Source organism: Notolepis coatsorum, assembly GCF_963971535.1.
Source record: "Notolepis coatsorum genome assembly, chromosome: 20".
Lineage (NCBI taxonomy): Eukaryota > Metazoa > Chordata > Actinopteri > Aulopiformes > Paralepididae > Notolepis > Notolepis coatsorum.
Genome location: NC_140184.1, coordinates 54314701 through 54458879, shown reverse-complemented (window position 1 = coordinate 54458879; position 144179 = coordinate 54314701). Strand labels below are relative to the sequence as shown.

The following is a 144179-nucleotide window of genomic DNA, read 5'->3' as shown; positions in this document are numbered from 1 at the left end:
ATGGGAAACATATGCAGCTCTTATGCAGAAAATCTTGTACCAAAATGTACCAGTACCCTATTGATTGATTGATTGATTGATTTTTATCTTTGTGTTGATACACGCAATATCCTCAGCACGTTTCATAATTCTGTATTTCATTTGTATTCTTTGTTTTGCTTTGTTTAGTTTAGTTTTGTTATCTGAACAGTCTTCTGGAGTCAAGGCGCACTTGTCTTTGCTTTGTATAAAAACGACTGTGTCTAGATGAGACTACTGACTGTTCCCCGGAAGCTCTAGTCTAGAGGACGCGGCGCTGACAAGCAACAGCACTGGTGGAACCACAACAGCCACCCAGGTATTTTACAGTCTCAGCACACATGGCCCACAGAGAGAGTGTGATGATGCATCCGCTCTGATAAGAGTGTGTGAGGTAACTGTCGGTGTGTATCAAGTAGCTGGCACACGCTGTGTTTTCACAGGTGACTGTAAAGGACTGTTGTGGTTGAGAAAGTCTCCCGTGGAGGAGCAGTGCTGAAGCCCATACGCTCTCCAGATGTCTCCCAACATGCAATGGGAGACAGGCTGGGTCAGAGGCCCCAAGTGCAGCCCAGACGTACGCACACACGCACACGTGTAAACACTCACACATGCTTGCGTGCAAAGGCGCGCACACACATACAGTACACGGACACACACACACACAGACGCACATACACACACCGCTTTACAGATCACAGAAGCAGACTCTGCTCTCTAAAAGAGAAGTGTAGACCTGTTGTTGACGTGAAAAAAATATAATGAATAATAGGAATTCTGTAATCATGTGGACACCCCATATGCCTATGAATGCATATAGTGCATACAGTAGATGCACTTTCCAAAACAATATAAAAAATTCTGAAAACTAAAGACACTATGAAGCTGCCAGGTATGAAGTAAAGTAGTGAAAGAGCAAGTACTCTAAGAATGAGCCTGTAGACACGAAGAATGAGCCTGTAGACACTGAGAATGAGCTTGTAGACACTAAGAATGAGCCTGTAGACACTGAGAATGAGCTTGTAGACACTAAGAATGAGCCTGTAGACACTGAGAATGAGCTTGGAGACACTAAGAATGAGCCTGTAGACAGTAAGAATGAGCCTGTAGACACTAAGAATGAGCCTGTGGACAAGAATGAGCCTGTAGACACGAAGAATGAGCCTGTAAGAATGAGCCTGTAGACACTAAGAATGAGCCTGTAGACAGTAAGAATGAGCCTGTAGACACTAAGAATGAGCCTGTGGACAAGAATGAGCCTGTAGACACTACGAATGAGCCTGTAGACACTAGGAATGAGCCTGTGGACAAGAATGAGCCTGTAGACACTAAGAATGAGCGTGTATACACGAAGAATGGGCCTGTAGACACTAAGAATGAGCCTGTAGACACTAAGAATGAGACTGTAGACACGAAGAATGGGCCTGTAGACACTAAGAATGAGCCTGTAGACACTAAGAATGAGCCTGTAGACACGAAGAATGAGCCTGTAGACACTAAGAATGAGCCTGTAGACAGTAAGAATGAGCCTGTAGACACTAAGAATGAGCCTGTAGACACTAAGAATGAGCCTGTAGACACGAAGAATGAGCCTGTGGACACTAAGAATGGGCATCTGTGGACACTAAGAATGAGCCTGTGGACACTAAGAATGAGCCTGTGGACACTAATAATGAGCTTGTAGACACTAAGAATGAGCGTGTGGACACTAAAAATTAGCCTGTAGACACTAAGAATGAGCTTGTAGACACTAAGAATGACTAAGAATGAGCCTGTAGACACTAAGAATGAGCCTGTAGACACTAAGAATGGGCTTGTAGACAGTAAGAACGAGCCTGTAGACAGTAAGAATGAGCCTGTAGACACTAAGAATGAGCTTGTAGACACTAAGAATGAGCTTGTAGACCGTAAGAATGAGCCTGTAGACACTAAGAATGAGCTTGTAGACAGTAAGAATGAGCCTGTAGACGGCAAGAATGAGCTTGTAGACAGTAAGAATGAGCCTGTAGACACTAATAATGAGCCGGTAGACACTAAGAATGAGCCTGTAGACACTAAGAATGAGCCTGTGGACAATAATGAGCCTGTAGACAGTAAGAATGAGCCTGTAGACACTAAGAATGAGCCTGTGGACAAGAATGAGCCTGTAGACACTAAGAATGAGCCTGTAGACACTAAGAATGAGACTGTAGACACGAAGAATGGGCCTGTAGACACTAAGAATGAGCCTGTAGACACTAAGAATGAGCCTGTAGAAACGAAGAATGAGCCTGTGGACACTAAGAAGGGGCCTGTAGACAGTAAGAATGAGCCTGTAGACACTAAGAATGAGCCTGTAGACACTAAGAATGACCTGTAGACACGAAGAATGAGCCTGTGGACACTAAGAATGGGCATCTGTGGACACTAAGAATGAGCCTGTGGACACTAAGAATGAGCCTGTGGACACTAATAATGAGCTTGTAGACACTAAGAATGAGCGTGTGGACACTAAGAATGAGCCTGTAGACACTAATAATGAGCTTGTAGACACTAAGAATGAGCCTGTAGACACTAAGAATGAGCCTGTAGACACTAAGAATGAGCCTGTAGACACTAAGAATGGGCTTGTAGACAGTAAGAATGAGCCTGTAGACGGCAAGAATGAGCTTGTAGACAGTAAGAATGAGCCTGTAGACACTAAGAATGAGCCGGTAGACACTAAGAATGAGCCTGTAGACACTAAGAATGAGCCTGTGGACAATAATGAGCCTGTAGACAGTAAGAATGAGCCTGTAGACACTAAGAATGAGCCTGTGGACAAGAATGAGCCTGTAGACACTAAGAATGAGCCTGTAGACACTAAGAATGAGACTGTAGACACGAAGAATGGGCTTGTAGACACTAAGAATGAGCCTGTAGACACTAAGAATGAGCCTGTAGACGGCAAGAATGAGCTTGTAGACAGTAAGAATGAGCCTGTAGACACTAAGAATGAGCCGGTAGACACTAAGAATGAGCCTGTAGACACTAAGAATGAGCCTGTGGACAATAATGAGCCTGTAGACAGTAAGAATGAGCCTGTAGACACTAAGAATGAGCCTGTGGACAAGAATGAGCCTGTAGACAGTAAGAATGAGCCTGTAGACACTAAGAATGAGCCTGTAGACACGAAGAATGAGCCTGTGGACACTAAGAATGGGCATCTGTGGACACTAAGAATGAGCCTGTGGACACTAAGAATGAGCCTGTGGACACTAATAATGAGCTTGTAGACACTAAGAATGAGCGTGTGGACACTAAGAATGAGCCTGTAGACACTAATAATGAGCTTGTAGACACTAAGAATGAGCCTGTAGACACTAAGAATGAGCCTGTAGACACATGAGCCTGTAGACACTAAGAATGGGCTTGTAGACAGTAAGAACGAGCCTGTAGACAGTAAGAATGAGCCTGTAGACACTAAGAATGAGCTTGTAGACACTAAGAATGAGCCTGTGGACACTAAGAATGAGCCTGTAGACTCTAAGAATGAGCTTGTAGACCGTAAGAATGAGCCTGTAGACACTAAGAATGAGCTTGTAGACCGTAAGAATGAGCCTGTAGACACTAATAATGGGCTTGTAGACACTAAGAATGAGCCTGTAGACACTAAGAATGAGCTTGTAGACACTAAGAATGAGCCTGTAGACACTAAGAATGAGCCTGTAGACACTAAGAATGAGCCTGTAGACACGAAGAATGAGCCTGTGGACACTAAGAATGAGCCTGTAGACACGAAGAATGAGCCTGTAGACACTAAGAAGGGGCCTGTAGACAGTAAGAATGAGCCTGTAGACACTAAGAATGAGCCTGTAGACACGAAGAATGAGCCTGTGGACACTAAGAATGGGCCTCTGTGGACACTAAGAATGAGCCTATGGACACTAAGAATGAGCCTGTAGACACTAAGAATGAGCCTGTGGACACTAAGAATGGGCCTCTGTGGACACTAAGAATGAGCCTGTAGACACGAAGAATGAGCCTGTGGACACTAAGAATGGGCCTCTGTGGACACTAACGGCACGGGCACACTGCTGACGAATGAACACGGACGGACGGACGGGCGGCTGCCTCTTCACTTCCGCTCCCATGTTAACGGACGATAGTAGGCACACTGGCCGCGAGCGGGAGCGCGCCTCGCGAGCGGGAGCGCGCCTCGCGAGCGGCTCCCGAGCGGCAAGCTATCTTTTCGCTTCAATCCTATTCGAGGCGGCGCGCCACGCGCAAACTCTAGTCTGTAGTCTGTAGAATGCTCTGTTGAATGTGCATTCCTCCCTGCGCGCATTGCGCTTATATAGTCCTGGGGGGAGGTGTGTGCCTGGCCAGGCGAGCGATCTCACGAGGGAGCCGCGCGTGAAATTCATTCGTCAGCAGTGTGCCCGTGCCGTGAGAATGAGCCTATAGACACAAAGAATGAGCCTGTAGACACAAAGAATGAGCCTGTAGACCAGGGGTGTCAAACACATTTTCACAGAGGGCCACATCAGCATTATGGTTGCCCTCAAAGGGCCAAAGACCGTATAAATGTTAATGTAATGTAAAATAAATGTAGCTACACATTTACATATTGTTAAACATGGTGTTTCTGTATTTATTACTTATTCAAGTTATACATATTGCATATTCATTTGCATAAATGTAAAAATATATGTTAGCTTATGTTATTTTAACAAATAATTTTAGTTTATCAGAACCCCATATTACTCCACCAATCAATGATCAAACCATTCAAGTAAATAACAAAGAAGAATATCATCAAATACAAGCTATGACATTAAGTTTGTTCAAAACCTTTTTGTCACAGTCAAGAGGGGCAGAACTAACAACTGTGAGCTACAAAGAACACGTGGGACAGATGTAGCAGATGTTACAAAAACAAATGGCTGCACACAACCTTGCAGAGGCCATACATCCAACTAATGGAAGATAGTTTAATTAACTTTAATTAACAGATTGCAGAATGGGTACAGTACAGTACAGCTCAATACACACAATTGTTAAGGGGATGCAGACCAGAGAAAGACTTTCGACTTGTTTACATCAGGGTCCCCCATTTTCAATTCGTAATGAAATTGCTATTATGTGTCTGCATGAACACACAACTGTAACTGTACTCAAAAATAACAAAATAAGGGTTGTCTCAGTTCACAACTATATTGGTCAAGTTTTGGGTGGGACTTGTTTGCGTCCCTACAGCTTCTTATTCAATTGAGCGATGCTCGGTTATGTCACACAGCCAGTTTGCATCTGACAGTTCAGACAATATTTCTTCAACCCTTTGTTACCTATTCCGCCTGGATCTTTTTTGTATTTTGGGCTGTAAAATTGTCAAAGAATGTCTGAGGAGTAAGTGCTTTTGGCTTTTTTCCTTTGTTACCTCAGATGTTCAACATACATGTATGTGTAAGAATGTGTAATAACTAAGGCTGTCAAAGTTAAAGCTTTATTAACGCATTAACCCACAATTATTTTAACACTGCTATTTTTTAACCCAATATTAATGTAAAAAAAAAAATGTTTTTTTTTTTTTTTTTGCCTGAGCTCTTGGGGGGCCACATCAAATGACGTGGCGGGCCGGATTTGGCCCGCAGGCCGTGAGTTTGACACCTATGCTGTAGACAGTAAGAATGAGCCTGTAGACACTAAGAATGAGCCTGTGGACAAGAATGAGCCTGTAGACACGAATAATGAGCCTGTAGACACTAAGAATGAGCTTGTAGACACTAAGAATGAGCCTGTGGACACTAAGAATGAGCTTGTAGACACTAAGAATGAGCTTGTAGACAGTAAGAATGAGCTTGTAGACAGTGAGAATGAGCTTGTAGACACTAAGAATGAGCCTGTAGACACTAAGAATGAGCTTGTAGACAGTAAGAATGAGCTTGTAGACACTAAGAATGAGCCTGTAGACACTAAGAATGAGCTTGTAGACAGTAAGAATGAGCCTGTAGACAGTAAGAATGAGCCTGTAGACCGTAATAATGAGCCTGTAGACACTAAGAATGAGCCTGTAGACACTAAGAATGAGCCTGTAGACACTAAGAATGAGCATGTGGACAAGAATGAGCCTGTAGACACGAAGAATGAGCCTGTAGACACTAATAATGAGCTTGTAGACAGTAAGAATGAGCCTGTAGACACTAAGAATGAACCTGTAGACACTAAGAATGAGCCTGTGGACACTAAGAATGAGCCTCTAGACACTAAGAATGGGCCTGTAGACATGAAGAATGGGCCTGTAGACACTAAGAATGTGCATGTAGACCGTAAGAATGAGCCTGTAGACACGAAGAATGAGCCTGTAGACACTAAGAATGAGCTTGTAGACACTAAGAATGAGCCTGTTGATACTAAGAATGAGCCTGTAGACAGTAAGAATGAGCTTGTAGACATTAAGAATGAGCTTGTAGACACTAAGAATGAGCTTCTAGACAGTAAGAATGAGCCTGTAGACACTAAGAATGAGCCTGTAGACACTAAGAATGAGCCTGTAGATACTAAGAATGAGCTTGTAGGGGCGCTCTAGTAGCACACCATGTATCGCGGTGCGTCGCGAAGCGGCCGACCCGGGTTCGATTCCCGTACCCGGCGTCCTTTGCCGAATGTCTCCCCCCCGCTCTGTCTCCCGTTCGTCCTTTCTCTCTCTCTCTACCGGACTGCCCGGTAGAACAAACAAATAAAAATCTACCAAAAACATAATAAAAAAAATAAAAAAAATGAGCCTGTAGACACGTACAGTATATAAGAAAATTATTTGACTCAAGCCCTCCTCCCTCTTAGACTCCTTCATCCTAGTCTCCTCCCTCTCAGTCGCCTCCCACATATCCTCTGATCCATCATCTCCCGCCTTCTCCCCCTCTCTCTCTCTTTGCCTTTCCTCCTCCCCACCCAGTCCCCTCATCCCTGTCCTGCAGTGTTTCGGTGCACAGAGGAAGCCTCGGTCAGCTCATCATGTGGAATGCTTTCTCTCTCTAATCAACTGATCTCCACGGTGCTCCCTATGTGTACAAAATTTTTTCAGGCACAAGTGGGCAACAAAGAGCCCTGGCGTCCGACGGGGATGACATCACTGGCCTCTGTGGACCCACTCCACTCCCCTCTCTCCTCCTACACCTCCGTCCCACCCCCCACCTTCAGGGCCCTGGGACGCGGGGACAAAAGGAGACAGACGGGGCTGCCGGCCAGGTCCTCTCTCTCTGGGAGCAAATACAGCTTCATTAGGGGGATGAATTGTCTTATTGTGAGAGATCCCAACTGCCCCTCTCGCTCGCAGGAGAGGGCGGGGGCCATCGCCGGACATCAGGGTTTGGCGCGGTGACCCCGCTTCAGGGGTCAGTTCACCCACTGTTTCAAAAGCATCTCATGTAACGGATCACTGGATCACTCCCTTCCCCTCAGAGACCGAGGGAACCTTTTACAATAATGGCACAGGAAAACATATATATTCCATCATCATCTATGTAGTTATTGAATTCATATTATTATATATCTTTCAATAACCCTTTTAAATGACAGGCTATTCATTACACAGTAATGTCCGGTTGATAACGACAGGTAATTATTAAGTAATGTGCAAGTAAAAAAAGCTGTAACCACCAGTAACGTAGTTATAATTACTATTAATTAGGGATGTCCGATATTATCGGCCGACCGATATTATCGGCCGATATCGGCAGTAAAATGTGATATCGGAAAATATTGGTATCGGTAAAAAAAAAAAATTTAACCTTTATTTACCCAGGCAAGCAAGTAAGAACCAATTCTTATTTTATTTATTGTCAAAAGTATGCACTTTGATTTAATTCAACAACAAGAGATATGTAATGTTAATTTTTACTTTTTTAATTATCATATTTTGCACAGATAATGCTTACATTTAGAAAGCCTTTTGAATGCATCCAGTGAAATTATTAGTTACCTGAAATTATTCCGTTTTTTTGGGGGGAAACCCTGCATATATCGGTATCGGTTGATATCGGTATCGGTATCGGTATCGAAATTAAGAGTTGGACAATATCGGAATATCGGTATCGGTAAAAAAGCCAATATCGAGCATCCCTACTATTAATCACTAAGTAATAACTAGTTTAAATTATCACCAGTAATTGTATTGTAATGTCCAATAATGAATAGGTAATCTAAAAGTAAGAGTGGTTTTAGCCCATAATTGTATTATAAGGTGTGTCTTTATCAAAAAACTACTTAGCTATTCGTTGGAAACAGTTTTACTACATTTTACAGGCCATGGTAGAGTAATGGACCTGTCTCAAACCCTGCCCTCTTTTCTTGATCCTCCAATCACAACTGTCGCTTACCTCGGACAAACCAAGTTTGTCCGAGGTAAGCGACAGTTGTGATTGGAGGATCAAGAAAAGAGGGCAGGGTTTGAGACAGGTCCATTACAAGTTAGGTTCATTTCTAAGGTGTCTTGGCACCACTTAATGTTCCGGTGTTGAAATGAGGTGGTAACGTCAAGTAATGATAGGGTATTGCTACTGCAACGACTAATGCTAATGCTAATAACGAGTAATGCTAATAACAGCAAAGGAATTTTCAGGCATTATTTGGCCATTGGAGCATGTTATATATTAGTTATTCACAGCGATCATCACAATTATAGAGCTGTTACAGTAACACTTCCCAGAATTTACTTTATAGCTACTGGTACCTACTCTGTCCTTGATGATAATATTCCAGTACCTACCGAGTACAGAGATGGCAACATGTCTTCTCAGAACTATGTAGCCGTTGCTGCAACACTTCCTAGAAGGTTTACATTTTACCCAGTAACTACCATGTTACAGTACTTACCTGGTAGTTATTAAGGGTGTGATAGGAAAATAGTATCTATATCCATGTGTTAAATACATATTCTCTGTACAGCCTTGACTAGTTAACAATAGTTCAATTAGTATACAGCTCAAGAAACTAGGACGACAGTCTTCTCTTAACATGCAACGACCCACACGTGGGCCCTTTGTAGGACGATTTGCCCACCGGCACTTTGGCGACCCCTAGTGGCTCGGGTGTGCATATTTTGTAATACAATATATATATCGAATTGGAGGCTAATTTGTTGCCTGCCGATAGCGACAGATTCCGACTAAATCCGTTCAGCGGTTCTCGAGTTACATGCCGGTATTTGAGGCTTGTGCAAAGTACACGGTATTGCACAAAATACCACTCCAGACTCTTGGGGCTCTAGTTCCGTCAATCTAGATCCGATCTCGAAAATGATTGTGGAGGGTGGTAGCCAATGAGTGTGGCTTTGATACCCCACCTAGGGATGTATGAATCAGCGATCTGGTGAAAAACTAACAAGCGAAAACAGGAAGAGAAAAACAGCCGAATGAATTGAAGTCTATGAGAAAACTCAGTTTTTCTTTTGTACACAGTTTACCAAAATCACTCCTAATCACTCATTTCTGAATGGATCTTTATGAAATTTGGACATGTACTACATAAGGATTCAGGATATGGGTCCGCATGGATTTGTAAGCCATACCACCTTCAGGGGAAATGCTACCTCTGGACTACTAACTACTACAGAAAAACTTGAGTAACAAGTTTTTCTACAACTCAAGTTCAGACCTATGTTACTCTATTACGTTAGCACTAAAATTAAATTTTCTTTCTGGAATCAGAAACTTCAGAATGTCATCTTTCATGCATGTGCCATACATATAAAGTATGTTGTTTTGGTTTGCAACAAAAGTATGCAGTCCTCATAAACTAAAACTAAAATGGCCAGGGAGACTCATTACAGGTTAAGAGGAGTCTTAACAGTGTTCTTAGAGACAGAGCCTTCGCTGCTGCTGCCCCTCGGCTCTGGAACAGCCTCCCCCACATACGATCTGCCCAGAGCCTAGAGGCTTTTAAATTGCTGCTTAAAACGCACCTCTTTTCCCTGGCCTTTGACCAGAGTTAGCCTGCCACTTGTACACTGCGTTTGCTGTTACTCTGGACTTTTTATATTGCACCTTGCTCTTGTTTTCTTAAGTGTACTATACCTTTTTCTGTAACTTTAGTGTATTTTACTTGTTACTGCATTGTATGTGTTTTTTTATCATGTCCTACCTGTAAAGCACTTTGGTTGGCTTTTAGTCATTGTAAATGTGCTATATAAATAAAACTGACTTGACTTGACAACAGCCAAAAGGGCCAGGAGATATGAGACGTCCAAGGTTATTTTCCTTCCTTTTCTTTTTCGTGTGTGAAGACATAACAAAGCCTTAGAGCCCATCTTTTGTTTTCGTTTTCTCACTAGGGCATTTTTCTATATCATCTTATGTATGTCATGTCAAACTATGTATATATTGTAAGTCTGACCAAAGCTCTTTCTCACTTTTTGGTCAGTACGTTTGTGTGTCTGATTGTAAACTGATCTCTGTGGCCACAGAAATAAATGTTCTATATTTATATATATACAAATTGACTCATCTGAATTTCTACAGTTTCACTGTTTGGCTTATTTAAAATATTCCACAACAAGGGTTTTATTGTAGTTAACCGTTACTTGCAGCATTTAAACACCCTATTGTCAAGCAAACAATTTACCTTGTTATTTCATGGTAGTTAACAATACATTTACATTTACATTTAGTCATTTAGTCATTTAGCTGACGCTTTTATCCAAAGCGACTTACATGTTCTGTACGACAAGCCATCAGGAAGAGCACAACTCTATCAGCTGAGCAACAATGTTCAACAATAGTTTACCATTTCCCTTCAGGGTCTAGTCCATCTACTGTAGGTCCTGTTGGAACCCGCTGAAGAATCTGTGTTGTTGTAGAGACTATTGCAGAATAATTTACCAGGCATTTCATAGTAATTTCAGCCTTAGAGCACCATAGTGAATTCACCAAGTGAATATTTTTGTGATATTTTCTAAGTTAAAACACTTGAACAGGCCACAGAGCAATCAAGCAGTTTCATGACTAAAATTCTGATAATCATGGAAGGCCTTATTGATTATTTTATTATGACATCCACATACAAAATTAATGACAATAGGAAGATTAGCTATATAGCAAAAACACACACAAGTTGTAGCTATCGTATTTTAATAGAAATCAAATCAAATCAAATGTATTTGTAAGGCCCGACAACACACGTTAATGTCCCCATGGGCCGTACACGTCTTCTTTAAACAAGTCAAGAAGAAACATAACAATAAGTCAAGAACAGAACAAGAACACCATAAGGTCCAACAAATTTAAAATAAATGCAAATAAATGAAAGAATGCAAGCACTCCCAGACATACCCCACGCGAAGGTAAGGAAAAACTCACTAAAACCTAACAATAGGGAAAAATGCTCCACAGGCAGTGTGGAGGAGAGAAACCTTAGAAGGGCCATTCAAGGGGGGATCTCTCTTCTTAGATGTCGGTGATAGTAGTGTTGCAGACTAACAGTTGGTAAGCATGCACTCAAGTGTGTAGAGAAACACAGATGAGTGCATGCAATAGCAACTGAACATTTTGAAAGATTAAAGGTAGAGCTGATAGCGATAGCAACTGAACATTTTGAAAGATTGAAGATAGAGCTGATAGCGAATCTATTTGAGGCACAGGGGCGGCGCAAAGAGGGTCGCGTCCTCCCCGTCTTAATCACGGGACATTCAACACTCCGGTCATTGCTCCGAGACAGCCGGAGACAGGGAGATAGGGGGCGGCGCAGAGAGGGTCGCAACCTCCCCGACATCATCGCGGGACGTCCAGCACTCCGGTCACCACTACGAGAGGAGTTAGAGAGTTCCCATGTTTGTGGTGCTGCAAAAAAGCAGACATGGGGGAAAATAGACATCCTAACTAAACTAGACAGATTAATCTAAAGGTCAGTCCCCGACCAGGTGAGATCAGGGTAGGTTGAAGGAGAGAGAGAAAAGATGGGTCTTAAGCAGAAATCCATCACAGAAGGGTACATGAACAGAAAAATAAGACAATTACAACACAGGGCTCACATTCTTATCTTTGCTAGCTAATGTTGAATTGTTAAGTTATTGTCCGGTTAGTTCAATATATAAAACGTTAGCTCAGTGAATAACAAGTTCCCATAACTCTGACAATCCACGATACTTGTTTCTTCAAAAACAACCATAACCATGGTCTAATATGTAGTGAATCATTTGTATATAATGTATGGTATTAATCAAAATTGTATGGCCTCAATCATTCATCTGGCAATTCATTTGTTGACTTTGATTAGTAAATCAAATCAAATTATGTGAAATGTATATGTTTTTAAAACATACTGTACATTCTAACATTTATTTTGAAGGCTAAACATCCAAACTGGAAGTTGTTTCCTTGTACCTGAAGCAATGTTGCCAGCGGGATGGATATGTTTCCCTATTTTAACCACACTGCTAATGATGGTCTTGACTGTTGAAGGCAGAAATGTGCAGAATTAACAATGTATTTCTTTTTATAGAAGACCATTATGTATACAAGCTGGTAATAAGTAATGTTAGCATGCTATTAGCAGCTATGGTTCCAGGATAATATTCTATTAGATTCAAATGTATTGTCATTATACAGCACAAGTACAGTACAGCGAAAAGAAGTTGGCATCTAACCAGACTGGGTTTTAACGAGACCTGTCTGCCTTTTCTGTTTGTCTGCATATTGGGTTCAATATGCCGAGCCTTGACAATTAAGACACCAAGAAAGTTGTTGGAAATTGTCTGCCGCACTGTAAAGCAATTATAGGAGATGAGACTAAAGAAAACACTGTTTTCTGGAGGAATATCAGTAATAAAGTTTAGACACTTTTCTCTAAGCCACGTTTCTTCACCGCCTTTTTCTGTCAGCTCAAGAAAGTAACCTTTAAAGTTAGAATTTGTAATGCCATCAAACAGCAACCCCTAGGCAAAAGTGCCCCTCTTGGTATTGGACTTTTGGTTTGGTCTGGTCTGGTGTGTGGTTAGAGTTGAGTGTAGATCAGACCTGGGCATTCTGACCGGCCCGCGAAAGATTACATGATAATAAAAAAAAAAATTAAAAAAAAAAAAATCTTTTCATGTCAACGTTCACACGCACAATATACGCTTACCTAGGATTTGACTTGATTCAACAACAAAGCAGTCGGGGCAAGCCGAAAACGGTCGAAAGTGTGGTTATTTGAAGTTTGGATTTTTTTTCCACAACTGATGTAGGTAGATTACATTTTTAGAGACTAAAGTACAGAAAAAAGGTACCGTTGGGTACCGGTATCCAATGTTCCCTCTAATTATTTTTTGGTCTGAGCAAACACTCAAACCTCCTGAGCAGACATCAGCAACTACTGAGCAACATACGTCACCTGCCGATTAACCGGTTAGTTGATAAGCGGCGGTTTGTAAAAAATCTGAGAATCTTAATTTCCCTTAATGTCTAACATAAAAATATATACATTTTGCTGATACACAGAGAAATAATACAAAAAGGCATATATATTCCTTAATCAAATATTTATTTGACCATTGATTGACGATACAGAGCATAGTCCTTACTTTGGCGGCGGCGGTGTGAGTCGTGTCACTAACTTTTGTCTTTTTAGGAGGCTGACTAGTCATTATTTTATTAAGTGAATTATAATGCAAGTCAAGTCAAGTCAAGTCAAGAGTTTTATTTGTCACGGCATACAAGTATACAATGAAATGCGGGTGGTCTTGCCCGACTTCAAAGGTGACCATATTGTGATTTTCTTTAAAGAGGACACTCTGCCTTCAGCCTCAAGATACTTAATCAAAGTTTACTCAAAGATGCCTTATCATTATAATATATTTAGAGTATACCTCCTCTGTATGGATATAAAATTATTGTTTATATTATTTTATATAACAAAATAATATCTCTCTATAACCAAAGTTACTCAACATGCTGTATTATGCCTAAAGTAATCTATCTGACAAATCTCAAGAAAATAACTAAATCAACCTATGACAAAATCATATATATTTTCAAGTCTTACTGGACAAAATAAATAAAAAGAAAAATATGATGTAATGTTCTAAATAATACCTCTTCTGTATTAGAAAATCCAGCTTTAAAAAATATATCTTTATCTTTTCAATGTAATGTAAATTATAAAACAGTAACCTCACAAAGATACTAATTTAAAAGTGCACTATGCAGTTTCAGATTTGTTGCAATTAGTGTACTAAACTAATTTATTGCACACATAATCCCTATGATTGTATCATAAGCATCTTATCAAACCAAAACATCATTTTGAGGCATCAAAATAGTTTTCAATTATTTTCTTTCTCTCTCTGTATAGCTGCATTCTTCAATCAATTTGGTCAACTTTGCCATCAAACTCTCGCCTCGCACTGCTTTGTTTGTAATGTTTTGCTGTGTCCATGTGAGCTTTGAGATCGCCAGCACCTTTATTAGACACATAAACATATGGTCAAGCGTTGCACGCGTTGCACTCCGCTTCCAATTAGTCTTGACCGGGATGATAAATTGGAAATTTTCTCTGCAGTTCATCTGTAATGTACATTTTCGCATTTGCATTGTGAGGAGCCAGTAATGCTGGTCGGATCTGTCCACTTCCTCATCTGTTGTGTGTGTCTGTGTGAGTGTGCAGTAGCGCTGCCCACAAAGCACTGAAAGCGGGGCTTCTCTTGGTAACGTCACACGCAACAGGTTACCGTTAGGGATGTCCCGATCAAATTCTTTTGCTCCCGATCCGATCCCGATCATGTGATTTTGAGTATCTACCGATACCGATCTTTCCCGATCCGATCAAAAAAATTTAATAAATAAATAAAAATAATATATATATATATATATATATATATATATATATATATATATATATATATATATTCTTTTTTATCCCAATTTCTCACATTACATTCACCCTGAATATTAATGTTATCCAGGTGAAAAGTTAACTTCATTCAAGCGAGGCATTGCAATCCTTGACATAAATCATTTGATGTATAATTAAATCAAAGGAAATGCGTTTGGGTCTGAGAGTGTGGCTGGTCTGCCGTTCTGCAGCTGGATACTATTGGTTTGTTTTGGCAAAATTCTTCTGCTCTGTGTGACAATAAATAAATGAATGATGATATGCAATTTAAAACCAAAACTAAGGCCTCAGTATGAGTTTAAGACGTGAACATGGTCATGTTTGTTGAATAAAAAATAAATAAAAAATGTGCGACCGATTTCAGATGTGCGCGGGAGCGTTTTGCCATGTGCGCGCGCGCGGGCGCACATTAGGGGGAACATTGGCGGTATCGATTCACAGGTACCGGTACCGTATCGGTTCAAATGTGTACCCATCCCTACTGAACACACAACTGCAGGGCAAGGGCATTTTTGCTCATGAAATGCATAGCCATGTGAAAGCCTTCATGACAAAGTTGCAATTAATTTCAAGGCAACTAGGCAGCAACAATCTCAAACACATGAAAACCCTGAAAGAAGTCAAACCATCAGCTGATCACCGGCACAGGTACTCATCCATGTTGGGAGCACTGCATGATGAATTTTCAAGGCGTTTTCAAGATTTCAAAAAGGTTGAGGATGAAATGCAGCTGGTTTCCTCTTCCTTTACCTGCAGTGTTGATAGTTGTTCAGCTTGAACTCATTGACCTGCAGTCAAGTTTCAAGTTTCAAGTTTCTTTAATAGTTGTCATACAGAAGTACAGAATACTTTTATACAAAATGCTTCTTACTGTTGCGCTCCAGAGACTGTGCAAGACAAGATAAGTATGAAATAAAATAACATAGTAAAATTAGAAGTAAAAAAAATGAGGTCACAGTGTTCAGTTTAGACATATGTACAATGTTCGATGCAGAATAGACGTAGTTACCATACAATATACAATACTGTGCAGTGTACTAATATACAATACTATATAGTGCAAGGCAGAAATGGAGAAATGGGACGAGGTGCAATTTAGGTACAATTCACAGTAGGTGTCTGATTCACTACTGAAAGAGCACTTTAAGTCAGCATCACTGCTAGAGTTCTACTCTGCTCTCAAGGAGGAGAACTTTCCAAACATGAGGAGACATGCTCAGAAGATGTTGGTCCTCTTTGGATCCACCTACATATGTGAACAGACATTCTCAGTCATGACGTTTACCAAATCCAGGTACAGATCCTCTCTCACTGATGAACATCTGGCAGCTGTGCTTCGCATCTCCACCTCAGACATGCAACCTGACTTTGATGGACTTGTTAAAGCTCAACAGAGACTGGATTTCTCACACTGAATGAAAAAAAAAAGAACTGAAGAACACTAAAATGTGGAAATATAACAAGTGAAATGGGACACTTGATATTTTTTTTTTCTTTTTTTGCACAGTTCTGAAAACATTAAATGTTTAATATAGGCATGTAAAGTAAAAAAGGCTACAAAACTGGGACACTTTTCTTTACACAGTTCAGTGACATGTCTTGTTTATTTTGGCTATAAGATGATGTGATGTCTTTAGAAAGCTAAGAAAATCCTTGTTTCAATAGTATATGAAACTCAAAATGCCCTTTGTTATTAATGTTTCACATTTTGTTTATCATTTTGGAAATAAATTCTATTTGAATAAATGATATTTTTGAAAGCTAACCTCACCTTTTAATTGCCAAATAATAACATAGACTCTTACCGGGGGTCAAAACAATGCCATTTACTGCTTTTTATATAGAAATAAAATGTATATTATGCATAATTGAGTTTGGAATTTTGGCCCGGCCCTCCAACATATTTTCAGTTGCTCATTCGGCCCCCTGGGAAAAATAATTGCCCACCCCTGGTGTAGATAGTGGATGGGTTGCTATTGTTGGTCACACCTCAAGAGAGATATGGAGAAATTCACTAATTCAATAAGTTACCATATAGCTAGCTATAATATGGTGTGTGTGTGTATATATATATTTCTCTCTCTCTCTCTCTCTCTCTCTCTCTCTCTCTCTCTCTCTCTCTCTCTCTCTCTCTCTCTCTCTCTCTCTCTCTCTCTCTCTCTCTCTCTATATATATATATATATATATATATATATATATATATATATATATATATATATATATATATATATATATATATATATATATATATATATATATATATATATATATATATATATATATATATATATATATATATATACAATTATTATTATATATACTGTATTTTTTTTTAGAAATATATCAGACCTCTCTCTGAGATGTGGCCAGCAATAGCAACCCCAACCTATCCCCACTCTACTCACACCCACACACCAGACCAAAACAAAATGTGAACAAAGTGCAATACCAAGCGGGGCTCTTTTTCCTAGACGTCGCTATTTGACCCTATTATAAATTCTACCTCCTTTCTATGACGGGGCAAACCATCTTTTTGTTGTTTTGCTGTCTGATTGGCTTGTCATTCAACAATGCTGAGTGTCATATAAGTCCAATCAAATCATGATTGCCAAAGGAGCAGGAACTGAAAGGCACAGGATAAAGACATAGGATTTTATGGTATTTTGGCCACTATGTGTAGTGGTAATCCTTATGTTATTAGTTGATTCTAATGGGTTTCTTAGCGAGTCCACTGCATATTGCAGTATTTATCAGGGGTCATGTAGTCTACTGCATATTGAAGTATTCTCATGGGTCATGTAGTCCACTGTATATTGAAGTATTTCTCATGGGTCATGTAGTCCACTGTATATTGAAGTATTTCTCATGGGTCATGTAGTCTACTGCATATTGAAGTATTTATCATGGGTCATGTAGTCCACTGCATATTGAAGTATTTCTCATGGGTCATGTAGTCTACTGTATATTGAAGTATTTCTCATGGGTCATGTAGTCCACTGCATATTGAAGTATTTCTGATGGGTCATGTAGTCCACTGTATATTGAAGTATTTCTCATGGGTCATGTAGTCCACTGTATATTGATCAGTTTTTATGACTACTTCTGCACCTTGACCACTCAGATTTCTTTATCTGCGATAATAAAGTTGACCTTGACCTTGAACTGTGACCTATGTACAGCTGATTCCGAATGTTTTAGATCATAATCCTTCCTCTGTGTTCATTGGTGCTGGCAGCTACACTAACTCCTGAGCCAGGAACATTTTCACAGGACGAGGTGCTAAGCTGCTATTTGCCCTGTGGGGACACAATAAACAATATACACCAGAACAAAGGTTTAGGTGTGAATGTCATAAATAGCCAAGAAGCTTGTCTAATGACTTGGATGTGCCTACTCCATGCAATGCCCTCTAAACCAGTGGTTCTCAACTGGTCTAGACTCGGGACCCAACATTTTCCTTAGTCATTAAGTCGCGACCCAAAATTTTTAACCACTATGATTTATGTAAAAAAATAAATTTGCAGTAATACGCAATCTTTCTAAACATGAAATAAACACAAAAAAGTGCAACAAAAGTGCAACTAGTGCTAAAAACCCAATGAAATAAAATAATAATAAATAATATATGCTTCTTAGCAGATTTCTTAGCTTAACATAACAGACCTAAGTTTGGGGGAACTAATGGGATAACTGGGGTTGCAACTAAGGCAACTAAGGGGCTAAAAACACAATGAAATAAAATAATAATAATAAATAATATATCCTTCTTAGCAGACTTCTTAGCTTAACATCCCAGGGAACTAATGGGATAACTGGGGATGTTGTTTGCTCCTGACAAGAGTCTCAAAGTCTAGGGTGGAAAGCAACTCTGAGGTCATGCTCAATGTCCAATCTGTTCCTCCGCTTTGTCTTCAGCTGGACCAGAGCTGAGAAGCCACTTTCACAAAAATAGGTAGTGAAAAAAAATAAGTACTTATTTTTTTTTACTTTTTTTTTTTTTTACTTTTTTTTTATATACACACACATCCACGACCCACTCAAAATGGCCCTGCGACCCACTTTTGGGTCGCGACCCACCAGTTGATAAACACTGCTCTAAACGATTCAGTATTTCTCTGACTTCTCAGGACTTCTTTAGGGCCTTTGATGGTGGTGAGCGAGGGGGCGGGGGGGGGGGGGGGGGTATCCTTGGCTATTTGTGGATCAAGAGCTGACCTTGGGTACCATTGTGTGGCAAGAGCTGACCTTGGGTACCATTGTGTGGGCAAGAGCTGACCTTGGGTACCATTGTGTGGGGAAGAGCTGACCTTGGGTACCATTGTGTGGGCAAGAGCTGACCTTGGGTACCATTGTGTGGGCAAGAGCTGACCTTGGGTACCATTGTGTGAGCAAGAGCTGACCTTGGGTACCATTGTGTGGGCAAAAGCTGACCTTGGGTACCATTGTGTGGCAAGACAAGAGGTCTCACCATCTTCATCAAGCACATTTGGAAAGTTAACACAGTTGCATTGTGGGAAGCGAGGTAGTTGCCACGCAAACCCAGTACAGTGCGACATCTGTGGGGGGTGTCAGGAGATCAGGGCCGGCGGGACGGAGTGTTTGATCGGCTCCTGGAGGAAGCAGAGGGTTTCCTTCTGCTGAGGATACAGTCCGAAGTCAACTGTACCAACCCAGTACACCTGCCCCGCTCACACACTGAGAAGGCCTTCTCAACAATAAAATACAGTTGTTTTGTTGAGCTACAAGATCACAATCCTAAAAATGAAAAATAAAAGAGATAGAGGAAGGAAATAAATAAATACTGGGGCCATCTGTAGTATTTGTATCACATTCTTATCTAGAAATAATCGAGCAAACACAGGCCATGGTTACCCAGTGGAGGTTATTCCATGACAACACGTGAAACACAAATTCACTCATAATTCATAATTATTATTAATTTACTGGTAGTAAAAAAAAACGGGAAAAGGTATCTCCAGTTTGGCGAATCGTTCGTTCATGCCGCTGTTCATCTTATTAATAGCCGATAGAATGTTTGAAAGTGACGGGTTGAAAGGGGCGGTCAGGTGGCGTAACAGAGATTGCGTTCGTCACCAACCCCGGAACGGCTGGATTCGCCTGTTCGAATCCAGCTCACAGCTCCGGGGTTGTCACCAGCTTGGCTGGCCGTTCACACTAATACAATTGGCAGTATTAGAGGGTGGGAGAAGCTGGCGGAGTGGGTCCGGGTCGTTGTAAACAGCGACTCCTACAGTTCGGTCGGGGCGCCTGCTAAGCGCGGATAGGATCTAAGTGGGATAGTGTGATCCTTCCACACGCTACGCCCTCTCAGTGAGAATCCGCGCTTCCAGGTGAAAAGAAGCGGTTGATTGGCTGGACGTGTGTCGGAGGAAGCATGTGGTAGCCTCCACTCTCCCAGACCGACTGTGCGCAGCGACCAGGAAGGGGATTGGGAATTGGCATAACGACTAACTAATGGGAGAAAATCTGAGGAAAAAGGACCCATTCTGGACCCTCAGCACAGCGTGTAATATGTGTTTTACAGTATACACGTTGGATCAATAAAAGGATTGATTTTTGGAATGGCGATCAGGAATTGGAATAATCCATTTGGATACCATCTGATCTCAGGTAAGGAATCTATTTGACCAGTCTTAGGATAATCAGACCCGTTTTCACGGAGATATAAGATTTTCCCCTATAATGTGATATGGCTGTTTGACTGTAAGAGCGATCAGGAACTGAGAGAATCTATTTTCAGCGTGCGGCACCAGCGTGCACACGTCATAGCTGTCAACCCTACCGTTTTTCCCGGGATTCTCCTGTTTTTTCAACCTTCTTCACGCCCTGTTCACGGTTCACGTATTGGCACGTATTTTGTACTTATTAATTTTTACAAAATGGCTGCAATTCCCCTCCGTGACGACAAGTGGCAGCAGTGTAGATTATAACGTTATCACACGAAGTCAGACCGGGAGACGGTTGCGACCCGAAGAAGAATAAGAACAGCGAGCGGATTTGCTCAGAGCTCAGGGGAGAGACTGATGCACCGAGGGTGTCAAATCAACTTAGCCAGTGTCTCTTGATTGCCCACTCTGTGGCTTTTGTCTCTGGAACAAAGGGTTTGCAAATCTTCTGTGGATAAAACAATACAAAGTTACTGTATGTGATGCAGGAATGTGTAAATGTATTGGTGAACAGCCGTTTGCTCTGCGCCTCCCCTGTCGTCCCCTAAGGTTCACGTGTCCCCTCCTCCCATTCCTACACGGAGAGCATGCCTTCACTGGCCCAATATCCTGAATGCAATTTATAAATATAAATTGATCCGTTTTAAAAGTTGTCGTGAATTGTCATGGTATGACAAATACAGTTACTGGTAACTCGCAGGCATTGCAGAGATATTGAGGAAAAACACAAAATCGCATTGGCTTTTTTTCTATCTCACTTTTCTCTGTAGATTGATTGATTGATTGAATTGATTGATTGAAAAGTTTATTAACAGATTGCAGAATGGGTACAGTACAGCTCAATACATACAATTGTTAAGGGGATGCAGACCAGAGAAAGACTTTCGTCTTGTTTACATCAGGGTCCCCCATTTTCAATTCATCATAACATATATGACATACAGATAGACAGTACTGCTACATCTATACATTTATGACATATCAGATTTGCAAATACAGTACTGTTTGTGATACAAAAGTGTCCAGAAAAAGAGTGTATATACATTTGACGTAGAAACTGTACAGACACACACACTGTTCCAAAAATGATATTCCCACTGCTAAATTAATGACCATAGGTATTTTGTATAGCTTTAACGAGTTGTAGTATTAATATGTAGCCTACAGTGAGGAAGGTATAAAGACACTATGGTAATACATTGATTGATTGCTAATTTTAACAGATTGCAGAATGGGCACAATACAGTATGGCACAATACACAATTGTTAATGCAGACCAGAGAAGGACTTCTTCCCCCATTTTCAATTCATAACATTTACAGTAAAATCAAATACATTTACAGATTACAACCTTTATTTAATGGTTAATATTTTGATAAAAGGTCATTTACTGTATGTTTCTGGTATTTACACTTAAAGTAGAAAAACAAAGGTAATCTGTAAAATAATACAGTGAATTTCCTGTGAAAAAACATTTATTTTTACAGTGTAGAGTTGTGCCCTTCCTGATGACTTGTCGTACAGAACTTGTAAGTCGCTTTGGATAAAAGTGTTGTCAGCTAAATGACTAAATGTAAATGTAAATGTAGGTAAGGCCTATGCATATTGGCTAAATACAATTATTCTTATTCTGAAGGGTCTGCTCAGAGATGAAAAGTGGATGGACATGGACTGAACCTTAGCCACTGACTTCTGACTTAGTCATTACAGTGGGGAGAATAAATTGAAGTCCTGAAGTTGGCCCATACACTGTATGGTCTGTGCCAGAAATCATGCCATTAAAGGAATCAATCTGCTTTAATATTTGTTCATTGTAACGTACAGTCGTTTAAAAAATGTATAGACGTAGAAACCAGCCAATAAAGAATTAGCATTGCTTTTATAGTTTTTTCTTCTAAAATGCCCTCACTGCTTTCTTGCTCAGCAACAACAAGGAGAATGCTGTGGGGATGGCTACGAGCCAACATTTTTTATTGTTGTGGAAAAATTATTTTAAGTACTTGCTTTACAATGGTGCTTGAGGCATGCCTTTTTGTGCCGACGGAATTGTGTAGTCTGGCTAAATTATATGCTTTATGGCCTAACATTTGTTTAAGTAAACAGATAAAAAAGAACAATATGAAAGCATTGTTTTGTAGAATAGTTGTGCTCTATGTTGTGTACTATAGATTTGTTTGTGTGTAGTCGAACAAGGTCAGCGCATCCCTGAGTCTTGTGTGGCCGTTCGGAACATGTGCTCGTTCAGAAGGGGCCGATTGCGTGGCCCCCAGAACTGCTGCTTGCAATGTTCCTGAGAAGGCTGCAAGCAGCATGCAACATTCACCTTAAACATGCACTCACTTTAGACACTTTAAACACTTTTTAAACATTACACCATATTTTTCTCTATTTATTCCTGCAAATGTGCACTACCTCTTCTACCTCATTTTTGTTTTGCATATTGTATATTTTGTATAGTGTTGGTCTTTACTCTTTTGCTTTTGAACTTTTTTACTGTTTGAAGCACAATCTGGAGGCTCATACAGAACCAAGCATTTCACTGTAATGTACATGTTATATGTGACAAATAAAACAAATTTGAACTTGAAACTTGAGCCATACAGACACCTTGGTTCTCGAGAACATTGCAAGCAACTGCTCATCTGATTGACTTCACACTCGACACTTCCTTGGGTCCTCAGCAATAGTGTCTATTGGTCGACTAATCATCCAGCAGTTTGATCCTGGGTCCTCAGCAACACACCTGCTAAGTGTGATGTCAATGGGACGACTGGTTGATTTGATTTGAAATCTTTATTTCGAACATGTAAGTGAATACAAACAAAATATATAACTAAACAAAATCAAAACATAACTCAAACTAAATAATAACTAAACAAAAGCTAAACATAACTCAATTTACATGTTCGAAAAGGAGTAGGAAGAAGTATACACTTATTTAATCCTACCCCTTTTCCACTACTCAAATGAGTGTACTAATTTAAAACAGTAAAAAAATATATGCAAAAAAAAACTATATTATGTAAAACATGAAAGAAATAAAATAAAAATGTAAACACCCGTGAATATCAAGTCCCTTCCTCATCCCTGTACCTTGTGAACATAATTTCCTTATACATCAATTTGAATTGTCTCATGTTTGGACATTGCTTGGTTCTCGAGATATGCAAGAAATCTCAGCAATCTTTTCAACAAAACCAGTGGCTGCGCAATACAATTTTGGTATTATTATAAGGAGTCTCTTTTGCCCATGACCCCTGTTCCTGGCAGGTGCCCAGCAGTCCTGGGAACAGATTCATTAGGAACATATTAAAATAACAAATTGTCGTAGCAGTAGCTGAAGTGAAATGGATTCAGGATGAAATGAGATACAAGGGGTAAACATGGAAACCAGCCCCGCCCCAGCACCCCGCCTCCTTCATACTGAGGGTATAGCCCAGTACAGACAAGAATCCCCCTGGACACCTCTGTTGCTGCTGGCATAGTGCCCCGTTGTCTCTTGGTGATTTAGTACTTCATCTTCATGTGGTGACCTCGTAACTACCCTCTTCCTCTCTCTTTCTCTTTCTCTTTCTTTCTCTCTAGTCCCTTCTCCTTGGCTTTCTGTTTTCTATCTGTCACATCTGTAGTCAATGGTCTGTCTTTACTTTCTCCCGCCTTTCTGATATGAGGAGAAAAGCTTCCTGGCTTCCTGCGTGTCTGTGGGTGAAAGGTCACAGGTCTGGGGAGAGGACGTTTCACTGACTGCAACCAGAGCCTGTGGGCCTACTGTGTATGCCAAACCCTGGGCCCCCACCCCCCGAATGCGCCTCCTCACTATGGAAGGTGTTGTGGAATATTTTAAATGAGCCACCGGTAAATATTTGGGTATTCGCCCGGCCATTGTTTTTCTATGTGGGCTACAGTCTCACGTCTCGTAGCGAATACCTCAGAGATGATATAACGCCTGGTGGAATCCAATCGCATCTCGAACCCGAACCGAGAGAGTGCACATTCAAAAGCCTGCCCCAAACTATTCAAAACACCAGCGGCCCCTGTTACCAGTCCAGGATAATGAATTCCACGGCCATCCAGGGGCCTCTATGTGTGGGAGACTCAGAGCTTAGCTAAATAAACCCTTGTCTGGCTGAGTGGTCCCGCCGGTGCCCGCGGCCCCACGGGGAAGAGAAGCAGCCTGTTCTGATCACAGGTCACTGGATGGCCCCGTGCTATAGACTACCTTCATTTACCCAGAACCCACTGGGGTACCCACCGGGCTTCATCCTACATGTCACACACACCTCTCAGTCACACAGGATAGGATACTGTTGTTGTTGTCAGTGGCTCAGCTTTGAAATGACAACCAGCATCTATGGAAGGTTTATTGGGCAAATGAGCTGGTGGAGGCTGATATGAGAGATCACTGTTTTTTCCCCCACTGGTGGGAGTGGCAGCCTCAGATTTATTTGGGGGGGGGGGGGGGGGGGGGGGGGGTTCTCCTCATTAGCTATTCACATTTGCACCTTGTGTGAAGATCACCATCGCTGCTCCACGCAGGGGCCAGGCTGTTCAAAGCCGAAAGCCTCGCTCGAAAGCGTGCAAGTCCACCCCAGGAGGTGCCGGGCCTAGGTGCCCACAGAGCGGGTGGTGGGTGCTGAGAGCTACGCGTGTGTGTGTTTGGATCAGGGACTGAGTTTTCCTCTGAAGATGTGGAAAAGGTTTACGGGCGCTCTCCCGCTCTTTGAAGCCCCTGTCTTGGTGGCTTCTCTTATCTCAGGAAAGGATTCTTTTATCTCCTCCCTTCCCTTCCCCTCGCCTTTCCTCTCTCTCTCTCTCTCTCTCTCTCTCTCTCTCTCTCTCTCTCTCTCTCTCTCTCTCTCTCTCTCTCTCTCTCTCTCTCTCTCTCTCTCTCTCTCTTTCTCTCAGCTCAGGTTCTGCTCTCTCCTTCGTCTTTCTTCCTGTCCCCCCCTGACTTTACCATTGTTTCTTCACTCTAACTTCATTCCAATTCCCCTCTTTCACACTAATGTTACACCCAGCCTTCTTCACCCTCAACCTCACTTTCTTCCTCTGTTGGACCCCCATCCCGCCCCCCCCCCCCCCCCCCCCCCCACCCCATCTCCTTGGTTCCCCTCCTTCCAGCACATGACAGACTCTGTAATTAATGAGCATCATAAACCTCTCTTTCTATTAGCTCCCCCATTAGTAAACCTGGCAAGCCTGTCATTTTGGACAAAAACACACAGCTCCTTCATTTGATCCCCACATCAAAGGGAGATCCCCACTGTTTTCGGCTGAATACACTAATTGTGTCCTCGTTCTGGATGGGGGCTACAACCCACACCGGTTTAAAAAAAAAATAAAGGGGAGGCAGTGCCGAGTGCAGATAGAGCAGAATGAAGCAGACAGTATTGATTATTCAGGGCTACATTTGGAGAAAGAGCTTTGTGACGAGGGTGGGGGGGTTAACATGGTTACTCAATGGCGTGCCTGAAGTCTGCAGCAAAGTGTGTGTATGTTTAGTACACGTCATTACTCCATCCACTTCTACAGTAGATGGGATTTAGCCCCCAAAAAGGCTCAGTGGGCTTAAGGCCCTATTAAGAGTGTTTTATATGCTGCCTTTATCAGATTAAAAGGAATTTCTAAGTGGGACACCGGGGTTTCCCTCTCTTCTACACTACAAGCCAATAACAGAAAGTACTGGATCAGCACTCTAATTAAGATAAGTCTTTTAAAGAACCCCCCCCCCCCCCCACACACACACACACAATTCCGGAAGATTCCTTATTGCATATATTACAGTTTAGCAGCACATTACACTTTTATTTTTGCCAACTTTTATGACCTTTACGTTTTTATGACAGAGACAACTTCTCAGGGTGAAAGGTAGCTACACAACCTAACTCTCTGATCTACAAAGGTTTTTTCAAAAGACTATCCCGGAAGAAATGTATATACAAATGTACCAGTGCTGTATGTCTAAAATCACAAATGGTCATCAATTAAAATGAATAATAATTTATCCTTGTGGTTGTGATTGAAACTAACTATAAATCTACAACCCATTAGACCAAATGTATATTTTTAGATGCAAATCTATGACCAGCGAGGTCTCACTTAATCAGTAGCACAACAGTGACTCACTCGCTCGCGGTTAGCCGTTCTGCCCCTAGTGGCAGTACACTAGAAATGCGCTTCACATTTATCACACTGCGTGTCCTTTTTCATCCTCGGAACAAGTTACAACTGAAGCAGTTTGTCGATATATGTTAATTCTAAATCACACGGGCTGGAGTATTCTTATTATTTTTTATTTTATTTTATTTGGTACATCAGCATGTTCACTACATCTTCTTTAAAAGTGTTCATATCAGACAGATATGTGGGTAAAAAAAAAACATCACCAACTAGATACATTTTGAATACCCTATACTTTCATTTCTCAAAGGATAGGGCCTTGATTGGGTGGCTAGCTAGCGATAGGCTTCCGACATATGGGATGGCACATGACAGGCCACCATCCCCTCTGTGCCGACCTGACACATCACACGCTGGGTCACCACAATGAGCCGAGTATCTACCACGGCAGGAATCAGCACTGTACTTCAATCACGATTGTCTCCTGCCCTTTACAACATCCACACCCTTTTGTCCTCTTGGATAAAGGCAACAGTCACATGTTTGTGCTCCGAGCGCCTGGCAGCTGCTCTCCGCTCCCTCTATGCCTCGCCAGACCCCCTCCTCTAACGCCGTCTTCCCTCCTCCAGTGGGCTCTCCGGGCATCAGGCTCCAAACATTGTTACACAAGGTCATAAACACGGACAAACCAACAGATCCCTCTGAATCAAGGGGGCCTAGATGCCCCCCCCCATTATGCCTGTCTCCCGGGAGAATGCAGGGTTCATTTTCGACAGTGGCTCTGGAGGTAGAGCAGTCGTCTGGCAATCCGGAGGTTCCCGGTCCCTGAACAAGACACTTAAACCCTAATTGCTCCCGATGAGCAGGTTGGCACCTTGCATGGTTGCCTCCACCGTTGGTGTGTGAATGTGTGAATGAATGTGTGAGTGAATGGGTAAAATGTGAGTAACAAAATTGTAAAGCGCTTTGGATAAAAGCGCTACATAAAAAAGCAGCCATTTACCATTTACCATTTTCTTTATTTCTTTTATGGTGGAATGAACCAGGCTTGACCGCCAAGCCAGGTCAATAAATACAGCAATGAGGAGGCAGGTGAATGTCTAATTACCTCTAAGCTAATGCTTGAATGCTGCCTCAAGAAAACTCTCCCTTATTGAAAGACAAAAGGGGCCAGATTTCCACACCACTCTAAGGGTTTTCTAAGGATTTGATATTTTAAATTAGAGTCAAATATTTACTTCACTCAGTCGGATTTGATGATGATGTTGATGATCTAAAAGAGCACTATAGACCACCGCAACACTTCCGGGATTCTGAAATTGGGGAGGAGATTGCGGGGGGAGCAAATGAATGAATGTGGATGAGAGCCGTGATGTAAGTGGTTGCAGCTACGGCTGTGGGGGTGCTAGAGACATGATCGAATAGACTTTTATGCGCCTGAGTTTCCTGAACACGGCGCGACCCATTCCTAATCGATCAGAACTAAATCGGCCGAGATCAAGTCCCTTTTCCAGCACCTACTCCCCATACACATGCGCAGATTGTCAACGGAGTCTGGACGACGCGAGATGACGCACGAATGAATGTGGACTGTCCCATCAGAGGGGGGAGCTTCGGTGGTAGTGTGAGTGGCTACAGACCACTGCACTTAAATATAAACATTAGTCTACGTGGAGACTCAATGAGGTAATTGTAGATGTCGCCATAAGACGCGTCTGGCCATTTAGTGGGATAATTTTTTCATTATCCTGTTCGGCTGAAAGGACACTGGCCACCGAAGCTCCCCCCTCTGATGGAACAGTCCACATTCATTCGTGCGTCATTTCGCGTCGTGCAGACTCCGTTGACAATCTGCGCACGTGTATGGGGAGTAGGTGCTGGAAAAGGGACTTGATCTTGGCCGATTTTGTTCTGATCGATTAGGAATGGTTCGCGCCGTGTTCAGGAAACTCTCATAAAAGTCTATTGGATCATGTCTCTAGCGCCCCCACAGCCGTAGCTGCAACCACTTACATCACGGCTCTCATCCACATTCATTAATTTGCTTCCCCCGCTATCTCCTCCCCGATTTCAATGTAAGGCGGAAGTGCAGTGGTCTATACTCCTAGGAGGGGTGGGGGAGGCAATGGCTGGAGGTTTGGGGTCCATCCACAAGATGGAGTTCTGGTTTTTAACCCCCCCCCCCCCCCTTCTGCCCACCCGCCCCCTCCACCTCCTCTCTCTCACAGGCATCAAAGGCAAAGCTCGGAAATAGGGCCCGCAAAGCCATCTCTCCGTTGGCCTCTTCAAAGGACAGGAAGTGTGTCAGAGGGACAGGCCTTCTCTTTTCCCAGCGAATGCAGGGCAAGCGGCTATAATAACAAGCTCATCTGTGTGTCTGTGGCAGGCTAGTTCAAAGAGGAGCCAGATTCCTCTTGGTACAACATGTGATGATAGAGGCAGGATGCGGAAACCGCTGTTTAGCAGAAAGGCACTCGGAGGCTGCGTCAGACAGGCACATGCATCCACTAAATGGTCGCAATCTGTAAAGAGGTGACCCCTGCCCCCCTCCCTGAAAATGAGACGATGATTAGGATTTTTGAGCGTCACTTTCTCTTGAAAATATCCCCTTCTCTCTTCTTGTACTCGCACAACCATTGGGTAATTTCGTCCCTCAGCTAAGCTAAGCTAAGTACATGACTTTAGCAGACTTCCTGTACAGGTAGCTGCCTGGTAGAGTACTCAGTGCCACGTCCGCTATGCTGTCTGTGAGACCTCCCACATGGACCTGCTCTCACGAGTGGCTCATTCAAGCTCTGTTGCAGCTGAATGCAGAGAGAGGCCACAGGTTACCAATAGGGCAAGTGTACGCTGCTCAGACATGGGAGAGTAGGATGACAACAGTGGAGAGGAGGCGTGTTCTAACATGGATGCCTCTGTGGCGTCTTCGTTCCTCTGCTTTCCTTATCCACCCCAGATCTACAGACTGCTGTCTGCAGTAACCGGTCTCTTGATCCAGCTGAACCGTGTCTTGAGAGGTAGTCGTAGTGACTTGACTGGAGTGGTTTAGGTTGTTGGCTGCAAGCCGTTATGGTCGTACCAGTGATGTTATCTTGAGCTCAAGGGCATGTATGTTTCTGCTAATGGACCATGGCCTCAGGTTTGAGCCCTCGAGTTCTTGAGCCTGGAGAAGATAATGTATATGCTTGGAGCGCTGGAAGCAAATGTGTGCAGGTGATTGGGGCAGAGTAGAAGGGGCAGACCAGGCCTGTAAACTTAAACACAGCCTTGACGGTAGAGGCCCAAGATAATTTAGGGGCCATTACAGCCAGGCCATGTGGGAGCCATCTAGTGAAATAGTGCTGTATTTTTCTTCTGAGCAGTGTTTCAACCAGTCAGCCGTTTAGTTTCAAGATAATGTCCTAGAACTGAACAAAGCCTCACCTAAGATTTTGATCTATGTAGATTGGACTTAAAGATATAAATAAATTAAAAACAGAATGCTGTTTGTCTCAGATTTTCCTCAAAATGATGAAATAATGAAAACATATAGTTGATGTTATGAACTATTGTTTTTATACAAGAGGCATATGGCTTATACTGTCCATTGTAAGGCAGGTGACAATAACTGAATTCACCCCAAGATAATAACGTTTCTCATATCTCGTGCAGCCTTGAAAGGTTAGTGTTAAAATTGTGATCGGAAAACTAGAGATGGACAGATTTTACCTTTTTTTTTTTTTATTATAACTGTATAATTCATAATCAATCAATCAACCAACCAATCAATCAATATGCATGCACGCTACCATGACCTCCCTCCTCACCCCCCCTCCGCCCCCTTCCCGCTCCTCTCTCTCTCTGCAGAAGACTTTGCTATTTTCTTTGAGAGAAAAGTGGAGAACATCTGCAGCTCCTTCTCCCAACCCCCACCCATTCCAAATGCTGAATCGAGAACCTCATCCTTCACTCTGTCATCATTCGCTCCCATTACAGACGCTGAGACCTTGACACTGGTAACGTTGAACCGTCCCACTACATGCCAGCTGGACCAGTTACCCTCCCCACTCCTGCAGAACATAGCACCAGACATCCTCCCATTCCTAACTGCAACCATCAACTCCTCCCTCAGCTCTGGGGTGGTCCCCACCTCCCTAAAACAAGCCAGAGTCACACCCCTCATAAAAAAACAACCATGAACCCCACCGTCATAGACAACTATCGTCCTGTCTCTCTTCTCTCCTTCCTCTCTAAGGCTGCGGTTACACTAACGGCCAGTTTTCGTTTCGTTTTCAGGGTCAGTTTCGCTTTTCAGAACGCAACATAATGGCAGGCAAGTTAGACATAGTTTTTGCCTCCTGAGCACAGTGATATACAGGGGCGCCTCAGGGGGTGTGTGAGCAGTGCGATCGCACAGGGCCTCGCGGGAAGGGGGGCCTCGCAAAAAAAAAAAAAAAAAAAAAAAAAAAGTTTATTTATTATTTTTTTTATTTTTATTTTTTTTTTATTTATTTTTTGCGAGGCCCCCCTTCCCGCGAGGCCCTTTTTCATCACAGACCTAAAATCTAGTTTTGCTTATATGCTTATATATTTCACATTAGACACGTTTGTAGAATGTGTCTGACTTGTTCCTGGGTCTGCGGCTCTGCAGCAGACATACTCACTATTGGAGCTCTGGGGCTCTGCAGCAGACATACTATTGGTTTCAACGAAGGGAGTGGTTACATCATGTCTACGCCGGCGTGCGTCAGCTGCGTTTGACTATTTCGCGCGTGCAGCTTTGGAGGTTATGCTTAGTTATGCCAGCCAAGACGAAGAGGTCGGTCATTATCAGTCGGTCGGTCACCAAGGAACGTTGACGAAAGGCCTCTCGCTGGCGGGACAAATGGCCGGAGCCTTGTCATGGTGCAGTCGGGATATAGCCATGATGATGTCGGCTAGTAGCTAGCTTAGCTAAAGGCTAACTAGCGTTAGCTAACCTAGAGACAGCGCATGCAGCCAAGATGAAGAGGATGGTCGTTTGGCAGATGAACTTCGTCAACTCCACGCGGTTGTCTCCATCCTCTTGGACGTTTGGTGAGTTTTTAACCTATTCTATTAACTCTATTCTATTCCCGCCGTGGATATCTCTCTCTCTCTCTCTCTCTCTCTCTCTGGAGCCAAACTGGCCGACTAGCTGTTGTAGTACTAGTAGCTAACGGTGTGTGGCCTGGTGTCAGCACCTGTATTGCTTTTCTCATGTTGTACAGTTTTTCAGTGGTAGCCGCATAGCTTGCTTCTGCGTTAGCCGGGTTGAGCTAACTGTTAGCCAGTTAGCTGTTTAGCTACGACGTTAGCTGCCGGCTGCGCTCGGCTGGGAACGTTAGTTTGATGCTATCAGTTAGCCTAGAGTTAGCTGTTAGCTTGTGCTACGACCATTGACATTAGCCGTGAGAATAGCAGGGGGTTCTGGCACTCTGACTACGACATCATCTTTGACAGAAGATGTAGTCGGGCCTGCACCATGACAAGGCTCCGGCCATAGCTTCTTTTTGTGCCGCCAGCGAGAGGCCTTTCGTCAACGTGGAGACCTGTGTTGCGGCCTTTCGCCCTGCGTTCCTTGGTGCAGGTAAGATGAATGAAAATGTCATGACATTACCCCACTCTTCCTTCCTTCCCCTCCCGAATGTTTTGTTAATAACGATGTATTTTTTCCAGGCAAAACATATGTTACTTCACAACATTTGGAGATACGACATGTGCTGTGTGTGAATTGTGTCGTTTGTGTAGCTTGGGTAGCGTTGGGCCGTTGGCCAAAGCTGTGTGTGGCCTGGTGTCAGTAGCCTACCTGGCTAGCCTATTTAGCTGATGTCGGCCATTGGCTCCTTGCTGCTTTGTTTTCTCTGGTATAGACTCTCTTCTCTTTGGATTTAAGTGTTGATCTTTGTCCTTTTGGATCTATGTATATTCATGTTGCCTTTGTGAAGTTATCTTTTCCTTCTGTTTTGTTCTTTCATTAAAAGTTGAATATCCTTTAGGGGGTCATCTTTGCTTATCTCTCTCATACATGCTCTCTCTCTAACACACACACACGACAAACACACATGCTCTCTCTCTCTCTCTCTCTCTCTCTTTCTAACACACACAGTCTGCCTATGGCGGCCTTTCTCGATGGCTAGGCTGTGCTCGCTGAGTCTGTACCTAGTCAAGGATCTTCAGTCACAGTGCTCAGGTATTCTGCCACTGTGTACTATCTGTTTAGGGCCAAATAGCATTTCAATTTCTTTCCAATGTGTCTCTCTCTCTCTCTCTCTGTACACTGACTGTATATTGACTGTAGAACGGGAGCTCTCTCTCGCTCTCTCTCTTGCTATATGTTGACTGTATCATGCCCAGCCTCGGGCAGCGCTATTATTTAAGAATATGTTGACTGTATGAGAAAAAGAAAAAAAAAATATATATATATATATTTTTTTTACCTTTTGGGGGGGGGGGGGGGGGGTAGCCTCGCGTTTAAATCTCGCACAGGGCCTCGCATTTCTCCCAGGCGGCCCTGGTGATATATATACATGTAGTACAATGCCAAAGCAGTAGGTGGCAGTAGGTGGCGATGTAGTTCAAACATAAAGGCAATTTTCAACCAATCAGAAAAGTTGAATGTGCCAATCCACCATCTTTAAATGCCTCGCGTGAGCCATTTAGCCAATGTAGCGTTTATTTTTCAGCAAAGAAAGTGCAATAAAAGTGCAATAAACAAAACGGATACATTCACTGTGTGTTCTGCCTCTCATTTGTTGATGAAACAAAACTAACATCAACACAATTGACCACCAAGAGCGGAGTTTAGTCTTACAAAAAGATCGTCGCCGATTTTGTTAGCTTACGTGCTAACGTGATTGGGATATGTAACCCAGGTTTCAGATTCATAACTATTTAAGTTATAAGAACATAAATAGTTAATGCCATTGAATAAGAACATAAATAGTTAAGGCTATTATGTAGGAACATAAGTAGTTAATATTATTGGGTACCAAGTCCCTTTGAATTACAGCATTGCCCTTTAATTTGCGTCATGACGTGAGTGAGATAGATGTCGCGACAGCCACGTTTTGCTTTACGGCGCACGCCTTGCCTTACAGCGTCTCAACGTTAGAGTCTCGCGCTGCGCAGATGCAGACACAATCCCCGGAGATTCAACACGCAGTTGAACAGAGCTAGATAACGAGATGAGATAGCATGATAAAACCAATTATCAAACAGTTATAAAAGATTCCCCCAGTTGCAAAACCGAAGAAGCGTTGCAGTTAAAGTAACCTGCGATTTTGGTGAGTTTTATCAACATTGTGCTGTTCATTGTCGAATATGCAAAATGGTTAGCTCCATGCTACAAGCTAATAATGCTACAAGCTAAATAACGTAGCTCATTCTTAAATGGAAACTGGGAAGGAACCATTTCAGAAGTACTTATAATTGTATTGATATGCTGTACGATAAGAACATGGTCTATATACATTTTGACTGTTTTTGAGAGTTTTATATGAGTGGGGAATGTTCCATAATGCTAGCGCACTTTAGCCTATCATGTGGCATATGATCCCACGTGCTGGGATGAGACAACCTACTTTAGCTTAGCATAGCTAAAACTAGCCTGATTGATTATTCATTCTGAAAGCAATGAAAAGATGATGAAGCGATAAAAGATGGTAAATCAGTGGCGGCTCTGCCACTAGGGGCGCAAGGGCGCCGACCCACCTGCTGACTGCTGTTAAATCAGAGAGAAGAAGAAAATAAAACTTTTTAGTTTTTAGTTTTATAGCCCTATAAATAATATAAACATGTTTAAAATGAATAACATTTACTCATTTTATGTATGTTTGTGTTTCCAATGCACAATATAACGTTATTATATAAAATAAAAAAATACTCGTTTTCTTGAACAGGAAGTGACATCACTTTTTTTTTTTTTTTTTCTCTGCCCGGGCTAGACGCAATAGCGCTCTGAGTGCGCGTCACGGTTTGATCGCTGTATCCGTCGAAGCCAATCAGTGCGTAACGCGTTGTGCGTTGAAATATGACTATTATGTTGGAATCCGGGCGCGATTTGAAGCGGTCTAGCCAATAGCGTCAAGAATTTCTGTAGCCGCATTTCGCGGAGACGCTCTCTGATTGGCCGACGCCAGTATTTTTTTCCGTAGCAGAATTTCACAGAGACGATCTCTGATTGGCCGAATCCAATTTCTAATGTTCCAATTCTAGCTTATTCCGGTCCGTTGGTGAGAGACTGAGAGATAGTTGTGTTGTTGTGTTGTTGTGAAATGCAGGCAGCAGAGCGTGCCGTGACTGCAAGTTCTTTAGATGGTTAAGCTTAGGCACTCTTTCAAAGTTGGTTAAGGTTAGAGTTTGTCTTAGAGCATGGCGATAGAACGCCAGGTAGTTTGCAGTCTGTTCGACGCGGAAAAATGGACAAAGAAATGTACTTGTGTTGTGCTAACAGCCTAACAAGCTAACACTTGGCTAACAAGCTATATGGCGGATGCAGTCTGGAGACAGTGGACAGTGGATATACATCAACAGTGGATTATACACGTTTATCAAGCTCTCCTGCCCTGGACGTTTCAACTAAACAGTGAGTCTCTCTCTCTCTCTCTCTCTCGCTCTCTCTCTCTCGCTATACACAGCTGTCTCCGCGAAATGCGGCTACGGAAAAAAGTATTGACTGTGCTTGCTGAGACGATAATTAATAGGCTAGCGATTCAAAACGCGCTGCTGTGTTGTGAACTATAACATTAATTTAGCTGCTGCTGATGCATAATGAATGAATGGTGAGTTGTTTAAAATGACAACATACATGTGTTAATTATTTGATTTGATTGATCCGAGAGACAGAGAGAGATTGCTCCAGAGCATCTCAGAGCATTACATTTTCAACTCGACCTATTAACGAGAACTGCGACCTACAAGGCACCAGCGCCAGCGGCCTACACTGTGGTAAATAGCTTTTATTTTCTGAATGCCTGCTCACAAACAGGCCAGGTTTTTCTAGCACCCCGTTCCACCCTGGGAGCAGTTCCAGGAGTCCATCCATCACCACGTGTGCCCACGAGGGGAGGAGGCGGTGTGCCGGACGATGCAAGATGGCGAGCCAACCCACTGAACCTCTGATATAGCTCAAGGCTAATGCCAGCCTGATTCGAATACCCCTGTTGCCCAACTCCTGTTACCTCAACAGTCCGGTAGGATTGAACTGACTGAACTTGAATCATAAGAACTTCCACGGATTAATTTGATATATGGGTATTGATATTCTCCTATAGGAAGGGAGACTTAAAGGGTAATTACACCCAGTAAGATACTTGAACCACTGATAAGCTACTTGAACCATTGATATTCTCCTACAAGAAGGGAGACTTAAAGGGTAAATACACCCAGTAAGTTGTCTGAACTACTGATGTTCTCTTGTAAAGAGGATGAGTTAATGGGATTCTAGTGTACCCATTGATGACATTGATTATAGTTGAATCACTGATGGTTCTCCTGTAAAGAAAGAAGGTTTAAAGGGTAAATTCACCTAATAAGGTATTTGCATTCCCATAACCTAGAATATTCCATTTGGTACTTTTGTTGTGTTACACCTTCAAAGGAAGAGTTTAAAGGAGCATTTCACCTAGTAAGGTATTTGCGTTCCCTGCACATTTAAAGGTTTAAATTAATATGTTTAGACATTTACCTAGTGAAATGATAAACTGAAATAGAGTTTACTGGTGATAAAAGGATACATCCAATATCCAACCTTGAACCTAGCTTTTAGCTAGAGATAACCTCAGAGACGTCTGAACCAAACCTAATGTGTTGATCTAATCAATCTAGGACTTGATATCGAACTAACCCTCCTTAAAGGAGAGGTTATTGAAAGAACCTAAAAGGGATACTTCACCACTACCGTTTACGTCTGTATGTATTATGTATGTCTAGCTAGCGTGCATTGAATAAACACCGGTTATTGTTATAATTCTGTCTCTGGTCCACTATTCTTAAATTGTGCATATTACTCCTCTCCTCGTTTCGTACCTAGAACTGTGCCCGTGGCGAACAGCTGTTACAAGTAGGTGACAGGTGCTACACCAGTATAACAGTATAGCATTGTGGCTAGCAGCAAAGTTTGTTAGCTTACGTGCTAACGTGATTGGTATATGCCATTATAACAGTATAGCATTATGGCTAGCAGCTTGGTAACATTAATGCTAGCAGAATTAATGGATGTAAACTTTATTTAACAGATTGCAGAATGGGTACAATACAATACGGCTCAATACAAACAATTGTTAAGGGAATGCAGACTGTTGTAGCTTGGACTGGGCTCCTTATAACAATAACTTGACAACACATGGTAGCCGCAGCTACTTGGGACAGCTCTGCTGTAAACACTGGAAATAACCGTGCAGGTCTCTACTGCGCATGGGCGTTGAGCAACAGCGGCTCCGTATCCGGCTCGCGCAGATTACATGGCACCATTGTCTGCGAGTTTTGGCGAGTATCCAAAACGGAAACACTTTTTCAGGGTTGCCAGTAGGACAACGCGTTTTCCTGCCAAAACGGCGTTTCTTTTTAACTTGGACAGCAAACTTAATCATTCAGCAACAAAAACGTTGCTGTATCCCCCAGTGTAACCATGGCCTAAATCACTTGAACGTGATGTATCCAACCAACTTACTGATTATCTCTTACAGAATGACCTCCTATCTCTTACAGAATGACCTCCTAGATCCTAATCAGTCAGGCTTCAGGACTGGTCACTCCACAGAGTGGACTGGTCACTCCACCCTCATAGCGGTCACAAAGGCTCTTCACTTAGAAAAAGCGCCTCTCCTCTGTCCTGATTCTCCTGGACCTGTCTGCAGCCTTCGACACAGTCAACCATCAGATCCTCATTGTGTCCCTCGCAGGAATGGGAGTGGCTGGCTCTGTGCTGACATCATACCTCAGCGACCGCTCCTACCAAGTGTCATGGAGAGGGTTCCTGTCGGCCTGTCGGCCCCTGCAGACGGGTGTCCCCCAGGGCTCTGTCCTTGGACTCCTCCCCCAAATCTCTGGGTAAAATTATCACGTCTCATGCCTTCTCGTATCATTGCTATGCCAATGATACTCAACTCTTCCTCTCCTTTCCTCCCTCGGATATCCACGTCTCTGAGCGGATCTCTCCTGTCTGTCCGACATCTCCACCTGGATGACGTCCAACCACCTCAAACTGAACCTAAGCAAAACAGAATTGCTTCACCTGCCAGCCAAATCCTCCCCCTTGACCGACCTTTCCATCACAGTGGAGAATGTAGCTGTGACCGCATCCCCGGCCGCCAAGAACCTTGGTGTTGTTCTTGACGACCAGCTGAACTTCTCCGCTCACATCGTAGCAACAACCAGAACCTGCAGATTCCTCCTGAGCAACGTTAGAAGGATCCGCCCCTTCCTGACAAAAGAAGCCACCCAACTCCTCGTCCAATCAACAGTCATCTCCCACCTCAATGCACTGCTTGCTGGCCTTCCGACCACTGTCACCAAGCCTCTTCAACTCATTCAGAAAGCAGCCGCCTGCCTGATCTCAAACCTACCGAAGTCGGCCCATGTCACCCCACTTCTTAGAGACCTGCACTGGCTTCCCATTGCCACACGAATCCGCTTCAAGGCCCTCGACCTGGTATATCGTGCGGCAAAGGAAACGGCTCCCGCCTACCTCCGGTCAATGGTCTCTAACACCCTCAATACCTCTACGCTCTGCATCTTCTGGCCACCTCAGGCCCACCCTTATCCGAGCTCCGGGAGAGTCATCAAAGAGAAGCCGCCTATTCTCGGTCCTTGCCCCACAATGGTGGAACGAACTTCCCACCAGTTAGGACAGCCGAATCCCGATCTTCCGCCATCGACTAAAGACACACTTCTTCAATCAATATCTGAAATGAGAAAAAAAATATAAAAAAAAATAATAATAATAACCCTAACGAACCTTACTCTCATGCACTTGTCCTAATATACTAACCTACATTTTAGCACTCAACACTTTGATGAACATGGTTACTCAGCTGATAGAGTTGTACCCTTCCTGCTGACTTGTCGTAAAAAACGTGTAAGTCAATTTGGATAAAAGCATCAGCTAAATGACTAAATGGAAAAATGGAAATGGAAATCAATCAAACAAATTATTTAAATGAAATAGCCTATACCATTTTTAAAGATACTGAGGTGAAATGTAAACCATGTGAGCCATGGAGACACATCCATTAACTTTATCAAGCTATGGTAGCATAGCAGAAGCATTACATTTTTCAGCACTCTTATCACACTTTACTTTCCGTATCTCTCTTCTAGTCACCTATAGTAGTGCGCCCGGTAGCCTTGGGCTGGCTGGGAATGGTATGGTATGGGGGGGCTGTTCTTTTTTTATATTTGGGGACTTCGAAAGAATCTCGGCTGCCTTTCATGTGCCGCCTCGGTCCAATAAAACACAAAAAGACTGCCTGCCTGCAACTCGTCTAATCTCGGGGCGAGGTGTCAATCATGTTCCTTCGGCGGTTGAAGTGCGTGTTTTGGTGACCGCGCCTCCTCTGCGCCCGGCGGAGCCGAGGGGGGAACGCTGGATCAAAGGCTGTGCGGCTCCGTTACCGTAGGATGCACTGAGCAGGAGCGCAGTCTGCTTTCTTTACGGACGCGCTTGTGTCTGGATATCGCTGCTTTTTGGGGGGATTATATTCATCCGATGGTTTTCAACTCCACCTCAATGCATAGCAATGGGTAAACTGCATTCGAAACATGGTACGATTTCTTTATTATTCCTCTTTAAGAATTCGGACTGTTCATCTTGAACTATATAATATTGCGGTGGTACTTTTCGAGCATTCATTGTGCTTTCTCTCTCCCTTTCTCAATCTCTCCTTCTCACATTTTCTCACAAAAAAAAGCTGCGATTTGTAAACCGAGGGAGAGTCCAGAAGGTAAGCAACAAGCCATTTGCCTTTGTTTCCGAACAAACATAATAATGTTTTGCAGTGAGAATGGGCTTGTGAAGCGTAGCGCTTTGAAGATATAGACAGGCTTCGGTACAACGTGTAAGGGTAGGGCAAGGAACTGGTTACACTGATTGTATAACAAGGCGCTCCTTTGTGTTTCAGGCGACAGTTTTGTAGTGAATGCCTGTTTGGCAAGAAAAGGAATTGATGATTGGCTCGTCAAACAGAAATACTACTGCACGGCCTCCCGCCTTGAGCAACAGGACTGTCACCATAAGAATAACTGCAGCTTGACAACTCGGGTAAGTACTAGGTCTAGGAGAATAGGTTATTACGCACCGTAGGTCCTTAGCACATGAAGACCAAGTTATGCTTACAAGACTTAAGGTGTTCTTTTCCCAATCGGATGAATCGATCTATCGTAATCGCCCTCTCAAAAGTTGCGCTGCCTGTATGTGATGAGGTCCATCGCAACCTCACTCACTTTGCCACATGCCATGGTGGTTAAATGCGGAACGTTTTGCGCTTTAATAAAAGCCACATACTAATAACTTCACTTTGCTGTTTTCTATTCGGTAGTCGATGTATGTCCAATACAATAGCAGTAACTATATTGAAGAAGATAAGTATTCATCTGATTTCTTCCTTGAAACAGGCAGAATCCGTTACTCCTTAATTGCATTCAAAAGCTTAAAGAGTTGACCAAAATGAGAAGAGAAGCAGTAGACTAATTTCTCAATAGTTGATTCCATAATCACAATCTTCCTGGTAAGAATAAAAAACGAACAGATGAAGCTGGAAACTACAACTAGACCTAACGATTGTAATAAAGGGTTAATAAAAAAAAGTATTTCAGGAAGGAAACACAGAGTAGTCTGTTTTCAATTGGCATCTTTGGTTAAATTAGTTTTAAAATTGTTGCTGATTTTAAAGACTCATTTGAGTTTTTGCAGAAGCCAGACTCAGGACACTACTCTGTAGCTACCAAAAAAAAAACACCTCCATTTCATATTTATTGAAATGCAGCTTTTTATCACCTGCTGTGTCAGTGTAACCTCTGTTTTGCTTTAGCTATAGTCACGCTGACACCCTTTGGTAGATGTCTCCTCTTCCCATGGTAGGAACAAAATGTATTGGGCTTATGAACAGATGCTAGGTTTTCTCTCTAGGTAATAGATCAAGCCTGAGTTGAAAGCATTGCAGTGTGACAGTCTGGTGACAAGGGTGCATTGTACGGCTGGGATGGGGGGTGGGGGTGGAGGTCATGCCTGTTTTGTATTTTGGCATCCTGGTAAACACACTGCTGTTGTTGTTGAGTGAGGAAAGCCGTTGGAATTGCTTCAGAGGAGCCTTAAGCCTCTTTGGTTACTGACACGTTCTCAAAGGCAGAATTTTTGAGGATTGAGAGCCCATCTAAAAGTCCACCACCAGGACGCTTGGTTCCTCCAGCCACTCAGAACAGCAGGACAGCAGAGAGACACTCTGAACAGACAAGTATCCATCACACGATGGACGTGGACATATTCGGATGTGTGACCTGCACAAAGAAAGCCACTATAGTTTTCTTTTAGGACATGAGATAGAATATTGTGTGTGGCTCGCCATTGTGAGAAGAAGCAAGTATAACCTATTGACAGTGTCCCAAGGTGTCAAAACAATAGGTACATTTATTTAATTTTCATCCCAATCAAAGTCCAAGTTACATCTAAAGTCTGCCATTGTTTTGTCTTCTGCCGCAAGGTGTTTTTATGATAGCAGTGATTTGTCTTGATGGGTTGCAGTGGTGTAAAAAAAATAAAAATAAAAAATAACAACCCATCAGTTGATTATGAGAAAAGCAGGGTGTGGTGGGGGCTCTTTTCTATGACTGGCCCAGTTTGAGATGACGTGCGAGTGATCAACTGTAGCACAGAGTGTCGTGAGGGGTCAGCCCTGGGTTTGCATGTCACACGCACATGGTGTCAAAGTCGCTAAGCCTGACATGTGCCCAGGCCTCCAATAAACATCTTCATATTGTAATAGGATCCTGCTCGTGGCATCGCTGTGGGGCAAGAGTCTCTGTACAGCCAGGCCCCCACAGGCACAAGTGTCCACAGGCCCCTTCTTCAGCTTGGCTCACTACAGGGCATCATGGGAAACATCTGAAACGGTGCGGTTGTTTTCCAGCGTGTGTTTGCATTTCCCAGACGGTGTGAAGTGAGCCTTGGAACGGGATGGAAGAAGGAACCCTGCTGGAAACGTTGGCTGTTTTCAACTATTTGGGACAGACTCTGTGCAGAGCGCTGTTTCATAAATAACAGAGTCCCGTGTTGCCTAATGGCTTCTAGAGCTCAGAGGGAAGAATGAATTAAAGAGGCAGAGAGGTGCTCCTCACGTCAATATGTATTGGGATGCCTTTTGTTTTTGTGACCACAAAGCAGGTTCCAAAATCCTGAATCTTTTATTCAGGAAGTTTGACACTTTTGTTGGCCTATTGTTTGTGCTTTGAGTCATTGGCCTACGAGTGCTTCCTGTTACATTAGTTTTAGGTTAGTACTAGTAGTAGCAATGTTCAGACATAATAAGTGACTCAAGTCAAGTCAAGTCAAGAGTTTTATTTGATAATGATAATATTAAGGATGTGTGCGATCACATGTGAGATTCGAATTTTGAGGAGTGAACATTCTAATGATATTCGTCATGATGGGTGCTGGTCATTGAACACTCCGGAGTTCCAAAAATTCCTAGACAGAATTTGGAGGAAATGTTACAAAATACTTTTTTTTTTTTTTTTTTATTATTATTATTTTTTAAACACACATATAAACAAACATGACAACACACGATAAGATACACAAGCATTAATATACAGTGTATATCCAACGAAATTACCATTTATACCAATGTCTTATACAGGATATACCCCTTACAAAATACTTACACATGAAAGGGTTAATTGTCAACTGTGATTGTCGGTAAACAAGTTATTGATGATCCATAGCTATGCCTAATAGTATAATATATTCTTATTAGTGCTGTCAGGCGATAAAAAAATGAATCTAATTAATTACAGGATTTGTAATTAATTAATCTAATTAATTGCATTTTAATTGCATAACCATTTTAGGCCTGATATTCTATATTCTATAATCATATTTCAAATGGCATGTGTCCAGATGGCAGAATTCAGTACTGTATCTACAAAACCTTCTGTTTAATCATCTTCCATTTATTCATTTGCTTAGATTTTTCAGGTCTGGTCAATTTTAGCATAGTGTTATTCACAGTCAAAGATAAAATATTTTTTATTGATATTCTCATTTGGTTCATTACAATTTACTCAAGCCTAGTAACAGACACAGTATTTCTGACACTACATTCCCTGAGATCCATAGATGTCCCTAGAATCAGATACCAAGAACATGCAAATGGACATATTAAAAAAAAGTCTGTAAATGTGTATTCTACGTTCTTATGGAATGAATGAGATAAAAAATATATATAATGTTTTTATTTATATTTAAATTTTTTATACATTTTGAGTTAATTTTCATAACGTGATAATTTGCTGTGTAATTAATTAATCTAATTAACGTGATAAACTGACAGCCCTAATTCTTATATTCTTATATTAGCTACTCAGTCACTGTAGTAGAGGTTGTTGTGCTCCATGAGAAGGCGTAAAAAGCCTAACCCCTAAAGTAGTAATAGTAGTAGTTCAATCATTCCAGACTGCCAACATTTTTTGATTTTGGCAGTGACTGAAAAGGTACAGGCTGAAGCATAATGCTTATATATGCCTGTCCTATATTCTTATCAAATTAAGCCTCCAAATAAAAAGCAAAAAAATAACAAAATAAAATGTACTGTGTAGTGTATTCACATTTGTTACCTTCAAAAATAGCTATACAAACCATTTTTATTTTTTTAAACTAAAAGTAAATAACTCATTCTTAAATTTACATCAGCACTATTCCACAAGTTAACCCCAACAATAGAAATCCATCTCCTTTTAATCCCTTTCTTAGCTTTTTGAACTGTAAACTTACAAAGCTTACAAACTAAAGCACTGCAAGATGAACAGAGTAAAACCTCTTAAGTGAGAGAATGCGAGTCAACCCTGTAGCCTCAAAAGCTGTCCTTGTAGTATTGGATACCTGGTGAGTTATTTATATCTCTTGTTCTTTGAGCCCCCCCCCCCCCCCCCCCCCCAGCTGTATTGGGGTCCAGGAGAATGTGGGTCATAAGGGGGCAACAGTGGGGAGTCTGGGCTTGGCATTCTTTTGATCTGATCCTAAAACCATATTTGTGAAAAAGGGGATTTCTTTTCTTCCCCCTTTATGAAAAAAAGTCCCCCTCTTTTTTTTATGGAACACATGTTTGTTTTGTAGAGCTGATTACATTAGCAAGCTCTTTTTTATTAGCAGCTTTACACTCAACTTGTGGTGGTGGGAGAGACTTGAAAGCTGAGCAGAAGGTTTCTGATTCTACAGCACCACCTACCTCACTTGTTCCATGGTCAGTGCTTCCTGGTTGAGTTATTCCAAAAAACCACTGGTTTAGACAAGTGAGAGACCTATGGAAGAGAACGAGAGGAGTATTGATGATACAGTTTGAAATTACGATACACTGTATTAAACTTGAATTTGATATCTCAGGTGCACGTGGCCCACACAGATGTTAAAGGGGAACTCCACTTTTTTTGGAAATTAGCTTATTTAACATCTTCCCTGGAGTTAGACAAGAAGATGCATACCTTTTTTGTCTCTGTGCGTGCATTTTAGCTTTGGGAATAGACGCTCCGTTAGCATAGCTTAGCTTCATCACTGGAAGTGAGGCAGGACAGTAGCCTTACAGTGCCTTACAGTGTATTGCAAGGTCTGACATTGACCAAACTTGATATGCATGACCTTGGTGGGCTCTAGGTCAACTCCTGAAAAGGGGGTCAATGTCAGACTTTGCAATCAAAAGTTAGGGGGCTAATAACCCTTGCCATAATTTCAGTGCGCCCCCTAACTTTTGATTGCAAGGTCTGACATTGACCCCCTTTTCAGGAGTTGACCTAGAGCCCACCAAGGTCATGCATATCAAGTTTGGTCAATGTCAGACCTTGCAATACACTGTAAGGCACTGTAAGGCTACTGTCCTGCCTCACTTCCAGTGATGAAGCTAAGCTATGCTAACGGAGCGTCTATTCCCAAAGCTAAAATGCACGCACAGAGACAAAAAAGGTATGTATCTTCTTGTCTAACTCCAGGGAAGATGTTAAATAAGCTAATTTCCAAAAAAAGTGGAGTTCCCCTTTAAGAGGCAAGGAGGAGTTCCACAACCTATGACTTGGTTGACAGTTAAAATTTCTGTTGCCTTGTTTGGTGGCTCACATTGGTACAATGCAGGGCTCTGTAATGTAATAGTAGGAGTAGGAGTAGGAGTAGGAGTAGGAGTAGTACTGTAGTAGTAGGAGGAGGGCTACTCCTGTTGGCTTCAATAATACATTCTCGGGACTCAAATGGATGGATTGCGCCCACATATGATGATTCTTGGGAGTTTGACGGGTGTTGAGAGCAACTTAAACAAAAGATGCTATTTGATGATTTGTTGAAGCATTCTCTAGGGATGCCCCGATCGATCGGCCACCGATCGTTATCGGCCGATAATCAGTATAAATATGCGATCGGTGATCGGTGATAATGTTTTATTTTCACCGATCGTCAAACCCGATCTCACTGTCGCTGAGTTCTATCTCAGACACCGGTGGTGCGGCGTCTGCTCTCCAGCCCCTCCCGCACGCATGTAAACACGGGTCTAGTCTAGTGAGACACGGGAGGACGGCGTGTCGGCGTCTCCCTGAGCTAATGTTAGCTTAGCTACCGTTACAAAATGACCCAGTCAACTATTCACTTTTAGTTTAATACATGATGAGGCATTGTCTAACCGAACGGTATCTAGCCGGCCAGCTACCGATAGCTCCTGACATCAACAAACGCTCCACAAAGTCTAGTAGGTAGGTATGATACCTGTTAGCTGTTAGCTCACGTTAGCGCAAGTTAGTTCACTGTTAAAAACGAAATGTCCCATTGAACTAAATAATTCACTGAGGCGTTGTATTAACGTTATATATCCGGCTAGCAGTAGCTACAGATAGCTCCTGATATCAATGTCGTATAACACTGATTCGATGCGTATTCGAGCTGAGGGCTTGCTGAGCACAGTTAAGTAACGTTATACCAATAGGATCCAGGTGCAGCGCCGGAGAATCCTGGCCGTAGCTCGAGGCTACTCGAGTGTAGGTCCAGCTGCAGCTCCGGAGAATCCTGGCTGTAGCTGGAGGCTACTAGAGTACACACAGACAGTGGAGCTTGTTGCGTGGTGGCGATGTCTCGCAGATAATACAAGTACAAGTCTAATTATATAATATATATATTTTATATAAAAAAAATTATATAAAATAAACTTTAATTTCTTTTAATCAAAAACGATCGGTATCGGCCGATATGGCTCATGACGATCGGTGATCGGTATCGGTGGCAAAAAACGTGATCGGGGCATCCCTAGCATTCTCTCCTCTTCTTCTACGAAGGTCTTTTCCCTACTCTTAGAAGTCCCCCTCCCCCAACACTGCCCCCCCCCCCCTCTCTCCCCTCCTCTCCTCTTTTCCCCCCTCTCAGGCTTCCATCTGTTTCTTGCGTTTACCCTGTGGCCTTGTGTGGTTGTGTGGCTGATGAAATGAGACTGTTTTTGAAGTGGGCTACGCGGGGAGGTGTTCACACAGTGACATTGGCGGCTCCTCCTCTGCGAGGCCCTACCCTCTGAGTGGTGAGAGTGAGCCCCCCCCTCCCCAAGCGTACTCTGCTGGAGTCCCTCCAGCCTCTGTTCCAACACTTCCAAAAACACGTTCTCTCGCACTCACATCTAAACCCATACAAATAACCCCAGACAAAAAAAAACCAAGGCATGTCAGACGATGGAGCGCAGCTCAAAAGAAAAATCACAGTGGAACCTCTGCCCCCAATCACCCTTGTTGTAGATGCCAACTCTCTGATTGTATTTATAAAGCTTTTAAAAAAACATTCCCTCAGCCTCAGAGAGTCTGATAAAAGATATGCCTTGTTCACTTCTGCTATTTTTTCCTTCTTGCCATGTTATTGTTCACACAAAGTGAGGGCCCTTGTCTTGAAACTGTCAGTACCTTTCAAATGCAGCCTCATCTCTCTCCCTCTTTCTGCCTCCTTCTTCTTTCTGTCTCCTGGCGCCTCCTTCCCACCAGCTGTCCCTTGGTGCGTGGTGTGTGTGTGTGTGTGTGTGTGTGTGTGTGTGTGTGTGTGTGTGTGTGTGTGTGTGTGTGTCGTATGCCCCTCTCTCCCACCGGCTCTACCCCCTGTGCTCCCCTGGGACCACAGGCCTGTCGCGTTGCTCTTTGAAGAAAAAAAAAGGCTGACTGAAGGAGCTGCGTTCCAAAGAAAAGAAAGTGTTGGCCTTTGGGCGGGGGGGGGGGGGGGGGGGGGATGGGGGGTGCAGCACCTGGCTATGGAAGGGCAATTTTTCCCATGAGAAGAAGAAGGGAAGAGGAAGTCTCCTTGTGGCGGACGTTGACGTAAGATAGAAGATGGGGGGTGGGGGGTGCGGCAGGTGGCATCAATATCACCCTCAGGATCGCGTGTCCCATAGATTACTTAGCTTGTTTGTGTCTGTGAATGCCGCTTCCTGGGAAAAAACATCCTGTGACAGAATGACAATGGTTTCTAGAGAGAGGTGAGGAGGGTCTAGTGACGACAAGACAGACATCTGATGGTCCTCAGTCCTCTGGTTCTGTGTCCCACAGGGGCCACGTATCCCCCTCCTCCAGCCCTCTAGTGATGTCACTAGGACCGCTCTACATCACATGATTTATGTTTGCTTTTTGTTGGGTCGTCCTACTTGCTATATGCACATTGCACTATATACACATACAGTGTATATATATATATATATATATATACCAAGTTTATTTCCTGTTGCAGTGTTTTCTAATAGCAATAGCTGACAGGAAACACACTTGAGCAGCCAGCTGTTCCCCCAGCAACAGAATTCTACTGAAAAGGTCTCTATACATGAATGTACATTATATATATATATTTTTCTTTTATCTATATATCGTTATATGGACAAAAATGTTGAGTGGGTGTGTAAGGTATAGGGCTAGCGTGTGTGTGTGTGTGTGAGGATACCGTGTGTCTGGGATCGGCTATCCGGATGCACTTCGGAGATCAAAGGCGTCCGCGGGAATGTAGTCTGAATCCCTACGGATTAGCAACTGAGATTTGTGCTTTGTTTTCCCAAATATCTGCTCACTGTGGAGCAACAGATAACTGGGGGATCATTTCAAAGTCTTGTCTCTCTCCCTCATCCCCCTTTTTGTGAACCCTTTCACTGAGTTGTTTGTTCCATGCCTCTGGAGACTTCTCAGTGGCAATCATTTGAAAATGCTAATTAAAAAGTTGGATTCTGAGGATTTGTAACTGTTGATGTTTTTTAGTTTTTTAATCTCAATTTTGGCTTTGTTTTGAAATAGAGGTTGAAGCCTCTGTTATGAAATTACTTTCAGCTGGCAGCTGGGTGGCGCAGCGGACATTGCGCTCGTCACCAACGCAATAGACACCAGGTTCGACTCCGGCTGTCTGCGTTGCCTCCGGCTTGGGCCAGTCGTCATACTAACTAAATTGGCAGAGTTAGCGGGTGGAAGTCGATGGGTGGTAATCTGGATGTTGTGGACAGCGAGTCCTACAGGTCGGTTGGGGACGCCTGCACAGCAGAGACAGGAAATGGCGGGGGTAGTGTGAGCCTCCCACACGTTACACCTTGCCAATGAGAGTCCGCGCTGGCAGGTGAAAAGATGTGACAGGCTGCCTCCTTGTGTATCGGAGGGGACGCGTGATGCAAGGCTTCTTTCCTCCCTACAACCGGCCAGTGGGGGGCATAGGCGAGCAACGTTCAAGACAGGGGAGGGGAGAATTGGCACAGCGGGTATTTGGGATGGGAGAAAAATAGAAAAAGAGGAGAAAAAAAGTGGATAAAAAAAAAGAAATTACTTTCAGCTCATGAGTGTGAGCGTATTAAATACTGTATGTGCGAGAGCCCTAGCTAGCAGATTAGCTAGAGTTCATCAAGCTGACATCTTCACGTGGTGATGCTCTCTCTTGTCTTTAGCCTTTTGATGTACAGTATGTGGGGTGCAGTGCACTCAGGAGACACAATAACATATTTTGAAAAGTAGCCGGAAAGCATTGCTAGCTTGTCTGTGTTTCTCCCATCAGCTGCAGTGAAAAGACTTAAGATTCAGTTAGAGCAATAAGCTGTTTGATGTTGTCTGATAATATAGACATGGTGGTTTCAGGTGATGAAGTGGAGGGAAGGCAAATACTGACCATTGGTCGTGTATAACAGTGGTGATGAGATGATGATGATTATTATGGACCCCAGCCATCCCAACCACAAACTGTTTCAGCTGCTACTGTCTGGCAAACGGTCCTCAAGGCCCGAACCAACAGACTCCGGGACAGTTTCTTCCTCCAGGCAGTCGGACCCATAAACAAATAACACTGACAATCTGTGACTCAGAGAAAACAGTGCTACCTTATAGCTGTCCCTGCTACTGATTTGCACACACTACTGACTTGCACACATTACTGACCTGCAAATACCATTGATTTGCACAGTACGCATATATTTAATATCTGCTATTTGCTATTTAATTTTTTGCACAAGTAAACATATAATTTATATTTTATCATTGATATTTTATAAATTATATTTGCTATTTTATTTGTTCATACTGTGCTGCTATTTGAAATAGTTTTTATTCTTATTGTCTGTACTACGGTACTAGTTACACTGCTGGCCAGTATGACTATGATGACCATACTGTCTTTATACATGTATCACTGTACATATTAATGTTACAACTCTGTACATATATCCAATTATCACTACACCCAGTAGTACTAATTTATATATTCTATACCCAGTTTATTCACCTGTACATTTTGTATTACTATTGCACTTTACTGTTACATTTGCACTCAGGTTGAATGCCTGTACTTGTGTGTTGTACTGTATAATGACAATAAATTGTAATCTAATCTCATCTAATCTAATCTACTGTGTGATGTTGCTGTGGCTGAGGAGCCAAGAAACAATCATTTCACTCTACTGTAAAAAGTCAGGGATGTGACAAATAAACTTGAAACTTGATGATGACGATGATGACAGAGATGATGAACCCATAACGCTATTATTTCTCATTGAAATTTGATGTGGTCTGTCATGCTTGCTTTAATGGAAGGTGAGTAGGTGACACTGCAAAACAAGATGTATATCAGTCAGGAGAGCCGCGTGCAGGCGTTCATGTATCACCACCAGTTGGAAATGGCAACTCGCTGTGTGGATATTTCTGATTTCTGAAGTCTGGATTTAAGGATTCACTGCATGAACAGGACGTCATCATAGCCATATTTTTTGAAAAATGAAGAACAGAGAGGAGGTTGGGTAGAGGTAATGTTAATCTTCACCACAGGTTAATGGCCATGAAGAAAATACTTGTGGAACCAGAGAAGGCTGGGGGTGGAGAGCTCTCTACGGTGGCTCCACCGAGTCCCTATGTTCTGATATGGGACATGGGTGGAGGAGGCTGGGGGTGAACAACTCTCTACGGTGGCTCCACAGAGTCCCTATGTTCTGATATGGGACATGGGTGGAGGAGGCTGGGGGTTGGGGGGGGATGGGTGTGGCCCTCCTGCGGTGACGCTGGGCTCTACTGAGCTTTCTATGGAGCTCAATGCTCATTTTAATCACACACTTAAAAGGCTCTAGTGAAGTGGGTGTTTAAGTGTTTAAACCCTGAATAATTCTCTCTTGTTTGTTTATCACCTCTCCCCGCGGGCCGCGCTCTGGCCCATTCAGTAAGCTCTGAATAATTTGGTCGAGCAGTCAAAGTGGCTTTTATAAATAGGACAAGATCAAGATCTGCATAAAACTGATGTGGAGCTCATGAGCGAATGAACGTGCATGCAGCCAGACACACTCTCACACACACACACACACACACACACACACACACACTCACACGCACACACACACACACACACACACACACACACACACACACACACACACTCACACACACACACACACACACACACACGCGCGCGCGCACGCACGCACACACACACACACACACACACACACACACACACACACACACACACACACACACACACACACACACACACACACACATTGGCTCAAGCAGGCTTGTTTAGCATTGCTAACACAGTCGCAGTAGTATGGTTATCTTACATTAAATTTTTTTTTTTATCTTTTTCCCCCTCCTTTTTTCCTCCGATTTTCTCCCATCCCAATGTTAGTCGTTATGCCAATTCCCAATCCCCTTCCTGGTCGCTGCGCACTTACCCCCCACAGTCGGTCTGGGAGAGTGGAGGCTATCACGTGCTTCCTCCGACACACGTCTAGCCAATCAACCACTTCTTTTCACCCGGCAGCGCGGACTCTCACTGAGAGGGTGTAACGTGTGGAAGGATCACACTACCCCCCTTAGATCCTATCCGCGCTGAGCAGGCGCCCCGACCGAACTGTAGGAGTCGCTGTTTACAATGACCCGGACCCACCCCGCCAGCTTTCCCACCCTCTAATACAGCCAATTGTATCAGTGTGAACGGCCAGCCAAGCTGGTGACAACGCCGGAGCTGTGAGCTGGATTCGAACAGGCGAATCCAGCGTCTCCGGTGTTGGTGACGAACGCAATCTCCGCTACGCCAACTGACCGCCCTTGCATTCCATTTCTATTGATTTCTTTTCTTTTTCATTTTTTAAGTTGAGGACAGGGAAAGGTCAGTGATGGGCTCCACAGCCTTGCCGGAGTGTTTGTCTTCCCAGCGTTTGAGAGCCTTGGTGACCAGGGCCTGAGGTAGACGGAACGGAGGAAGTGGCTTTAGGTAAACAGAGCCAGGAGACCATTGTGCTTCCCCCCAAACAGAGAGCCAGGGCTCTTCCCATGGCGCCGCCCGCAGCTGAAGGTGGCCTGGATTGTCTGTTAGGGGATGTTTGGTTGAGGGAAAGCCAAACAGAGGAGCGGTCGCACTGAAAGGAAGAGATCCCCTGGTGTGTTTATGCTCCACAGGTGCTGTAGCTAAGAGAGGAGCTCACCCCATAGCCTTGCAATGGGGCAGGGCGGCCCTGCACTTCCCAAAGGGCCCTTGGCCCCGGCCATTAACCTCCATCCATTACTCATGTTAGAACACACAGCGACCTCAACAGGAAGAGCAGCCTGCGTCAGTGTATCTGAAGTCTGAATGGAGCTGCAAAATGACCACAGGCTCTGGATTTTGCTGGAGCGTGGCTAGTTTAGCATCAGTCTGTCATTATTGTAGTTCAACCAGGACTGTGGTTGTGTATGTGTGTGTCTGTCTGGATGGATAGATGGATATTAGCTCAAGTCTAGCTCCCTTTGCTCTCCTATCTTGTCACTATAATGAATACACATTGTAATCTAATCTCCACTTTATGAACTTTCTTAATATTAGTCTTTCTCTGGGGTTAACTGAAAGGAGCATACGTATTTGTGTGATAAAGTATCTCTCTTATATCCTCTTATATCCTTCTGTTAGCTTACATAAACACCTGCTGTTCAGTGTTTATATGGCTGCTCCAACTCACTGACAGCAATAATTCAAAAGAGCCTCTAAAATCTATCTAAAATGCAATCAAACATCCTGAGTTTGATTGACATGTTGTAATTTCCTAATAACAAAACCACAAACATTTGGTGAGCATGCTTTTGCTTACAAAATAATCGGTTTGCATGGAAAGGAAGCAATTACCATAAATTATGACTGACTTGGGATTGTTCCACTGGCATGGCTGAAATGGCAAAACTGACATCAAATCTGCATTTTTGGAGTGTTTGTGGCATCTCTGAATTCTCTGAAAATGTTTCCAAGATCAGTGATAGATAACTTATACAGATGACAAATTAAGATCCTGGAGCGTTTCATATCTATTTTGGAGGCTATTAGGCAGCTATAAGACATTTTCAATTCAAATATTCTGCCAAGGCAATGGATGGAGCTAAAGTTGTCAGGGGGAAGAAGATAGAAAGTCACTACAGATGAGCAGAAAACTTGATAGCACCAACACTATCATTCAAAGCAGGTGTGAATCATTTAAATCGTTTCACCTCTTCATTCTAAGTGATCTGTCTGAGCTGTTCTATTCTGCCTCAGCTTACTGTTGCAGCCATGGAACTCTTGGATTTAGAAAAGAAAGACACGGCTTGACTAAAGGGACTGGAAGTGGAACAAACTGGCTGTGATGTTTCATATTTGATGCTTCAAAGCCAATCCGCCTATACACCGATGATGTGATACTTTCTCTTGCGATTATCAAGCCACTATACATTCTCTGCGAGCTTTGAAACCAGTGAAAGTGATGTGTTCATTGGCTGAATTCGGGGCTCAAGATTCAATGGAGATCACAGTGATTTGTCTCATTATTTAATGTATAAGGTATAAATGACCATATTGTTTCTACTGGGTACACAGATAACTGTAAACTAATAGCTTACACTACAGACTGAACATTAAGAACCTCAGTGCTGTTGCTTATAGCCACATGCAGGAGCCACTCCCTAACCCAGTGCTTCTCAAACTTTTTCTGTCAGGCCCCCCTTTGGCGGACCAAAATATCCCCCCCCCTCGCCCCAACAAAATAGTCATGAAATGGGCCATGTTTAAATTGATTGAAATAACACCAATATCGTGACCTTTCAAATTGACAACACTTTCCCTCGCAAGAGCCACCTTGCCTCGCTGTGAAACAGCACTGCAGAATGGTCAGCTTCCATCTCCTCACACAGCGCAGAGAACAGGCGCGCTTTCAGGGGTCGGGTTTTGATGAAATTTACCACGTTTATAACTTCTGTCAAAACCTCATTCAGCTCAGGGCTAAGCTGTCTTGACGCTGGCGCCTCTCTGTGAATTTACAGTGCGTCCATTGCGCGTTTGGCGAGAGCCCCTTGATGAGCGCCTGTAGCCCCCTCCTTTTCCCTGCCATGGCCTGCACACCGTCAGAGCAAAAGCCCACACAGTTCTCCCATTTCAGTCCATGTTCTGTCAGGTAACTGTCAATAATTTTGAAGAGCTCATCAGCTGTCACTCTGTTTTTGACATATTTGCAAAACAGCAGATCTTCACTCAGTGACTGGGAATTTACAAAGCGAACATAGGAAATAAGCAAACAGTCTTTATTGCTGTCAGTCTTTGACAAGGCAACACGCATGTCATCCTCAAGGCTCAACTTGGCCCTATATTTTGTTTTCAGAGCTGTCATGGATGAAAAGCCAGCTTCACACAGATATGTGGTGCTGAATGGTATCAACACCTTAACTGCTGCATCATGAGATACTTGTTGGGCCATGAGATGAGATACTTGGTACTCAGCACCACACTCTGAAACTAGCTCTCCAGGTGGTATCAGATGAGATTTCAATGAGTTCTTCCAAGAGTTTGGATGGAGATGTGTCAGGAAGCTTTGTCTCAATGTTGTCTGTAAAGTTTTTTTTTATCGAGAGTAACTTGGTGATCCTTTTCTGTGTTTTATTAAATAATGATTTTCAGATTTTGAGAAATGGTCAAACTTATCCAAATATGGTATTTTCATGGAGAACAGTGCAGCTGCAACAGATAGCACTTTAGTGATAATTTTCTGTAATCCAAAAAAAAAAAAATTTATTTTTTTTTTATTATCTCAAGGCCCCCCCCTGTCATGCCCACCACTTTGAGAAACACTGCCCTAACCTATGTTAAAAACCCATACAGTTGAGAGAAGGTTAATAAATGGTTCAAACATCGTATTTGAGGTATGCCCAGCCCAGTCAAATAGGAGTACATCAACTGTTGTGAAAAAGTTGTATAGCCTATGTATGTACTGAATATCATAAGCCATAATACTTTCATGGCAAAATACGCGCATAGCTGGTATTACAATAAACATTTAAATATTCCATGATATATATTGTTACCATCCAAAATTGTAAATATATCATGATATGAAATTTTGATAGATATTGCCTGTATGTGCGTTATTATTACCCAGTGTGTGAGTAGCCTGTTCACTGCTAGTCCATGATGGTGGTGAGCAGTGACACAAGCCACTAACTCGCTATGAATAGAAACACGCCACTGGCACCAGAATGCTTGTATACAGTAGTCAAAGTGTCTATTTCTGCAGCCATGTTTACTTGCTAAGTTGAAAAGTTGTCCGTAATTACAGAGAATAGAAGTCTAGAGTTTAAAGGTCAGACATGAGGGATTTTTAGAGGGGGTGGTTTGCGGTCGGGAGGATATCTGCCATCAAGAACGCAGCATGTGTGAGTGTGTTTGAGTTCATCTGTGTTTGAGTTTGAGGGTGTGTGTGTGTGTGTGTGTGTGTGTGTCTGTGTGTCTGTGTGTGTGTGTGTGTGTGTGTGTGTGTGGGCACTGAGATGAAGGGCGGCCACCTTGGTGTTGAGGTCGGCTTCCCAGCTTTGGTAGAAAAAAAATTTGGTCGCCTGACTTGCACACGTCTGAGCGATTCCAAACCACCACCTACCACACAGAGCAGTGCTCTTGGCTGGAATGACAAGGAATGGAACACGAGCAAACGTCTCGAAGAAGGAAGACGGCTTTTGAACTAATGCCGTTAGAGGTCATGATGATGTCATTGACGTCACAGAGGTGTTCCCCCTCCTCGGTTGTCTGTGGTGAAAGGTTGAAGTGCTTGACTTCATGACTGAAGCCCTGTTCCTCCCACACGCTCTATAGCACTTGAGACTGGCGTCTGTCTGAAACCCTGAAGGACTATCTCTCGTATCAGGATACTTCAACTAATTACCTAAGAGCTACTACACTCTATTACTCAGAACACACCGCCGCCCTCAGGAGAGCTGCTACATTCTCTTTGGGAGGTGAGGTTGAAGGTTCTAAAGCTGAATGATTTCCTTTACGGAGGGGGGGGTTGGTATCCTATTCCGCGCTAACCCCCACAGACCCTCGGGAGACGAGGCGTGTCACTCTGCCTGTATGGCTCCCTCTCTGTTCCCCCATTCTTTGGGATTGAGCTTCACTCCGAATTCAAAGGGCCATAACGTTGTGATTTGTTACTCTTGGCAGACGTGACCACCTGTAAATCACGACCAAGTGACAGGCCGTCTCCATTGCTCTCCGATCCGCGGCTCCCTCTTGGGAATGTCGGCCTCCTTGGCGGGTTCATGGGCGAGTGGAGAATGTGTTAGGGGAGTCCACCTCGAGTTCATATTCGCCGTTAACCCCCTGACTGCCGAGGCAAGTGCAGGGAAGTTCAGCAGAGGAGGTGTATAGACCCTTGATCCCACTACCGCCCCCCCCCCCTCTCTCTCTGGTAACCACTCCCCTCTCCTCTCCGGTGAGAGACGGCTTTGATAAACAGCCTGATAAATGCTAATTGCTCTGGTTACATATTTTTCAAAGCTAATAAATACCGGTGCCTTTTGGAAACAGGCCTGGGCCTTGGAGCCTGAAGGGTTAGTCGAGTTATAAAAAGCTTATCTTTGCAGGTGTAAAAGTTTTGTAAATGGGTCATTAAATCGTTGGCCAACTTCACACATGAAGCACAAAGAGAGGGAGAGAGCTTGGGGAGATTAGCTCAAATCAGCATGTTTCTGAAGCCCCGAGATGAGGGGCTGTAAATCTCCCACTAATATTCTACTGAGCCTTTCAGGAGGCTGCCTTTGATGTGGGTGAGGTAATGTGACCAGCAATGTTTGCAATGTTAATCTGACGCGGAGAAATTACTGGTGGCTGTGCACAATCAAGTCTATAAAAGGAAGGCAGTCAATCGCGTGCCATAGGGGGTTTTCACTAGAAATTAATTCACATGGCTGAAAGTAAACAATTTGAGTATGGAACGAGCACGGGCGCATGCACACACTTGCGCACACACACTCCGCACAGACACGTGCGTCTCAGGGCACCACGTTCAGCCAGCGACACGCAGTTTGTTTACACAGACACATAAAACGACTAAATATACAGCAAGGAAACCAAGATGTTTGGAGACTAGGCTCTACCTCACCACACCACACCTCCTCCATATTCAGGGCTTATGCTCCCAGCCTTTACCAAAGCTGTGTGTGTGTGTGTGTGTGTGTGTGTGTGTGTGTGTGTGTGTGTGTGTATGTGTGTGTGTGTGTGTGTGTGTGTGTGTGTGTGTGTGTGTGTATGTGTGTGTGTGTGTGTGTGTGTGTGTGTGTGTGTGTGTGTGTGTGTGTGTGTGTGTGTGTGTGTGTGTGTGTGTGTGTGCGTGCGTGCGTGCGTGCGTGCGTGTGTGTGTGTGTGTGTGTGTGTGTGTGTGTGCGTGCGTGCGTGCGTGCGTGCGTGCGTGCGTGCGTGCGTGCGTGTGTAGGTGTGTGTGTGTGGAGCCTCTGGCTGACCTGTCCAGTGAACTGGAGGTAAGAGGGTAAGCCCTCTGGCATGCGGGGTCTGCTCCAGCCCTCTGGCCCGGCTGCTGCTGCTGCTGCTGCTGACCGTGCAGACTTTAATCACAGAGTGGCTGGCTTCCTCCAACCTGACTGCTGCTGCTGACGGATCCCCGAGCCCGTGGCTAGAGTTTCCTTCCTGGGGCGCAGGAAGACAAGTGGGTGTGCCGTGACTGAGGGGTGTCAGGCATGGGGCCGCATTGTCTGCCTACACCACGTCCTCTACACCACGTCCTCTACACCACGTCCTCTACAGCACGTCCTCTACACCACGGCCTCTACACCACGGCCTCTACACCACAACCTCTACACCACGGCACGTCCTCTACACCACGTCCTCTACAGCACGTCCTCTACACCACGTCCTCTACACCACGGCCTCTACATCACGGCCTCTACACCACGTCCTCTACACCACGGCCTCTACACCACGTCCACGGCCTCTACACCACGGCCTCTACACCACGGCCTCTACACCACGGCCTCTACATCACGGCCTCTACACCACGGCCTCTACACCACGTCCTCTACACCACGTCCTCTACACCACGTCCTCTACACCACGTCCTCTACACCACGTCCTCTACACCACGTCCTCTACACCACGTCCTCTACACCACGTCCTCTACACCACGTCCTCTACACCACGTCCTCTACACCACGTCCTCTACACCACGGCCTCTACACCACGTCCTCTACACCACGTCCTCTACACCACGTCCTCTACACCACGTCCTCTACACCACGTCCTCTACACCACGTCCTCTACACCACGTCCTCTACACCACGTCCTCTACACCACGTCCTCTACACCACGTCCTCTACACCACGTCCTCTACACCACGTCCTCTACACCACGGCACGTCCTCTACACCACGTCCTCTACACCACGTCCTCTACATCACGTCCTCTACACCACCTCCTCTACACCACGTCCTCTACACCACGTCCTCTACACCACGTCCTCTACACCACATCCTCTACACCACGTCCTCTACACCACGTCCTCTACACCACATCCTCTACACCACATCCTCTACACCACGTCCTCTACACCACGTCCTCTACACCACAGCCTCTACACCACGTCCTCTACAGCACGGCCTCTACATCACGGCCCCCTACTGTTGCGCTCCCGCCTAGACCTCAAAATTATGCATCGGCTGCCATTAGTGGGCTCGTCAAGGAAGCGTTTTGTGCTCGAGATGATGCGTAATGCTCTTTATGTCCCCTAAGATCTTTATTTATTACATTTTTCTATCTGATCAAGCTCACTTCCAAGTTGTGGAGGGCATCAAATGATTTGCATTCGGTGACCTCTTGGAAAGATATCCAGCTGCTTATCAAATGCATGGAATTTTGCTTTGTGTGTTGAAATGTGTTGTTGAAAATGTATTGGAGAGGACCCAAGCATTTCTTATGTTGGAGCAAACCCAAGACATACTCCAGTGCATCTTTTGATGTTGAGCCTCGATAAAGCCTTCGTACAGAACATGTTTCTCCAGCTGGATGGAGAGACACGCAGAGACCTATACGGCTATGCTTCCTACAGCGTGTTATACCAAAAAAAACTAAACAAAGAAAGAAAGAAATTGGCCCGTCTCCTCTTGCCCCCTGAAATGCGTCCATCTCCTGCCAGCTTTGCTATGCTATATGATTATCTTAGATCTTAATTTCATGTGTGCAAACTGATCCCCTTTGAAGCCATGCTCTGAGCCAGTGCTCTCTGCACCACCTCACATCAACACCCCCCCTCTATCTTGGCTCCATCTCAAGGCGTCGTGTTTTACCGCTACGTGCTGCTCCTTTGAATCGGCTGTTTAACCCTTTCACTGCCACATGACAGCCAGTTAACCCTTTCACTGTGACAATACAGAAGGTTAGCCCTTTACTATCACACAACCGACGGCGATGCTCCATTATTAGCATCATTAGCTCCGCGGATGCGGAGCTAATGATGCTAATGATGGAGCATCGCCGTCGGTTGTGTGATAGTAAAGGGTTAACCTTCTGTCGTGTGGCAGTGAAAGAGTTAATGTTGGCGGAGTTGAGGAGCAGTTCAACGTGAAGAAGTGAAAACGACCCAGGTTTCTTTTTCTTTTTTGCAAGCGGGTTTAGGCTCCTGTGTGCCGGTGACATCTTCTTGGTTTACCGCGGTGCCACGTTAGTCAACGGGTCAGTGCACTGCCATGACTTTGTGGACCTTATGCTGTGATACTCCAGGATAGGCCTAGTGTTGCGCTGCCTGCTCTTTTGAAAACGGCCTCTGGAGAATCTCAGTTTACTCTTTCTGGGGGTGGAGGGGGATGGGCATTTCCTCTCCATGGGTCTTGTGTGAGTAACACTACACCTATAAGCTAATTTGCAGCCCTAAAGCTAATAAGAGAGTTTTGTTGTTCTACTTCTTGGCTTTCAACATTCGGTTCTGGTAGCAGGAAAGCGTATCCAAGTTATTTATGAGCCCATCTTGGACTTGGGTGAGTGTAGCTGGTACTGTCTTCAGCTTGTCCCCTGCTCTCTTTAACACTTTCTGGTCCTTGGCTTTATGCGAGTGCTGTGAACCGCAGTCGTCCCCCCTGCGCTAAAGGAGCCAGAAGAAGCCGACAGGCACGGCCACACCTTCGCTTGTCTCCCCCACTCTTGTCTGTCTCGCCTGCACGGCTAAATGGTGCTTCATGTTTGTCGCTCCCCGATCACGACAGCAGCCTGGCCCGGAACGTCAGACCCGAAGGTGTTTTTCCAGCGCTGGGAGAGAGGGAGCAGGAGGCCCTACGACGTGAGAGAGAGAGAGAGAGAGAGAGCAGGAGGCACCCTACGACGTGGCCCTAATGAGATTTCTCCTGGGTTTTGATGGAGTGCCAGTAACACTGTTGCTGCTCCAAAGGCCTGCCTCCACTGAGCCCTGGCACACCATCAGGGGGAGCTGTCGTCGGCCCAACAAATTGTCAGCCTGTGTGGCGTGGAATGGAGGCAGACAGCGGTCTTTCCACAATCTTATACACACACATAAGCATGTTACGTACACTCTGCTGTATCCTTTTGTCTCTCTCTCTCTGTCTCACACACACAGACATAGAGACTCAAAAACCCACTCCGTCCAATCAATCCATGTCCACAGTGCCAGGGTAGCCAGTGGAGCCCCTGTTTACAACTTGCCAAACTCAAATATTGAAAATGTTCTTCCTCCATTCTGATCCTTATCCATAATATTATGTACCGTTGGCAAGTAGCGTTGATGGGGAGGTTGTAATGCTGCAGCCACACTGTGTTCCATCCTGTGTACACTCTAGTAATACATCACTGTAACAACTTTAAAACACACAGGGGCCACACAATCCACGTCCCGTGAGCCCTGAAGATGCTCTGAAGGGCCTGGCCACTGTTGAAAGTAAAAAAAAATATAATTATACGTTGGTTTCCACAGAACATTAAACATGTCTAGAAAATTGTTTTTGGTGGTCCCAAGTGTTGGAGGAAGGTGCTTGTTTATGTGCTAAATGCCTTTCATGATACACTAAAAGCCTGCAGCTCCGGCCAAAAACCTTCCGCAGGCCTGGGAAAGTGACACCTCACTGTAGCTTTCCTAAAGCCTTCATAAACACTTCATAACACAAGCCATAAACACACACCAACAAAATGTACAGACACTTCCACACATACGGTGTCCCGGTGTTTATTGCTTGGGCTATTCTGTTCTGCTCTCTTGCACAAATAAGGTACCGCACTGGCGGGGGCTTCTCTGCAACAGAATCTCCATCTTAACAATACATATAATCTTGTATTGAGTCTTATAATCGTATTTCTCTTCAAATAAGTGGCTGCCAACAGGGTGTGATAATTTTATTTCTTTAATATTGTATTCTGCTTTTTTCCAAGGCATTTCCTCAAAGCCAGTGATAAACAATTGGAGGGGTGTATCTTCTCTTTCAGATAAATCCTTTTAAAGAAGTTGAGGTGTTTTTGAAGTAAATGAAATTAGCTCACTCTGTCAGCAGATACATTCACTCGGTTTAAGAAAAAATACGATTTTAAAGACTCTTATTCAATTCCTTGTTAAGGAGGAGATGTTTTTGCAGCGTCTTGTCAATTATGGTTAGTTAGGAGATATTCTTCACTGGATCATCCTTGAGATGTTCAAAGAGGTTTCAGGCTTCAGCAGATGTCCTGATCCCTCACGTTGTTTGGCTTAAGATGCTCTCCAGTAGTGAACCACAACCCCTGGGTGGACAAAGGTCCCCCCGGGCAGGCCTGTGATTGGCTCATTCCCTGACAGGATGGGTCAAGAATGGATGGCTCTCTTCAGGTCATCTCTTTTACATACATATAGCTATCATAGTCATTCAAAATAGAGATGTCACACCAAAGGGATCTAAACAAATTGAAGCACTGCTTTGAACATGCACCACCAAGTTAATGTGAAGACTCCCCCTCACAGATACAGACACGTCGATGGATATTCAGATTCAATACATATCTGTCTGCGGCAAGATTCATAAAATGTAGCCCTTTACTGATGAATCGAAGAATCTCCCTAGAGATGGATGATGGATATCTTCAGGACCATGTTCCTCATAATCTTCAGTGTGTGTGTGTGTGTGTGCGTGTGTGTGTGTGTGTGTGTGTGTGTGTGTGTGTGTGTGTGTGTGTGTGTGTGTGTGTGTGTGTGGGGGGGGGGGGGGGGGGGTCTCTATGAGGTCCTGCTTAAGAAAAGAGCAGTCTCCCAACAGCAGTGAATGATTGGTCCGCTACGACGGGCCAGCCAGGCTCTCTCCATTGATCTATAGAGAGGGGAGTGTCCGGGGCTCCAGTGGGTGTCACCTTACGCAGAAGGGAGGTTGAAGGGATTTCTCACAGACCCTGAATGGATGTCCGCTGCCCGGCCAGGACCTGCGCCCCCAACCCACAGTGTTGTTTCAGCCATTAAAACCTCCATTACTTGGAGTGCAATTGGCCCCTGGAGTTGGACAAAGAAACTGGCCTCATTGTTGTTCCTTTGGAAGTGGGGGGGGGGGGGGGGGGGGGGGGGGGTACCAACACTTGGCTGCCGGGGACACAAGAGATGGAGAATTCAAGTGATGCTGCCCTGGGTTTACAATCAGTATTTATGTCCATTTGTCAGTCTGAACTCAGATTCTTTATGTTTAAACAGGATTTGTAACCTTTAAAAACAAAATTTTTATATGTGGTATACTTAAGCATTACATCACACGCAGGAGTGGTTTGTGACCAATAAACCATGCCTAGGGGTGGTTGTTAGGCCCGAGGCGCAGCCGAGGGTCGTTAGACCCCCCTAGGCATGGTTTATTGGTCACAAATCACGACTGCACGTGGTGTAAAGCTTTTATACAACTGCCAGATTCATCCAACCTTATTTCTATACAATAAACACACATTAATCGAAGATTTATTGAAAAAACCATCCGCCAGAAAAAGTAGTTCCCACAACTCCATGTGGAAGCAGCTTGAAGTGCATCCAACCAAACTAACACATCCAACTGTGTATTATTGGAATGATTGAGAGAAGTTGCCTCATGTGGAAGCAGCTTGAAGTGCATCCAACCAACTAACACATCCAACTGTGTATTATTGGAATGATTGATTGAAAATTTATTAAAACGTTTTCTTTGCCCTATAGGAAAAAAACGTTTTCTTCGCCCTATTTTTTTATTTATTTCTTTTAGCCTAAACTTAACCAGTTGGAAACCAGGGGTACAGTAATAAAATTAGCAATCAATCAATCAATCAATTCAATAGACCATGCTCACTTAAAACAGCGCTGCTTCTCTCTCAGTCTGACTCCCCCGCTGTTGCAGACAGGAGTGTGTGTGTGTGTGTGTGCGTGTGTGTGTGTGTGTGTGTCACAGTGTGTGTGTGCGTGTGTGTATGTGTGTGTGTGTGTGTGTGTGTGTGTGTGTGTGTGTGTATGTGTGTGTGTGTGTTTGTGGGTACGCCAGCGTCGGACAGTGTGAGAGAGAACGCTGCAAGAAAGTAGGAAGGAAGAAATTTAAATCAATCAATTAATCTATCAATCAATCCGCCAGCGTCGGACAGTGTGAGAGAGAACGCTGCAGTCGGAAAGTAGGAAGGAAGAAATTTAAATCAATCAATTAATCTATCAATCAATCCGCGATTTTTCTTTTGTTCTAGATTGAGTCAAGACCCATCAATTACATCATCCAACATTGTTTAAAATACTAACACGTTCCCCTTGACAGAATCGCTTTATATTTAGTCGTTATGACGCTATCAACATATCCATTTGTTAAAGATTATTGTCCGCCATCTTGTTTTTTCCGACGGAGTGATCCGGCGGAGTGATGTGATTCGGTGGTGGGCGGGTCCTGGGACCAGGAGCGTGGATTATGAAGGATACATACGTGTAAATGGACTGTTTCAGCCAATCAGAATAGAGAAATTTGCATGCCGTTGTATAATTTATTAATAATCCACTTAGGGAAATTGTCCTCTCACATCATGTGGCTCTGAGACACACGTATATGTACACTACACATGTCATCAGGTGGGTGAGAAGACTGTAGGTTATGACAGTATCATACTCACGGGATGGACACGTTGGCATGGAGGGCAGAACCTCGTAACTCTGTGGTTCTACGGCTCGTCCTCTCTAACCACCAAGACACTCCAACCAAATCTTCCCTGAAATGATTCTCATTTCTCTCATTCCGTTTCTCTTCATACTTCCGCTTGTGAGTGGGGGGGGGGGGGGGGGGGGTCTGTATGAACTAGATCTCTGGTAATCAAGAGGTTTTTCACTGACTGAGCCCGTTCTACATTAACCAGAGATGCGGAGAGCAAAGCCCAGAGTTACCCCAGCATACTAATAATACAACTGCCATCCATCACCTCCGACAACAAGCAATTAGCACATTCCTCCATCCCCTGTTCTCATGTTCTTGGCTAACCCCTCCATAATTTTGGGTCATTCATCAAAAACAAAAAAAGAAAACCCAAATGCAGTGTGTGTGTCTGTGTGTGTGTGTGTGTGTGTGTGTGTGTGTGTGTGTGTGTGTGTGTGTGTGTGTGTGTGTGTGTGTGTGTGTGTGTGTGTGTGTGTGTGTGTTGTGCATGCGTATGTACAGTGTAAGCAAGTGTGTAGTTTGAGAGTTGGATTGGAGGGATGTGTGTGTGTCTGTGTAGCTCCGTTATTGTGCTCTCGGAACACCCAGCCCTGGGCAAGAGAGGCTGAAGAATGTTGATTGCGGGGTGATTTTTCTGTGGAGTTTTTGTGGAGGGAGGGAGGGAGGGAGGGAGGGAGGGAGGGAGGGAGGGAGGGGCCAACGGGTGACTTACCACGCATGCAGGGCTGGGATGGTTGGTGGTGCTGTTAGCTGTGGCTTGCAAAGAGCGGTATTATAGCGTCTCTGTGTGGCCTCCATGCTGACCCAGGGAACTCTGCCTGACCTGCATAGACGCCGGGCATGATGACGCCACACTCTCAGGGGACAGGCAGCTGGCGACTGTGGCACCCGTCCCGTCCCCCCCTTCTCTGTATCCGCCAGTGTGTGTGTGTGTGTGTGTGTGTGTGTGTGTGTGTGTGTGTGTGTGTGTGTGTGTGTGTGTGTGTGTGTGTGTGCGTGTGTGTGTGTGTGTGTGTGTGCGTGTGCGTGCGTGCATGCGTGTGTGTGCGTGTGCGTGCGTGCATGCGTGTGTGTGTGTGTGTGTGTGTGCCAGGCCTGGGAATTTGGAAAGGTTATTAAGGGCAGATCCCGCCCCCAGCGACCCACTTCCATTGGGGATTTTGTGAAATTCTGTCGTGATTTGTTTATAAAACAAATCCTTTCCTCTGCTTGAGGTAAACACTTTAATGGTATGTTCCATAAGCTTGAGGTAAACACTTTAATGGTATGTTCCATAAGCTTAGGTATGTTCTTCAACACCCTCCTATGCTATAATGCTGTTGATACACTGTACTGTTGGCAGTTGACATGTTTAATTAGGAAGATATGATGATTTCAAACATCACACAAGTTCAATGATCTGGGAAGATGTTGTGGACAATTTCCCCCTTTGATCTATTTCCTTTGTATAATCTCTCTTAGAGCCATATGAAATCCGTGTTCACGGAATCAAGGACGGAATCGCGGAATTGACCAATAAAAATGGAATCAACTGTAAAACGTGGAATATTGCAGAATGTGGCTTAATCTGGACTGAAATTCCGTTTTCGGGAGGAGATGGAACGTTTGGTGCAAAGCAAACATGACCGGGGCGGGAACGCTATAGCGTGTTACACACAACACACAGCAGTGTCCAAGCGTCTGGCTGATTCGGTGTTAACGTCGTCAAGAAGCTAAGAAATTCCGCAATAAGCCCTAAATTCAGAGCAGAGCAGTATCCTAATGACTTTTATGCCTCCGGTGATAAGGTGTTTTGCTAATTCTGTCAACGTACCGTGGACTGGACCCGCAAAAACACGTGCGAAGATCACTCTCCAAAAGCCATGTCAGGAACACTTCCCAAAACACACCAGCTCTCTAACGATGATCCCTGGTGATCACAATAGATACAGCTAGAGGGCGAGACTAATCACTGACACTATTAGGCCGTATGGTGAAGGCTGAGAAGTGGCTAGAAAACGATTCTCGTTCCCACCTCGGCGAATTACACAATCTTCACTCTGGGTGAAAGATAGATTGGTGTAGATTTAGGAACAAAAAGTTTGCCATTGACAAAATAGCCCATTTTGCGCAATCATAATTTAAAAGTCGGGACTAGATCTTTCCTCGCGAACGGATATTTGGTCACTGCAGAGTTTTATTTGACGCAATAGTTTGGTCACGTATCTTGCACTCGACCAATAGCAGCTCTCTTTGTTGCGAGGATACGGCCGTAACAAAGAGAGCTGCTATTGGTCGATCCGGTGTCAACAAAATCCACAGACTAACGTTACATCAGAACAGGACGAAAATGGACAGAAAACACCTTCTAAAGTTCGCAAAAAGGTTTCTAAACAATGTTATATGCATCTCAAGTCCATTCAGAAAGAACGTGTACAAGATTTTACCCAGACACGGTGGGATAGATATAGAAACTGCGTCGAACGGTGGCTTAACCTACCAGTCCAGAATCATACCATTGTGGAGACATACAAACATTGTTTAGAGATCGATTTGTGTCATAAATGTCATGATGTTATGTATGTTGTGTATGTCATAAATGTCATGATGAATTGAAAATGGGGCACCCTGATGTAAACAAGACGAAAGTCTTTCTCTGGTCTGCATCCCCTTAACAATTGTGTGTATTGAGCCGTACTGTATTGTACCCATTCTGCAATCTGTTAATAAAGTTTTCAATCAATCCTTTATTTCCTTTATTGGTCCCATTGGGGAAATTCAGGCATCATAGCAGCATCGGGGAGGGGAGGTACAGGTAGTAAAAACAAGCAGTGTAAACAATATAACAAGTCAATATAATTAACTAACTAACTAACTAACTGAAATATACAGTATTCACATAAGGTGCAGTATGCATACGGTAGTGTTTTATTTTTAGGTTCCTAGTAGTTGTAGTTGGATGTCTGGCAGCAGTCCCTGCCCACTGTTGTGGAGCCTGATGGCCGCTGGTATGAAGGACTGACCGGAGGTTTATTCGTCACATACATACACAACTAACACAAGTTTAAAGTTTCAAGTTTGTTTATTATTATCACAATAAAATACAGGTACTTTACAATGAAATGCTTGTTTCTGTATGAGCCCCTGAGAGTGTGCTTCATACAGTAAAAAAAAGTAAGTAAGTAAAGAGGAATATTCAATATACATATATACAATACAGAGTAAAATGAGTAAACTGAGGTGTGTGGAGAAATCAGTGTCAAACTGATCTCAACAAATACAAACAAATCACACTACTACTGTATAATCCTAATCCCCTCGCCCTATACATCCCAACCCCAGTCCACACCCTCATCCACCACCACACTTCCCAGATGTTAATCATCCTCACCACTATCATCTGAGTCATCATCCCATGTAGCCCTATCTTCGGTTTCCTTAGAAACATTAGCACAGTTTTGGCATTGACAAAGATCTGTACATGGCAGTTTTGCAGACATACATGTACATCTTCCTGTCTCAAATTGTCCTTGTGGGTTTCCGCGGATCCTTAAAAAGTCTTAAATTTGTTTATCAACTATTAAGACCTTAATTTGTCTTAAAATTTCTGAAATCCATCTTTCAGAGGTCTTAAAAAATGCCATAGACAGGAAAGATAAAATGCCATGTCATCTTATGTTTCATTATGAAATCTGGGGGAAAACGGTTAACGGGAGATAAAGTCTGACTTTTTATTTACGCAGACCAGAATGGGGCGGAACCAACAGAGGTATGTTTGTCGGGAACTATTTCAGCAACGGAGTCTATAGCTAACGTTAGCAAGCACTAACGTTGCGTTTAGTTATGGGAAAGTGCACATTTTACAAGAACTGGCTCGACAACCCAGTGTTTGCATCATGGAACTATTTCAGCAACGGAGTCTATAGCTAACGTAGCCCCTTTCATGACTGTGATGCACGCCAATATGCTTTGGCGTGCATCACAGTCACGAAAGGGGCTATAGCTAACGTAACGTTAGCAGCGAAGCCTGCTGCAACCGCTGCAAAACAAGATTTTAAACTGGGGACGGTGGGAGTGAAAGCAGTCGAGTCGCACATGCTGAGCTCTAAGCATACCTCTATTAACAAAACCCGCCTGCAAACTAGTATTTTGCATTTCTTTTGGGCCCCTGCAGCCTCCACCTCAGCTGCGCCATCTCAGGTAGGACTACCGGCAACCTGTCATGTATGTTGTGTATGTCATAAATGTCACTATGAATTGAAAATGGGGGACCTTGATGTAAACGAGACAAACGTCTTTCTCTGGTCTGCATCCCCTTAACAATTGTGTGTATTGAGCCGTACTGTATTGTACCATTCTGCAATCTGTTAAATAAAGTTTTCATTCATTCATTCAACCTATTAATACTATATCTATATCTGTACATATATCTTACTTACTCTTATGAATGAATGAAAACTTTATTAACAGATTGAAGAATGGGTACAATACAGTACGGCTCAATACACAATTGTTAAGGGGATGCAGACCAGAGAAAGACGTTTGTCTTGTTTACATCAAGGTCCCCCATTTTCAATTCATAGTGACATTTATGACATACAGGTATATATAGTATTGTTACATTTGTGACATATACGATATGCAAATATACAGTACTGTTTTCCCAGAGATCCTAACAGAAAATATATACATATGATGGGGAGGAGACTGTACATTAGGGGGGGGTGGGTGGGTGGGAGAAAATATATACATACGGTGGGGATGGAGACTGTCCATTAGGAGAGGGTGGGTTGGTGTCTTAGTGTCTTTATACCTGTATCACTACACATTAATTAATACTACTCTAATACAGCTCTGTACATACATCTGATTAGCACTATTACTCAATAGTAGTACTAATGAATATATGCTATATACCCAGTTTAATCACCTGTACATTGTATATTACTTTAGCACTTTACTGTTACAGTTGCACTCTGGTTGAAGGCCAAACTTCTTTTCGTTGTACTGTACAACTGTCAACTACTAAGTGCTTTTTAATGACAATACATTTGAATCTAATCTAATCTGTTCTAATGGAGGAAGTGGCAGCAAAACCCCTGAAGAGAGAGACATAGAAAGAGAGGGACAGCAGTCGACTCCCAGTGAGGTGACTTCTGACATGAGAGAGAGAGAGAGGAACGGCAGTCTGCCAGCGAGGTGACTTCTGACATGAGAGAGAGACAGGAGAGAGAGAGAGGGACGGCAGTCTGCCAGCGAGGTGACTTCTGACATGAGAGAGAGAGAGAGGGACGGCAGTCTGCCAGCGAGGTGACTTCTGACATGAGAGAGAGACAGGAGAGAGAGAGAGGGATGGCAGTCTGCCAGCGAGGTGACTTCTGACATGAGAGAGAGAGAGAGGGACGGCAGTCTGCCAGCGAGGTGACTTCTGACATGAGAGAGGGAGAGAGACGGAGAGATATTTATGTTTGTCACCCCTTTGTTTCATCCAATCCAGTTACTCCTTTATGTTTTAATAAACATCTTTGGACCAATGTGTCCCTAAACTTAAACTAATTGGTGTCGTTGCGTGATTTTTGCCATTTTGTTATTGTGAAATTGGTATTAAATTTCATTCTGAGTGGCATTAAAAAGCCACCAATGTTTGCAACCTTAGTGGACTACCTGCAACACACTATCAGAGGCCGGATTTGTAGTCATCCGTCACTGTTAACTCCCCATCCTCGACATGCCACCCATTGCCAACAGGTAAAGGGGCACACATTATAGCTTTCAATGAATGTCTCAGTAGCTAGCTGTATCTATTGTTTACACTTGAAATGTGTATTTTTATTTTGTGTGCATTTTTATTTTGTCACAATATTATTTGAAAAATATTGTGTAAAATGTAACTATTTCTGAGTTGCAACACGTTAAATGGACTGTTATATTGTGAGGATGGGGGGTTCTTGCGGAGCCCAATAGCAAAACACAGGAGGAGAGAATGGAGCGGTTTAGGGTTCTTTAATTATTCTTCCCAACCAAGCAGAGTATAACAGGAATGTGAAACAGGAATGTGAACAACACAGAGGTTATAATGTTCTTGGGGGGAAGAAGAACGAGAGCAGGTGCACTTCAGTGCAGCTGTCGGCAGCGAGAGAGAGAGGACGCAGGTCTTGCGCTTGAGAGCGAGCAGGAGTTCTCTTTGCGGGGCTCGAGACGTCAGGGTGGAAGGACGCTGGGGCTCGAGACGTCAGGGTGGAAGGGCGCTGGAGCGAAGTCCTGGGGCACAAGAAACAGAAGGTTAGGGCAAGCATAAACAGGGGTAGTTACAGCTGGTCTTCAGGTAGCGTCGTCGTACCTCGGTAGGCAGTTTAACACTGCGACGTTGGATGACGGGTTCTGCCAGTTGAAGTAGGGAACGCTTGATGAGGTGATCTCTTGCAGCCGCGCTGATTGCTCCTCATCTGGCAGACACAAGCTCTGATCGTGACATATATATGATCAAATTGTGGACATTTATTCATTCCCACTTATTAGACACTATTTCTGATGGTAAAATGAGCATAAAAAGCTAAATACAGAATTCTGAAATATTTAAATGGCAAAAACGGAATTTGGGAAAATATTAAATTGAATTTGGAAAATAATAAAACGGATTTCATACTCTCTCTTAGGGCTGGGCGATATGACGATATTATATAAATATCGGGGTACAGTTCATTAACGATACACTTTTTAAACGTATCGTGGATATCGTGATGTTTTGCCCTCGCGTTAGAGGCCGCCGCGGCTGAGATGAGACTTACAAGCGCAGTGCTAAATGCTTTCCTCTCCCTCTTGCAGAAAAAAAAGTCAGTCACACACACTTGCCCAAATTATGTCATCTACACGCACATACACGCACGCAAGCGCACACACCTAGCCAGAGACAGAGAGGCGGTGGTTCAGTGCTAGGGATGCCCCCCGAAACCCAGGAGTATTGATAAGCTCCGACGTTAACAGTACTGCTATCGGTAAATTAGTCTATGAGCGGATTAGCTACGGAGCTAACATAGTGTACCATCTATCTGCGACGCAAGAGTGGACACGGAGTAATGTTAATGTTATGTCGAGTTCATACTACACTACACGTATGAACTCGACATAACGTTACCTTTACTCCGTTTCCATGAAGTGTTTAATTAGCAGCAATCTGTTCTGTTGTTGAACATTTAACGTTAAGTTAACTTAGGTATCCGACACACTTCCGGCGAGGACAGGAAGCCGTCATGAAACCGTTGTAGTCATATTGTAGTCTTTTAGTCTTATTAACTAAAAGATTTTAACAAAATAAAAAGCAGCAGCACTATTGGATACCTGAGTCATGTTTGCTATGTATTTCTTTCTTTAGGAAAGTAGGACATTTGTTTCACAGTTTTAGCACGATGTTTTATAGATGGCTAGGTTAAACACAGGTTTTTGTTTTTAAGAGGGGGGGTTTGATTTGATTTGATTGAGGTTTATTTCAAGTATGCAACACAACAAACAAACATCAAGTACAGATATAGCCTTAAGCTGTTCAAATAATAAATGTATACATAAATAAATAGTTACAATATATAATCTAATAATCTAAATCTAATCTAATATATAATCTAAAAAAACAAAAGGCTAAAATGCTAAATATATAATCTAAGAATCCAATCATCTAAATCTAATATAAAAATGCTAAATGCATGAGTCTTTTGTCTTTAATGTTAGCTTGCAAACTCAAATACTGTCTTGGTGAGCCTCATAATGAATTGTTTTGGGGAAAAAAGGAAAAACAGTGATGTGTATCGTGTATCGCCGAAAGGCCATACTGCCCAGCCCTACTCTCTCTCTCTCTCTTTCTCACACACACACACACACACACACACACACACACACACACACACACACACACACACACACACACACACACACACACACACACACACACACACACACACACACATATGCATATCTGGCTCGATGAGAAATTTACATTTAAATAGACAATCTTGTCAGCAAACTGACAAAAAAGGCTTCTTTCACAGAAACAGAACTAGCTTCCTAATGATTAGTAGGAAAAGGATTGTTGAAGCAGTTATCTTATCAGTGTTTATAAAAATGCTGCTCCTTCCACTCTTAAACCCCTACAAATGGTCTATCATTCTGCTCTCAGATGTATTACTCCTGACAGATATGGTACGCACCATTGCATCCTGTATGATGAAGTGGGTTGATCTTCTCTGGCAGAGAGGACAAAATAAATATTGGTATCTGTTTATCTATAAGGCCATTGTCAGAAAGCTAACACCTTATATTGCAACTGGACTGGAACTGTGGACCTCATCTAAGGATGCTTTTACACCAGCCTTGTTTAGTTTGGTTGAATTGAACCCTGGTTAATTTACTGTCTTGGTGTGGTTCATTTGGGCAGGTGTGAACACAGCAATCACACTCAGGTGCAGCACCAAGACAACCAGACAGATACCTTGTTGAAGAGGTCAAAACAACCAGACAGAGACCTTGTTGAAGAGGTCAAAACAACCAGACAGAGATCTTGTTGAAGAGGTCAAAACAACCAGACAGAGACCTTGTTGAAGAAGTCATAACCAAAACAACCAGACAGAGACCTTGTTGAAGAAGTCATAACCAAAACAACCAGACAGAGACCTTGTTGAAGAAGTCATAACGTTAGGTTATGACTATAACCAAGTTCTGTTAGTTAGGGGCGATGCTTGGCATCGCTACTGCACTATCTCGCGTACGTGCACGCGCACTGAATAAACCACAAATGTACCTCTAATACCAGTATTAGTCTGACCACACCCCTCATCAGCTTACCTTCATAAGCAGGTGTGTGGTCACCTGCTCTCCTCCTTCCCAAGCTTTCACCACAAGGTGAGGACAAGGGCTGCAGCGGCCGTCCGATGCCAAGCATCGCCCCTAACTAACAGAACTTGGTTATAGTCATAACCTAACGTTCTGTATCGTTAGTGGCTTAGCTTGGCATCGCTACTGCACAAGGGAGGCCAAGCGGAGCCACTTGGCTGACAAATACACCCCGCTGACAGCCCCCCAAAACCATCAGAACAGAGAGGGCCGAGCCCCCCCGACCCCCCCTAATGGAGGGTAGCCCCCCTATTAGGGACGTCACGGGAGGGCGACGGACCCGACCGTGCGAAGAGGCACTCAAGCAACTCAACGCACAGGGTGAGCAGACCGTGGCTTGACCCCACGACTACACACACGCACAACCCGCATGCCACCCGGGAACGAACGGAGGAACAACCTCGTTACTGCCCCCAGAATCACGGGGTCAAGGGCAAACCCAACCCCGTGGCAAGGCCGTAGCAGCGGAGCACGAAGGAAGACCCAGACCCACCAAAAGGACTGGACTCCCTAGAATGGGGGCCCGGAGAAGTCCATGATGCCAGCATCAAGACCCCACCAGGTGGGCACGTAGTGCCCCGCCCCCCACATCGCCAGCGTATTCGGACAAAGGCCCCTCAGTTACTGCACCTGGTATTCCCAGGCGGAACCAACCAGGCCAGAACCTGCCCAGCTTCCGAGATCGGACGAGATCGGGCGTGTTCAGGTCGGTATGGCCGTAAGCCGAGCGGGCCCCGTCCCCCCAATAGTACACCGCCTGGCACACTGACCCTGCAGAATAGGCAGTCAGCATGGCCGTAAGCACACAAAAAAGGTTAACCAACGGAAGCAGGCAGCGCACCGGGGAAAAACCAGGCAACAGGCTGTTAACCCTAGCCTGGAGACTGCGGACGAGACAGGCGCCAGAGGGGACAGCTGAACACAGCCGCCCCGGCGGAAGGAGCGTAAGCTGGCGGTGTCGCATGACCAAGCCTCCATTTAACAACCCCCACCCAGAGGGGTCGAGGCAGAGAAGGCTGACACGATTGGCAGACGTCATGAACGTGCAGGGGCACCCTCAAACGGTGAACCCGGGAGTTGACACTGCTCCAACACACCAGGGAATCAACCACCTCGGTGTTACCCAATGCGGTGGTTGTTCCTATAACCCCTCAAGAAAAAACTCCAAAACACACCTGCGGGTATACACCGGCTATACCGCAGTACAAGTGTTTCAGTTTCCAAAAAGGGTTAACCCAGGCCTACGGGTCGCAAACATCACTTCGGACCGGGCCTGGCGGTACGGGAAGCACAGGGTCACCAGAGGAGGTCAAAAAACCACCCCCACAGGCCCCTCTTCGCCATGCGTGAGAGAGGAGCGAAAAATAATAATGGAGAACCAGCCCCTAAGCACACCGTACCTGGTATTCCCCGGCGGTCTCCCAACCAAGTACTAACCAGGACCAACCTGTGTAGCGGCCGAGATCCGACGAGATCGAGCGCGTACAGAATGGCATGGCTGCAAGCCATGACGACAGTGCTGAGTAAAAACATACCCAACCAGGGTCTCCATAGCGCTTAACCCTGTGACACCCAGACCGACCTGGCATTTTTCCCCCTGAAAAAAGCCCAAGTCCCTCAGGGTACCAGAACAGCAGATCTGCATCCCCGGCGGACAACGGGTTCAACTGATCTGGACCAGCGTGACCAGAACCAGTCCCGTGCCCTAACCACGCCGACATGCCTACTCCAGGAGAAGGGCAGATATGCGTGTTGATCTTAACATGAAAAGAAGGCGCCACCCAGACGTTCGGACGAACCGCGCCTGGTGGCCCACCCCAAGGGCGTGAGACCCCACTACATATGTTCAGATCCATCCCGTCATCATCCCCCAGACATGAACGAGAATCCGTCGACAACCCACCCAGGTCATGGGATGTGGTCGCCGGAAGAGGAAAAACCCCCATCTCAGTTGCTTTATAAAAACGCTGTTTCAACCACAAGCAACCAAGGCGTGCCAGTCAATCGCCTGTTTACAGCGAGCTAGCACTATACGTGCGTCGGGACACACCCCCATCAATGAACAGGCTATTTAGACCTGTCATTGAATCCCCAAGGCGCCCAGGGGAACGACAAGAGGGGTGTGACACTCCCTAACTCCAACACTTCTGGAATAGAAAGAAGGAAGCATCAACAGTATGTATCCCAGTCTACACAGCCGGGGTAAAAAATGTTCACATTTTTACATCCCACCACCCTCCCATAGGAAAGAGACGGGGATCCCCAGAGAGACTTCCCACGCGAGCTGTACAGATTGAAAAGAATATATTGCACCCTGAGCCATGTAAAAAACTGGTTTTAGGGCCTCCGGGGAAGAGGCACCGAACCCATACACACTCAATAAACGAATTGAATCGAATATACATACAATAGAAAAGGACCCTTCTAGAGGGTCCACTCACTTTGACAATCTGAGGAGGAAGGCTCTGTACTCTGATGGAGGCTTCCTCACATGGAAGAAGGAGTCCGAACTCACAGAAGGCCTGAGTAGGCGCTTGGTGAGGAGGAGCCCTGACCACCCCCCCTGAAAACAGATCCATCACATGGACCTGAACAGCACACGGAAGTCCTACCAACAGAGACGCGCACGGTGACGTACTCTATGGCGGGGGAATTCCTGCGGTGCACACGCCCAATATACCAGGCCGTGGGACCAGGAACTCCCTCCCCCCCCCCCCCCCCCCCCCCCGTAACGTGCCGAACCGCCACGTGACGGGAACCTTGAAGGACAGGGGGTGTACCCCTGACCGACAGAACAATGGGGAGAGGAAAGGTTACCAGTTCACCCCTTTACGACCCCACACCCATGATACGACGTAACGACAAAAAGAGAATATGACACAGTCATAGTCAGCTCTATGAAGCGTTTCACAGCTCCACACAGCGCACGAGCTAACCTGCTATCTGATTTTTACTAAGGAAAAACACAGAATAGAGAGGGCTCTAAGAACCCCGGTCCAACATACACATGTGCTTCTGTGGCCAGTACAACCCAGTTGTAGGTCACATGACACACACAACCCATCATCACCTACAAAAAATGGCAAAAACACTCAACAGAGGAACGCCGTTTTTTTTTCCACAATGAGAGAATACATCATTCTTGATTAGTATCGACCACAGGCCTTGCTAAGCACACATGACAGCAACCAAACCAATTTCCCTTTAGGAAATAAGTTTCTCCAGCAGATTTAGCACAACCTCAGCAATCAAGCTAAGAGTTACATCGTATCCCTACCACACAAGACACAATTAATGCACAACATGTCTGATAGGAGGTGATAAAGTCCCCAGGGAACCGGGGGGGGAAAACACAATCCTCCTATTTTACCCTCAATACGGCCAGTTAAAACAGGAAAACCTGTTAATGTGTGAACTCACTGTTCATTGTCATTACAGTCTGAGAAAGAACATTCTTTTACTCACTTGTCACCAAGCATAGCTTCATAGGTTAGTTGCCTTAGTAGTGAGTACACGGTACACATAAACACCATGATGTTCCTCACACAACAACCAGATCAATACATCACGATCTGCACGGAGAAGCTAACTGCCAGTGACAAAAACAGCTCACACATAACCCGCAACGTATCCCAAATGTATTGCAACAACACACGTTTCGGGAAAAAACACCGTTATTCACAATACATTTAGCAAAGTAAAACCAGAAGACGTGTTATGAGGTCTGGCCAACCCCGTACCTACCCGGAACGCAGATCAGCGAAGTGCAGTCACAAGACACCGTAGAACACAGCCGTCCTGTGTTGTTCGATCCGGGCAGCGTCGCCGCTCCCCAGTCGCTACAGTCCTCTTTGTTGACGCAATCCCCGTCCAGGCACAGGGCAGGGTCGACGAACATCCCCTGTCAAGGATGACGTCGTGGTCAAGAGTGTAAAACATGTCAAAATCAAAGCACGTTCAACAGAATAGCATCAAGCTAACGGCTGCTCCAACCGTTCGGGTGCTATTGCTTCCGCTCGCGAGACGCCGATCTAACGACGCACGCGATCAGAAGCGAGCTCCCGGCGGCGCGCGAGAAGCTAAGCTACCCCGCGCCAGGCCACTGACCGGCTAACCGTAAGCTATGAACATGTAAACAATGACATAACACTCACCCAGACAGGCCGCCGTTCTGAACCCCTCCTCACTTTTTAAGAGAAAAGAGAAAACAAGACGTCAACACCGCTTCACAACGGTGACATTACCACGTCCGGCGGAATCAGCACAGTACCAACTGGCCTGTATAGCTGACTTTGAACATGAATCTGCCGCTATCGCACATTACATGCACATATCCCCTCGTGAAGGAATACTCTCATTTGGATATGAAAGATGGGGTCTTAACACGGTGACAGAGAGAATCCACTCGTCCAGAACACACAGGGATCACCAGTGTCAATGGTCGCGGCCCACTAGTTAAAACTATAATGGTCGCCAGACCAAGGCCTTCTGTCGCCTAGGCGGCTAAACAAAGGACCCTAGCCTGGGGCCGGTTTCCATAAACTTTGTCAAGTAGCCCCCATAGCACTAACAGACAAGTGGAGCCCGCCAGCAAACACTACTCACCCAACCTGGAACGCACCGCTCCTCACAACAGCGGCATGTCCGACAGTTCAGCTGTGGCCTGACAGGTTTCACCCCAACAAACACAGCAAGGAACTGCAGTTGAGAAGCATGCAGCGGCGTGCTCCCAATACGAAAACCGGTGGAGGGTTTTTAGAATGATCATCATCTTCTAGACACTCCAGTACGAAGACAATATCGCCGTATTTTCTCGAAAATAGTGAGAGAGAAAATAAAGATATGATGTCAACGTATCCTTGTTTCCCAAGCTGTTCCTAATCCAATTTCTTCCATCATGGTGTCAAGTGTGGGGATCTACCGAGGCACTTCTTCCTTGTGGTGAAAGCGAGAAGGAGGAGAGCAGGTGACCACACACCTGCTTATGAAGGTAAGCTGATGAGGGGTGTGGTCAGACTAATACTGGTATTAGAGGTACATTTGTGGTTTATTCAGTGCGCGTGCACGTACGCGAGATAGTGCAGTAGCGATGCCAAGCTAAGCCACTAACGATACAGAACCAAAACAACCAGGCAGAGACCTTGTTGAAGAAGTCATAACCAAAACAACCAGGCAGAGACCTTGTTGAAGAAGTCATAACCAAAACAACCAGGCAGAGACCTTGTTGAAGAAGTCATAACCAAAACAACCAGGCAGAGACCTTGTTGAAGAAGTCATAACCAAAACAACCAGGCAGAGACCTTGTTGAAGAGGTCATAACCAAAACAACCAGACAGAGACCTTGTTGAAGAGGTCATAACAACCAGACAGAGACCTTGTTGAAGAGGTCATAACAACCAGACAGAGACCTTGTTGAAGAGGTCATAACAACCAGACAGAGACCTTGTTGAAGAGGTCATAACAACCAGACAGAGACCTTGTTGAAGAGGTCATAACAACCAGACTGAGACCTTGTTGAAGAAGAGGCGGCCTCTGTCTTGTTACAAACTAACTCTAATAACTTGGTTAGTTTGCGGTGAGAATGTGATCAGACCTCGATCTGACCCAAATATAGGAAGTGACCCAAAAAAGAGTGCATTGTGGTTGAAGGTGAGTGGCACACTTGGAATCAACATTGAGTCAGGTAGTAGCAGGCGTGAAACATTTCTCATGGACAGACATGGTCCAATGAAGAGGTGAAAGCCCTAATCAAAATATGGTCAGACAATCACATAACACAGTTGCTTGTGGGCACAAAAACAACAAATTATTTAGTGACAGAATGATGATGATGGTTCAATGTCAGATTATCCAAATAATGCCTTTTTGGAAATTTGCTCCAACGTTTTCAGAGATGGAGCAGCTATTTTCACAGCTGCGACAGGACTGGAGCTGACACATGCCATAAGAGTGAATCTCCGTTCAACGTGAGGTTTAACAATCATAACCAATCGTCCTTGCTATATTCCTTCATCTGTCATTTCTCAGTCTTCTCGGTTAGTACCTAGATTAATAAAACATGGGAGTGGAAGTGTTAATAATAATAAAAATACTGAAGGACCCACACCACCCGGGCAACAAGCACCTCGTGCGGCTGCGCTCGGGCAGGCGTTTCAGCGTCATGCCCACCCGGACTAACAGACTGAAGTTTAGTTTTTATCCCAGGGCCATATGTGCACTAAACTCAGCTAAATTTTAAAACAACAGTCTCCTTGCACCCCCCCCCCCCCCCCCCACACCCCCCCACCCCCCCACGCACACACACACACAACATTAAGAGATAGTGCAATTATATTTTATACCCCCCTGTTTTATTAATGTTATTTACGCCCCACCCTGTTTTTATATTTAACACTGTGTTTAGGACTGTTTTTATTCTTATTTTACTAGCACCTAGGGTTGCATTTTTTAATTTCGTTGTAACAACTGTAACAATGACAATAAAGATCTATTCTATTCTATTCTATTCTATTATGTTGTATTGCTACCTGATGTAATCTCAGCAGCAATGAAATGAGGGCTACCCTCAATGTATTTCCTGAGAATTAAATAAAGGTTGAATGAATGAATAATGAATGCATACAACATGTGCAAATGCTGTTTGTACTCAGGCACACACACACTCAAAATGGACTGCAAATGTATTTTTGCCAGCAGCATGACAATACTCCAGCATTATGTGTGTGTATTGGGAGTGCTGTGTCTTGTATTGTAGGACAGACAGATTTATTTTCTGAAGCGGCGTACACTAAACTGAACTAAAATAAAAAATTAAATAATTCTACAGTACATTTTCATAACCGAATAAACAAACTTCAGAAGCCAGAAAGTGTTCTTGAAGTTACCGTTTCACTGTGTTGTTTACATCTGCAAGGCCCACAATGATGTTTACAATACAATGCATATTTACTATACAAAGAAGTATCGTATTGTAGCAGCAAAATATAATTTCCGTTCTGTTTGGTTCACACTATACATAAAATAAAATACAAATTTCCTCTCTGTGCGTTCAGTAGAATGTTATCCAGCTGCAAGCTAGCCTAGCTATAGGCCAAAAACACATCTCCCTGACTTCTAAGCTAGGCTAGTGGTCCGTATCCGCTTCCATTCATTTGTGCTAAGCTAGGCTAGCTTGCGGCTGGATAGCTTTCTACTGAGCGCACAGAGAGGACATTGGTATCTCTTCTTGTCTGAGAGGATCGTAAGTGCATTTCCCATAATGTTGGCTTGTTTCTTTATGGTCGAAGCTCAGCAGGACATCAGTCAGTCAGTCAGTCAGTCAGTCAGTCAGTGGTGTGGTTTGGTGGATCCTACTCTCTTCCCGATGGCCCACCCACTGAGCCACCGTCACGGCTGCATTAGTCTGAGGATCCCACTCACTGTGACCTTCTACCTCACTGGATTACATACAAATCCCTCCTACACAACATTCTCTCACTCTCATGACTATAACACACACATATACAGACACACACACACGCACACACACACACAGACATACACACAAACACACACACATATATATACAGGCACACACATATATACAAAGCAGTACTGTGAAGGGAGTAGCATGCAAGGCATTTTAACAACACCTATCAAACAACCACACAGTACTTAAAGTACAGTATGTTCTCATATATCTATACCATATGACATGCTGCTCTATACGGAATGTGTTCGCCGTGCTTTATGTGTATTTACGGGGGAATGCTTTTTCGTCATTGTTTGTGTACAATTGAGAGGGCACTCCGAGATATACTGTACGTGTTGGAGTGTGTACACATGTGTACGTGCTTCAGTCCCAGTGTGTGTGTGTGTGTGTGTGTGAATTTAATGTTTGTCACCCAGTGAGTAATGGTTATTGCACTAGATAATTGTAATGCCACAAAGACACCTGAGCCAGACTTTTCCATCATAGAGAACTCTGGGCTCACATGTCACCCCCCACGCTCACACCCCCCCCCCACACACACACACACACACACACACACACACACACACACACACACGGCTGCCAAGAGAGAGAGAGAGAGGGGTCAGGTTGGGGGCAGGAGGGGTAGCTTGGGGGTGTGTAGAGACAAAAACAGGCCTCTGAACGTATCGCTGGACTCGGGCGACGTTAACCCCCATCACCAAAATAACCCCCACTGGCAGCTCGAGCCCCCCCTTCTTTTTCTTAGAATTCACGGCAGCCCAAGACGATTTAGATATTTCCTTTCACGTGGTCCAGTGGTGCCGTGTGCCAGTCAAACGCTCAGTTTGTTTTCCAACCTCCAATTACTGTCCTTTTTGATTTTCCGCTTCTGTTTAGGCTCAGCTCACAGTTGTCAAACATTCTACATATAGATTTGAATGGTGTAATTTGGATTTTCAGGCAATGGCATCGAGTGTTGGCGCACGCTGATCTTTGCACTGTCCCACTGGGAGTTTGTTTTTTTATAAAGCATTTCTTTACTTTATATGGCATGGAGCACTGATGTGTAATCTCTCTGTTTCTCTCTCTCTCCCTCTCCTACCTCCAGGACTCACTGGATGAAGCCTGCGCTGAGGGGATCAGTGATGAGCACTACCGTTTAGAAGGTAGGATCTCCTCTCCTCCCTCCCTCTCCTCTCAGGCTCAAAACCCACTTCTACCTATTAGCTTTTCCCGTTCACTGACTCATGCCCTGTTTTCCTGTGTGCTTGCCTGTGTGCCCTCCCGTAAAACGGAGTTGTGATTGTTGTCTTTATGTATCTACCCTCTGTACAGCACTTTGGTTGACATGTGTCATGTTAAATGTGCTATATAAATAAATCTGATTGATTGATTGATCTCCTCTTTTCTCCTTCTCCTGTCCTCTCCTCTTCTCCTTTTCTCCTCCCTCCCCTCCCCTCCACCCCTCTCCTCTATTCTCCTCCCTCCCTCCCTCCCCCCTCTCCTCTCCTTCTCCCTCCCTCTTTTCTTTCCTCCTCATCTCTTCTCCACCCTGCCCCCTCCTCCATTAAAGCTCTATTCAGACTAATGTCCACATGTTGCTGGAGCTCCAATAAAGCAATAAAGCAGCATTGCTCTCCAGTATAAGAAGGTCCACAGATAATATACATTTAGAAAGATGCCATACATCATCAAAACCGTTGTTGTGCCCAGTGTTCCAGCTGTACATCCGCACACCCTCGGAACCACAAAACACCAGCGACACTCAGCTGCAGAAGTATGTTTTGGTCTTCAGTCCCAGCCATGTGCTGATGCTGGCCCCCTTCACAGTGCCTTCCCTCCCTTCTTCCTCCTCCTATATATCTCATCCAGACTCTTCCCCCCACGGTGCTGTGCAAATACACCCCATCCCCATTGCGGTGTGATCCTGGATTAAGAGCTCTGGGAGGATAGGGCAACCACCCCCACCCCCACCCCCACCCCTTCCATTCGAACTGAGATTTGCGAACGGAGAGGTTCATTATAGTAGGGTAGGAGAGCAGGGCAGAATGGTAGAGTGGGAGGAGAGAGCAGAGATATGTGGGTCAGTATGGCAGCGCAGCTCGGTGGAAGTTTTGGAGTAACTTAATGCCTGGCCCAAAGGTGATGCAGTGTTTCCCCTACCGTGGGCATTAGTGGGGCAGCAGCCCACCCACCCATGTGTTCCTTCCCCGTGACAGTCTTTGATAAAAGTGTTACTTTCCCCCCCCAGTTTGGAATAATTCCCAACTGAGTTCACATGCAAACCGATTTCACACCTCCTCAGGCACATAGAGAGAGGGACCTGTATTCAGTAACACATCTGAGAGAGGGACCTGTATTCAGTAACACATCTGAGAGAGGGACCTGTATTCAGTAACACATCTGAGAGAGGGACCTGTATTCAGTAACACATCTGAGAGAGGGACCTGTATTCAGTAACACATCTGAGAGAGGGACCTGTATTCAGTAACACATCTGAGAGAGGGACCTGTATTCAGTAACACATCTGAGAGAGGGACCTGTATTCAGTAACACATCTGAGAGAGGGGCCTGTATTCAGTAACACATCTGAGAGAGGGACCTGTATTCAGTAACACATCTGAGAGAGGGACCTGTATTCAGTAACACATCTGAGAGAGGGGCCTGTATTCAGTAACACATCTGAGAGAGGGACCTGTATTCAGTAACACTTCTGAGAGAGGGACCTGTATTCAGTAGCACATCTGAGAGAGGGACCTGTATTCAGTAACACATCTGAGAGAGGGACCTGTATTCAGTAACACATCTGAGAGAGGGACCTGTATTCAGTAACACATCTGAGAGAGGGACCTGTATTCAGTAACACATCTGAGAGAGGGACCTCTATTCAGTAACACATCTGAGAGAGGGACCTGTATTCAGTAACACATCTGAGAGAGGGACCTGTATTCAGTAACACATCTGAGAGAGGGACCTCTATTCAGTAACACATCTGAGAGAGGGACCTGTATTCAGTAACACATCTGAGAGAGGGACCTGTATTCAGTAACACATCTGAGAGAGGGGCCTGTATTCAGTAACACATCTGAGAGAGGGACCTGTATTCAGTAACGGCAAGGGGACGACTCCCGTGGACGAACCCTCTCTCAGTAGCGCAGTCACATCTAGCACACAGATCTATGGGAGCGCTGGGTGAAAATGAGAAGAGAAGAAGAAAAAGCAGGAGACGACAGAGGGAGAGAGCGGAGGGATGATAGGACGGCCGACGTCACTTAAAAGCCGCCTTTCCTCCGGGGGCCTCAGGAAGCACTTGCAAAGAAAGTTTGCAGAGATAAAAAAAAACTTGCTGGCAAAAATCACAAAGGAGGAGAAGAAGAAAAAGAGGCAAAGAGGAATCCCTGATGAAAGCATCTTTCTTGGATGATTCACTGCAGCATCAGAAGCACGCAAGGAGGTGTGGTTGTGTGTGTGTGTGTGTGTGTGTGTGTGTGTGTGTGTGTGTGTGTGTGTGTGTGTGTGTGTGTGTGTGTGTGTGTGTGTGTGTGTGTGTGTGTGTGTGTGTGTGTGTGTGTGTGTGTGTGTGTGTGTGTGTGTGTGTGTGTGTGTGTGCGTGCGTGTGTGCGTGCATGCGTGCGTGTGTGTGTGTGTGCATGTGTGTATGTGTACACGCCTCTGATCACTGGATAAGAAACCTGGGCTTGTTTTTTTCTCTACACAGCTAAATGAGCATAGGTCTTTTAAAGTAACAACATGAATATTCCACCATATAGACCGGTTTTACTTGCTTAGTTCTCCAGAGCCATGAGCCACTTGACTGTAGTGGAGTAGGGACAGGGCACCCGGCTGTATGTGTAATACAGTAGCCTTGCTTACTGTAAGCTGGGTGTGATAGCTTAGCATGGCAGCTTTCCTGGTGTGTGTGGTGTGTGTGTGTGTGTGTGTGTGTGTGTGTGTGTGTTTGTGTGTTTGTGTGTGTGAGTGCGTGCGTAACAGGCTTGGTGTAGTGGGTGCCAGCATAGGCGCCCCCCACCGTCCCCCATCCGATGTGATGTGTAGCCAATCCCCTGGTAGTGGGTCTTCTCATAAAGAGCAAGCTTATGTCTATGATGGGGGAGGGGGGGTGGCAGATTATTGCAGTTCTTCCTCCTGGGCATTTTATTAGCCCCTGAGATAAGCATCTCCTCAGTATATTGGTCTTGCTACAGATTTGCCCTCACGCACAATGTTCCCTTTGAGCACCTCAGGATGATCAAACGTTCGTGGACCCGTGGCATCCCCCCCCCCCCCCCCCCCCCCCCCCCCCCCCATTCCCCCACACTCCTCCCCATCCAAAAAGTTAGTTTAAAATTTTTATTTTTTTAAAGCTTCCTGGGATGATGCCTTTCATTTCTGGCACTCTCTCTTCCCTGGGACGGGACAGGTCTACTTTGATCTGCTTTGGATCAGGAGGGGGAAAAACATGGGAGGTGGGGGGGTTGGGGGTTGGCTGTTGTGTGTGCTCCTTTGGCGAGCACAACAAACACAGTTTCAGATTTGACTTGGCTTAATTAATTAGCGATTCTGTTTTACAGCCCGTCTGATCGTCATCCAAAAGGTTTTGAGAATAGAACTTCAAAGAGTGTGGGGGGAGGGGGGAGAGGAGGAGGGGGGCGGGTGGCGGAGGAGGAGGGAGGGGAGATTTGCGCGGCCCACAGGGTCCAGCCAGTTCTGGAAGTGAGCCTCGGGGCTGTGAGATGAGCAGCCCCATCCACGTCTCCATCCGTCAAGGGTGACTAGGAGGATGGGAGTCGACGCTTAGTAAAAAAACAAACAAATGGTCTACGGTGGTGGAATGGGAAAAAATAAGGTGTTTGTGGTCCTTACCAGTGGCACGTCTGTCCGCTCTCTCTCTCAGTCATTTTATTTGCCACCTTGGACTGAAGTATTCCAGACGTTTCCTTCCACGAGGTGATGCGGTGAAACCGGTCGTTGACTTGTACGTCACTCTTTGCCCTGAACCTAGACAGGAAATGTAATGTAAACAGCACGTTTTTAGTTCCATCAGACTTTCACAGGGGATGCTCGTTCCATCTGGTGCTTCTTGAATGGAGGCAGCAGTCATCCTGCTATCATCTGTACCCTCTTGGCCCCTTCCCACCCAAAGCAGCCAAGTCATTCAATTAATTTCCGATGTAGAGGAGCATATGCAGCCACGAGGTACATGCGAGGTACTGCATTATGCTCCTCCACATTGGAAATGCAAGGAACGCAGTTGCGCTGCTAAACTTGCCTGCTTTCGGTGAGAACAAACCGGTTTGTGAGGCAGCATGCACTCTGTGATAAAGAAAAAAAACAAGGTTGCCACAGTGATATCCCATGATTAATAGCATGACATTTTACAAAATGACGCTCAATATCTGTAGAGTGCTTACTTTGATCTTTAATGTTATGTGGCGACATTGATCCGCTATGTCTGTCCATCTACGTCTGTTTTTAATACATTTTCAATGATGAGTATCCGTTTGTCGGACAGACATAGTTGTCGTTAGGTTCTAATTAGGGCTGGGCGATATAACGATAACGATAAATATCGCGATATATTTTAATAATCGATATCGAATATCGAAATAAAAAATACATTTTGAAACCGTCTGTACACAGTAGGCTATGTGTGCTAGCAGAACTAGACTCCAGTCACGAGTCACAGTGCACATGTGCGGTGGTTTGTCCACCAAAAAAGCGCCAAAAGATCGAAAATAAACTAGCAGAGCCAGAACTGTTCAACTCCTCTGGAGCCACAGCCAGCAGAGAAGCCGGTTTACTTTAGCTTTTAAACCAGCTGCAGCCTGAGAACTGGAGTGTGAGGGGATGTAACACTAAAGATGGCGGCAATGACAAAGAATTGCTGCAAAATAAACATACATCTGTTGTTAAAAAAAAAAAAAAAAAAAAATTTTTTTTTTTTTTATACTTATAACAATTCGATAATTATCGATATAGAGAAATACAATAAAATTATCATATCGTTATCGCGATATGATTTTTTTCCATATCGCCCAGCCCTAGTTCTAATTTAAAAAATAAAGCAACAGACAGTAATACCTTCCGTAAATCTGTTCATTGACGGATCAATGTAGCTGCAGCGTTATTTAGTGCATCGCACAAACATACTGTTGATGGTCTGGACTGGACCTCTGAGCTTCTCTCCAGTCGAGCTTTCGCTGCTGTGGGGTTTAAATCCCAAAGCCAAATCCTCCGCCATCATTGTATCATCTCTAGAGCCTTCTTTTTCACCTTCATGTGAAGTTAAATCTACTCTAGAAGTGAAAGTGAAAGCTACTCTTTCACTTTCAATTTATAATGTTGTCTGACTAAGTATTCAACAACACTCGAAAATTTACTAAATGGGTTTTATCCCAACCCCCCCTCAAAAAAGTTAAAATTAAAAAGCATACACCGCTGCGGGCAAGTAATGTACTCGGTGGATGCCTGAACACTAAGGGCATTTTCTCATTAGGAACGGTTGGTCCGTTCTGTCCTCGAGAACTATAGTCCCCCCTCCCCACCCGTTGGCCAGCTTCCTCACTACCAATCTCGTTTCGTCCCCGAGCACAATTGAGGGAGCAACACCCCAATACAGCAGGGGGCGGTATGCACCTAGTCGGTTTGCTATAGCTGGCTCTTCAACCTTTCTTTGCTCTTGGATAAAGCATTTCGGGACAGAGCGGCGTAAGTTTAGCGAGTTAGATGACGCAACAATAAGCGCTCCCTGCACCCTGATGTCTGTCTGTGTCTGTCTCTCTCTCTCTTTCTCTCTCTCTCCCTCTCACAGACACACAGTTCATATTTCATTTTATTTTACTCCACCTCTTTATTGGATTATCTGTCTGATAATGTCTGTCCGCTAATGTCGCACCGAAAACGACAAAAGCAAATTCCTTGTATGTGAAAACTACTTGGAAATATTTCACCATCACCGCAAATCCGCCCCTCAATTAATTTCGCCGCGGGGGGGGCATAATCCCATGGGACAATGCATTGGGAACTTGTTTCGCACGACGAGACATACCCCCGTAAATATGATTGCACGGGTCAGAATACGGGCACGCGTGTGGGAGCTTGAGCAATGATATTTGCAGCAGGTTGATTGTGATATTTGCGAGTGCTCTCTTGACTGTCTCTCTCTCTTTCTCTCTCTCTTTCTCTCTCTCTCTCTCTCTCTCTCTCTCTCTCTCTCTCTCTCTCTCTCTCTCTCTCTCTCTCTCTCTCTCTCTCTCTCTCTCTCACAGACACACACAGTTCATATTTCATTTGATTTTACTCCACCTCTTTGTTGGATTATCTGTCTGATAATGCCTGTCCACTAATGTCGCACCGAAAATGACCAAAGCAAATTCCTTGTATATGAAAACGTAAGGTTATGTATATAACCAAGTTCTATGAGTTATGGTGACGCTCAGCACCAGTTGCATAATATCTCGCTTCAGTGGATATGCACTGAATACATTTCAAAATGTACCTTTACATACCAACATCCGTCTGACCACACCCCCATCTGCTGCCTACATAAGCAGGGGTAGGGCCACACACTCATCTCCTTCCCAACAAATTTCACCACAATGAAAGATCAAGGGCCGCAGCGGTGTCCTGGTGCTGAGCGTCACCATAACTCATAGAACTTGGTTATATACATAACCTTACGTTCTATTTCGTTATGGCTTTCGCTCAGCACCAGTTGCATAACAGGAGCTGAGCGGGAGCCATAGCTCGACAAATGTACCCCGCTGAGGCCCCCCACAACCATCAGACCGGGGAGGACCGAGCCCCCCGACCCTCCCTAATGGAGGATACCCCCCCTATTGGAGGCTTACGGGAGGGAGACGGATCCGACCGTGCGAAGAGGAACTCAAGCTACCCAACGCACAGGGTGAGCAGACCGTGGCTTGACTCCACGACTACACACACGCACAACCCGCATGCCACCCGGGAACGAACGGAAGGAACAAACCTCGTTACTGCCTCCAAAATCACGGGGTCAAGAGCAACCCAACCCCGTGGCAAGGCCGTAGCAGCGGAGCGCGAAGGAAGACCCAGACCCACCGAAGGGACTGGATCCCCTGGAAAAAGGGGGCCCGGAGAGGTCAATGACGCCAGGCATCAAGACCCCACCAGGCGGTCACATAGTGACACCGCCCCCCACATCGCCAGCGTATTCGGATAAGGCCCCTCCAAGAGCGGGCCCTTTCCCCCCAATAGCACACCGCCTGGCACACTGACTCTGAAACACAGGCAGTCAGCATGGCCGTAAGCACTCAAAAAGGTTAACCAACGGAAGCAGGCAGCGCACCAGGGAAACCAGGCAACAGGCTGTAACCTGAGCCTGGAGTACTGCGGACAAGACAGGCGCCAAAGGAGTCAGCTGAAACAGCCCCCCCCCGGCGGAAGGGGCGTATGCTGGCGTTGTTGGTCACCATGACAAAGCCTCCATTAAAAAGGGGTCGAGGGGTCGAGGCAGAGAAGGCTGACATGATTGGCAGACGTCATGAACGTGCAGGGGCACACTCAACCGGGCAACCCGGGAGTTGACACTGCCCCAACATACCAGGGAATCAACCACCAGATGGTACAGATGGTGGTTGTTCCTATAACCCCTCAAGAAAAACTCCAAAACACACCTGCGGGTATACACTGGCTATACCGCAGTACAAGTGTTTCAGTTTTCAAAAAAGGGTTATCCCAGGCCTACGGTATCAACGAAACTTTACTTCGGACCGGGCCCGGCGGCTCGGGAAGCACAGGGTTACCAGAGGAGGTCCAAAAGACCACCCCAACAGCCCCCTCTTCGCCATGCGTGAGAGAGGAGCGAAGAAAAGAGAACCAGCCCCTTATGATAGTGCAGAGTACCATATGTACCCAACAAGGGTCTCCATAACGCCTAACCTTGTGACACCCGGGCCGACCCGGCATTTTTCCCCCTGAAAAAAGCCCAAGTCCCTCAGGGTACCAGAACAGCAGATCTGCATCCCCGGCGGACAAACGGGTTAACTGACCTGGACCAGCGTGACCAGAACCAGTCCCGTGCCCTAACCACGCCGACATGCCTACTCCAGGAGAAGGGGCAGATATGCATGTTGATCTAAAACATGAAAAGAGGGCGCCACCCAGACGGGCCGGTGTGAACCGTGCTCGGTGGCCCACCCCAAGGGCGTGAGACCCCTCTACCTATGTTCAGATCTATTCCGTTAACAAACCCCCAGATATGAACGATAATTCATCGAGACAACCTAGTAAACAGGCGCTCGGAAGAGACAAAACTCCATCCCAGTTGCCCTATAAAAACGCTGTTTTAACAACAAGCAACCAAGGCGCACTTAGCCCCTGCGTGATTCTTAACAGAAACACACCGAGCCAGCACTATGTATGCGTCGAGACCCAAACACATCAATGGATAGTCTAGCAAGACACCAAACATTGTTCCTCCAAGTCGCCTGGGAGAACGACACCGAGCCGTTGTGCTTCATGTTCCTTCCTCTTTTTATTTAAAAAAGAGAAAGAAACACAGACTGACATGAATCCCACGTGACGCAGCTGAGGGTAAATTTTTTGTACATTTTTACATCCCACCACCCTCGCCATAGGGAGGAGACGGAAATCCCCAGAGAGACTTCCCACGCAAGCTGTATAGATTGAAAAGAATATATTGCAACATTGAGCTATGTAATACTTGGGTTAGGGCTCTCCGAGGAGGAGGCACTGAACCAATACACACTCAATAATCGAATTGAATCGAATACACATACAATAGAGCAGAACTCCTTTTTGAAGTTCTACTCACCTTGACAATCTGAGGAGGAGGCTCCCTCACAGGAAGGAGAGTCCAAACTCACAGAAGGCCCGAGGAGGAGCTTCGTGAGGAGGAGCTCTGACAACTCCCTGAAACAGATCCATAACATGGACCTGAACAACTCACGGAAGTCTTACCAACAGAGACGCGCTCAGTGACGTACTCTATGGCGGGGGAATTTCTGCGGTGCACACGCCCAATTTTCCAGGGCGTGGAACCAGGAAACTCCCCCGCCCCCCTCTTACCCTGTAACGTGCCGAACAGCAACGTGACAGGAACCTTGAAGGACAGGAGGTTTTAACCCCTGACCAATCAGAAAAGGGGAGAAAAGGATTACCAGTTCATCCCTTTACGACCCCACACCCATGATACGATGTAATGACAAATAGAGCATGAAACAGTCATAGTCTGCTACATGAAGTATCTAACAGCTTCACACAGCTCATGTGCTAACCTGCTATCTGATTTTTACTAAGCAAAAAACACAGAATAGAGAGGGCCCCCTTTAAGAGCCCCGGTACCAGACTTACACATGTGCTTCTGTGGCCAAACCTAACCCAGTTGTAGATCACAAGACACACGCAACCCTTCATCACAACAAAAAATGGCAAAAGTACACTCTTGCTACAGAGGAACGCCGTTTTCCATAACGAGAGAATACAGAATCCTCGATTATGTATTGGCCACAGGCCTTGCTAAGCACACATGACAAGTGACCAAACAATCTTTTCTTTAGGAAAATATAGTTTCTCAAGCGGAAAGCAGAACCCCAGCAATTAAGCTGAGGGTTACATCGTATCCCCACAAACACAGTGACACAATATATTGTAAACAACATGTTTGAGAGGAGGGTGGGGAAGCCCCAGGGAAACCGGGGGGATCACCCCTCCTTCCTTACCCTTGATACAACCAAGTTGAACAGGTAACCCTGTTAATATGTGAACACACTGTTCATTGTCATTACAGGCTGAGAAAAGAATTCATTCCTCAATCACATGTCACTAAGCATAGCTTTATAGGTTAATTAACCCCCTTAGTTGTGAGTTCACGTTACATGAACACACATGTTCTCATCACAACTAACCAGATAATTTTTACACATGTAAACAACAACCCGATTTCTATGGAGAGAGAAGCTATACCAGTGACAAGACAATTCACACACAACACGCGTCGTATCCTCAATGTATTGCAGCAACACACGTTTTGGAAAACATCGTTATTACAAAACATTTAGAAGGGAAGGAAAGAAGAAGTGTTTAAAGTCCGGTCGGGACCTTCCTACCCTGAGCGCAGGCCAAGAGAACTGCAATCTGGCTAACGGGACACCGAAGTCGAACACGGCATCTTCTGTGTCGGAGACGAGGGTAGCGTCACTGCGCCACCCAGCCGCTACGTATGTTGACGCAGTCCTCGCTGACAGGGCTCCCGGTGTAGGTTCGACTAACAAACTCTGTCAAAGATGACGTCGTAGTCAGAGTGTTTAAGGCATGTTATAGTCATAGAAAACGTTCAACAGTGTAGCATTAAGCTAACAGCCGTCCGACTGAGCAACAAGCTAACGTTTACTAGCCAGGTAAACACAGCGAGCTAACGCTGCAGCTAACAGCTGACTGGCTAACACAGTAGGCCACAACTAGCATGCCAGCTAAGCAGCTATCCGACTGATAGCAACAAGCTAACGTTTACTAGCCTGGTAACACAGCGGGCTAGCGCCGTAGCTAACAGCTGACTGGCTAACACAGTAGGCCACAACTAGCACGCCAGCTAAGCAGCTATCACCTGAACTGTACACAACGACATAACAAGCCACACTTCAGACAGGCCGCTGTCCAAGTCCCTCCCCTAAGAGGGAAAAGAAAAAGAATGTCAAAACACAGTTTACAAGGGTGATCCAGACATACAGCGGGGCCAGCACAGTTCCCATTTCGGGCTGCAGCCGACTTTGAGCATGGAACTCCCGATAAAGAAGATCCTATGCCCACATTTCCTCGTTTAGGGTGTACTTTCATTTTTATATGAAAGATGGGGCCTGCACGGGACAGAGAAGCATCCGCTCGAGAATCCTGGGATCACCAGGTCCTGGTCGCGGCCCACTAGATTGACCATCATGGGCGTCAGACCAAGATCATCTGACCGCCGTTTAAGCCAAGCAGAGGACCCCAATCTGGAGTCGCCGTTTCGTAAAATTGTCAGTTAACCCCCACAGCATCAACAACAACCAGAGCTCGCAAGCAAAACAGTACTTACCCCACCCTGGAATACAACCGCTTCCCACAACAGTCGGTGTTTCCTACAGTCCAGCTGTATGGCCGGAGGGCCAAACCCATCCAGCCGCAGCAAGGAGGACTGTAGATGGGGAGCATGTCAGCGGCGTGAGCCCCTAATACGAAAAGCCGGTGGAGGTCACACAGAATGATCATCATCTTCCAGACACTCCAGTGACGAAGACAATATTGCCGTATTTTCTCGAAAATAGTGAGAGAGAAAATAAAGATATAATGTCAACGTATCTCCTTGTTTTTCTGTTTTCCTTTCGTCAGACTAATATTTTCTCCACGTCAAGTGGTGTATACAGGCACTTCCTTGTGGATGAAATTTGAGAAGGAGATGAGTGTGTGGCCCCACCCCTGCTTATGTAGGCAGCAGATGGGGGTGTGGTCAGACGGATGTTGGTATGTAAAGGTACATTTTGAAATTTATTCAGTGCATATCCACTGAAGCGAGATATTATGCAACTGGTGCTGAGCGAAAGCCATAACGAAATAGAACTACTTGGCAATATTTCTCCATCACCGCAAATCCGCCCCTCAATTAATTTCGCGGGCGGGGGCATAATCTCACGGGACAATGCATTGGGAACTTGTTTCGCATGACAATCGTGCTCGGATTCGACCCCGGATGCCTAGTGAGAAAGCCCTCTAAGTACACCGGTATCACCAACTACCTCGGCAAGCCTAGATGGAGGAGTACTGGAGTGTGCAGTGCCACTTCTGGGACGCTTCACCTCGCAGTGCCTGCTGCCGGTGTCGCATGTTCTATTGATTAACATGGCAGCAGCTCAGCTGCAAGTTGCTGATAGCTTCCATTTTGCTGCCGGTGTAATTTGGGGGTAACATACAGCAGTCTGATAGTCTGTGTTATTGGGGCGGGTTAAGTGGGTAAGAAGAAATAACTGGGAAATGTATAATATGACAGATTACAACTCCCTGTGGACAGGTTTGTCCTTATACCGTATGTATGCTTGTACAAGGTGAACGTCATGCCTATACATGAAGATTTATGAGCTGAGCTGTGCGCTGGGCACGCGGGACGCGTCTATTCGAAACCCAAACGGTGCATGCTTCCGCGTTCGCGTTTTGCGCTCTGATTGGCCGCTGACCTACGCTAGTTTTGCCGACGCCGGTATGAGCGTAGAAGTAATGCATGGAGAGCGGAGAGCGAGCCTCGCACACACGCACTTTGAAATGGGTAGTTCAAATGACTCTTGGTTCAAGTTTTTCTTTTCTTTTTTCGTTTAATTAATTTACTAACTAGCGTAGGTCAGTGGCCAATCAGAGCGCAAAACGCGAACGCGGAAGCATGTACCGTTTGGGTTTCGAATAGACGCACCCGGGACAGACACAGGGAGTCAGGGACCTCCTCTTCCTCCTATACACCCCTTTGATGTTTATGGATTATTTTCCATTACCAGCTCCTAATATCCCCTCCTCCTCACTCTCTCCTGTTTATTTTTTTTTACTTGTCATGTCATCCAGTTTCATGTTGTTTAGGAAAACATTCACCCTGTCTAAAACCCCCCGGGGGCAACTCAAGTACCTTAAAATATTCTCCTTTCCCCAGGTGATAACTGAATCCCCCGGTGTCGTCCCTCAAGGCTCTATCTTTTATCTGTGTGTGTGTGTGTGTGTGTGTGTGTCTGCAGTGGCTCTGCCCCCAGAGAAGACGGACAGCTGCGGTGTTGAGGAGAAGATGCGTGAGAGAGACAGCCAGGCACCTGCAGGCACTCAGAAGCAGCTCCAGTTTGAAGTGAGTGTGACTCGTTGTCTGTGGGCTGTTTATGACCGTCCCAGAAGGGAAATCTTGAGCACTGCCAGCCAGTACACTTGTACCGAATGTCATTTTTCTTTTTACATTCGAAGCTTCTATTGAAGTATTCAAACGAAGCTTTGAATGTCTGTCGTCATATTTTATTTTATATCCTCAAACTAAATCCTCAATTTGAATAAAGTAATTAATCTGATTAAATTAGTAATTCTTTTATTAAATCAACTTTCTTTAATGGATATAACTCGTCAGTTTCGTCAACATAAATAATCCAATAAGGGCACGGTTGGTACAAAAGTGATGGTGACGTATTGATGGAGCGCCAAGCAGATGCAGATAGGCTACACATCATTTATGATAAATGTTTTATTTGTATTTTTATGATGAGTCATATACTATAATAGTATAATACTATAATATTAGTGTAGCGGCAGCCTAATCTTTATCTGCAACTGTGAAGAAAACCCCAATTGGTTTAAACAGAATGAATAGACACAAAAAAAATAAGACATTTTAATGTCAACGTTATGAACGAAGCTTCGAAGCTTCAAACTATTCGGTACAGCCCTTGTGCTGCCTGCTTCACCAGTCAATTCAATGGTTGGTTTGGTCATAGTCAACCAATCTTAGTGGATTTATTCCCCATTTCCTGAAAAAGTTTTAAGCACATCTCGGGTAAGCTTTGTAGATATAAAGAGGTCATTCTGCACAATTGCATATGAGGATACACCATATTTAAGATTAGTCTATTAAAGGTGCTGTAAGTCCTATTTTATTTTAGTTAAAGGTCCCATGCATTATAAATGGCCTTTTCCAGTGGTTAGCATTGTTTCCTAGCAATGGGGGATTATATCAATGTGGTTTGTGTCTCTAATTATCATATTGACTCATCCGTCTAGTCTCGAGTTCACGAGATCTTCCCTCACTCAACTAAGCCGTTCTGATTTGACGGTATTGCTGACGTGAATAAGGTACTGATTGAGCTGATTGTGATCTGATTGGCTCTGTGGTTGTAGTCACCGCCCACAATTCGCTTAACAGAGCGAGTGGATTACTTCCTCAAACAGAGTGCCGAGTCCGACAGACAGCAGAGAACGAGCGAGAGAGGGAGAGAGAGAGAGATAGAGAGGGAGAGAGAGAGGGAGAGAGAGAGATAGAGAGAGAGAGGGAGAGAGAGGGAGCGCGGGACAGCGCGCAGGAGTGTGTGTAAAAATGTGTGTGCGCCGCGGGGATGGGTCTTCTCTCACACACACGCGGAGCATTTACACACAACCTCCCGACCGCGCGTGCGGGACAGGAGCTTCTCTCATGCGTATATGTAAGAGAAGCTCCTGCCCCTCGCGCGGTCGGGAGGTTGTGTGTAAATGCTCTAGGGCTGACCTTCGAATTTTTTTTTGGCAATCGAAGCTTCGGGGCCGAGCTTCGATTTTAATTCGAAGCTTCGAATTAAAAAAAAAATTATAATTTCTTTTTATATATAATTATTTTTTATTTTTTTTTATCTTATGTTGTGGGACTTGTACAGCACTTTGGTAAACTTTGTTGTTTTTAAATGTGCCCTATAAATAAAGTGGATTGGATTAATGAATTAAGTAGCCCCTTTCGTGACTGTGACACAGCCAACACGGCTGTGTGATTTAATTCAAGGTGGATCGCTGTTGTCGTTTGAACAACTTCAGATTTCATGGGAACTACCAATCCCCCAAATCAAGAATGTTTAAGATGAATGAAGTAAGATTTTGATTATTTGAAATATGGCCTGTGTAGACTAAACTATGCACATAATTATGTCAGTCTACAAGGTCCGGCAATGTAGACCTTGTAGACTCCACTACAGACAAATTATCAGTGAATGTTCATGCATTTTTAAGAAGGGCTACTTCCACAAAAAAACAAAGAACTCACCAAAACATCTCAGTAGCACCTTATATAAATGTTCTATTTCATATATGGAGATTCATATTTATTTATGTATTGCATGCATTTCTACATTTTATTTCCTATTTTGTTTATTCATCCCAGTATCTTTCTTTCTTATGTGTGGAATTCTACAAGGTATTTACATTCACATTTACATTTAGTCATTTAGCTGACGCTTTTATCCAAAGCGACTTACAAGTTCTGTACGACAGGTCATCAGGAAGGATACAACTCTATCAGCTGAGTAACAATATTCATCAAAGTGTTGCGTGTTACAGTGTAGGTTAGTTTATTAGGACAAGTGCATGACAGTAAGGTTAGTTAGGGTTAGATTTTATTTTTTTTATTTTTTTTATTTTATTTCAGATAATGGTTGAAGAAGTGCGTCTTTAGTCGACGGCGAAAGATTGGACGGGATTCGGCTGTCCTAACTGGGGTGGGTAGTTCATTGTGGGGCAAGGACTGAGAATAGGCGTGTAGGTGGTGTATATGTGTTTGAGGATGATATCCTTCAAACAGGCAATAGTGATGATATAATTTGGGCAGTGCTGAGCTGGGTTACTTTCCTCCAGTGTATTTGTCCCCCGGCCCCACCCAATGGCCCCATGCACACACACACACACACACACACACCAAAGTAAAAAAAAATATAAAAAAAACTTTTTAGAACTTTTTTTCTTTTTTTTTCTTTTTTTTTTTTAAACTTCGATTTTTTTTTAGTTTTTTTAAACTTTGGCCATTCCGCTGGCTCTTCTTGCGTTTATCGCTTTTTTTTCTCTGGTCAAGAATGACCGACAGAAACAGGTTGAATGGGGGTAGAGATGGGGGGAAGACACTCTGAGAAAGTTACGGCTTTGTCCGGGAATCGAACTTGCTACCCCAGATCCGTGACGAGCACGGTTGTCCCCGGCGCCGAAATAGCGCTTGAGGTACGCGGTGAGCTACTGGAGCTCCCCTCGATTTTTTTTTTATGTTCGAAGCTTGTGCCATCGAACGAAGCTTCGAAGCTTCGAAGTATTTAAGACAGCCCTAAAATGCTCTGTGTGTCCCTCTCTATCTCTCTCTCTCCCTCTCTCCCTCTATCTCTCTCTCTCTCCCTCGCAGCCAGGAACACTCGCATATCACTGTCATCACTGCACACGCCCGTATTCCGATCCGTGCAATAATAATCACGGGTATATATTGTCATTTGAAACAAGTTACCAATGCATTGCCCGTGGGATTATGCCCCCCGCGGCGAAATTAATTAGTATCCCCCTCAATCTCTCTAAAAACAGTCGCAGACTGTGTGGGTGACTGTCACTCAAAGCGCTTATGGGCGGAGCCCATCCAATAACAAAAAAAGATTATGCTTTTGAGTAGGGGTGCACCGATATATCGGTCGGGTATCGGTATCGGCCGATAAGTGCCTTGTTGACTGCCATCGGCCGATAAGCTCGAATGTGCCGATGGCAGTGGCCGATAAAGATCAGCCAATTTGTGTCGCGTCAATCTGGTCTGAAAAAAGTTTCAGTCAAGCGACCTGCCCACACAAGCTACTAGGGATGGGTACCGAATTCGGTACTTTTGAGGTACCGAACCGAAACACGTCGGTACTACCGAGTATCGATTCAAGTGAGATACAGAGATCTTTATTTTTTTTTTTACCTTTTTTCTTTTCATGTCAACGTTCACACGCACAATATATGCTTACCTAGGATTTGACTTGATTCAACAACAAAGCAGTCGGAGCAATGGCACACACGACGACTGACGTAGGTCAATTACATTTCTTGAGACTAAAGTACAGAAAAAAGGTACCGTTGGGTACCGGTATCGATTCACAGGTACCGGTACCGTATCGGTTCAAATGTGAAAGGTACCCATCCCTACAAGCTACTAGGCTTGGGCGGTATGACTTTTTTCATACCGTTATACCTTGATTGCCTAATACCGCGGTGCACGGTATATGACGGTATGACTTTCATTCATCAGCGGGGGGGGGGGGGGGGGGGCAACCCAACCCGAACCCGTGTTACCAAGTAAACAAATCATCGTCAGCTCTCAGAATGGTAGTCCCGCACCGGTAGAAGCCTGCACCGTTTTAGCGTTAGCATCTAGCCTATAGCCATGGCAGACTATTTGATTCCTTAAGGGCTAGAAATTGCCTGGGTTTTGGTGATATGCTCCCGAAATGCTCCCGTTGTTTGGCTACTTCTATGTGCAGTGAAAACTACTCGAATGCTTTATAACCTAGTCATTGATTTAGTTCAGGGTAATCTAAGATTAGCCGCAGAGCTAACGCTAGTTAGCGTGAGCTAACGCTAGTTATTCAAGCTCAGTAGCTCACAGAGAGAGATAAACAGCTGACAGCGGATAGTACAGGACGGTACAAATACAATAAAAAGGCGGGTGGGGGCTGTTGTGTAAACCTTGTACTCTTTAGTTCACATATAATAAGAGACGGATTATTTGCTTGCTCCACCAGTGCACCACTCGACACCAACTCTCGTCACAACGCTTTACGGTATTTTCACAGCACTGTCGCAACATTACCGTAAAACGTGAACACCGTTGTGACCCACTCGCTCCACTAGAGCGGTCTCGCCCTCTGCTGGCGCATGTGTGCACTACACTCCGTGTGTGCACTACACTCAAAACTCTGTTTCACTGTTATAGAAACTGAAGCGCATCTGTGATTTTGACGGTGACGACGGTATTGATTTTCAATACCGTCGGTATCTCTAAATACCCCGGTATACCTTAATACTGTCATACCGCCCAAGCCTACAAGCTACTGCATCAAAGTTACTACTTATGATTAACAAAGGCATTCGTTTTGTGGCATTAACGTTATATTAGTTACACGTTCAATAACATCAGCGTATTTACTCGACCATAGCAAGCATTACTCATTCATATCTCTCACTTCCTTCCTTTGCTCAGAGAGCCTGTACTGAATTGTACCCATTCTGCAATCTGTTAATAAAGTTTTCAATCAGACAATGTATAGAAAAGCTTTTATTATAACATTCGTTGCAGTAAAATCATTATGCCTCGTTTAGTACTCCTGCGGAGCGCTGGTAGTCTACTCGTGGGCCGCGGGGAGCTAGCGTTATTAGCTTTGTTGTTGATCTCTCAAATCAATGGCGGACTTCCCGGAAGTAAAAAACGAATAAGCGCTTGCCGATTGGTGGTAAGAACAGCAGAGGCAGGTACAAGCAGTGTGATGTAATTGGCAGAATCGACTGTCAATCTAAATTGTTCTGTTGCCGTCTACCTGCATTGCTTTGGTTGAGAGAGATAGTGCTCTCTTATTAAAACTAATAAACAAGTCTTGAGCAAGACAAGTTAGTCTGTTATGAAAGCCAGTGAGTATTGTATGACTCAGACTTCAGCAATAATCATGACTCATGAGCATTATAAAATAAAAACACACATGGCATGGTGGAATTAATACCATAAACATATTTCTTGATGTTTCCTTTTTTTAAGTAAGTAAAGAGGCCTATGTTCATATCGGTGAGCACAATTTGTAACACAAAAAGAGAGACGTGTAGCCTATTTATTTATTTAATATTTTATTTATTCATTTTATTATTATTCTTTTATTTATTGCCATGCCTAAAATAATAGTCAAGCATAGGGCTAAAACATTTTCATAAACAATAATATATTTTTTTGTTATATGGTTATAATAAAAGCTTTTCTATACATTTGTCTGATTGATTGATTGAAAACTTTATTAACAGATTGCAGAATGGGTACAATACAGTACAGCTCAATGGACTGGAGGCTTTTTTACATAAGGGTCCTCCATTTTCAAATCATCAAAACATTTAGAGACATACAAATATACAGTAGTTTCATAAAAAAAAAATATATATATATATATATATATATATATATAAAAGAATTATAATAATAATTATTGAATTTTTTTTACAAATATCGGTATTGGCCGATTGTGTTAGTTGAACAATTGGTATCGGTGGCAAATTTTCATATCGGTGCATCCCTACTTTTGAGTAGTTAACCTGTTCCCCCCCACGGGGTCGGTACCGACCCCTTTTGATATTATTATCATATATTAATATTTTTATGAGTGATGCAATAAATTAGAGTTTTTTAAATCAAACGTTTTCAAGTATTATTATCACTACTATGTCACAAATACATGTAGAATGTAAAACGTTAGGTTGGCAATAGTTTAGCAATAGGTTAAAGGTGTACTTATATCGTTTTAAGTTTTTATTTTGCAATCGTTTTTTGACCCGGAAACGGAAATGGAAATGTTGAACCATGGGAATTGGAATCTTTTTGTGGCCATTTTGAAGAGGGGATTCGTAGCTATCGTTCAGCGTTGGAATTTCTCCGTTCTACACTTCCTGTGGTCCACTATGGTGGTTCAAAGTTCAGCGTTCTGAATGAAACATATCAATAATTGTTATGATTCGCGATAATAAGCTACAAAAGGTAACGTTTTTGACAAATATTGAAACGCAGTCAGTTTCTCCACACTATTGTTATCATGTAGGAAGAATTAGATCTGAAATTAGTTACAAAATGGTTATACTGTGGGGGAAATAAAATAATACAGTCGATTACAGTAAATATCAGTATCTGTTATTATTATGCAAGCCTGGTGATACTATATCCAAATTGAACTCGGCCATTTGAAAGATACTATATGTATATATATATATAAATGTGCGAATTGGCTATAATAAGGTAATGTATAAGCATATATTCTATATTCTATAATAATATTTCAAATTGCATTGGTCCGGATGGGAGAATTCAGTACTGTATCTACAGAACCTTCAGTTTGATCATCTTCCCTTTATTAATTTCCTTAGATCTTTTGTACACATGATCTCAAGAGGGTACTGAATGAGCTCAGTGGCAGTTTTTTAAGTTTGGTCATTATTATCATGGTTTTATTCACTGTCAAAGATGAAAGAAAAATCATAATTCATATTTTCCTTTGTTTCATCACAATTTAAGCAAGCCTAGTAATAGACACAATATTTCTGACACTGAGAATACATTCATTGAGGTCCATAGATGTTCCTAGATACCAAGAATATGCAAATAGCCCTTGTAGAAGTGGAGCAATATTCCATTTACCTAGGTATACATTTTATGCAGATTTTCACCTGGGGTGGAGCATTTTTTTTTTAAACCTTACAGATGTGTTCCATAGACTCACAGGAATTGTGTAAAGTTGCCCAAATAGTGCAAGGAATAGCAATGCATGTCCTTGCGTCGCCGTCTTTACAAGCCTATACGCGCATTTTCCTGAACCGATTACGCGATAGCCCACCTCTCCCTTAACCCGCATGTGCAAACTCAGCCAACATCACAACAACAATGGCATCGTACAGAGTAGTTGCGTTCGTGTTACAGAAGCTATTGAGCTTGATCGGGCTTTTACAGCTAAATGTACTGCGCCTGTACAGTCGACAACAGTCGACAACAGATTGACATCTACCTTAATCCGCATGCGCAAACCCAGTCAACAAAAAATAAAAATGATACATATATGTCTTATATGTCTAGATATGTCCTGGCTAGAAGTGTTTATTAAACTGTGATGAAATACACGATACTAGCTAGAGATTAGCGACGCATCACATATAGCGGGCCTTTTTCTGAAAACCCAAGTAGTAGCCAAGCACATACTGTTCCATAGCATACGCCTTCAGTTGATCATGACAAATCCTCTCTTACCTTGACGATTAAAAAGCCTCCATAATTTAGTAAATATGGCTGGTGTTGAGATTTGCAATGCCAGCTGTACCCAGCCAGCTAGCGTTGATGCTATTCAATGCTATCAACATTAGCTAAATAGCTAACCAACTAAATACAATAGACAGTGGTATCCTGAGGTAACGTTAAATACAGACAACTTTTGCTACAATAAGACAGTGGTATCCTGAGGTAACGTTAAATACAGACAACGTTTGCTAGTCGAAAGGACTGGACACAGGGACAAGTTAAACATCAATCAATTAATTTAATACAACAGGTATCATATTATATACGGCTTTGACACGCTCTCTCTCCTGCCGATTAAAATCCTCCATCATCGATTGCTTGTAGATGCATTTTGCACATGTGAGCCGCGGTCTCTCTCCCCTCTCCTTTGGAAAAACTAGCGTGAGCTCAAAAGCACAGAACCGGATGGCACAAGTTGTTCCACTAGTGAAAACAACTATAGCACTTCCGGTCGGGGGTTTTCAAAATAAAAGAGCGACGTCTAAAACAGGAAAGACATTTATTTTGTACATTTGTGGCACGAACTTATTTTTTTTTTTTTTACGGAAAACTTTTTTTATATGAAAACTAAATGAAAACGAAAAAGATCGAAATCATTTTCGTCTGGACATGGCCTAAGTGTTAAATGACGACTTTGTTATTTTAAAATCTGGACCCTATTTTTCTGTGGGGTCTAAAAATTAATAATGGGCACAAATTATTTTTGTAATTGGTCCAGTATTGAGGGAGATCGCTTCAGCCAGCCGGGCAAACATGAACGTCAAAGAGCTTATTTTAAAAGAGCTTATTTTGGCCACTGACAGGCCTAGACTGTTATAATAAGTGTCTGACAACAGTATGTAAAGGAACCCTACATAATTAGACCTTTGTTCTGTATTTACGCTTCTTCTGGTCTCTGTTTATCCATTCCACTATCTGTGGTCAGGGACGTGTTTTCTGATGTTTACAAAAGAAGTTGCGAAGGGGAAATGTATCTAGATAAATAAATAACAAATAAATATAAATAATTTATAGATATTTTATAATCTGTCATGACTCAGTTGATATTTTGCACATACCTTATAATACTATAGTGATTGTTTTTGCATTATCCTGTCAAGCTTTCGTGTGTGTGTATACTGATGCCACGTCTTTTAGACAACACGCCGCTTTCTGTACTCTCAACAATCTTCTAATCTTCCTCACCGACTCACTCAAGTTTCGGTAACACTTTATAATAACACTCAGTTATAAGACCTTTATAAGGTATTTGTAGATAATGAACTAATCATGAACAAATCATTTTTATACATTTGTAAATTATTATTAGATCATTTATAACTATATTTGTATAACATTTACAAATTAGTTCTACATTATTTATAACTCATTATCAACATTGTTTGTACTTGATTTGTTCATCATTAAATAATGTTGTTTAATGTGTAGTAACACATTTGTAGATGCTTTGAAAAATGGATATGAAAAAACGACTATACTGTACCTCCATTTATTTGTTCATGTTCAACAAATGATTTGTTAAGACATTCATAAAACATCTATAAATCATTTGCAGATGGTATTGTGTGCCCTAATCTATCTATCTAATCTATCTTTCTGACAGCCATTACTGATAAGGAATTACTGTTTCGTAAGTAACATGGGTCCCATTCCCTCCATTCTGCAGTAAATACAAAACATTTTCTTGTATCCTGTTCCCAAAAGTTTGCCAATATCACTTACAGCACCTTTAAATCATCAACTAATTGATTAGTCAGTGAAGAAATGTCTTTAGTCGAGGGTAGCCCAAGAGTAAATACACACACACACACATACTGAAGTGCTGTGTTGTGTCCCAGGAGCTGGAGTGTGCGGTGTCTGTGGAGGAAGATAACAGACAGGAGTGGACCTTCACCCTCTATGACTTCGACAACAATGGCAAAGTCACCAGGGAGGTAAGATCTGCTTACTTCACCCATATATTGGACCTCACTGATCAACAAGCAATAGGACCTTCGCACACTTCTGGATTTGTCCTCTTCCATTCACACTAGTTCAAACAATCCTTCTCATGCTGCTGTCAGAACCACAGAAGCAATAGCATGTACGAGTTACACCAAACCATCTCAATCAATAAATACTGCTAAAGGAACTGAATTCGGCCCCCCCCCCCCCCCCCCCACCCCTTCAAGATACCTAGTGGTTTTGCCTCTGCCTTGTTGAGACATCTGAGGGCCTAGTTAAAAAAATTATCCTTATATATTTTTTTTTGTCTTTTTTTGTGAGCGACTTGAAACATCTGTGAAGAGACTGAAGCTGTCATCCCCGCGGTTTGGTTCTCTCCATGTTGTCTTGGGCTCCGCCCGCGGCCCCCCGCAAGCTCCTGAGATGCTAGGCGGCGGCTTGGGAAAGGAGGAGGGGGGAGGGAATGGGGGAAAAAACTACTTTCTTCTCCAGCTCATTTTTTAAAGAAAAGATATTTCTTCACACGTGTAAGAAAAAATGGAAGGCAACTAAAAATGACATGGGAGGCTTTTTATTTTTATTTATACTTTTCTTTCTTAACTATGCCTGTGTGTCTGAAAACGGTAATGGGAGCCACTCCCTGAAGGGCTCATAATAGTTCTTCTTGCTGCTAGTGTGATGATGATGGGGAAACACACCTTTTTTCTTCTTTTGAGTTGGGGGAAGGGGGGGGGGGGGGTAATAGGTTTTTAATATTTTATTTGAGTACAATAGGTTTTTAATATGAAGGTGTTAACGCCTGGTTAATTTACAACAGTTGTGTGTGTGTGTGTGTGCTTTCATTTGTAGAGGTGGGATATGGGCTAGACGGACAGACTGCTTAGTGTGATTGTGACTCTGTGAGGAACAAAAAAGGAGAAATTAACAAAGTCGACAGCGTGTGCAGCCGTCCTCCCAACAGCCCTGACATCTCTATCTGCTTGTCCTCTCCTCCTACCTACCTTCCATTAGCGCGCACCCCCCGCCCCTATCACCTCGTGTTCACAACCCCAGCCAATCGTTTTACCAGGAAAAGCTGATCTTAAAAACGGACTTTGACATAAGTACAGCTCTTCAATGTTGTTTGTTGTTGTCTGAACGTTGTCTGTTACTTTAGTGCTATACTATAATCTCCCCCGACTGCTAGTGTTGAAAACAAAAGTGAGTTATTCCGCTGATGTTCTTCCTCCCTCTCTCTCTCTCTCTCTCTCTCTCTCTCTCTCTCTCTCTCTCTCTCTCTCTCTCTCTCTCTCTCTCTCTCTCTCTCTCTCTCTCTCTCATCTCAGGACATCACCAGCCTGCTCCACACCATCTACGAGGTGGTGGATGCCTCTGTCAACCATTCCCCCAGCAGCAGCAAGACCCTGCGGGTCAAACTGTCTGTGGCGCCCGACTCGAGCCAGAGGTGGCGAAGCTGTACGCAAGGTGCTGCAGGTAAAGGCAGGATGCACTGGGGTGGTTCAGCTGGGGGGCAGGATCACTGGGGGGGGGGCGGTGGTGGAATAGGGTGGGGTTTGATGATTTGTGCGTGCTGTCAGGCGCCATTTCTCCTCCTCTCCTTCTCTCTCCGCTGTCGTTCCTCCGCCTCTCCCACGCAATGGGGTTCATTTTAATGACAGGAGGAATGATGGAGGCAAGGGAGGGAGAGAAGGACCCCCCAAGTGCCTTCAAATAGTCTGAAAGAAACCTTAAGAGATGAGTCCTTTTGATAACCAGCATCCATTTGTCTTTTTCTCCAATGTGCTTTTCCCCCTCTTTTTTCTTTTTGAAACACCAACACCCCGCAGCCCCTTCTCTCGTCCTCCTGCTCAGAGCTGTCGCGAAAATATAGCTACGTTCAACTTAACTTTTCAAAACTGACGACTCTGTAAACAAGTATTGAGTGGATAGAGAGAAACGTCTTAAAAATATATATTCCAGTCCTGTTGTTTTGGCTATTTATATCCATGGAACGATTTAAACAGAAGTGGTGCTTTGAAAATAGCACCTGACTGCCTTCATGCTAATTTCAACCTGTATCAGATCTTGCACCATTAATAAACTATCTGTGGTGCAAGTTCTTTTTATTTGTATTCTTTCTTTTATTTTTTATTTGTTTCATGTCTTGGAGTTGAAAATAGCATAAATGAAGCATTGTTGTTTTTTCCCCTTTTTATATCTTCAAAGTTAAAGGCTGCAAACAAAGATTTCTTTCTTCTGAGACCTGAGGCCCAGTCCACACGATCACAGTTATTTTTGACACAGAGGTTTTCAAAAAAATAATCCTCCATACACACGAGTGGTTAAAAAAAATAACCGCATACTCACGCAACTGTAAAATCCGTTACTATCCTAAAGTTCTCTTGCCATTCTTCTTCCATCATGACCTCATTCTCGAAATTATCCCACCAGCTAGAGGTCCGACCTGGTCTCGTCCAGAACCTCCGCTGGCGAGCTCGTTGCCGATGTCTTCGTGCGGTTGTGTTTGGGGTAGCAAGGTTTCCCATTAATTACCTAGACTGTGGCAGCCCGCAGTGGCAGTGGTAGTAGTCGTAATAGTAATCCACTATATCTTTTTATTTTCTAAAAAATAAACCAGTTCAACACAGGTAACCACTTTTGCTTAATTTCTTTGATGGCTCAAATGTATGCTCTAGTCCAGTGGTTCCCAAACCTCTCCTCGAGACACCCCAGCCATTCCATGTATTTGTTAAATTCCACCACCAGCACACCTTGATTCAACTAATAAAGGGCTAGTTAAGTTGAATCAGGTGTGCTGGTGGTGGAATTTAACAAATACATTGAACGGCTGGGGTGCTTCAAGGAGAGGATTGGGAAGCACTAGTCTAGTAGATTCTGTGTTTTGAGCACAAAGTTCATCATAGATCTAGCCTCTTTATTTTGCTCTCAAAGTGCACCAGATTGATGCATTTAACTTTAAAATGTACACACACAAAAAAGTTACGGGGGAGCATGCCCCCGGACCCCCCTAGAGGGTCGGGGGTCCACCCCCCATAGTCTCTGAAAATCCTGTGGGAAACACTGGGGTAGCAAACAAGAGGAGCAGTAGCCTTCTTCGATGCTCGTCCAAGCGCCTCCGTTCGTGCAAAATGTTCATCAACTGAACATGACATCCATAAACAGCCGACAGCATACCAATCAGTACCAGCAACTTCCTCACTTCCATTTTAGTCGACCTAAACAATCACGTAGCCTCCCTGTTCAAACCTTGCAGTCGTAGAAGATAGCTGGCTCTGCTCTAATCTCTCTACCACATGTTCGGTTGTTATTGTTTGCGACAGTCTGCCGTAAACATGGGAAATAATTGCGACAGCTCTGCCGTAAACACTGGAATATAATCTCGGTTACTATGTCCACACACGCAACCACTGAAACCGGGATTCACCCAAAACTTCACCCTGGACTCTGGTTTCAAATAATCACGGTTGCAGTGTTCCAAAAACCCGGTTGCGTGTGGACGAACAGTGCAACCGCTAACATTAAATCACTGTTACATAAAATCCCGCGTTCGTGTGGACTGGGCCTGAGACTGTTACAGTGTGATGTGTGTGACTGTTACAGTTTGATGTGTGTGGCTGTGCAGCTCACTTTGATAATAGCTCTATCTCTCTCTCTCTCTCTCTCTCTCTCTCTCTCTCTCTCTCTCTCTCTCTCTCTCTCTCTCTCTCTCTCAGACATGCCCCACGCCAGACAGAAAGCCGACAAGTGCATAGAGGACCCAAAGAGTGCAGAGAAGAAGTCTCGAGCTCTCCTCAGGTAAAGCCTCTTCCTCTGTGCCTTTAGAAAATCGACAGAAGCCTAGCAAGCCCAGCAATGCCTTGTGAAACAGTTTGGTCAATCCAAATAGCTTTGTAAACGAAACTGATACATGACCTCTACTGTCCTTCACTGTGAATGTACATGACACACCCGTCTCATTGACATTAGATGATTAAGGATGACAACGTAATCTGAAAAAGCAGATTCTTTGTCTGAGGAATTAAATTCATAACGAGGGACGCTTGTATTGAAGCGGACTGACAATAGGGTGCTGAACACAGTATATCGCATGCTCTGTTCTCACCTGCTGTCTTAACAAGACGTGCTATTTGTGCCGCCAGGCGCCACCACAGTGACCACCACACCCAGCAAGGCTGCCAGCGCCACTGTGTGGATGAGAACCTGGAGCGCCGAAACCACTATTTGGACCTGGCAGGAATCGAAAACTACACATCCCGCTTTGGAACTGGTGAGTGGGCCGGGCCCAGGTCAACAGTGGAAGGAGGGAGGGAGGGAGGGAGGAAGAGAGGGAGAGAAAGAGAGAGAGAGACCGCTGGCCCTTTGAAGCTGCCTCCAGAGGCCCTCATTACTGCAGCACCTGCTTGGAGCTATTAGGTGTACTACCAGGCCACCGTAACTCTGGCCAGCAAAAACATCTGGGTCCAGGCAGGCACAATACATCATGTGTTCGGGCCTGAGACCCATCACCTATATGGGCTGTTGTGAAGTGAGTTATGATGTCCAATAAGCAGCGGCCTTGATCTGACTGTCAGTGGTGACACAGTGATTATTTTAATGTGGCCCCCGTTAGCAGAGTGTTAACAGAGATCTACTCAATGCATTTATCCTGTGAAAGAATGGACCCTGAAAATGAAAGTGCCAAAAGAATGATGAATCCAATGAAGCCGGGTTAGACGAGCCCGGTGTAGTCGTTTGCACATAATGGGTTACTTATTCTGAGTTGTGTCCGTCTCCCCTCACAGCCCCCGCCGCGGAGCCGGCCAAGGCAGAGCCGCAGACCCGGTCGTCCAACCAGACCAGGTCCCGCTCTCACGAGCCTGAGAACGGCCACTCCTACTCCCACCACCGCCGCTCGCAGACTGTCATGGAAAGCGTCGGCCCGGACGGCCCATGTCCTGCACGGCCGCGGGGCCAAGACTCGGGAAAACACAGCATCCGCTCCCCAAAAAGCCACAGCCGCATCCCGCCCACACAGACCAGCAACAGGGTGATGCGGAGCCGAGGGGCACCCCCTCCTCCGACTCTGCCCAGCCAGACTCCCCCCCACCAGTCCACAGCCCCCTACCGCAAGCACAAACAGCGCTCCAAGGAGAGCCACGGCTACCGGGTGCTCGGCTCTCTGGGCCCCTCGGGGCCCGTGGTAGAAAAGGAACAGGTGAGAGACCTGCCCAGTGTGCTACTCTATGAGGGGGGACTGGCACAAGTGGTGCAGCGGCACGAGCACCACCACCACCACGAACACCACCACCACTACCACCACTTTTACCAGTCCTGAACCTGCCTGGCCCAGCCCAGCCCAACTCAGCAGCCCCCGCAACCCCACTAAGCTCCACCGAGCCAGCAGACAGGGACTGCACAAAGGCTCCTTCCTGCACCACACATAAGCCCAGCCCACGCAAGTCCAGCCAGGATGGTAGCAGGGGAGCTAAACCTCTGCCACAGGAGCTGGCACTGTGGGGGGCTGTGGGAGGATATAAGGGTTGACACAAGGACACCATAAGTGCAGGCCAGCGCTGAGATGTTGGGATGTTATGAAGAGCTGGTCCAGACATACAGAGGGCCTCTGGTTCTGAAGGCAGCAGGACAGTGTCTCAGTACCACTGTGGTGTCAGGAACCAGGGTCATGGCTGGGCTATGGTGAATGGAGGCAGAGATGAGCTGCATAAAGGAAAGAAGTGGGCTGCCACTGCCTCTTTATCCCACAAGCTGAAGAACTATATGACTCCAAACCCAGCACCACCAATCCTTTCAGACCACTAAAGCCACAACGGTTTTGAATGGGGAAGGAGGGCCACTAGAGGCAGAAAGACTGTGATGTATAACAGATAAAATATATGAAGGAATAGTTATAGGTGAAGCAGGGCACAGTGTCTTGGGTGTGTATGTGAGAGTGTATGCTGATGATGCAAATGTATTAAATGCTGTATTGTGGGTGTCTGTGTGTGTGTGTGCGGCGTGTGTGTGTGTGTGTGCGTGTGCGTGCGTCATGACACCACTGTCACCATTAAATGAATGCCACTTGAAGAGTACACTATTTGGTGTAGTAGTATTAAAAGGCAGGCTGTCAGGCTGTGGCATCCAAGATGAAAATGAAGATTCTGACTCTTACACGCAATACCCTGAAAGGCATATGAAAAAGGAAACAAACAATGTCGGAATGTCAATATTAAAGTGAGAATATAGAAGACCCGATTCAGCTGCTACCTCTAGTTTTATCCTAATTGTCGGTTTTATTATTATTATTATTATTATTATTATTATTATTATTATTATTATTATTATTATTATTATTATTATTATTATTATTATTATTGTTATTATTATAAATTACTTTGTATCAGAATTCAGATTTATTTTGAGGGGGAAAAAACAAGAGAAAAGAAAATCAACCATGCCACAATGTGCAGTAATGTTAGTGTTGAAAAGTAAAACCTTTATTACTCAACATTGTATGTACAAGGTTATATATTGTGTTATCAACATTATAAGCTTTATTGATCATGTGATATGTTTGTATTCACAATCTGAAGCTTCCCTGTTTGTTTTCTTCCGTTCACACCCAGGTTTTATAAAGACCACTAGAGAGTCTCATTTTGACCAGAATATACACAACTCCGGCTAATGTCATGTAGCACCCCCCCCCCTCCCCCTCTCTCTCTCTCTCTCTCTCTCTCTCTCTCTCTCTCTCTCTCTCTCTCTCTCTCTCTCTCTCTCTCTCTCTCTCTCTCTCTCTCTCTCTCTCTATCTCTCTCTCTCTCTCTCTCTCTCTCTCTCTCTCTCTCTCTCTCTCTCTCTCTCTCTCTCTCTCTCTCTCTCTCTCTCTCTATCTTTCTCTCTATCCCTCTCTCTCTATTTCTCTCTCTCTTTCTCCTCAAGCACTAGCTGATCATTGCACACACAGTCAGGCTAGCCCCAGTTCCGTGGTTTGGCCAGCGAGGACTCAATGCACCAGACGGTGCAAGTAGTTGACCTATGCAGACACACTGTGTTTCGTCAAGAAATGTTGGTAATACTTTACAGACAGACGGGATAGGACTGCTGATGGAGATGTATAGTGTGTCTTTGTGATGAAACAAAACATCCAAAAATCAATCCAATGAAATAGGCACGAGGAGAAGCGGAAGTCAGTGAATTTGGCTCTGTTCCTCAATTCCAGACTGGGTCCTCAAGTAAAGTATTACCAATATTTCTGTAGAGATTAAGACCATTGACATAACCCAATCATACATCAGTCAGCTTGGTACTTGGTCCTTCGGCTTAGTGGCAGCCCCCCCCCCCCCCGCCCCCCCTGGCCTGATAGGAGTCACATGACTGCCCCCTCTGTCCTGGGACATCCTCTTGTCCCTCAGCTGTCAGCAGGTATGTCACCGTGTTGCCATGTGTCTCCGGGGCTCAGCCAAACAGACTGTGGGCAGAGGCTCTCCCAGCTGTCTCATTCCACTGGTGCTGGATGACACCGGGCCGGCCTGCAGGCTCCACCAGGCCTATAACTCACCACTGGTGCTGGATGACACCGGGCCCGGCCTGCAGGCTCCACCAGGCCTATAACTCACCACTGGTGCTGGATGACACCGGGCCCGGCCTGCAGGCTCCACCAGGCCTATAACTCACCACTGGTGCTGGATGACACCGGGCCCGGCCTGCAGGCTCCACCAGGCCTATAACTCACCACTGGTGCTGGATGACACCGGGGCCGGCCTGCAGGCTCCACCAGGCCTATAACTCACCACTGGTGCTGGATGACACCGGCCCGGCCTGCAGGCTCCACCAGGCCTATAACTCACCACTGGTGCTGGATGACACCGGGCCGGCCTGCAGGCTCCACCAGGCCTATAACTCACCACTGGTGCTGGATGACACCGGGCCCGGCCTGCAGGCTCCACCAGGCCTATAACTCACCACTGGTGCTGGATGACACCGGGCCGGCCTGCAGGCTCCACCAGGCCTATAACTCACCACTGGTGCTGGATGACACCGGGCCCGGCCTGCAGGCTCCACCAGGCCTATAACTCACCACTGGTGCTGGATGACACCGGGCCCGGCCTGCAGGCTCCACCAGGCCTATAACTCACCACTGGTGCTGGATGACACCGGGCCGGCCTGCAGGCTCCACCAGGCCTATAACTCACCACTGGTGCTGGATGACACCGGGCCCGGCCTGCAGGCTCCACCAGGCCTATAACTCACCACTGGTGCTGGATGACACCGGGCCGGCCTGCAGGCTCCACCAGGCCTATAACTCACCACTGCTGGCCTGCTGTCAGGACCAGCCAGGGCTCTCTGCCTCTCCCATACCCAGGGTGCCTTGTAAGCACCACCACCACCAACAATAACAACACCACCACCACACTGCTCTTATTACAGTCCATATGCTGGATTCTGGTCTCCTGTGGCCATTAATCTGTCTCATCTGGCCTGGGAAATGTTAATAAAGTCAATGTGAAGAAAACAGTCCGTACAGTAGATAGTTACTGACTATATTTCTCCAGGTGTGCTGATGTTCGGCTCAGGAGTGTATATGAACTACAGTTTTAAGCTAACCTCTTAGCTAGCCTGCCCCTCATGTCTGTTCCAATGCATTTCCAGTGGACTGTGTGTGTGTTTTGCATGCCAGGCCTGTCCTCAGGCCTTGCGGTGCCTCTCACAGCTGCATGCTGTCTGTTAGCGGAGGCACCAGGGAGACTAGCTTCCCCGTGGGACCCCGTCGGACGGCACCCCATCCCCAAGGGGATCGCAGCTGCACCCCATACCATCGCTGGCATCTCCCAGCACCATAACTCTTCTTTGTTGACCCCCACCCCACCCACATCGAGGGTGTTGAAGCCAGCACCTGGCTCTGCCCGTAGAATTACGTGGAGAGTTTGGAATGGACCCCCTGCTGGTATTAATGGATGGCGCTGCTATGGCAGAGGACTGTCTGTCCTTCAGGGTGGTCTAATTGGACATGGTGTGTGTGAGTGGGTCGGGGGGCTTCTGGAGCATTCAGGTGGCGGACGTCTCCTTGGCCCATCCCGGAGCTGGAGGACTGAAGTGAGTGCAGACAGCCCAGTGATACACGGCTCTCCTCGGACGCCGTAGCTAACGGCTATTCAAGGTTATTCTCTTCCTCAGACACAGCACACTCACCGTCCGGCCTCCATCTTCTCCCCATCACCACGGTCAGATAAATGGGGCCGTGTGCGTAGTGTTGTGTCAGCGGGGCATCAGCCATGAAATTCCTCTCAGAAGGACACTTATTTAAAAGCCAAGGATGCGTCCGCTGTAATAACTCCCAATAGATACGGCCATATTCTCTCCTGCTGAAAAGGACTGTCACTATTCGTTGTAGCCAGGATGACCATTTCACTACCTGAAGCCTGTTTTCCACCACTAGGTTTTGTATCTGTTTATCTATTTTTTTGTTGTTGTTGTTTGTTTTGTTAAACTGATGTATATAGTGTATGGACTGCAGAAAGGTTATACCGGTATCACGTAGCAGGAATATAAGGCTTATTTATGATAACTGAACGAAGTGTCTGTCAAGCGATCTCACTTGCCTAATGTCTACTAGCACTCCACTATCCACTGTGCCAACCCCAGCTAATAAGTGTCTCTCTTTCTCTCTCCCTCTATTTCACTTTTGGTGCTTGTTGTAAAAAGTCTATAGCTGTTTCTCTATAGCACAACTGTTTTTTTTCTGTGCTACTTCCCCATTTCTTCTCCCTTGTGTTTTTTTTGTATGACTTTGTTTAGGTTAAATAGATGTTTTTTTTCTTTTTTATTAATTGCTTTATTTATTTGATAGCAGAACTGTGCCAAGGGAAATCCCCTTTTTATTAAAGTATGAACCTGTTCCATATACGCTGACTACTGGCTTCTTTTCGTATACTGGGTTGTGGGTGTTATTTGTGTCAGTAGTACTATACAATATGTATAAGAGTATTACCATATCTTCTACAGTTTGCATATCAGTGTTTGTTTGAACCGATGCGCCGCCTGTGGTCCTCTATGCGGATGGACTTTCTTTCGCTTTTATCACCTCGTTGTGGCACATAATTATTTTCCAGTGGATCAGGTACCTTTTTATCTGCTATGTGTGTTTTGATGAGCCGGGGTGTGTGTGTTTGTTTGATGTGGGTGACATGGGGAACATCCTTTTCCATCCTACCCATGGAGTCACAGAGGGCTTCCCAAATCTGTCTGGCCACAGCTGCCAGAGCCATGCTGTACACTCCCTCCACTTTCATAATGCGGCTTAGGCGCTTATCTCTGGTTTGGGGACGACCGCAGAGTATCCGCCTCTTGGCAATGCGTGACCTGCCTTTGTTTGCACCCAAAATACAGCTATATTTAAATGAGCAAGCGTGGCATATCGGCTGTGCCTCAGTATCAACATGACGGGGGGGGGGGGGGGGTTCTATTCCGACACATCTCCCCACGCTATTTTCTGCAGCCGCTTTCTTCATTTCACCTTTTCGGCACATCAGTCATATCCTTGCCTACCCGATGGATGCACCCGGAGACACATAATCTAGTGGTCGTTAGTGATGGGTGAACATGGCGATGCACACGCAGACACAGACACAGGCATTTGGATCCATGAAATTCCTCTCACTTTGAAATCATATTATGTATCGTCAATGCACAAATATAAACCCTTATGTAAACAAGACGAAAGTCTTTTTCTGGTCTGCATTCTCTTAGCAGTTGTTTGTATTGAGCCGTATATTGTACCCATTCTGCAAACTGTTAATAAAGTTTTCAATCAATCAATCAATCAACCTACCCCGACTTTCAGGGGCTACAGTATTTAATTCCCCCTCTCGAGTGCCCCAGTATACCTTCTAGGGTTTTGCTGGCATGGAGTCACCTGTAAATCCTCCAGTGATTGTTTTCAAGTTCAAGTTTCTTTAATAGTTGTCATACAGAAAGAAGTACAGAATACTTTTATACAAAATGCTTCTTACTGTGAGTGTGTTTAGAAATTAGAACCATCGAACACCACCAAACGCTGCCACCCACAGGGAAGCTGACCACACGGATCAATATCTTGTAACGAGGTCAGAAGGTTAGTATGACAAAGTTGGGATACATGATACTGTTGAAGAATCCCTTTTGGTTGCCCCAAACAATAGATGAATTCACACCTACGGTAGCTGAGAGGCCAAGGGCTACAGCCCCCACCCGTCTCTGATACTTAAGATCAATAAGTCTCCGCCTATTCTTCAGTGTGTCTCCTACAGTAGCTGGCCAGAGGAGAGGACTCCTTTTAGCCCATTTAACCCACATGCATTTTGTATTAATTGTTTTTACTATTAAACCTATTTTGATCAGAATATCTGTCTACGATATTATCGACGAGTCCGTTTTCCACCACAATACACATTGTATACATTACGAACACTGCCCGCTGTAGCTATCACAGCTGTTACAGTAAGTAATTACTCTGTAGTAGGCCTTCAGAGGGGGGAGCTCCACTACCACATCACACAGAGGTACTTAAGGCTCTGATTTGAAATGATTTATTCACTTCTGCTAATAACTGTTCCACTGCCCAAGAGGATAATTGATTAATGTGTTAGCTGTAGCCTATGTAATGAGATGACTAAGCACACATTAAAACACCTAATTAGATCCATCTCACAAATGAATGATGATATGTATGAAGGATGGGCATATAAACTGAGCACAGAATGGCCTAATTTAAGTAATCATGTTATATCCTAGGCATAATGCATATTTGTGAACAAGGACAACTCTTTCCCAAAGCCAGAAAGCAGGGAACAAACACCTTTGATGTCATCAGGTATGAAGACTGGAGCTCCATAGATGGTGACTGGGAGACTGGTTTTATAGTTACTACAAAAATTTACTTTATTATATTATATAGGTGCAAGCCTGAACATTTACCCTGGATGCTCTGCTTTTAATGTTTACTCTCTTTCTCAATTCGTCGTCTATGGAGCAGCTCCAGACTTTATACCTGATGATGTCACAAGTATAAATATTAACTCTCTGGCTTCAGTGGAGGACCCTGATGTAAACAAGACGATGAATTGAAAATGGGGGACCCTGATGTAAACAAGACGAAAGTCTTTCTCTGGTCTGCATCCCCTTAACAATTGTATGTATTGAGCTGTACTGTACTGTACCCATTCTGCAATCTGTTAATAAACTTTTCAATCAATCAATCAATCAATCAGTTGTGTACTGTCCTCGGCCACAGGAGTAATACAAAGGATTTCTTAAAAAAGGTACCCTTTAAGGTTTCGACAGTTAATTATTTAGTGATTTTAAAATCACCTTTCCACCCCTAGATGGTTACTGGATACATTACTGCATTCACATTTATACATTGGTTTTTGATTAAAGTAAATCGATCTAAAGATGTCAGTGTTCATGATTGCATTGATCTGAAGCAAGATAATTAAATGGAATATGGACAAAATCGCCTAAGAATCTATACCCCGATATAGTCGGGTATGGTGCTAACACAAGCAATACACTTTGATAAGGGATTTTGTTTGCCATAATTGGAATTGGGTCTTTCCCCAGAAATGATAGGCTAGGAATTGGATCTTTCCCCAGAAATGATAGGCCAGAAATGGTTTGTGACAAAACCATTGTCACAATCATTTTGACCTTCTTTGTGAAAAATGGAACATTTGCCAGACATGGCAATAGCAAAGAAGCCGTGTCCTACTACAGTGTCATGTTTAATTTGTGTTGTTGAGAAATGGGGGGGGGGGAGGGAGTGTTGATGGTGGTGGGGTGGAATTGAGCCCAATTTTGTGTTGCCAGTAGCAGAGAAGCAATGATATTGACTCAAATATGGGAAAATGAGAGGCTGCCATATGCGTTCGCAATGCTTTGTCTCCGGCAGATAGGCATAGAGCTTTGAAGTACAGATTGGCACAGTGGGGTGCGAGCTTCTGTGGAGGCGAGATGCTAAACGCTAAGGATGAGGAGGACATGAGGTACTCCTATTACCAATACAGGAGCATAGAGAAAAAAGCAAATCCAATGATAATGTACATCTGTTCCAGCGTATTTATGGGCTTAAAAAAAAAGATCTTGCAGGATAAGTGGGCCCCTTTTTCTTACAGTATCTCAGGACTTCAAAGCTGATTCGCTTTGGATAATGCAAATGATCAGAATATGCCGACTCCTGCCTACTCAAGAGCATGAAAAGGAAGAGAGGAGGGGGGAGGGGAGTGGGGGATTAAAGCCTTTTATGTCGGGAGAGAAGAGTAAAAATAAAGCACTTCAATAATTGTCAAGTTCATTGAATTAAGAAACAAGCTGACAAAAGCTAAAGTTCAGTTTACCTGTGCCGGGTAGTCACTTTTTGCTTTTGACATTTGACCTATCTCAAGCTCTGTCCTCTTTTCTTGATCCTCCAATCACAACTGTTCCTTCCCTCAGACCAGCAAAGCGAGGGACGCAACCGCTATGATTGGAGGATCAAGAAAATAAGGTGGAGCTTGAGATAGGTCAAGTGGTCGGATCAAGCCCATCCTATCACTCAGTAGACCATGAGGGAGTCATCATGATGATGGGTTTGATTGATTGATTGAAAACTTTATTAACAGATTGTAGAATGGGTACAATACAGTACGGCTCAATACACACAATTGTTAAGGGGATGCAGACCAGAGAAAGACTTTTGTCTTGTTTACATCAGGGTCCCCCATTTTCAATTCGTTTGCGAACAGGTTTTATATACAAGGCTTTAGGCTCATGTGCGAAACATGTCACCCGTGTTTATGTCTAAAGAAAAACACAGACGTTTAAAGAGAGGGTCAAATACCTCGGTACAAGCTACATATATGAGCACTTCTGTAGGCAACACTCTAACCAAGTTGTGGACTCGATGCCATGTTTCCAACGTAACAGAATACACACAACCCCTTCTGTGACGTACATGGGTACGTGGGTTGGTCATTACCATTATTACTGTATTTATGACACCATCAGAACATCAGGTTAGTATATTTAATGTGTTATGTTTTGTATGTGATGTGTGTGTGTCTGTGCATGATGGCTAATGCTGTCTCTTCTTCTCTTCCTGCCAGGTGCCGCCCGTCCCTACACTGAAGAGTGCTGATTGCCTAATGAGTGACAGCTGATGGCAATCACCTCGAGAGGGGTGGGTGGACAAATACCTGACAGCACACACACATCGGGGCGCCTCATTCTGTCAATTGCCAGTGACCAGAGTGGAGTGAGGTTGCCATTGTTAACCACTGTTGTGTGGGATATATATATTGTTGGCCACTTTGGATTCATCCTACACTGTGAGCTATATGGTTAGAGTGGTGATTCATCCTACACTCTAAGTATTAGGGTTAAAGTGGTGTTCATCCTACACTGTGAGCTGCATGGTTAGAGTGGTGTTTCTTTGTTTATCCAGGTGAGCTTGTACCTTTAAGTATATATGTGTAGATATTGTTGGCCTTTTTAGATTCGTCCTACACTGTGAGCTATATGGTTGGAGTGGTGATTCATCCTACACTCTAGACATTGGGGTTAGAGTGGTGTTCATCCTACGCTGTGAGCTGCATGGTTGGAGTGGTGTTTCTTTGTATAACCAGGTAAGCTTGGTTGTGTCTTATGGCACTTGTGGTTATTTGTGGATAGCCCTGGTTGTCTTGTTGCTGGGTGGTTCCCAGATTGCCAGCCACGTGGCATGTGGTTGTGTGTTTGGTGTTTGACTTGTTTATTGTTGTACTTGCCTTGTTTGTTCTCCCATTTTCCCTTTTCCCTGTTTGTTTGTGTGTTTGTGGGATTGCTTCCCCTCCTTGGAATGATAAGTCGGTGGAGGTTTGAGTTCCTACCCTATGCAATAAATATAGTTTGCTGTTTTGGAGAAGCGCCTTGTGTACGTTGTTGCCTACCTGCCCGGGACTATTTTGAAAGCATTTACTGAGAGAGGCTGTTTTTGTTCATGTGCAGCCGGCTCCAGTTACTATTTTGTGTGGTCAACAGACCTTTGTACATGACACCCTCAGATAAAAAACTGTAAAGTTTACCATTGTAAGAAGAATACAGTCTTCTTCATGATGAGGGAAGACAAGTCTTTCGACCGAGTGCTAGCCACAGGCCTTGCCAAGCACACATATAGCGACCAGAACGATTTACAATAAACTGTCCTACTCTCCTAAACAAACACACAACCCCACAGCTAGGTGAGGGTTTACACATCGTATCCCCAATATGTAACAGTGAATAAACACACAGTTTGTAACAAACAGGGACCTTTTATTTAGTAACAAAATTATATGTTGGAGAGGGGAAGGGGACAGGGGTAAACGGGGAGAGTCACTAGCGGCGCCTGCCGTGTGCAGCGCTGTGCTTGCCCCCACAGGGAGCCGGCCCTACTGTCACCTCCGGGCGTGGTGCGGCTGGCTGCGGCGGACGAGGCACTCCCTCCACTTTTGGCCTTCTTTGACGAAGGCCCAGCAGCGGCAGCGGTGGTGGCGGAGGCAATGGTCGCGGTCCTCTGCCGGCGTTGTTTTCGTCGGCCATCACTGGTGGCATCGGGTCGGGGGAAATGGGGTTGGAGCACAGAGCGCTCCTCCTCCATCTCTCTGCAGGCAGCCGTCATCTGTTGCATGGCTGACCCGAACAGCCCAGCATCGGAGAGGGGGGCCGTGAGCAGGGGAATCCTCTTCTGTTCCGGCACCCTCGCCTGCTCCAGCCAAAGGTGGCGCTGGGATAGAGTGGCCAGGGCGTGCCCCTTCCCGGCAGCTATCGCCTGCAGCTGGGTAAGGTGCAGGATGGCTCCAGCCGCTTGGGCGTGAAGATATTGATGATGGTCATCCAATACCGACCCGCCCGCCATCATCCCCGACATGTAGCGCGCTAGTTGCGCAATGTTAGATGTCGCAGCTAGGCTCTGAGTTGCGGCGATGTATGCCTGGTCACTCCAATTAGCCATCTGCCTAGCCGATTTCCCTTGGGGAACCGGCTTCCGCAACGGCTCCCACACCACTTCGGGACAAAGTATGGATGTCATCGGGCTATCAAGCCGAGGCACCCCGTCCTTTAGTCCCTGGACCAAACCCGCCACTCACGTGACTGGCACGTAGGCGGGGGTAAGGCCGGGAGATTACCTGTCCCTGTTTCACGTAGGCCTCCATTGAAGGGAAGAATGGGCAGACAACGCCCGTCTCTCTCACAGGACGACGTTGCCAGAGATTACCTATCATGTCATCAGGAACAGGTGCAGGCAGAGGCTGCGGCAACGCCACACCATTAGCGGCTGCGGCGGCCGCCATGAGCTCGAGGAACAAGGCAAGCAACTCCCCTTGCGTACCTCCCTCCACGTCACTCGCGTCCCTCACGTACGGAAGGCTGCCATGTCGGGCGCCACCATCCGACACGGCAGATAGCTGGGCATCTTGTCTCAGGGTCGGAGGTTCTAACCCAACACCGGAGAACAAGGGACCCCAAGGAGACGCATCACTCCCTGCCACACCCCGAGGGGGAGAATGATACGACTCCATTGGGGCATCAAACAAGAGCGCTCTCGCCCCCTCCATGTGATCCTCAGTTTCCATCGGAAACGGAGACAGGGCAAGAGCACTCTCGTCCGGCTCCAGCACAACCCCAAAGCCAGGCCGTTCGCCCCCCGCAGCTCGTCGCCCTACGACGGGAGCGAGCAGAGGCGAAGAGTCTGCGTCGCAAATCCCCAGCCACCAGAGGAGCTGTCGGCCTATCGGCCAACTGTCCGCTGGCGGGGGAACCAGGGCCGGAACTAGGCCATCTCTTAGTGCCATTTCGGCACTAAACTCAAGTGGTGTATACAGACACTTGTCGGTGGTGAAAATAGGGAAGGAGCTGTTAGTATGGCCACGTCCCCACTTATGTAGAGGAGCGGATGTGGCTGTGGCCAGGCGGATGGGTGTGTAAATGTGGAGAAATTTGATTCAGAATTAGATTAGAACACACTTTATATTTATTGGTAAAGAATTTGCACTACAACCCATACCTCATTACACCTTACTGTAAATTGTACCTCATCCCATTTCTGCTTTGCACTATATAGTATATTGTATATTAGTATATTGTATGGTAACTCAGTTACTTCTACTCTGCATTGAACATTGTACATATGTACATACTGAACACTTGTGTCCACGTACGTGACTTCTATTTTTACTTGCTATACTTATTTTATTTTATACTTATCTATTTTTGTCTAGCACAGTCTCTGGAGCGTAATAGAAAGAAGCATTTTGTATAAAAGTATTCTGTACTTCTGTATGACAACTAATAAAGAAACTTGAAAGAAACTTGAACTAGATTGAAAGGGATAAGGTTCCACTACGAGCAGAGCGTAAGCTATTACGATATATAACCAAAAGTGTCGTATTAAGTCACGACAAATGGTGCATCGAAACCCAGGGAACAACAAACCAGGGGAAACCGAACCAACAGAGAATCAAGCAACTTTGGACGTTTTGCTAAACTGAGGACCGAACCAGCACAAACAGAAGTTAATTTTCTTCAGACACTGAGGACCTCGCCAGCAGAACAGACGTTTATTTTCTTCAAAAAGCTGAGGTGTAGCAGAACAGAAAAGTTGTGTATGAGAACTGAGGAGGAAAATAAGGGGGAGAACTTGTTCAAATTGGAAAACATATTGGTTTAAGTTATAAAGAATGGAGTTTGCAAAGTACACAGAATTGAGTTTCCCTTTATATTCCATGGTCAGAATTTTCATTTAGCAAGCATTTATAGTAAGATATTTAGAACAAGTTCAGGCAGGTAGGTAAATAACGCTGAGGAAACATGCCGGTATCATAGGACAGAGTAGTTAGGTAGAAAGTCCCAATGCAGAATTCCGGGCGGATTGGACAGAGAACGGCCAGCGGACCGCCACTTGATTAAAAAAGCTTGCTAGAGACCTGGGAAAGTAACATTATGGTAATTACAGCTGTAATGTGCAGTTCACTGGGACTAGATGGGAACTTTTAGCGATTTGGAAATGCAGTCATCACAAGAACGGACTGAGAAATTAAACGTTATTGATGCATAAGTCTGGTAGCGCCGATGAGGTGCAAATATGTAACGTTTAGGGAAACGGATGAATGAAAGTCTTTTAAATATTCTTCACTCTCCTGCATCCGGTGAGACACCAGAGGTGATGGTCTCCTTGAATGCGGAGAAAGCATTTGATAGGGTGGAGTATCTACTAGAGGTCCTTAACCTGTTCCACCCCAAGTGAAAATCCGCATAAAATGTATACCTAGGTAAATGGAATATTGCTCCACTTTTACAAGGGCTATTTGCATATTCTTGGTATCTAGGTACATCTATGGACCTCAGTGAATGTATTCACAGTGTCAGAAATATTGTGTCTATTACTAGGCTTGCTTAAATTGTGATGAAACGAAGGAAAATATGAATTATGATTTAGTATCACCAGGCGTGCATAATAACAAATACTGATATCTACTGTAATCTACTGTACTTTTTTATTTCCCCCACAGTGTAACCGTTTTGAAACTAATTTCAGATCTAATTGTTCCTACATGCTAACAATAGTGAGGAGAAACTGACTGTGTTTCAATATTTGTCAAAAACGTTACCTTTTGTGGCTTATTATCGCGAATCATAACAATTATTAATATGATTCATTCAGAACGCTGAACTTTGAACCACCATAGTATGTGACAGGAAGTGTAGATTGGAGAAATTTCAACAGCTATGAATGTCCTCTACAAAATGTCTGCAAAATAACTACAATTCCCATGGTTAAAAATTTCCATTTCCAGTTCCGGCTTGGATAGACGATCGCATATCGAAAACTTAAAACGATATAAGGACACTTTTAACCTATTGCTAACCTATTGCCAACCTAACGTTTTACATTCTACATGCTTCTGTGACATGTTAGTGATGTTAATACTTGAAAACGGTTGATTTTAAAATAATTTCCATCACTCATAAAAATATGCCTATATGATCATAATGTCAAAAGGGGTCGGTACCGACCCTGTGGGGGGGTCCCAAATTTATTTCTTGGATAACACTTTTATACTCGGCACATACAGCATCTGTGAGTACTAATGGGATGATATCCCAATATTTCACTCTTGGTAGAGGTAGCCGCCAGGGATGTCCTCTGAGTCCTTTGCTATTTGCGGTAGCAATCAAACTTTTATCTATTGCGCTCAAATCAGCCAACTCCAATCAAGGAATCTTTAGATATGGTTCGGAACATATACTCTCCTTGTATGCAGATGACTTATTATTATAAATGTCTGATCCACTGTCTACCATCCCCCAGACTATCGGACTGTTGAATAGATTTGGAACCTTTTCAGGTTACAAACTTAACTTTTCAAAGAGTGAATGCTTCCCAGTGAATAATCTAGCCTTACAGATCCCTGAAAAGCAATTCCCCTTTAAGATAGCTAAAGACAGTTTTAAGTATTTGGGAGTGAACATATGTCGTAAAATTTCAGACCTTATCGAGAATAATTTCTCACCCCTAATAGCCAAGCTTAAATTAGACCTGGAGAGATGGAATAGCTTACATTGCGGGGAGGGTAAACTGCATAAAAATTAATGTGCTTCCACGTTTTTTTTATACCTTTTTCAATTCCTTCCAGTCTTCTTACCCAAATCCTTTTTTACTAAAGTAAACGCACTGATTTCCCATTTTATATGGGGAGGCAAGCCCCCCAGAATCAAAAGAGAGTTCTTACAGAGGCCTAGAGAGGGTGGGGGATTGGCACTCCCTGATATAAGAAACTATTATTGGGCAGCCAATATCCACAAGATGATTTTATGGACCCAAGAACCGACACTGAGTTGGTGTGAATCTGAAGCTGGATCCTGTCAGTCTACCTCACTATTGGCTCTGCTCTCATCTGAATTGCCAATCCGGCCGACCAAATTTTCAAGAAACCCAATTGTTGTATCCACTTTGAAAATATGGCTTCAATTCAGGCGCGCCTCTGGACTCCTTGGGTTCTCCAGCCACAGCCCCATTTGCAACAACCACCTCTTTATCCCTCCCCACACTGACACAGCCTTTTTGACCTGGCAAAGGTCAGGCCTAGTTAGAGTGAGGGACCTATTAAATACACCAATAAGGTTTTCTGTAGTTTTAGCGATCTGTGTGAAACATTTAGCCTCCCGAGATCTCATTTATTCCGATACTTTCAAGTTCGAAACTGGGTTAAACAACATAATACCTCCTTCCCTAATATCTCCAACTCAGTAATTGACACAATTCTGGACATCCCCACAAATCAAAAAGGTCTTATATCAAGGATTTACACCCTGATCTCCCATAACACAGAAACATTTCTTGATCAAATCAAAGAAGATTGGGAAAAGGAATGGGGCGATGCTATAGATGAGAATATTTGGAATGGAGTATTGGCCAGAGTAAATGATAGTACATATTGCTCCAGGCTCAATCTGATGCAATTTAAGGTGGTCCATCGCATCTACTTCACAAACTCTAAACTTGCCAAAATATATCCCAATATTACAGACTCTTGTAATAGATGTCACATGTCCCCAGCAAATATGACGCACATGTTTTGGTCTTGTCCCCGCCTACACAGCTTCTGGACAGCTATTTCCAAACACCTCGTCGAGGCCTTCGACATGGAGCTAACTCCCAGTGCAGAAATAGCCATCTTTGGAGTCTTACCAAGACCAAATCATCAAAGGGTTAGGAGAAGAACAATAGATAGAATAGCCTTTGCATCCCTACTAGCACGCAGAAGGATCTTGCTAGAGTGGAAATCACCAGCAGCCCCCAAAGCATCCCTATGGCTCAAAGATCTCATGTTCTTTTTAAATACAATCTAAGGGGGTCTAGTGAAAAGTTTTAAATAGTATGGGGCCCTTTTATTGGTTACATAGCCAAGCTAAAGACACTAGGACAATGAGAAGGAAGGATGCGTGAGAGAGATATGTGTTTGTATGTTCTATGTTTTCTGTTGTGTATTTGTAGGATTGGGTAGGACAGGGGAGGGAGAATGGGAGGGAGGGGGGGAGGGCTCGCACAAGGTCCTTGAAGTGCTTAGTGCTTGTTTTTGACAAAAAAAAGAGGTCAAGGCCTGGACAAGGTGCTTGGAAAGTCCTTGAAATTAAAATCGACCAACCAATTTTTTTTGAGAAAGTCCTTGAATTTAATTTTGCAATGTCTGTGGGAACCCTGGAGGGAGGGGGAGAAGGGCGAAAATATAAAATGTGCCATTCAATGTGTACTGTATTCCACTGTACCTTTGACGACTAATAAATAAATGTTTAAAAAAAACACTGCATTTCAATGAAGATAATATGCTCAAATTCCGATTTCTGTGCTCATCAGAAATATAATTCATTTAGTAAAAGATTGTTTTGCATTATAGTAAACAATAGTTTAGGTCAGTATAACGTTTTCACAGTAGGAACTTGTTGCAGGATTGACCATGCAAACTATCTAATATATGAGTGATTTTATAGTTAATAACTGCTATGCATTAATTTGGTGACATTGTATACCTTAAGATTCTTATTTTAGATTATTGGACGTGTTTATTTCACATTATAACAGAAGTAATTCTGGCTTTATTTTAAGTAATATAATACTGTATATACATATTTTAAGTCTGGCAAAATAAATGTATACATGACATGATCTGTGGGAAGTTGATTTATTGGAGTTTAAAATGTTTTGATTGATGTTATAATGTTGTGAAGTGTCACAGCCAACTAGTGACACTGGTTATTATGACATCCTGTTCTTATTTTAATTATATATGATTAAGAGGAATGTGTATATTCTTCCTCCCACTTGTGTAAAAATATATCTGTTTTAAATCTAGGCATATGTTACTGTATGCGTCTAGATGTGATAGGTATGTATATATATCTGTGTATGTCTGTATATATATATATATATAAGCGTATAAGACTATTCATGCAGGAAGTGTATTCACTTCACTTTGTATTCACAAGTGTATACACAGGCCATTCTCTTCCATCTCAAATACTGCAGGGCCTTTTCCTAGAACATGCAGTAAGGAGTTAACCTCAGGAATGTGGCCTTAGAGACAGCTCCTGCCGGCTGCTCTGCACAATGAAAAAACAGCAGGTTGGCACATGTAAACCTTGCCTGTCCTGCATAGAGTAGACATATAACCAATGATTGGTACAGGTATGTGTATATATATGTATATACTATATGTACTATATGCAAGACCACCCGCATTTCATTGTATACCTGTATGCCGTGACAATTAAAACTCTTGACTTGACTTGACTTGACTATATGTACTGTATTATACATGTATGTGTATCTGTATATATCTGTATATGTATGTGTTGGGCTATGTACTGTATATGCTGTGTATGCTATATGTACTATATACTCATGCAAGAAGTGTGAATTGCTTTCATTTCAATACTGTTTGGCCACTAAGGAATGTAAAGACGACCTTGGGCCCCTGCTAGTAACGGATAGGGATTTTCCAGCACCAGGTAGTCGGTTGCTCCAGTTACTGTGACGAATACAGGGGGAGGAGAATTCATCTGTATGTATTGTACGTTGGTTGGCTAGTGAAATGACATCACTGTGACATCCCTGTTTTTAGACCAATAGCAATGTGATGCCGGATCGATATAAAAATGACTGCTCCTACCTCGAGAGCTCATAATTTCAGATTTTACCATTTTGTTACTTTGGAAGACAAGATGCAGGTTTTTGCTTTGGCAGGCACAAGCCGTGTCAGGCTATTGCGATCTTAGAGATAAGATGTTTTGTTTTATATAATCTTTTAAACTGTAATGAACATTTCTATACAGACCTTTTTTGTAATTTAAAATAAAGATGACTTTCTATAATCCATTGAGTTCGATCACTGCTTTCTGCCAGCAATGTGCCACGATGCCGGCCGCGCCCTGATTTCCTATGGAAGGTGACTATTGCAGATTGAATCAATTGACTGGTTAATGCTTTTCAGCTAAAAGTTATATATTATATATATATATATGCTATGTACTGTATAAATACTATACATGACAATGTTTGTTGTTTGCGGGTTCCGGTATCTCTGTGTCCGACGGACTCTGTCAAGTTTTGTGGGAAATCGGTGTTCGAGTCACTGCAGGACTTGAGGACCGGTACCATGGATCGACGGATCTGACGGATTGACAGGAGGTACTGGGGCGTGCAAACAATGATTACGTGTTAGTACGCTAATGTTATATTATTAACAGTGGTAATACTTATTAAAAGAGTAGTAATACAACCAAGCTTTCAAATGAGCAGCCCTTTCATAAAATGATGATAATGATGATGATGATGATAATAATATTATTTTTATTACAGGCAATAATGGTTCTCCTAGACATACATTCGGTTTATTACAAACAAGAAGAGATTAACAACTCTTCATGCATACATTTCATATCAACTGGATATAACTAGACCAGTGATTTGAAGTAATCTTGACAGAAATAGTAATTGACTCGAGAACTTGGCGAGTTTAGCACCTCGCTGGGGGATATCGAGCGGCCACAGGCTTATATCTCGAGTAGGTGATTGAGATATATAGAGACTGCCTGTAGCATTTAACAAATGTGTGATTGTTTATCCCACTGTGTTAATTAAGCTGGTTCTTGATTTGTGGATTATACTAGTCAACAACAAATGGGGTTAATGGTCATGTGGGGTGACTGCTCTTGTTCTGTAATATGATAATATTATGATCAATGTTATGTTTCCAGGTGTGTTGGGTTGATAAGTTGGTAAGTGGTTCTGACATCGACTTGAAGTCAACCAGGTGTAGAACCCGGGAATTTCTTTTTTAAACTGAATATTAAGATAAGATCAAATATTCCCATTAGGGAAATATTGATACTTATGTAAGGTAGTAGCCCGTTGTGCAAACTACCAATCATGGATTTTCCTTTTTGCTAGTGTTTCTGATCAACTCTTGCTGTGGCGGTAAGGAAAACGTAGGAGAGGATGGTACGGTGGACACTTTTTGATGTCTCCCACCTGTACAGCCTGGCCAAGCTGCACAGATGGGAGAGGAAAAATTGTCACCGCAATGGCTTTTGTGGTCATGTTAACTCTGAACTAGACTAGAGAGGATATATAGATCAAAATGGACGGTTGATTAATCCGGATGTCAAAATTATGATGACTAATAGACACAGAAGAAAAGAGGTATGTCCAAATATTTTATGCTAAATCATTCTAACCTTGAAGAAGCCAGTAAATGGTTTCTGAAACGGGAAGGAGAGCCACATTGGGAAATGGACGAGGTCCTACTATGACCTGCCAAAGTTACGGCAACAATGCAGAATTGCACACAAAATTGCATGGACAAAAAGGGGCAGAGACTATATTAGAACAAATTTTAATACTCATAGGAAATGAATGATACTTATGAATGACCAAACGCGTGATTAACCTGTTCTTTTGTCTTTAAGAAACTACAAGTGGAGATGCAGATGAATGAAAGGAGAAGGAAAAGTGTCATATTAAGTCACGACACAGTGACACACACATGCGATGGGCGGCACACACAGGAACACACACACAGCGATACAATTTAGTCTCTGCGCTTGACACATCCCATCGTCCTTCCCCCATGGGCAGCCAGGAGCAGACATAGGCAGCGGCGTGGGACCAAGCCTGGGGACCAATCCAAGTGCTCCTGTCCGTCTTTGTCAGGGCAGTGTTAGCGATCTGTTCAGCATATTTTTCCATTGGGTTTATATTCTGGAGGGAAAACCCTTGCGAGCATGGGGAGAACATGCAATGATGTTCTCTCCACACAGAAAGGCCCTGGGTACCTGGCAATGCGGCGACCTGGTCCCCAAGCGGGTGCATCAGGAGAGTGTATTTACATTTTTTGTATGTATTGTGTCCAAACAAATTCTGAGATAAATAATCTCAGTTTTGGGTATGGTCACCAAAGGTGGCTAAGTGCTTTGGCTTTAAAGCTACAAATATAAATTTTCCAACTGCCCCCCCCCCCCCCCCCCTCTGAAATTATGCAGATGGTTAAACACAGTGAAAGTAACACTGGGGCACCTCTCGTCGTGCTGCTCAAAGGATCAGGTGTTCTCCTGCTGAAAAAAACAGTCAATGTGTAATGTTAGTTTTCCGCAGGTTTGTTTGCCTTGGGATTTTCCAGCCGTTGAGACATGAAGATGTTTGTAATGGAGGGAAACCTGACTGCTAATGAAGTCTGTGGTGAATGATTCAGTGTGTGGATGAAGGCGGCCAGTGCTCCAAAGCAAAAAGAAAGAAAAAACAAGAGTAATAGCGTACATATCAGAGCAGAAAATCTATGGAGATAAATGTGTTGTGGAGAAAAGAGGTGAGGTACGGTTGGTTGAATGATTGACATACTGTTCTTCCTGAGGAGACTCAGGACGTTGGACGTGTGCAACCGACTGCTGCTATCTTTCTACCAGTCAGTTGTAGCCAGCATCCTCTTTTTTGCTGTAGTGTGCTGGGGGGGCAACATCAGTTTGAAGGACTCCAGCAAGCTGAACAAGCTGGTAAAGAAGGCTAGCTCCGTAGTGGGTGGTGAGCTGCCTAATCTAGAGGTGGTGGCTGAGAGGAGGATGAGGAAAAAGCTAGAAGCCATCCAGGAGAACCCCTCCCACCCCATCGCGATCAACAACAACATCAACAACTCGACCCGTGGCTACATCCACAGCGCGGACTGCGACTCTCCCCCAATGACGCCGCAGCAGACGAGAACACGTGAGGCAGAGACGAGAGGAGGTGAACCGAGGGTCGAAACCATGATGACCAACTCGATGTGGGGTTTAAACATCTCAACGCCCGATAGCCGGCTAGCCAGGCTGGCTATGTTTACCAGCCCAGGAGGACAAAGGGTTGCCGCCAGAGAAGACACAGGACAAAGGACCCCCCCCTCCCCACTCCCCACACACCAACACACAGACCTCACGGAGACAACAACAAAGCCCCCCCACCCTCCCCCACAGCAGCACCAGACGAAGACAATTACCTGGAACTTGAAGACATCAATACCACAGCAAATAAAAACGGACTACACATTTTTCACCTTAATGTAAACAGCATTAAGCATAAGCTGGACGAAATAAGAAACCTGTTTATGAGCGGTAAGGTAGACATAATATGCTTTACTGAAACTAAACTTGACCAATCTGTAACAGACCCTGAAATAGAGTTAGAGAACTATACTATAGTCCGTAATGACAGAAACCAGTATGGAGGTGGTGTTTGTATGTACATGCATAAGGACACCAAATTCATTACCCGTACTGACCTTCATCATGAGACAATTGAAACCGTATGGGTGGAAATTTTATTTGAAAGGGCAAAATCTGTTCTAGTCGGCACAATATACAGACCGCCAGATCAAACTGGCTTTTATGATACTCTGGATGTGTGCTTAGCTGGAGCTGAGGATGCGGAAAAAATTCTTATTGGGGATTGGAACACGGATATGCAACAAAAAGATGCACCCGTCTTCAAATCCTTCAATAGGTTTTGTGATCTGCACGGCCTCAGCCAACTAATCACCCAACCCACAAGGATATGTGAATCAACTCAGACTACCATTGACCTCATACTGACCTCTGACAAGTCCAAGATCTCCAATAAAGGGGTTATAGCATGTGGGTTAAGTGATCATTATATGATATTCTGTACCCGCAAAAAGCTAAAACTAAAGGCTGGCTGTCACAAAACAGTCACATCTAGAGACCTCAAAACCTACTCTAGCGAGGCCTTTAACCTTGAACTGGAGAGTCTGGACTGGTCAGATGAACTCAATGGTACACTGGTTGAAGAAACTTGGCTTGGCTTCAAAACCAAATTTTCATCAATACTAAACAACATGGCCCCCCTAAGAACCACCAGAGTAAAAAATCGCGCTGAGCCATGGATGCACACTGAAATACTGACCCGGGCAACTACCGCCCTGTTTCTATCCTTACATCCATCTCGAAAGTCATGGAAAAAATAGTATACGAACAGATCGAAAAGTACCTCGCGGAAAAAAATCTAATATACGAATTCCAATCTGGCTTCAGAACATCCCACTCCACTGACACATGCCTTCTCTACTTGAACGACCACATCAAACAAGAGGTGGACGCGGGCAAATACTGCGGCATGGTCATGCTGGACCTACAAAAGGCCTTCGACACTGTCAATCACACCATTCTGATTGACAAGCTAAAAGCAATTGGTTTTGATAGTTTATCAGTGAGCTGGATACAATCCTATCTGGAGGGGAGGGAACAGATGGTGGAGGTAAACGGTACCCTATCCCCCCCCCTCACAGTGAGCTGTGGTGTTCCACAAGGAAGCATACTAGGACCGCTACTATTCCTAATTTATGCAAATGACATGTCGTCAGCTTGTGACTGCAACTTGTTCCTGTTTGCGGACGACTCAGCCCTGCTGGTCTCTGACAAGAACAAGTTACAGGTTGAAAAAGCCCTCAGCTCGGAACTAGGCAAAATCTGCATATGGCTCGCCGACAACAAACTATCATTACACATGGGCAAAACAGAGTCCATTCTCTTCGGTTCAAATAACAAACTCAGCAAGACCGACGGCTTCTCGGTTACAGTGGGTGACAATATTATCACAAGGAAAGATGAAATTACCTACCTGGGTTCCATCCTAGAGGCTAATCTTTCCTGTGACAAAATGGCATCCAATGTAATAAAAAAAGTCAACCAACGAACGCGATTCTTGTACCGGATCTCCTCTCTGGTAAACAAGAATACCCTGAAGACTCTAGCAGGAGCACTCATTCAAGGGTACTACGACTATGCTTGCACCTCATGGTACCAAAGCACCTCAAAGGCACTAAAAAACAAATTACAAACATCTCAAAACAAGCTAGTCAGACTACTGCTTGACCTGACTCCTAGAACCCACCTCACCCCTGCCCACTTTGACAACCTAGGATGGCTTAGAGTAGACGACAGAGTACAGCAACTTGCAATGGGCCTGGTCTACAAGATACACTACGCGACCAAGGTACCCATGTACATGTCAAAATACTTCCCAAAGGTCAGTGAATACCACGATCACAACACCAGAGGGAGCTCCACAAATCATGTAAAACCCAGATTCGGCTCAAACAAGGGACTAAACACGTTTCGCAATTATGCCACATCAATGTGGAACGCCCTACCTAAAGCTGTAAAGGAATGTGAATCACTACCCACTTTCAAAAACACTCTAAAAAAACACCTACGTGAGACTGCAATTCGAAACTGGCCCCTACAAATGTCCTAACCTAGTTGTACAGTAAATGACCAAGTAAGGCTTTGTCAGTATTCCAATGTACAGTGTAAAATGTGTGTGTGTCCCCTACCCAACCCCCCCCCCCCCCCCACCTCCAATGTACAGCCCTCACCCACCCACCCAACCCCACCCCACGCAACCTCCTCCAATGTACAGTTTCTACGTCAAATGTATATACACTCTTTTTCTGGACACTTTTGTATCACAAACAGTACTGTATTTGCAAATCTGATATGTCATAAATGTATAGATGTAGCAGTACTGTCTATCTGTATGTCATGTATGTCATATATGTTATGATGAATTGAAAATGGGGGACCCTGATGTAAACAAGACGAAAGTCTTTCTCTGGTCTGCATCCCCTTAACAATTGTATGTACTGAGCTGTACTGTACTGTACCCATTCTGCAATCTGTTAATAAACTTTTCAATCAATTCAATCAATCAATCAATCAATCAATCAATCAATCAATCAACCCACTCTATGAGGAGCTAGCCAGAATTAAGAGCACGTTCAGCCAAAGACTCATCCCCCCCGACACACCACAAACCGTCTGGGCCGGTCCTTTTTACCGGCAGCTATCAGGCTCTACAACCAAGGGCTCAGGCGACTGGCCCTGCTGCCAGAACTATCGCTGTCAGAACTCGGGACGTGAGAACTCATATCCACGTGCACTCATTGTACTTTTTGTATTTTGTACTTTTATATTGTATTTGTATTTATATTTTAGATTGTATCTATATAGATACTGGACTGTATATGACTGTGAAGCTCTGTACCCCCCCCCCTGTTCCTGCGTATAAAAAGTACCCAGAAATTATACTTAAGTGAAAGTATGGGTACCGTCTCAAAATCTTACTCAAGTAAAAGTCAGAGTATCTGGCTAAAAAGACACTTGAGTAAAAGTAAAAAAGTTTCTACTTCACTAAAAAGTAAAAGTAAAAACCTTTTTTTATTCCGGGGCAATGAAATGTTCAGTTTCGTCCTCTTCATCACTCGTACTATCGTTTGTGGCCATCTTCTGTAGCTTGTCACTCTGACTGTCTATTCTTCTGATAGCAGGTGTTTAATCAAAGACCCCCACTTTCTAGTCTTGCACAAGGACCAATCAGCATGGGTATGGGCGGGTTAATTTTCCATTGATTGGCTGTTTTTAAATAAAGTGCGGACGCAGGATTAACGTTAGGTTAGTTCGGCCAGAGAAACAAATATACTAATTAAAATAGTTGGACCTGCGAGATTTGTACTTTGTACTTTGTAGGTCTGCATTTTAAATGTAAGGAGTAAAAAGAATGTTTTTTTCCCCTGAAATGTAATTGAGTAAAAGTACAAGTATACAAATCTAATAATACTCAAGTACAAATCCCCCAAAACAGTACTTTTACTCAAGTACTTTACACCCTTGATCCCCCCCATGCTGCTTTGACACCTGAATTTCCCCAAGGGGATTAATAAAGGATCATCTTATCTTTATACCAAAGAACATGTGACACGAGCGAGCACAACAGTGCTCTGAGAGAATTTAGTCATGTAGCAGCAGAGTTCCTCTACATCATCACTACAGCTAGATTTTAACAAACATTATAAACGATCTCAATTTCCTCAAAAAGCATTAAACAATCATATACCCAGTGCTTGTAGTAATGCTTTCAGCAGGTATCCAAATGGACTCTTTATTTCTGTGTGGTGGCAATGAGCCAAACAGCCCCCAAAATGATATGCCAGTGAGTAATAAAGTTTGCATGTTCTCCCCGTGCTCGCAAGGGTTTCCCCCCGATAAGATAAACCCAATGGAAAAACATGCACAACAACAGATTGCTAACTGTTACAAAGGGTCAGATTAAACCGAATATATATATTTATTACTTGAGATCCCATGTATACTATTTGTATATCGTTTGATATCCCTTGTATATTCTTTGTACATATACACGGAATATCCCTTTACCTGGTACAGGACAGACCATAATATTCGTTCTCCTATTGGAAGCGATCCCCTAGGCGCCACGGCCATACCCCCCAATGTCTAGTTCAAAGTCACCGCCAAGGCTTGCCTGGACATGCCCGGCTCTGCGCAAGAATACGAGACAGAAATAAGGCTGGTACTAGATTGTTCACCGTACGTATAAATACGTCGCAGGTGGATACAGCAGCACTTAGCCTAAAGTCAAGTTAACCTAGAAACGTGTTACCCTCAAACGTTAAAGCCTTCATCACAGGTCAACAACCAAGTGAAGTGAGCAACCGTGCATCTAAATAGAGCACTTATAACCGCGTGCGAATAGGACAGTAAAAGTGTCAGAGCTTAGTGTAATAACGTCAAGTTCGACCTAGTTAATGTGAAGTACCGCGCACCGGAGAATCTACACCGGTGAATGCAGAGCCCTTTCCAGCTGGATTATTGCTTTGGTCCTGTGGCTGTTGGAGCGGAGGAGAATCGTCTACACCCACTACTGTGTGGGATTTACCCCTGAGGAACATCACTCGAGCCCGTCTCTAGGAGAGGCTGGCTGGCTTTCACCTATGCTGCACGCATACTTGGATTATAGCTGCTGCTTTCGTCTGCCGATCAAGGGAGTAATGTACCGCCTCCCGTAGCTGGAGCTTATTGATTCCCCGTTGATCCAGAGTTTGCATTCGAACATTCCTCCCCCCTGCTGGCCTACAACCGGAGGGACCCTACTAGTATCTCCCGCTGCCCTACTAGTGTACCATAGATATAATTCCTATGATACAGGTGGTATTCATTATCTCCTGCGTAATATTCTAATGGACTTACGCCTATTCATGCACATTCTTCGCCTTACAAGCGCAATTCATAGTTATCATTCTGTAACCTACCGTTGCTATAATAATAAATATTATTCTAACCAAGATTTGTTGTGGAACCGTGTCATTGTGGAGGTGTTCATCTCATATACCTGTGTACTGTATGGCCAGTAGTAATGTATATAAAGCAGTAGTGGTTTAATGATACCATACTTATTAATACAGTCAGGGAATTGTACCCCTCAGTTACAATTGGTCCTTCGAGCCGGAGGGTAATTAGCGTAATATTAATATAATATTAATATTAACATGGCCAATGATGAACACTCCACAAACGGTTCTCCTAAGCTAGATCGCCCGGAGTGCAGACGGCAGCCACCTCGTTACCTAGAGGACTACGCTGTCAGTCTACTACCTAGCTTTATACAGACGTTAAACGCCGAAAAAGCGGATAGTAAAAGTATGTCAAACCCTACCGACCAGGCGACCCCGCCAGTAGAGACCCTAGTGGGTTCTAACGTAACTGACCAAGCTCACGGGGGGGACCAGGAGGGACCTGACATGACTTTACCCCCCGCTAACGTCAACGAGGTAGTCCCCGGAGAGCTCCAGGATAAAGAAAGGGACGGAACCCGACCCACTACCAGAAGAGACGCACACCCAGGAGATGGACCTCCTCGGAGCGCGACAGGAGAACGGATCTCCAACGAGCACTGCCAGAAGCCGATCACCTCCGCCTGTGTCTTCCCCCAGCGAAGCGGACAAGATGCTGGCGCAGGCACTCATCGCCACCCTGGCAGCCTCCACCGAACGCGATCGACTTCAAGCGCAACAGACGAGCGAGCGCGAACAAGCTGCAGACCGACGAGAGCGCCTTCACGCGCAACTCCAAGCGCAAGCCCTCCGTGAACGCGAACATTCTGCAACCGAGCGAGAGCGCTTCCAGGCGCAACAAAGGAGTGAAGACGACCGCATAAGACTGGAGACCAGACGCCTTCAGACGGAAGAGAACATTGAAAGAAGCCGCGCCGATGCACAGCACGCCGCCGCCAATGCACAGCGCGACGCCGCAAATGCACAGCTCCACGCCGCCCATGCCAGCGCCAATGCACAGCGCGACGCCGCCAATGCACAGCGCGACGCCGCCCATGCCAGCGCCAATGCACAGCGCGACGCCGCCAATGCCCACCGCGAAGCAGAGCGCGACGCCGCCCATGCCCAGCGCGAAGCAGAGCGCGACCGGCAGCAGGCGAAGATGGTAGAACAATTGATCGCCATGGCGACACCCCCTCACTCCGCACGGAGCTACCGGAGATCATCACGACAAGGGTCTAGGGCACATTCCCCTACCCGACCAAGCGACCCGGGACCCCGCCAACAGGAGGATCCTGTCCACGTCTCCGAACCCCCTCCCCGGCCGGTCCATACGAGACCCAGCAACCGGGAAGAACCGGACCACGCCGAGAGACTGAACAGAAGACTCCAGGACCTAGCATAGGAAGAGGAAAAGGAGGAATGTCAAGCCGACCAGCAGCAACGTACTCTGGACCAGGAGGCCCAGTACAGCCCCGACCAGCAGCAACGTACTCTGGACCAGGAGGCCCAGTACAGCCCAGAAGTCAGCCCCGAGGCACTGCGCTACAAACCCTGACTCAACTCACGGGTGAGTTTGACGCACCGCCAGCCCCGAGGAACAGCACCTGGGTACCCGGCCCTTGGTACCCACCAAGTACCAGCCCAAGACGACACGTAAGAGGAGACTCGCCTAGGAGGCCTCTCCCCCAACGCTCACCGATGTGCCAGCCATCCATGGCATCGTACCTTGGCACACCGGCGTTCCCGGATTTTACACGCGAGGACAGAGCACAGTACACGGAGCTACGGATGTGCTTAGAGACTATGCTGTCCGACGTACCAGATGAACCGTACAAGTATGCTATCCTACTCAAGCACCTGAAGGTGCCCAGAGCGCACAATATAGCGCTGGCATATTCCACCTCTACTACCCCATACACCGCGGCTCTAGTAGCCCTCGACCAACGTTATGGACGCATATGGGACTACGTGATACAAGAGATAAGAGACATCGACCGTCTCCCCCCAGCCAGAGACAACAGAGCATTGGATGACCTCTCTATCAAGGTACAGTCCCTGGTAGGGATGCTGGGGTCCCAAAAGGAAAAAGGGATATACGAACTGTACGCTAACTCTAATGTAGAGAGGATATTAGAGAAGCTCCCTCCCGCCCGACAAGAGCGATTCAGGCAGCAGAGAGACCACCGCGACCCCAACGGCCCAGAGGCATCCCTCCTAGACCTATCTGAGTTCCTCGCCAGGGAGGTCAGTAGCCTACGACTCGACACGTTCGTATGGAGTGGACCAAGCCCAAGACCAGGACCTCGGGGATCAAATGATAACCGCCGGTCGGTGACCGTTATGCACCAAGCCGAATCAGTACCGCAGCACAAGAACCACAACGCCCCCTCGACGAAAGAGGAGTGGAAGATTGAATGCCAGTACTGTGAAGGGGAACATCGGCTGTATCAATGCGACACTTTCGGGAAGCTGACCACGGACGAGGTGAGTCAGTGGATCAAGGACCACCGCCGCTGCTTCCGCTGCGCGCGCAGCCATCTGGCAGCTGAGTGCCGCTTGAAGAAGAAGTGCGGCAGGTGCGGCGGCACCCACTTGGAGGTCCTGCATGACATCAACAGGCGTCCGACGGGACAACAGAGTGGGCCCGTCACGGTAATGTACCAGGCCGAGGCGGTGGCACCAGTACCAAAGATCCACCAGACCGCTCCCTGGTGTCCCGACTGCTACAGCAGACACTGGGAGTCACGGTGCTACTCGGATGACCGCGAGTCGGCACCACCCCAGACGATCCAAAGCAACCGACCAACAGGAGTGCTCCACATTGACCAGCATAGCGGGACCCCCCGAGTGCTCATCAAAGTGGTCAGAGTGCTCCTGAGCTACGAGGACAAGGTCCTGGACACTTACGCCGTCCTGGACGATGGGTCTGAAAAGACTCTCCTCCTCGCTTCCGCCGCAGCCCAGCTGGGCCTGCGGGGTGCCAAAGGTACCATGACCATACGCACCATCAGAAGGGACCAGAAGACCATAAAAGGTGAAAAGGTCTCCTTCAAGATAGCAGCGGTGGACCAGCCCGAGAAGCAGTATAGTATTACCAACGTCTTCACCAGCCACGACATAGGCCTGTCCCAGTACACCTACCCCATCCCACAGCTGATGGCAAAGTATGTGCACCTACGTCAACTACCTATACCGCTTATCGACGGCGCCACACCGACCCTGCTCATCGGCTCCGACCACGCGGACCTCATTCTCCCAATTGAGGTGGCCCACATCGGACCCAAAGGATGCCCAGTTGCGGTTCAGACCCGACTGGGGTGGACGCTCCAGGGCCCCCTCTACGGACTTGACAGTCAACCCACGTCTACACGCTGCCTACACACAAAGGCGAGCGACACCGGCCACTCCCTCGTACAGCCCGTTGAGAGGCTATTGACATTAAGCGAGAGGCCTGTGAGAGAACCGTGGGCACAAGAGGGAGTTCGGAACTCCACCCCCCTCAGCTGCGCTCCAGACGTAGCTGACCTCGAACCCAGCACCCCAAGCGACTCCTTGATGGGGCGGCCGGAACCGGCCCCTCCTCAGACGGGGTACAGAGCCAACAAGAGAAACAGACGGAGGAGGTGGAGGCGCAGCCAAGCACAGATCAAAGCAGTCTCAGGCCCGCTTCCTCCTAACCCCCCTACCATCCCTTCCAGCCCGTCAGAAGCGGGTCAAGGACGGGGACAACTTAAAAGTGGACACAGTCGTCGTGATCATAGACCAGTCACTACCCCGAGCTATGTGGCCGGCCGGCCGCGTAAGCAAAGTGATCACTGGTGCCGACGGAAAGGTCAGAGCGGCAGAAGTGCTCGTCCAGGGGCGGACATACACCCGACCCGTGGCGAGGCTGATAGAGTAGCCAAGGCTCCCCGACTCTCCTAATGACGACCATGACCCACTGACTTTGTGAATTGCCCTACTCCTCACAACGGACATTGAGTAGTGGACAAGGCGGTTAATCTGTCTCTGCTTATCTAATTAGGTGCGGACTAATTAGGAGGCGGCTGTTACAAAGGGTCAGATTAAACCGAATATATATATTTATTACTTGAGATCCCATGTATACTATTTGTATATCGTTTGATATCCCTTGTATATTCTTTGTACATATACACGGAATATCCCTTTACCTGGTACAGGACAGACCATAATATTCGTTCTATTGGAAGCGATCCCCTAGGCGCCACGGCCATACCCCCCAATGTCTAGTTCAAAGTCACCGCCAAGGCTTGCCTGGACATGCCCGGCTCTGCGCAAGAATACGAGACAGAAATAAGGCTGGTACTAGATTGTTCACCGTACGTATAAATACGTCGCAGGTGGATACAGCAGCACTTAGCCTAAAGTCAAGTTAACCTAGAAACGTGTTACCCTCAAACGTTAAAGCCTTCATCACGAGTCAACGACCAAGTGAAGTGAGCAACCGTGCATCTAAATAGAGCACTTATAACCGCGTGCGAATAGGACAGTAAAAGTGTCAGAGCTTAGTGTAATAACGTCAAGTTCGACCTAGTTAATGTGAAGTACCGCGCACCGGAGAATCTACACCGGTGAATGCAGAGCCCTTTCCAGCTGGATTATTGCTTTGGTCCTGTGGCTGTTGGAGCGGAGGAGAATCGTCTACACCCACTACTGTGTGGGATTTACCCGTGAGGAACATCACTCAAGCCCGTCTCTAGGAGAGGCTGGCTGGCTTTCACCTATGCTGCACGCATACTTGGATTATAGCTGCTGCTTTCGTCTGCCGATCAAGGGAGTAATGTACCGCCTCCCGTAGCTGGAGCTTATTGATTCCCCGTTGATCCAGAGTTTGCATTCGAACATTCCTCCCCCCTGCTGGCCTACAACCGGAGGGACCCTACTAGTATCTCCCGCTGCCCTACTAGTGTACCATAGATATAATTCCTATGATACAGGTGGTATTCATTATCTCCTGCGTAATATTCTAATGGACTTACGCTCTTGACCTATTCATGCACATTCTTCGCCTTACAAGCGCAATTCATAGTTATCATTCTGTAACCTACCGTTGCTATAATAATAAATATTATTCTAACCAAGATTTGTTGTGGAACCGTGTCATTGTGGAGGTGTTCATCTCATATACCTGTGTACTGTATGGCCAGTAGTAATGTACATAAAGCAGTAGTGGTTTAATGATACCATACGTATTAATACAGTCAGGGAATTGTACCCCTCAGTTACACTAACGCTGTGGCGTCCTTGACGAAGACGGACAAGAGCACTTGGATTGGTCCCCTGGCGCGGCTCACGTTGACGCCTGTCTGCTCCCGGCTGCCCTTGGGGGGGAAGGACGATGGGATGGGTTAATCGCAGAGACAAATCGCATCTGCGATCCTAAAGAGACAATGCATGCGTGTGTGTTCCGGTGTGTGTGCTAAAAAAAACTAACCGCTGTGTGTACCACTAAAACATTGAGTGTCGTTGCATGCCGAATAAAGACCTCTGCAACAGGTCCTGCATTATTATTATAATATGCTTTATAGCCAGGAACGTGAAATGTGATCATGTTTCCTAGTCAGAGTTAAAATCCTGGCAGCAAAGCTTTGAGAGGGATTTATTTTTATTTTTTTATAGTAGTTTATAGTAGTCCAGTCAACTGGTTATGAAGGCATGGATGACAGTTTCTAGATTTTTGGTAGAAATAAATGGTCTAATCCTTGAAATGTTTCTGAGATGATGAAAGCAGGATGGAACCATTGATTTAACATGTTTGTCTAAGCCAGTGGTTCCCAACTTTGTCAGTCAATCTCAGGTAATCTGAAATATGTAGGTCCCCCCCGTAAAAGTCTGAAAATGGCCAAATGTATTAGTGTATTCAGAAAAGCGTTTCAAGAAATACTACAGCATAGTGTTCTGATTCTGCATTTATTGGGTATCATAGTAAGATAACCACTTAAAATGTTATATAAATCTTGTGCTTTTATTTTGAAGGCAAAATCGCACCAACCTAAGTAGTGAAGCCAAGGGAGAGCTGTGCTTTCGGCTTTGGAATGCATGTTAAGGCTGTGTCAGCTTTTCTTTTAGCTCCTGGAAATGTCAAAAACCTTTTGATTTCTGATTGTTTTGTCTCCCTGGTTGGATAGCTAACGTAGCGTCAGCTAGCTAGCTTGTTACCACAGATGATATAACTGATTTTGTGTGATGGCAATAAAGCAACAGTGTTTGTTTACATTCTCATTCTTACTCTCATGTGGAACACATATTTAAATCGTAATACTTTTTGTTCCTCTCTGATATTTTGTTCCGCTGCTAGTCTCTCATATCAAGACCTCTCTTCACACTGGCGTTAGCGCTGTGCCAGCAGTCCACTAAACTAGTAGGAACAACCATAGAACTATATGAGTGACAGTGGCCTGGGAGGTAGTGCAGTCGTCTGGTAATCTGGACATTCCCGGTTCGATTCCTTGCCTCTGCCGTCGGTGTGTGAATCTGTGAGTGAATGGGTAAAATGTGAGGAAGAAATTGTAAAGCGCTTTGGATAAAAGCACTATATAAATGCACCATTTAACTTATGTTTTCTTCCTCCATCTCATATTCCTCCCTCCTTCACATCTTAATTTGCCTCTGCCCCCCAGTTATTGAATGGGACAATGAACCAAGACTGTTTGAAATTTAGGTAACTATTTGCACAGACACACCTGTGATCAATATCTGTGTCTTATCAGCATTTCGCTGCAGGAAATTCATGAAGGCAGTTTAGCAGGTTGACAGTATTCTGATAGTTGTTTGCAGGATCACAGCGTAGATAGATCTGAGTATCGTCTGCGTAGAAAAGGAAACTGATATTATGTCTACGGTGGCCTAGAGGTAGCATGCAAATGGAAAAGAAGATTGGACAAAGCACCGAGCCTTGGGGCACCCCACAGTGAACACCTGTTGCAGCTGATAACAACACAGAAATGCTAACGCAGAATGATACCACAATAAAAAAAAAATATTTTCAGAAAACCAAAACGACAGGGGATTCTCTGTCTTCCCCTCTTGTGTAAAGAGCGGAATTGACAGGGTTTACCCTCAGACGCGTCGTATGAGACCCATATCTGTGTCTTATTGACCGGCTTCCTGCTGTTCGTCCCAGACAGCATGGAGGGAACGTTGTCTGGTTTTCTTATTAGAATTCACCATTGATGTGTTTTTTGGGTCTCAACGTGTACATAGCGCTGGCCTTAGGTGCTTTCGATGTGAAACCACGTTATGGGCTGGCGCGCCTTGGTTGCCCAATTCATAAAAACAACGTTTTTTATGCGGGCGGCTGGGAAGGAGATTTTTTATCTCTACCGAGCGCCAGTGTACTAGGTTAGACTCGACGGCTCACGTACATCTCCGGGGGGAGATGACGGGTAGATCAATACATTGGCGGAAGGGTCTCACGCCCGTGGGGTGGGCCACCAGGAGCAGTGCATTCGCGTGCTGACCATCTTGGTGGCGCCCTCTGTGATGTTTTGGATCGACACGCGTACCTACCCCCCTCTTAGGACTGGGGATGGCGGCGTGACTAGGACACGGGTCTGGTTCTGGTTGCGCCGGACCAGGTCAGTTAACCCGTTGTTCGCCGGGGGGCAGATCACTGTTCTGGTACCCCGAAGGACTTTGTGCTTTTCCGGGGGGGGGGGGGGGGAATGCTGGGTCGGCCCGGGCATTGCGTGGATTGATGTCGTGGATGTGTGTGTCATGTATATGCCACTACGAGTTGCCCTTCACAGTGACGTGCTTGGTCCATACTGTGTTGTACCTTGCGCTGTGTTAGGGGGCCTGGTCCTTCTCCATTTATTTTCACCCCTCCCTCCCCCTGCTGGGCGGGGATGGGAGGGGACTGTCGAGGAGGTTTTCTGTTAACCCTTCTAGGCATCCCTGTGTAGGTCCCGGTCCGCCGGGCCCAGGTCCGAACTCGTTCTCGTCGACCTGTTGGCCTGGGTTAACCCTTTAAAAACTGAAACACTTGTACTGCCTGTATAGCCTGTGTATACGCACAGTTATGTTTCTGAGTTTTTCTTGGTGGGTTAAAGGAACAACCGCCTCCTGTTAAACTAAACATAGGGGGGTAGTTGGTTCCCCGGTGTGTTGATAGCAGAGTCGACTCTCGGGTTGAGGCCGGGTTTGACCCTGTCTGCCCGAGAGTGTGCCCCGCACCTTTCGTGACGTCTGCCAATTTTGTCAGCCTTCTCTTGAACCTTGACCCCGCTGGAGGGGTCAGGTTTGTGGAGGTTACGACATGGTGCACAGCATACCGAACGCCCCTTCCGCCGGGATACTGTTCTCACAGTAGACCCTTTAGGCGCCTGTCTAGTCCGCAGTGCTCCAGGCACAGGTCGAGTTATGCTCTTGGAGCCTGTTGCCTGGATTGAGGGATCAACCTCCTTGGGGGTTGTCTCCCCAGCACGCCGACTGGCCCCGCAGGGGAGTAGCCTCTTGTAGAGTGCTTCAGAGCGGCGTGCCGAGGGGGGAAGGGCCTGCTCTTGATTTGGGCCCTGTCCGATACGCTGGCGATGTGGGGGGTGGTGTCACCAGTGACCGTCTGGTGGGGTTCCGATGCTATGGCATCGTTGGCCTCACCAGGCCCCCTTTTTTTTCGGGGGGTCCTGGCCCTCAGGTTGTCCTAGGGCTGGGACCTCCTCCGCGCTCTGCTGCTACGGCCTTGCCACAGGGTTGGGTTCTTGACCTTCGACCCCGTGATGTTGGGGGCTGTGACGGAGGTGTTTTTTCTTCCCGTCCATTCCCTAGTGGCCTGTGGGATGCGCGCCTGAGTGGTCGCGGGTCCTTCTGAGTGAAGGTATGTCCCACGGTCTGCTCACCCTGTGCGTTTTGAGGTGCTAAACCCTCTTTGCACAGTCGGATCCGATTCCCTCCCGTCCTCCACTAGGGGGGTCCAGGGGGCTCGGGTCCTCCCCGGTTCTGATGGTTGTGGGGGGCCTCAGCGGGTACATCTGTCGAGCTTCCGCTTTGCTCAGCTCCTGTGTTCCATAAAGAGCAGAGCATAAGCTATACGATCTATAACGTAAGGTTATCCTATAACCCTAGTTATATGAGTATAGCGAGCGCTCTGCTCTGACTCACTGAGGACCCCATGGTCTTCGCCTTCGGTGGTGAAAGACTTGGGAAGGAGCTGATGGTGTGGCCACGATCCGCTTATATAGAGGAGCGGATGTGGGTGTGGCCAGGCGGATGGGTGTGTGGAGAAAATTATTCATTATTAGAGTGGATAAAGGGATAGTTCCATAAAGAGGAGAGCGCTCGCTATACTCATATAACTAGGGTTATAGGATAACCTTACGTTATTGCATGAGTGAGTCAATGAGTTGAGTGAGCGAGTGAGGGGCTGTTTACCCAGTATATAACCCCTGTGTGCATCAGAGCTATATCTTTCCATTGGTGAGGGCCTATCCTGCAGTGCACACAAGGCAAGC

The 144179-nt window shown here is 44.8% G+C and overlaps 1 protein-coding gene across 1 annotated transcript; it reads left to right on the top strand.

Moving 5' to 3' along the window:
• Nucleotides 1–39271: 39271 nt before the first annotated feature.
• nkd1 (NKD inhibitor of WNT signaling pathway 1) lies at nucleotides 39272–110214 on the top strand. Its single transcript, XM_084337867.1, has 10 exons — nucleotides 39272–39411; nucleotides 39558–39590; nucleotides 39768–39907; nucleotides 81149–81206; nucleotides 93789–93892; nucleotides 103429–103524; nucleotides 104860–105007; nucleotides 107248–107329; nucleotides 107674–107801; nucleotides 108316–110214. Exons 1-10 carry the CDS (start codon nucleotides 39387–39389, stop codon nucleotides 108846–108848), a joined length of 1347 nt encoding a protein of 448 aa, XP_084193993.1. The 5' UTR covers nucleotides 39272–39386; the 3' UTR covers nucleotides 108849–110214.
• The last annotated feature ends 33965 nt before the right edge of the window (nucleotides 110215–144179 follow it).

Coding starts and splice junctions, on each gene's coding strand:
- nkd1 (XM_084337867.1), top strand. CDS start 39,387: ATGGGTAAACTGCATTCGAAACATG. Junction 103,525..104,859: donor ATGGCAAAGTCACCAGGGAG/GTAAGATCTGCT, acceptor CTCTCATCTCAG/GACATCACCAGCCTGCTCCA. Junction 107,330..107,673: donor AAGTCTCGAGCTCTCCTCAG/GTAAAGCCTCTT, acceptor TTGTGCCGCCAG/GCGCCACCACAGTGACCACC.